This window comes from Rhinoderma darwinii, chromosome 1, assembly GCF_050947455.1.
Source record: "Rhinoderma darwinii isolate aRhiDar2 chromosome 1, aRhiDar2.hap1, whole genome shotgun sequence".
Classification (NCBI taxonomy): domain Eukaryota; kingdom Metazoa; phylum Chordata; class Amphibia; order Anura; family Rhinodermatidae; genus Rhinoderma; species Rhinoderma darwinii.
The window spans coordinates 15,787,873-15,932,051 of record NC_134687.1 but is presented as its reverse complement, the minus strand read 5'-3'; the positions used below and the strand labels follow the sequence as shown (position 1 = coordinate 15,932,051).

Below are 144,179 nucleotides of genomic sequence, written 5' to 3'. Positions count from 1 at the left end.
CCTATATACAAGAATATAAATACTATAATACTGCTATATACAAGAATATAACTACTATAATACTGCTATATACAAGAATATAACTACTATAATACTGCCTCCTATATATAAGAATATAACTACTATAATACTGCTCCCTATATACAAGAATATAACTACTATAATACTGCCCCTATATACAAGAATATAACTACTATAATACTGCCCTCTATCTACAGGAATATAACTACTATAATACTGCCCCCTATATATAAGAATATAACTACTATAATACTGCCTCCTATATATAAGAATATAACTACTATAATACTGTTCCCTATATACAAGAATACAACTACTATAATACTGCCCCTATATACAAGAATATAACTATTATAATACTGCTCCTATATACAAGAATATAACTACTATAATACTGCCCCCTATATACATGAATATAACTACTATAATACTGCCCCTATATACATGAATATAACTACTATAATACTGCTCCTATATACAAGAATACAACTACTATAATACTGCCCCTATATACAAGAATATAACTACTATAATACTGCTCCTATATACAAGAATATAACTACTATAATACTGCCCCCTATATACAAGAATATAACTACTATAATACTGTCTCCTATATACAAGAATATAACTACTATAATACTGCTCCTATATACAAGAATATAACTACTATAATACTGCCCCTATATACAAGAATATAACTACTATAATACTGCCCCCTATATACATGAATATAACTACTATAATACTGCCTCCTATATATAAGAATATAACTACTATAATACTGCCCCTATATACAATAATATAACTACTATAATACTGCCCTCTATATACAAGAATATAACTACTATAATACTGCCCCCTATATACAAGAATATAAATACTATAATACTGCCCCCTATATACAAGAATATAACTACTATAATACTGTCTCCTATATACAAGAATATAACTACTATAATACTGCTCCTATATACAAGAATATAACTACTATAATACTGCCCCTATATACAAGAATATAACTACTATAATACTGCCCCCTATATACATGAATATAACTACTATAATACTGCCTCCTATATATAAGAATATAACTACTATAATACTGCCCCTATATACAATAATATAACTACTATAATACTGCCCCCTATATACAAGAATATAAATACTATAATACTGCCCCTATATACAAGAATATAACTACTATAATACTGCCCCTATATACAAGAATATAACTACTATAATACTGTCCCCTATATACAAGAATATAACTACTATAATACTGCACCTATATACAAGAATATAACTACTATAATACTGCCCCTATATACAAGAATATAACTACTATAATACTGCTCCTATATACAAGAATATAACTACTATAATACTGTCCCCTATATACAAGAATATAACTACTATAATACTGCCCCTATATACAATAATATAACTACTATAATACTGCCCTCTATATACAAGAATATAACTACTATAATACTGCCCCCTATATACAAGAATATAAATACTATAATACTGCCCCCTATATACAAGAATATAACTACTATAATACTGTCTCCTATATACAAGAATATAACTACTATAATACTGCTCCTATATACAAGAATATAACTACTATAATACTGCCCCTATATACAAGAATATAACTAGTATAATACTGTCTCCTATATACAAGAATATAACTACTATAATACTGCTCCTATATACAAGAATATAACTACTATAATACTGCCCCTATATACAATAATATAACTACTATAATACTGCCCTCTATATACAAGAATATAACTACTATAATACTGCCCCCTATATACAAGAATATAAATACTATAATACTGCCCCCTATATACAAGAATATAACTACTATAATACTGTCTCCTATATACAAGAATATAACTACTATAATACTGCTCCTATATACAAGAATATAACTACTATAATACTGCCCCTATATACAAGAATATAACTACTATAATACTGCCCCCTATATACATGAATATAACTACTATAATACTGCCTCCTATATATAAGAATATAACTACTATAATACTGCCCCTATATACAATAATATAACTACTATAATACTGCCCCCTATATACAAGAATATAAATACTATAATACTGCCCCTATATACAAGAATATAACTACTATACTACTGCCCCTATATACAAGAATACAACTACTATAATACTGCCCCCTATGTACAAAAAAATATAAGTCCTATAATACTGCTCCCTATAAAAAAAAAAAAGAACATAGCAAGATCAGTACAGGAGACTCAGTTTTATAATTACAATAGGTTTGAACATATTGGGTATATTGTTAGAGAATAGCGCAGATGTTAGTAGTAAATGTGTACAAAATTACTACTATTTTTTTGTAGTTCAGGGGCAGTTGTCAGCTCCACCGTATATGTGTGTGAACATTGAAGATTTTATCACTAACTGTGATTCATTGGTTGAAACTTGAAAAGAAAAAAAGGTCTGTTTTTATTTCTGGGTTTTGAAATCCCGACATTCAGAATTAGCTCTGGGCTCAGAGTGCACAGAGATTAGGACTGTAACACGTTTTCTGTTTCTCGTACAACAACATTCCTTCTCCTTGTGAGACAAACACTTCATTATTTAAGATGTGACGACTACTCACTGGCACAAGACACAATATAAAACTATTGCTTTCAGAAATAATTATCTAATTAAATAGCAAATCCTCCCAAAAAAAAAAATATCACCAGACAAGCCGTCCTGTCAAAGTATTTCATTTTTTTATGACATCTGATTCATGCAAAACACACATAAGGGTGATTTGGACAAGGAGGGTTATCGCATGGGTAAAGGGGGGGCAATTGCTCTGGGGCCTCCACAATGATTGTCATGTCCGCGGCTGCGGGCCATCAGCGCCCCTCTCCCCATGACAGCCGCAATCACGAGTCAGCGAGCACTGGCCCCAGTCTCCACCTCAGGAGATGCCAGTGCTCGCTTCCATTCACCTCAGCCGGATCCCGTAGGACTTTGATGAAGCATCAGGCCGTGAGTACCCTGGACTATAAGAGGGGTCCAGCCCTCTGCTTCGATGCCTGAGCGTTGTTGTTGTTTCCCTAGTTTGTCTATGCAATGGTCTCCTAGTTTGTTCCGGTTCCTGTTCCTGTTCCCTGCATTCCGTACTATCCTGGTCGAGTACTGTGCTGAGCCAAAGTCATGCCGTGCTGGATACCACGCCTTACCTGCTTCACCACGCCTGGCGTCTACCCGCTGCCTAGTCCCAGCCGAGCCTGCCTTGCTACTGTCCGAGCTGCCACAGGTACCCTATACGAACTATAGACATTGACCTGCGCCCTGTTAGTCAGCTGCCATATCGCCAAGGCTGTACGGCCCAGTGGGTCCACAGACCCTACGTGACAATGATGTCACAACCTCTACATATAACCTGCTCTAAACTTGGTTGGTTATTTCTCATAAACATTTTGAGGGCACCTACCACATGTTTTGCCCAGGGGCCTCCACATACTTTTATCTGGCCCTGGGTATGGGAAGAGGCACTCTCTTTTTTTGACCACTACCTGACAATTGTCACTCCTTGTCTTGGTCACTTCGTTGTGTTCTCTATGTGGCTAGGAGCCCCTCATTCAGGACACACTGCAAATAAGTGTTAAAGTTGTATGAAGGTAGAGGAAGGGTCTACTATTAAAAAATGATTCCCAAGAAGGAAGACATGATGTTCCGTACATAAACCCCACAATTAAATAATCTGAACAACAGTTCCTATCCACAGCCGTTATACAAAACTGTCTCTCACCTTAGGAGCACAAACTTATTGCAATTCTTCAAATATTCAAATAGGCCATGGGTGCCCGCTTTTAGTAAAATGCCACATAGTAGGTCCACACAGCGCCCATGCATTAGTGTTAATTTGAAGAGATTATTATTATTATTATTATTATTAATAATATTCTCATTATTAATAATAATATTGTTTTCATCATTTTTGTTATCATTATTAGTATTATTAACATGCTCATTTAAATTCATATTTTTGAAGTTATCATTTTTCTCATTATTATTATTATTATTATTATTATTATTTTCATCATTTTTTTATTATTATTATTATTATTATTTATTGTTATAATTGATTTTATAATTTGAATTAATATTTTTGTAGTTATTATTTTTCTCATTATTATTATTATTATTTTTATTATTATTATTATTATTATTATTTTAAACCAGAGAAAATCACTGATAAAATCAAAATGTGTTCTTCCCTATGGAGGCAAATAGCAGCTGTGTCTCACAATGACGAGGGAAGACGTGTCAGCTTGTTCTCGCTGATAATGCAGAAACAAACATTAATACACAAACTTCCGTCTCTCATCTCCCTGGCTGAAACATCTGGTCTATTAATGTTCTCAACATGCAAAGCTTAGCCGTGCCAAAAATGCTGAAATAGTGCAGAATAAGGATTATTATAAGAAGAACGGGACAATGAACCATTATCAGTCAGATAAAGATGTTGTATAGATCAAACGTCAGCTTCCTTCGGTCAACCACAAATATCCATCTAGACGGTAAATTGTGCAAGTGAGAGACATCACGCTACAGATATCTTTTGAATTTGCGCCTGCGTTTTTATAAGACAAAGTGGCAAAAGCGGAGCAACGTTTCGGGCAAAAAATTCTGCCCTTCTTCAGGCTGAAAATGCCTATATCATGCTCAATATATCCAACTACAACATCACATAGTATGCATTAGTATATATATTAGTGTACACTTCGCAGTACATAGAATTGTACTGTATACACTTTAGATTGCATTTGATTACCGATGAAAACACCAAAAAACAGTAAGAACAGCGATACAAGTCAGTACAAGTATCAATTTGTCAGACCATTAGTTCTCCACCCAATATTACCTACTTAACACAGGAAGAAGTACAGCTGAGCAAATTAAATATTGATTAAGCCCCCAGCCAAGACATCATTCATCCACGGGTATTAAGGGAGTTGAGCTCAGTAATGGACAGACCATTGCATCTCATCTTCTTAGACTCGCTTGTATCAGGATCAGTGCCACAGGATTGTAGGACTGCTGATGTTGTACCAATAATTAAGAAGGGTAAGAAGGTGGAAGCAGGTAACTACTGTCCAGTAAGTCTGACATCTGTGGTATGTAAAATATCGAAGATATTCTAAAGGCTTTTTTAGACTTGTATATAACCGGGGACGAGTGTTCCTAAGAAAGCTTGTTTGCTTAATTATTGACCCATGTAAACTGGGCAGAGATCAGACGAAAAAACAAGCAAACTCTTGTTTGTCGGCTGATCACATTGTATATATGCAGACTATAAAATAGTCATTGTTGGAAGCACATCTCCTCGAGTAAACATGGGATGGGCTGCCGACAATGATACAAACTGGTGGCAAATAAAATATTGTATTAATGATCGTTCGATCCCATATAGTATAGCATCAGCCAATGTAAAAGGGCCTGTTAACGAGCACCGATCAATTTGTTATATCTTTAATCAGCGCTTGTTATTGGCAGAAATGCCCATGTTAACCCATTATAAGAGATGAAGTGCAAAGGTATATAGCAGAGTAGACAGTGCTATACAGCCCCCCCCCCTGTAGACAGTGCTATACAGCCCCCCTCTGTAGACAGTGCTATACAGCCCCCCCTGTAGACAGTGCTATACAGCTCCCACTGTAAACAGTGCTATACAGCCCCCCCTGTAGACAGTGCTATACAGCCCCCCCTGTAGACAGAGCTATACAGCCCCACTGTAGACAGTGCTATACAGCCCCCCCCAGTACAGTGCTACACAGCCCCCCTGTAGACAGTGCTATACAGCCCCCCACCCCGTATAGTGCTCTACAGCCCCCCTGCAGATAGTACTATACAGCCCCCATCGTAGATAGCACGACCAACTCCCTTGTACATAGTGCAATATATCGTCCCCCACAAACAAAAAAACCTAGACCCCGTTCCCCCGACGAACGAAGCAGCTGCTCAACAACTACAAGATCCTTGTGTGGGCCGGCGTGATCCAGTGACGTCATAACGCTAGCCTGCGCAAGGATCCTGACCCTACGCCTGATTGGCTGCTTTCCTGATTTGCTGATTCCCTGCGCTGTCATAGTGTTCAATAGTATCTGCATCAGAGGTACGCAGATACTATGAATGTGGCATCGCTACCGCTGTATCAGCCATAGTGGCTGCTAGTGGAACCTCCGGGCACGGGCCCCCTCATGCCGCGGACCCCGTACCAGCCGCTATAGCTGCTACAGTGGTGGTTACGCCACTGATCCTATCCCATTTTAACATCTATCTTTATGTCATACTTCTGTAGATCTCTAAATACCTTCCCCACAGCGATGAGATTCAATATCAGTAAGCCCATTACCCGAGACCCTGTGCTGAGTAGTAGCCACCATTACACTGTGCAATAGTCATGTTGTCACGTCCAACACAGAATTCAGATGTGGCCTAGAAGAAGGATCTCCAGAACAACACCGTCAGATAAGTGAATCTTTGGCGTCATGTATAGCTCCATTTCTCTGGCCTACACCTAAATTTTCAGGCACTGCAACTGTTGTTACTGGCGGGAGGATTGCTGTAATACACGGCCGCACTCCCGATGCAACTGCCGGGATCATAGAAAACTATGATCCCGACTGCTTACCTGTTCGGTGCTACGATCAAAGCTGATCGCAATACTGTACAAGGGGGCACCCCCGCCCCCCCCCCCCGTACCTGTGGTCACCAGCCCCAGCCGCATCTACATGATTGCTTATACTTCTAATTGTACCTGTGTCCTATAGACGCAGGTACAATTATAGTGCAGGAGGGGGTGGCGGCGGCTGGTTTCAGTGGCGCTGCCGCCCCCTCAGAGAGGCAGCAGGCCGTCGTCGTGAACGGTGTGGCTCTGGCGCACCCCCTCATCGTTGCGTCCGGGCACATGCCCCGCCTGCCCCCCCCCCCACCCCTAGCTACACCCCTGCGTTCATCCTCCGTATTTTGAGCCATTTTTCGGGGCGTTTATTTTAGGTTGTGATGAACAACGAAGAAAAACATATGGCTGAATGTTTTTTGTGCTTGTTCCGCCAAAATTAAATTAATAAAAATTAAACGCTCTCATACGAGTACCCTAGAAACGACATCTTGTCCTTGTCCAAAAATGGCTTGGTCCTTAAGGGATTAACCTAAATAAAAAAAATCAATAAAGAAAAGGTATCAATAGGAACAGTGGCGGATTAAGAAGACCATGGGCCCTGGGCTGTTACCCAAATTTGGGCCCTCCTTCTCCACCACCACCCTGCCGCGCCGTAACTATTGCTAACACTACCCAAACACTAGTACACAAAGTACGCACATTATGCACAAAGTACACAAAGTAGGCACATTATGCACAAAGTACGCACAGTACACAAAGTACACAAAGTAGGCACATTATGCACAAAGTACGCACAGTACACAAAGTACACAAAGTAGGCACATTATGCACAAAGTACGCACAGTACACAAAGTACACAAAGTAGGCACATTATGCACAAAGTACGCACAGTACACAAAGTACCACATTATGCACAAAGTACGCACATTATGCACAAAGTACGCACATTATGCACAAAGTACACAAAGTAGGCACATTATGCACAAAGTACGCACAGTACATAAAGTACCACATTATGCACAAAGTACGCACATTATGCACAAAGTACGCACAAAGTACGCACAGTACACACATTATGCACAAAGTACGCACAGTACACAAAGTACCACATTATGCACAAAGTAAGCACAGTACACAAAGTACCACATTATGCACAAAGTACCACATTATGCACAAAGTACGCACAGTACACAAAGTACACACATTATGCACAAAGTACGCACATTATGCACAAAGTACGCACATTATGCACAAAGTACGCACAGTACACAAAGTACACACATTATGCACAAAGTAGGCACATTATACACAAAGTATGCATAGTACACAAAGTACACACGAGTATGCACATTATACACAAAGTACACCTTGTAAACACATGAATATGGACATTAAACATACATGAATATGGACATTAAACACAAATGCACTTACCTTTTATGTCTTCACTGCAGCTCTTCTCCTGCTCACAGCACAGAGCCCGCCGACAGTCTCCCCTCCCCAATGTCCCGACAGCTAGCAGCAGAGGAGAGATGTTTAGAGCAGGGAAGGGGGGCTGGAGGGGGAGCTTCTAAAGCAGCACAGACCACGGCTGCTAAGTAGAAGCGAAGCTCCCCTCGCCTGACAGGTGCGGTCCTGGCACCGGGGCTCCCTGCGGTGCTAGCGACGCCACTGGGCATGAGGGGGTTCGGGCGGTCATAGGCCCCCTGGGAGCCTTGGGCCCCTGGCAGCCTTGGGCCCCGGGCGACCGCCCGAAACGCCCTAATGATAATCCGCCACTGAATAGGAACAAAAAAGTGCAGGCCCATACATGACAGGGAATATGAGAGGGGGGAATTGTATAGTACCTGGTCGGAGGGGTGAGTGAGGAGTCGTCATTCCCTCCTGGTGTCTGGACCTGGAAGCTTAAGGGTAGATTCACACACAGCGTTTTTTTGGAAAAACGCGGCAGTTTTTCATGCAGTTTTTTGATCCAAAGCCAGAAGTGGATTAGAAGGGAATGGGAAATATAAGGGAAGGACTTATACTTCTCTTCCCTTCTAGATCAACTCCCGGATTTGGCTAAAAATGCTGCATCAAAAACTGCAGTGGCATTTTTCCAAAAAGCGCTGTGTGTGAAACAACCGTTAAAGGGTTTTTACCGAGATCTTAGATCCCCCAAAAAAAAATTTCACCATTTGTTACAAAATCTGTACTTACCAATCTCGTCGGGTGCTGTTCATTGACATTGCTGGAATGCTAGTGCAGGGGCATGTCTATTGCCTCAGTTCCATGCTGAAGCTACATTTCCCTGCATGCTTTGTAGTATGCTCCTCCCTCTATCTCCTGCCCAGCTCTCCGCTCCCGTTTGTCACAACCTGAGATCTTGCCCCAGCCAGTGACTTCCATGAGATACCCTCCAAACCTGGTAAAATATGTCGGTGTATACATCTATATACATAGGTAGATAGGCAGCAATGTTCCCGAATGCGCTGTTCATCCTCCATTAGACAACAAGGCAAGCACTTGTTATTGAACGACGCATGCGTGGAACCGGCAAAGTACAGCGGGGACTGCGCATGTGCATTTCCTGCAGCGAAACTGACCTCCCCTGAATGTCACGTCATCCCATATACTGAGCGGTGAGTATCAGCTCCTTGATCATGTGATTGGTATACGGGACATCACTAGAGTAGAAGCAAAATATTACATCACATGTCATGTGACGCACAGCAGAATCGGGACACTTTTGTAAAGGTAAGTATATTGCAAAGTAAGTTTTTCTGACGAGTTCTGATCACTGGCAGCATCAAATTTTAATATTCTAAAAGGCCCTTTAAGTATTTGGTGGTGTGAGGACTCTTTGCTGAAGTGCCTGTCGTGGCAGCCTACGGAGAGGAGGTCTTAGATGGCACTTACTGAGGTGATTGGAGACCATCGGAGGTATGGTGACCCCTCATCAATGAAGGGTCTTGAAAAATGGTTGGTGTTGTTCCGCTGGGGAGGTCTCAGGGAACAGATTCAAAAAATTAATTGGGAGGCTGTACCAGGACAGATTTATCACCTTCGAGTCGACCACTTGGTCCTGCCTGGTAAAAGGCCCTCCAAGATTTCTTCTGTACTTCTCATTCTAAAGTTATATTGTATCTGGGAAATGTATGTTCATAATTTTTTGGTATTCTAAATTACAGTATTTTTGGCAATTTATATATTTTATATGTGGGATAATTAATAAAGAGGCTGCTGTGGCCATTATTTTTCCATTATCACACAACTTTTTGCATTTGTATTGGGAAAACATGAGGTGGTATGTAGCATAGTGATCTACAATACCCTCGTCATGGATCCTTTTAAAAAAAAAATGGCAAAAATGCTCCTTTTTATGGAATTTTGTTTATTTTATTTTTTTACATACAGAATCAAACGGGGGCCAGACACCTCTATGTATAAGGTTTCTGTGAAAGGATCAGCGTACACAGGTCTGTCTAAGGCTGGATTCACACGAGCATGTTCGGTCCGTAAAGGATGGAACGTAGTTTGGCCGCAAGTCCCGGACTGAACACACTGCAGGGAGCCGGGCTCCTAGCATCATAGTTATGTACGACGCTAGGAGTCCCTGCCTCTCTGCGGGACAACTGTCACGTACTGTAATCATGTTTTCAGTACGGGACAGTAGTTCCACGGAGAGGCAGGGACTCCTAGCGTCGTACATAACTATGATACTAGGAGCCCGGCTCTCTGCAGTGTGTTCGGTCCGGGACTTGCGGTCGAAATACGTTCCGTCCTTTACGGACCGAACATGCTCGTGTGAATCCAGCCTTATATTAGGATAAATGAGTTAAAAAACGAAAAAAGAAAACAAAGAGAGACAAAATGTTATCCCAAGATGACTTACAGACGGTGGCTAAATAGAAAGAAGAGAACCACTACTCCCCCTCATGAGAGACGGCCGCTGTTCTTGTGATGTGTGGATAACGTGTCCTATTTGCTGCGCGTGTGTCTGGTGGCCTCATTTATCCTGGTAAACAAATCAAATGAGCACGTAACATCCAAGTCAGGGATATAAAAGGGTAAAAAGAATAAAAAAACAGATCAAGGATGCAATTAAACAATTAGCATGCTAGTAGGCTCTGAAATGACGGTGTAGCTTGTGCTTTGCATAGACTGTTCTCTTGTGCGCAGGGTTTATGAGGGTTGCTGCTTTCATCTGCACAAGTTTGGAAATTTGGGGCTTACACAACATTTCTGCACTGTTTTTTGAAGTGCATTCGGTACCGCACATAAGATAGAGGGACCTCCATAGCAAAATTCGACGGGGCCCTTGGGCCGATTCCTCTCTCCCTCGTTTGCTAACGATGGAGTTCCTCTGGAGAGGGGAATCCTGCAGCAACCCCTTCTTTCCGAAGGTCCTATATGATTTTTTATGGTTTAAACTTCCTGTTACAGTAGGAATAGCAGCTCTGGAGCACAAGCCGCTGCTATAACGAGTGAAAAACTGGGCAAACTACGAGAATAGGAACATTCAGGGGTAACGATTAGTATTATTGTTTGGGTAAAGAGGAGTTGTAATCCCTGGACACTCATGGGCAAGACCACATTGCCAAGTTATTGGGAAAAGGGACACAATTATTTGAGTCTGCTGGATCATCAATGGTTGTGTGGATGACCAATCCTTTGGTTGTCTTATCAGTCATATCATTATGATCATGTTTTGAATGTGTGGGGTTTGGGAGTCCCAAATGCTTTGGTGTTTCTCTTATACAAAGGCAGTCCGGAACCCTGTATTGTGTTAGGAGCTATAGGTAAAAAGCCAATATATCATATTTATATCCCCCACAACCACTAATGACCCACATCAGAAGAAAGGTGTCCATGGAGGATCTATCTAAAGCCTCAACCACAAAGTCATGTGGGTTTGCCTCTCCATCCTCTGAAATTTTGCTCCCCCAGGATATTGTGTGCCACCACCTGGCAGTGAAGACGTTTTTTTTCTCCACTGTGCCAACCATACGTGATATTTAATGACCAAGAGGAGATGAGAGAATTATCCACCGGAGAAGTAACTCCATTTCTAATTCACCTTTCTTCGAGAACCATTGGGTGACTTAATCCTTCATGTCCGAAGTTCACGTGTGACAAGTTTTATAATAGGTGAATCGATCAGCCTATTGTTTTCTCTGGTCTGGTGGACATATGGGACTAGTTCATGAATCACCAATTGCTACATATCCCTACATCATCTGACTGCATCATGAACCCATCGTGGTGATTTAAAGCACATTTTTGGAGATCTGGACAAAATTATAACCAATATATTTAATAGGGTCCCCAATAAAGGGTGTCTAAATCCTCTGGACAAAGTGACTCATCCCGTCATGTTGTCTACATTGACCAACATTCCTAACTACCAGGTAGTTAACTGAGGAGCTATCAGTGTCTTGGAATGAAATGTTTACATGTAGTATTATTATTATTATTATTATTATTATTATTATTATTATTATTATTATTATTATTATGTGTTGAATATTTCTATATACTGTATATATGGGTTGACTATATACTTTACAGCGTTCTCCAAACTTTATCTCATGACCTGCTAGGACTTAGAGCTTCAAACACCTGGACAATTACAGGATGAAGAGCACCAGTGGAGTAAATAGAAGAGAGAGGACCTAATATCAATTGCACTATGTGGCCAAAAGTATGTAGACACCTGACCATCACACCTAAATGACCTTGTTGGACATCCCATTCCAAAACTATTGGCGTTAATGGGCCCCCTTTTGCGACTATAACAGTCTCCACTCTTCAGAGAACACTTTCCACAGGAGTCTGTCTGTGGGAATTTAGGCCCATTCAGCAGAAAGGGCATTTGTAAGGTCAAGCACTGATATTGAAGTAGAAGGTCGGGCTCACAATCGGCGTTCCAATTCTTCCCAAAGCTGTTGGATGGGGTGGAGGGTTTTCCCCATTTGATACAACAAACTTTTTTTAATGGCTCTATAGTAGCCACATGATATGCCTCTATGGTATTTACACCATTAGGCCCCAAGCACAAGGCCGTGCCTGTAATCACGGGCTGCAAATGCGGGCAACGGCTGGCTGCCAACAGCCGCCGACAGCCACCCGCATTTTCGGCCCGTGCTCCAATACAAAGTATAGGAGCAAGGCCAGTAAAAACCAAAAGGTAGGACATGTCCTATCTTTTGCGGTACACTTCTACGGCCCGGACACCTTCCTGTAAGTAAACGTCACAGCGGACGTATCCACTTACTTCATCAGCTCCTCATCATTACTAGTACTGTACTTATCACACACTTCTTCTGTCTTGGTGTCCATAGGGGCTCAAATGACACTTGGATGGTCCCTTGATTGACACTTTGGGGGAAAGGGAGCACACTTGGCATTACTACCGGCTAGTTTACCTAAAATCTAGAGAATACAAATTGGTGAAGGGTCCCCTTCAAGAGATTAGGGCCCCATGCTAATACAATTGAATAGACAGGGCTCTTTACTTTCTGACATTGTAGAAAACCAAGAGTAGCAGGTCACATTAATCACTTACCCTTCTAAGCCTCACATTCTGGAGCGGATAACACAATTTGTTGTCCTTTGTGTTCCTGATCTCAAAGTATCAAGATGGATTTTGAAACCAAAACAAGTTATTTCATGGAAGGACGAAAACAAACACAGCGGAAATGAACAGATGGAAAAGCTGCATAATCCCGACGAACACGAGTTCAGGAACAAGACGTACTAAAAATATTACAGATCTGTAAACCATGAAATAACTTCTATGTATCAACTGTACAATAGTTCTGTGTCAAGTGCTTTATTTTTATACAAAAAGCTTAAAATGTAAAAAATTTCATCTGTTAAAAACTCCTGATAAATATTAAGCTTCCTATTTGCTTAGATACATATTTTTCATTAGTATTATAGTAGTTATATTCTTGTATATAGGGGCAGTATTATAGTAGTTATATTCTTGTATATAGGGGCAGTATTACAGTAGTTATATTCTTGTATATAGGAGTAGTATTATAATAGTTATATTCTTGTACATAGGGGGCAGTATTATAGTAGTTATATTCTTGTATATAGGAGCAGTATTATAGTAGTTATATTCTTGTATATAGGGGCAGTATTATAGTAGCTATATTCTTGTATATAGGGTGCAGTATTATAGTAGTTATATTCTTGTATATAGGAGCAGTATTATAGTAGTTATATTCTTGTATATAGGGGCAGTATTATAGTAGTTATATTCTTGTATATAGGGAGCAGTATTATAGTAGTTATATTCTTGTATATAGGGGGCAGTATTATAGTAGTTATATTCTTGTATATAGGGGCAGTATTATAGTAATTATATTCTTGTATATAGGAGCAGTATTATAGTAGTTATATTCTTGTATATAGGGAGCAGTATTATATATTCTTGTATATAGGAGGCAGTATTATAGTAGTTATATTCTTGTATATTGGAGCAGTATTATAGTAGTTATATTCTTGTATATAGGAGGCAGTATTATAGTAGTTATATTCTTGTATATAGGGGCAGTATAAGGGTATGTGCACATGGTGAGAGGCTTTTATGGCTGAAATGACAGACTGTTTTCAGGAGAAAACAGCTGCCTCGTTTCAGCCGTAAAAGCTCCTCCTCGTATTATGCGAGGCGTTTGAGACACTCGTAAATCTTGAGCTGCTCTTCATTGAGTTCAATGAAGAACGGCTCAAATTACGTTTCAAAGAAGTGTCCTGCACTTCTTTGCCGAGGCATTCAATTTACGCGTCGTCGTTTGACAGCTGTCAAACGACGACGCGTAAATTACAGGTCGTCTGCACAGTACGTCGGCAAACCCATTCAAATGAATGGGCAGATGTTTGCCGACGTATTGTAGCCCTATTTTCAGGTATAAAATGAGGCATAATACGCCTCGTTTACGCCTGAAAATAGGTTGTGTGAACCCAGCCTTATAGTAGTTATATTCTTGTATATAGGGGGCAGTATTATAGTAGTTATATTCTTGTATATAGGAGCAGTATTATAGTAGTTATATTCTTGTATATAGGGGGCAGTATTATAGTAGTTATATTCTTGTATATAGGGGGCAGTTTTATAGTAGTTATATTCTTGTATATAGGAGGCAGTATTATAGTAGTTATATTCTTGTATATAGGGGACAGTATTATAGTAGTTATATTCTTGTATACAGGGGGCAGTATTATAGTAATTATATTCTTGTATATAGGGGACAGTATTATAGTAGTTATATTCTTGTATATAGGAGCAGTATTATAGTAGTTATATTCTTGTATATAGGAGCAGTATTATAGTAGTTATATTCTTGTATATAGGGGGCAGTATTATAGTAGTTATATTCTTGTATATAGGGGACAGTATTATAGTAGTTATATTCTTGTATATAGGGGCAGTATTATAGTAGTTATATTCTTGTATATAGGGGCAGTATTATAGTAGTTATATTCTTGTATATAGGGGGCAGTATTATAGTAGTTATATTCTTGTATATAGGGGGCAGTATTATGGTAGTTATATTCTTGTATATAGGGGGCAGTATTATGGTAGTTATATTCTTGTATATAGGGGGCAGTATTATAGTAGTTATATTCTTGTATATAGGGGGCAGTATTATAGTAGTTATATTCTTGTATATAGGAGCAGTATTATAGTAGTTATATTCTTGTATATAGGAGCAGTATTATAGTAGTTATATTCTTGTATACAGGGGGCAGTATTATAGTAGTTATATTCTTGTATATAGGGGGCAGTATTATAGTGGTTATATTCTTGTATATAGGAGCAGTATTATAGTAGTTATATTCTTGTATATAGGGAGCAGTATTATAGTAGTTATATTCTTGTATATAGGGGCAGTATTATAGTCGTTATATTCTTGTATATAGGGGCAGTATTATAGTACCGTATATGTCGGCGTATAAGACGACTGGGCGTATAAGACGACCCCCAACTTTTACCCTTAAAATATAGAATTTAAGATATACTCACCATTTCGTGCAGGAGCGCTTCACTATGGCCATCGGCGGCAGGACCCAGGACTCTCTGTCTCTTTGAACTCGCGCATGCGCAGATAGGCTGCTTCATCGCGCGAGATCTGAGAGGCAGGGAATGAGAGGAAAGGGCGGGCCAGAGGATCTTACAGAGATGTTCCCTGGCGGCTAATACCGGCTTCCCTCAGATCCGTGGCGGATTCCGTGCATCCCGGGAGCCTGTGTACCGGACTGCAGGCTCACAAGGTAACACACAACCTGTGTGTAGACAATATGTAGACTAGGGATGTCACGATACCAGAATTTGGACTTCGATACCGATACTTCGTTTAGTATTGCGATTTCGATACCAATTTCGATACTTTTGCCAACAGTAATAAAAAAAAAATTCTTCTGTTTTCTGATGTGAGGCGCGACGTGTGATGAATTTTGAACGCGCCTCACATTAATAGTAATTAATCCCATCATGTTTCTCAGTCATATTGGGTTAATGTGCGAGGTACATGATGGGGTTAATTACTATTAATGTGAGGAACATGGAGGGTAAATTCACCGCACCTCGCGCCTCACATTAATAAGTGATAGAAAGCCGTGTTTATTTCATTTTTTTACAGCGTACACGTCATAAATGATGCAAAAACATTGTTGTCCGCGCCATTACTGAATGTGTGTATTTTATGTATTGAGACTTATTTTAATGTTTATTGTAAAAAAGGTGAAGGTGTATTTTTTTTTAAATTTAACAATACTTTGTTTTTACTTTATTTTTAAACTTTAATGTACTGACATATATCAGATATGTGCCAGTACATTAGCCTGTGGACGGATAGCACACAGGCAGTTGTTAGGACATACTTGGGTATGTCCTAACAACATGAAATATGGTAAGACAGCCCTGGGGTCCGTCAATAGACCCTGGGCTGTCTGCCCATATATGGTATGGCCCTCGATCGCGTCACAGGAATTCCCTGTGACGCGATCCAGGGGCATCCCCCCTTCTCACTTTCCCCTGAATGCTGCAGTCAGCTGTGATCGCAGCATTCAGGGGAATAACGGCGGAGATGAGCGGTTTCTCTGATCTCCGCCGTTATAGAGCGGGGCTGCGGCTGTGTAATACAGCCATTGCCCCGCTCCTGACAGGAAGTGCGCGCGCGGTCAGCATGAGGAGATGCGGCCGGCGCTGCACTAATGAGCGGCAGTTCAGGCACTGAAGACAGAACATGGGGGTGTTTTGTAGCGTGCCCGCCATGTTCTGTCTCCAGTGCCGCCGCTCATTAGTGCAGCGCTGGCCGCATTGCATCATCCTGACCCCGCGAACTTATCATGACTCAGGAGCGGGGCTGTGGCTGAATTACACAGCCGCAGCCCCGCTCTCATAGTCATGTGTTACTATACTGAGCTGTGCGGCTGCAACGTGCATCCCTAATGTAGACAATATCCGGCATATAAGACGACCCCACACTTTTGACATTTTTTTAAGGGTGTAAAAAGTCGTCTTGTACGCCGATATATACGGTAGTTATATTCTTATATGTAGGGGCAGTATTATAGTAGTTATATTCTAGTATATAGGGGGCAGTATTATAGTAGTTATATTCTTGTATACAGGGGGCAGTATTATAGTAGTTATATTCTTGTATATAGGGGGCAGTATTATAGGGGTTATATTCTTGTATATAGGAGCAGTATTATAGTAGTTATATTCTTGTATATAGGGGGCAGTATTATAGTAGTTATATTCTTGTACATACGGGGCAGTATTATAGTAGTTATATCCTTGTATATAGAGGCAGTATTATAGTAGTTATATTCTTGTATATAGGGGCAGTATTATAGTAGTTATATTCTTGTATATAGGAGGCAGTATTATAGTAGTTATATTCTTGTGTATAGGGGGCAGTATTATAGTAGTTATATTCTTGTATATAGGAGCAGTATTATAGTAGTTATATTCTTGTATATAGGGGGCAGTATTATAGTAGTTATATTCTTGTATATAGGAGCAGTATTATAGTGGTTATATTCTTGTATATAGGCGGCAGTATTATAGAAGTTATATTCTTGTATATAGGAGGCAGTATAATAGTAGTTATATTCTTGTATATAGGAGCAGTATTATAGTGGTTATATTCTTGTATATAGGCGGCAGTATTATAGAAGTTATATTCTTGTATATAGGAGCAGTATTATAGTAGTTATATTCTTGTATATAGGGGGCAGCATTATAGTTGTTATATTCTTGTATATAGGGAGCAGTATTATAGTAGTTATATTCTTGTATATAGGAGGCAGTATTATAGTAGTTATATTCTTGTATATAGGAGGCAGTATTATAGTAGTTATATTCTTGTATATAAGAGCAGTATTATAGTAGTTATATTCTTGTATATAGGGGGCAGTATTATAGTAGTTATATTCTTGTATATAGGTGGCAGTATTATAGTAGTTATATTCTTGTATATAGGGGCAGTATTATAGTAGTTATATTCTTGTATATAGGAGCAGTATTATAGTAGTTATATTCTTGTATATAGGAGCAGTATTATAGTAGTTATATTCTTGTATATAGGGGGCGGTATTATAGTAGTTATATTCTTGTATATAGGAGCAGTATTATAGTAGTTATATTCTTGTATATAGGGGGCAGTATTATAGTAGTTATATTCTTGTATATAGGAGGTAGTATTATAGTAGTTATATTCTTGTATATAGGAGCAGTATTATAGTAGTTATATTCTTGTATATAGGAGGCAGTATTATAGTAGTTATATTCTTGTATATAGAAGGCAGTATTATAGTGGTTATATTCTTGTATATAGGCGGCAGTATTATAGCAGTTATATTCTTGTATATAGGAGCAGTATTATAGTAGTTATATTCTTGTATATAGGCTGCAGTATTATAGTAGTTATATTCTTGTATATAGGCGGCAGTATTATAGCAGTTATATTCTTGTATATAGGAGCAGTATTATATTAGCTGTATGTCACCATTTACTTTGCCCTTGAATAGCACAATCAGCTTCGATCCAGTCCTACTGTGCTTGGGGTTAAATTGTTGAAGATTAGAGTTTTTTCTGATTTTCACCACTAGAGAGGTACTGCCACTGTGTATTACAGCCATTGCTTTGCTCTGGCTTACATGAGCACAAAGACAAATGGAAACTATATAGGAATACAGGCTGCTCTCCCTTTAAAAATATACACTAAATGTCATAGTAAATTTCCAGTTGATTATAGTGAACTTCACCCTCCAGTCCTGAAATCTGCTCAACATTTGGTTCCAAATGTTAACAGCGGTGACATTTCCGATCGGAGGGTTTAATATCTCGCTGAAGTTTGCAGCGTCTACATTTTTATGCTGTTACAAGGGCTCTGGGGTCGGACTGATTAAAGTAAAATCTCAAGGGATTTATCTCTGTGTTTGAAAAACTAAATGAGTCAATAAAATAATAAATCTCCATCAGGAGGAGATTATTTATGTGACTTCATCCGTTGTAGAATATTTAAAGGACAATTAATCCCTATTAGAGAATTGAAGTCTGCAATTATAAGACACAGTTCACACATCCTGCGCCATGGATGTAGCTAGAAGAAGTTCCTGGGTAGCAATGTATTCGGGCTCTGGTCCTGAAAGGGCCCAAATGTCCCTCTGTCATTAATATAAATGGTGGGGGTAATTATTACAATGTATCTGTACGCTACCAAATGTATGTTATCAAGAAGCAAGGGGCAGATAGAACAGAGTAAGGATATGCCCACACGTAGCGTAAACACTGCGCATTTTCAGCAATGGATTTGGTCGCAGAAAATCCGCAGCGTAACACAGTAGCAGCAGAATGTATGAGGTTTGAAGAAATCTCATCCACACGCTGTGTAAAATATACACCCCAAAAAGTTCATAAACAATCCAGCATATATATCGCTAACAGCAGACATCGAGACCCATAAAAGAAAGGAGAGGTACCTTAGAGGTTCGGGCATCCACCTATGGCCAGAGGGAGTGGAAGAAGGGGTAAGCAAACCCAGGCTCAGAGGTCCGTGGCAGATATGCTGATGGCGGCGCCGAACATGGCGGAGCAAGGCCTGCTGCAGCAGCAGCAGGGGACACAGATAGAATCCAGTTCGGCGGTGTTATCACAGGATTATCCTGTGCTCCTGCGGGAAAATAGCAGCACATCACTATTGCAGGCACAGGAGGATTTACAAGAAGAGGGCCCGATCCCAGACCTGGGACTGCCGCAATTAGCGCCCGTTCACGTCTCACAGCACTCGCCCATGCAGCCGGCCATTACTTCCGGGTTGACAGAGGACGCCATCTTTTCCTGCATATCAAGAGCCATGCAAGCTCAGATGGGGGAAATAAGCTCCAAGATAGCCGCGGTACATCAAGATTTACACAAAGTGGGGGCGCATATGCAGGCTATTGAGACCAAAATGACCTCAGTCACTGCAAGAGTTAACCAGAATACTAGATTTATGGAGGATCTGCAGGAGCAATTGGAGGAAGCGAACACCAGAATTGAGGACCTGGAAAATCGTTCTCGACGCTATAACTTCAGGATCAGAGGGGTCCCGGAATCTCAGACGGAGGTACCGGGGGTGGTTCGCCTGCTACTCACTACCTTGATACCTGATATATCGGAATCACATATGGAAATTGACCGGGCCCATAGAGCTTTGACGGCCATGAGGAGGGATGGACTTCCCAGAGATATTATAGTGAAACTCCACTATTATTCGATTAAGGAGAAGGTGATGGAAAGAGCTAGGAAGCTTCCGGTGATCACCATTTATAATACAGCGGTTCAGATATATGCTGATTTGGCTCCCCAAACCATTCAAAAAAGGCGGATGCAGACCCTCAAACACCATGCGATTCCATACCGGTGGGCATTCCCATTTCGTCTCCTCTTCATGCGCAATAATAGGCAATATGGCTTCTCTACGCTACAGGAGGGAGAGGACCTGCTGAGGGACTTACATATTCTACCACCCCAGGATAAAGCCAGTTCCTCCCGACTCCCCATACGGGATCCCCCGTTGTCACCAATATGGCGTACCCAAGGAGGCCGTCCAGAGTTTCCTCGGGAACAGAGGGTGGAATCTCGTCGGCAACAATTGAATCCGACATGACGGAAAGGAGGTCGATTATAGAAGCAGATAGTTTCTTTCTCTTTCTTTATTCTTCATATCGGCCGGAGATGTCTTCAAGCAGCACGGAGGCTGAATTTCAGCCGGATACCGCCATTTGCAGTTCTCAGCGGACTGGGAGCCGGGGATCCATACGTTGGGGGGGATGTGGGGATTTCTTTTGCTTCTCTGGACTCCCACTTATAGTAATGGAAATTTGTTTATAAGCTGACCCGAAAAAGGCGAGGAAGGGTTTGGATGGGTCAAGTTCGCAGTGAGTTGGTACTCTGGCTATAGATATGTTTGTTTTGTTTTTTTTAAAAAATATGAAAGTTTGCTTTACCTTATATTTAACATGTGAATGCCTATTATGCTCAGGGTTGATATAGGTTAAGGGGTTGAATGTCTGGATATATATTTTCGGAAATGCTGTGCCTTCACGACGGTCTGCTGTCCCCCTGTTAGCAGTCTTCCTTGACTGCCTAGTCGGTAGACTATGTTCGGTACTATTGATATCTTGTGTATGTCTTATTTTTGTTCTGTCTTTTACCCCCTTCCCTTTCCTTTCTTTCCTATTTCTGACCTTTGTCTCTATGGCGGGATCCTAACACGCACATGGTTCTACCTCCTGCTCTATGATGGCGGCCATGGAATCTGCTAAAACCTTTAGCTTACTCACACATAATGTGCAGGGCCTTAATTCCCCGATCAAGCGTCGAAAAGCTTTCTTGTATTATAAATCCTCTCATGTTGATATACTATTTTTACAGGAAACGCATTTTTCTACCTCCTCTGCTCCATCGTACTTTCATAAACACTACTCACAAAAATTTTTGGCTAGTGCCTCTACTAAGCACAGGGGAGTGGGCATATGGTTGTCTCGGTCGGTCCCGTTTACACCTCACAACACGATCTCTGACCCGGATGGCAGGTACATCCTGGTCTCGGGTCTGTTACATGAATCTCCAATAACCTTTATTAACTACTATGCCCCGAACTCCAATCAACCGGCGTTCTTCCAGGGTATGTGGCGCAAGATCCATTCATCGATAGAGGGCCCGATAATCATGGGTGGGGATTCTAATATCGCCTTGGACGCGTCCATGGATAAATCCCACGCATTCAGGGTGCGACTTATACCTCCTACGTCAACCAGCATACAAGTAGCACGTTTCTTCCATTCGGTGGACGTCATAGATGTCTGGCGGGATTTTAACCCCACAGCAAGGGATTATACTTATTTCTCCTCAGCCCATAATATCCACACCCGTATTGATCATGTTATGATGTCAACTAGCTTACTCCCTAAGGTCACGGATGCTAGGATTTTAGCTACACCCTGGTCTGATCATGACCCGATTGTGGTTCGGTTGTCAGATTTATGTGGGAGACCGCCTATCTCCTCTTGGAGATTGAATGAGTCATTACTATCGGATCAGGAGATAGTTAAAGAAATCCAAAGGGAATTGGACACATATTTTCTACTTAATAAGGCACCAGACACCTCAATTATGTCCAATTGGGCGGCTCACAAAGCAGTGATTAGGGGGAAATTCATCCAGATAGCTTCGCGTAATAAGAAACGGTTGAAGGAGGTTCTGGCGTTAAAGGAGAGGAAGTTTGCGGACCTGTCTAAGAAATTTAAAACAGACCCCTCAGCAGTTATTAAAGCAAAATTAGCAGAAGCTAGAACAGAATTAAATTTATGTCTGACAAGTTGGGCGGAAAAAAGTCTGCGTTGGTCACAACATAAGTTTTTTACACAAGGGGATAAACCGGGAACATTACTCTCTAGACGCCTCACGCCCCGATTTAACACCTCAACACCACCGAAACTGCGATTGGCGGATGGATCTTTATCACAGAATCCCACAAAAGTTGTAAAGGCCTTTCAGGATTTTTATTCAGCGTTGTACTCAGCTCCACCTCAGTTTGATAAAAATAAGGCTAGGGTCTTGTTGGAAAAAACATTCCCTACTAAACTTTCCCAAGGGGATAGAGAAACACTGGATGCTGAATTTAGATTGGAGGAGGTATTGGATGTTATTAAAAATCTGAAGGCTCACAAAGCCCCGGGGCCAGATGGGTTTTCCTCAGGTTATTACAAACACTTTAGGGAGGTCCTGGCCCCGCACATGGTTGAATTGTTCAATGCTTATCGGGAGGGTAACAATTTGCCCCCTTTTTCGAATCTAGCCTATATACATCTTATCCCCAAGCCTCATAAGGATCATACAGATCAGGCTAACTATCGCCCGATATCCCTTCTTGATGTGGATCTTAAGATTATGACAAAAATTCTGGCGGTTAGATTGAATTCATTCCTAGCCACATATATACATAAGGATCAGGCGGGATTTATACCCCTCCGCCAGGCGGAAGACCAGACGAGACGGGCTGTGGACATTATCTCAGCTGTTCGTTCGGGGTGGGATGGCACTTCCGGACGTCAAAGTATGTTATTAAGCCTTGACCTTCAGAAAGCCTTTGACTCGCTATCCTGGGACTATTTGTTTTATGTCCTTGAGAGAATGGGCTTCGGTACGGGTTTTTTGTCTATTCTTAAGATCTTATATTGTCTTCCTACAGCAAAAATAAATTCTAGGGGATTTATGTCGGGAGCTTTTCCAATATGCAGAGGAACGAGACAGGGGTGCCCGCTATCGCCTTCCCTGTTTGCGCTGGCTATTGAGCCATTGGCCAACCTCATACGAGATTCTCCCGACATTAGGGGGGTGAAGGTGGGAGGAGTAGAACACAAATGTGCCTTGTTTGCGGATGACATACTGCTTTTCATATCGACACCTCTCACATCATTGCCGAATCTCTTTCATATTCTTGATCAGTTTGGCAAGCTGTCTGGGCTTAAGGTCAATCACTCCAAGTCGGTGGCAATGAATCTTACATTGCCAATAGGGGTAGTGAAGCTCCTAAAAATTAACTTTGATTTTCATTGGGATGCACGTAGATTGACGTATTTGGGTATTAAATTGACGCCTACCATAGAGTCCCTTTACGAGGACAATTTCCCTCCACTTTTTCAACAAATAGCTACGGATCTCACTAGATGGTCCCCTCTTAATCTTTCATGGTTTGGCCGCATTGCCTCCATCAAAATGACGATATTGCCCAGATTGCTATATTATTTTCGCACGCTCCCTATTGTGGTCCCTCAGAAGGCGCTTAGACAAATCCAAGGGCTCATCATGGGGTTTATTTGGGGTTCTAAAAGACCGAGAATACAGAGACAAACTTTATTCACCCCTAAAACGGCGGGGGGTCTGGGGGTTCCCAATATCCAACAATACTATCACGCAGCACGTCTGGCGCAATTTACAGATATGTATGCGAGACCATACTGCCCCCAGTGGACGCAAATTGAGACGGCCGCATGTACCAGTTTCCCGCTGGAAACGCTACTGTGGATGGAGTCCTCGGACAGGCCTCCGGTTCTCTCCCCTGTGCTTTCTCAGATGTTACAGCTGTGGGACTCGCTTAGAAAGAGATTCCATATTAAATCACCCCATAATCCGCTCATGACCATCACGGGTAATTCTGCCTTTCCTCCGGGTCTGCGTAGAATGGAATTCCGGTGGTGGCTCAATAAGGGGTTTTACAGGATTAAGGACTTTTTTGTAGGGGGGGACATCAGAACTCTGGATTACTTTAAGGACTCACACTCGATGCCCCCATCGGAGCATTTTAGATATATCCAGATACACCACTTCTTGTTGAACTGGAAATCCAGGAGGGGGGACATCAGCACATTGACCACTTTTGAACGGCTGTGTTGGCTTTCTGGCTTACGACATAAAATTTCCACGATATATTCCGATCTGGTTACTCCGGAAGGTAAACTCCCTTACATGACACGATGGGAACACGATTTAGGTACGGGAGTGGAATTGGAGCAGTGGCGGGAGATGGCATGTACGACCTCAAAACTATCTATCAATACATCCTTGGTGGAAGCGGGTTATAAAGTATTAATGAGATGGTATATGGTCCCTACTCGTATAGCTCGCTTTAACCCATTGGTGGATAAGCACTGCTTTAGACAATGTGGTGCGGAGGGTACACTAATGCATATTCTATGGGAGTGTCCAGTGGTTGCCACATTTTGGAACCAGGTATACCAGCTTATTAACACAGTGATCCAAGTCAAACCCCCCAGGGATGTGATTACGGCTCTGCTATGCGGTCCTATTCCCGAGGTTCGGGCCCCCGCATGTAAATTTCTCCGATATGTGTTTTTGGCAGCTAAAATAACTATTGCTAGGGCCTGGCGAACATCCACGTTGTCTATGGATATGTTGATCGCTAAGATCTCATGGATAATGGTTAATGACCGCCTAACACATCTGCTGGCGGGTACATTAGACAAATTTGATGCCATTTGGGACCCATGGAGGAACCACACATTTTCGTGAATACATAGAGATGGTTAGAGGACCCTTCTACCCTACACCTTTCCTTCCCCCCCTCCTTATCCTTCTTTTGTTTATTGAGTGTGTTTTGTTTTTCTCTCTTATATTTTTTCCTTAGAGGCCATGTTAAGGTACTCTATAAAGCAATGTGATGTCAAGATTGGTTACCTATGTTAGTAATGAAGACATTTATATACTATATATTTGGCAGAAGTGTTGACATCATGAATGATATATAATGTGAGATTTATTGGAGACCATGTTGGTCTAATACTTTGTTTAATTGTATTATTGATATGCAAAAGTTGAGACTCTGCGAGTCTGTGTTATTATTATATTACAAAAAACTGTTTAATAAAAAACTATTGAAAACAAAAAGTTCATAAATTGACCTGCGGTGTGCTATTTCCGCTGCAAAATCGCAACTCAGAGAAAAAAAAAAAGCTTCAACTTAACCCCTTAAGGACACGGCCAATTTTGGCCTTGAGGACAGAACAATTTTTTTACATTTCCCTCTTTGCATCCCGACGCTCATAACTCTTTTCTTTTTTGTACGACGTAGTTGTATGAGACTTTGTTTTTTGCGGGACGAGTTGTACTTTATGTAGGAAACATTTTTTTATACAAATACATTATTGTTTAATTTCTATAAATTTTTATTTTGGCGAAAATGCAGAAAAAAAGAAGTTCCGCAGCAGTTTTAATATTTGTTTTTTACACCATACACCGATCATCATATATAATGTTATACATTTGTTGTACAGGTTGTTACGGTCGTGGCGATACCAAATATGTCTATATTATTTCATGTTTTGGGACTTTTTTAATATTTTAAAAAGTTTATTTATTATAAAAAATGTGTTTCTGTGTATTTGTTTTACTTTTTATTTATTTATTTATCATTAATTTTTTTGACATTCATTTAACTTTTTTTTTTTTTAATCCCATAAAGGGATTTTATTTTGTAACTGCAATGTATTGGCATAGATCTATATGCCAGTACATTAGCCTGTGTACTGATTGTACACAGGCAGTTGTTAGGGCGCACCTCAGTATGCCCTAACAACAGGAAATATGTTAAGACAGCCCTGGGGTCCTTCAATGGACCCTGGGCTGTCTGGCCATACGAGTTGTGGGCTTTGATCGCGTCACAGGTATTTTCTGTGATGCGATCAAAGTGCAGTCCCCCCTCTTTGAACGCCGCGATCAGCTTTCATAGCGGCATTCAAAGGGTTAACGGCGGAGAGAAGATGTTTCTCTCCTCTCCGCTGTCAGAGCGGGGCCATGGCTGTGTATTACAGCCGTTGCCCCGCTCTCGCTCGCGCGCATAGACGGCTGTCACACAGGACGAGTATGCTCGTCCTAATGCGCGAACTGCTCGCCGCTCAGGATGAGCATACTCGTCCTGTGTCGGCAACCAGTTAAGGGGGTTTTACACTGGCCAATTATCGGGCAAACACTCGTTCTTCTGCTGATCGTTTCGTTTTAAAAAAGTAAAATATTATTGTTGTCGGCAGCACATCTCCCTGCGTTGCCGACATGATAATAATGTATGGGACGAGCGATCGGAGAAACGAGCACTCGTCCCCATACATAGCTCCTTGTGACAGGAGCAAACGAGCGCCGATCAACGAGCTGTCTCGTAGATCGGCGCTCGCTGCACCGGCCCAAATTGGCCGGTGTAACAGGGCCTTTGCTCAGATCGCTATGCTCCTGTGTCCAGACTGGCCCCCAGGGATGACATTTCATCCAATGAAAGCATGCATCTTTCACATGTGATGAAACATCAGCCCGGGAGGCTGTGCTTCAGGACATCAGAGGGACGCGTCGCCATGACTACGGGTAAGTACAAGGTTTTTTGTTTTTTTTAACCTTCTGTTTTCCGTGGACATTCCACCCGAAAAACTGCACCACAGTTTGGTGTGGTTTTTCATCCAGAATTCCCTGTGGGGTGCAGGGCGGATATGCTGTGTACTTTTATGCAGTATATCCGCCCTGTGTGCACATATCGTAGCAGAGGACTTAAAGCTGATGGAAAGCTTCGATGGAACGGAAGGAAGCCCTAAAGTTGGCCGTACACAGTAGATAAACATTGACTAAAACCGCCAATATCGGCGCGATCATTCAATAATCATATGTGGGTTAGGTTTTCGCAAATCTCCTCGATGGCAGATGTTGGGAAAGTCAGATTGAGTATGTTGGATTTCATCATGCCGGATCTTTGTTCCTGTGTAGATAAACCGCTCCCAGAGGGATTATTCCCCTCTCCCCATTGATATTAACGACCACACTCAGACAGATTATGGTGGAGTCAGGGGAAGAAGTTGTCAGCTGGGAATTGGAAATCCTGCGATCCTACAACCAAAATCATCAATGATCAGTAGAAGAGTGAAAAGTTTTGGCGAGCTCAAGATTTGTGGAAAAATCTCCAAACCCAGCCATTAGAGTGAGGTGTCAGCTGTGATATACACCCGCTGTCTATGGAACGGGCACAGCTCCTGAGCCTGCTCCATTTTCTGCTCCTACTTTTTAGGATTTCAATCTGCTCATAACAGATCTGTCAAAAAACAGAAGCCTTCACTCCAGTGTGAACTGAACCTCAGTCTGACTTGAGTTATCGCCCTCTAGTGGAACCTGTGTGCCACTGAAATTTATGTATTTAACAAATTATTATCTGGTCGCGGAATCAGAGCCACACAGAAAAAAATAATGCAAGCCTCTTTTACAATGCTGGAACAATCCAGCTGTTCGTTATGGTTTTATAAATCATAAAACTGAACAGCCAATCAGAAGTGTTATGATAGCTCATGTGATTCATGGTAACCCCCCCTATACAGCTCAGACCTACTGTAGCACAAATTGCTGAAAAAGTTACTGCTGGCTGTGATAGAAAGGTGTCAGAACGCGCAAAGCATCTGTGTATTGGGCTGTGTAGCGTGTTTTCAGGAGGACCTCACCTGTCACCCCCTGTCCGCTGACTTGTTTAATACTATATTGTAAAAGAGGCTGCCACTCTTTATTTGCTACGTGGCTCTGATTCCGCGACTCTTTCAGCAGGCAGTAGTTTGTTATATACATTCATTTCAGTGGCACGCAGGCTCCACTAGGGTGTGCTAGCTAAAGACAGACTAAGGTTCAGTTCACACTGGAGTCCAGGCTTCTGTTTCTGACAGATCTGTTATGAGCAGATTGAAATCCTAATTGATCACAATGCCTAATTTATCAATGAACTGAACCCTACCGACTCTAATAGCCGGGATCGGAGATAACTCTGATCTCAGACATTCAACTAACTATATGCAATGCAATCGTGGGGTGTCCTAGGGTTGTCATGGCAACTGGGGGCTTAATGAAGGCCCCTAGGTTTTCCATGTTAGTCCTCCTATTTGTAGACAGTTAAAAGTACCATATACCACCCTACAAAAGTATTGCAATGTTTTGTGCAGGCAAACTAATGATCACATGTTAAGGCTGGGTTCACACGACCTATTTTCAGGCGTAAACGAGGCGTATTATGCCTCGATTTACGCCTGAAAATACGGCTCCAATACGTCGGCAAACATCTGCCCATTCATTTGAATGGGTTTGCCGACGTAGTGTGCCGACAACCTGTAATTTACGCGTCGTCGTTTGACAGCTGTCCAACGACGACGCGTAAAAATACAGCCTCGTCAAACGAAGTGCAGGACACTTCTTGGGACGTTTTTGGAGCCGTTTTCTCATAGACTCTATTGAAAACAGCTCCAAAAACGGCGCGAAAAACGCTGCGAAAAACGTGAGTTGCTCAAAAAACGTCTGAAAATCAGGTGCTGTTTTCCCTTGAAAACAGCTCCGTATTTTCAGACGTTTTTGGCTCAGCGTGTGAACATACCCTCAAAGCCCCTAGCTAGACAAATAAAATGTGAAAATAAGTTTGGGAAAGTTTAAAAAAATAATAATTTTATAATTTTTTACATTAAATAATATAAACAATTAAAAATAACATAATTGGTATTGCCGCATTTATTACAATCCAAACTATTATTATATAACCCACGATGAACGCCATAAAACAAAACAAAAAAATGTTTTTGGTCACTATACTCCCCCAAAAAATGGAATAAAAAGGGATCGAAAAGTCATATGTATCCCAAAATTGTAACAAGCCCTCACACAGCCCCAATGACTGAAAAATACAAAGGGATAAAAACAACAATAATCAAAAAACAAAAACTGCCTTTGGCAGGAAGAGGTCAAAGGGTTCTCCACTTGGACAATCTCTACTTGTTAGAAGGATCACTTGACAATGAGCAGATCAAAAAGTGTCCTCCTGCTCAGATCCCAGCAATCAGCTGTAATCTGTGGGGAAACCTGGCAGTAAGTGTTCAATTTCTCTGCAGCGCCACCACAGGTGAAATTAAGCATTACACCATGTCAATTTATATCAATGTGTTGTCCGTGTAATGCAGGACAGGACAGGTTCTCAAGAGCAAGAGATGATCGTTGTAACCGTTCTCTACTTTGGACAAGTGACGAGGATCCTGAACAGAGGATCTCCCTGTACTAACTCTCTAAACCAGACAACCCCTTTAAGGATATTGACGACAGGTTTTGTATGAATGTCCTTCTTCTATAAAGACATCCAGATCAGCAACAGTGTCTTCTCCTTTAGCGTGTTGGAGAATTTTATTACAACTCCATAACTGGCACATTTTATACTGAACGCCACGCAGTCCTCATCAGAGGTTACTCTTCATTCATTATGTTAATTCTTGTCACCACGTCCCGGCAGTCTGGAACATCTTATCATATTACTTGTAAATCTTCTTCTGAACATAACGAGTTCTGACCTGAAAATTCACGAATTATAGAGAGACCCCGAAAGAAATGGCGTCTGGACTACTCACCGCTGCCACCTGGTGGCAAGTTGTAAAATGACCTGTGTTTGGTTTTTACATCATATACTATTTATTGTATTATACGTCTGGTTTATGTTACTCTTAGGCCCCATGCACACGACCGTATTCTTGTCCACCCGTAAATACTGGCATAAATACGGGTCCTTGGTCACACGTATTCGACCCGTATTCCACCCGTATTTAAGGGCATGATTTTGGCTGCAAAATTACACTGCAGTAATCGGCAGCCCCTTCTCTCTATCAGTGCAGGATAGAGAGAAGGGACAGCCCTTTCCGCAGAAAAGGTAAAATAAATTCATACTTACCGGCCGTTGTCTTGGTGACGCGTCCCTCTCTTGACATCCAGTCCGACCTCCCTGGATGACGCGGCAGTCCATGTGACCGCTGCAGCCTGTGATTGGCCTGTGATTGGCTGCAGCCGTCACATGGGCTGTAACGTCATTCCAGGAGGCCGGACTGGAGGAAGAAGCAGGGAGTTCTGGGTAAGTATGAACGTCTTTTTTATTTTTTTATTTTTTACAGCTTTATCTATATTGTGATCGGAAGTCACTGTCCAGGGTGCAGAAACAGTTACTGCCGATCGCTTAACTCTTTCAGCACCCTGGACAGTGACTATTTACTGACGTCGCCTAGCAACGCTCCCGTAATTACGGGTGCACACACATAGTCACCCGTAATTACGGGAGCCCCATAGACTTCTATGGGCTGCTCGTGCCGTAATTACGGCCTGAAATAGGACATGTTCTATCTTTTTCAACGGCACGGGCACCTTCCCGTAAGCATACGGGAAGGTACCCGTGGCCAATAGAAGTCTATGGGCCCGTAATTACGGGAGTTTTAACGGTCGTGTGCATGGGACCTTAGGTTGGGTTCACACGACCTCTTTTCAGACGTAATAGAGGCGTTTTACGCCTCGAATTACGCCTGAAAAGACGGCTTCAATACGTCGGCAAACATCTGCCCATTGCTTGCAATGGGTCTTACGATGTTCTGTGCAGACGAGCTGTCATTTTAACCGTCGCTGTCAAAATACGACGCGTAAAATGACGGCTCGTCAAATGAAATGCAGGATACTTCTTGGGACGTTTTTGGAGCCGTTTTCTCATAGACTCTATTGAAAACAGCTCCAAAAACGGCAGAAAAAACGCAGCGAAAAACGTGAGTTGCTCAAAAAACGTCTGAAAATCGGGAGCTGTTTTCCATTGAAAACAGCTCCGTATTTTCAGACGTATTTTGTTCATCATGTGAACATACCCTAACATATATTTGTTAGTGACATGGATTCTCGGAACCTCTAGTATCCAGATCCTTAATATACAAATTATTAAAATGAATTTCACTTTATAAACTATATATATATATATATATATATATATATATATATATATATACACATATATATATATTCACACACTATCTATATACAGACATAGGTGGAGTCAATAACTCCATATTTGTTATAGTGACTGAACAACATAAAAATCTGCTATACGTGGTAAAAGTTTTTGGTGTTTTTTGGTTTTTTTTGCACAATCCAGCGGAATAGAGAAATCTACGACGCTATTTCATCCTTCAAAATAAAGGTTTACTATTGTATACCTGCCCGGCGGAGACCAAAGGACACACTTTTTGTCTCCGTCGCTCCAATAGTGCCCTATGGACAAAAACGTGATGTGAACAAGGCCTTAATATATGTCATACTTGTCTAGTATTGAGGAATTATTACAGGTAGGTATTGTGGGCACCACATAAAAAATATGATCTCCTTAAAATAAAGCCCGTGCCTACCCTCAAAAACAAAACAACAACCTTATGTCATTGAATCATGGCTACTGCATACGACAGCTGTTCTCCAGGACACAAATAGCAGTGCGAGCAACAGTGCCCCCATCATGGGCACACTTATGGGGGGTTCCTAGTAGCCATGAACCTCTCTCTGAGCAGTTAAGTGAAAAACATTGAGATAAAATAAATTTTGTGCTCACTAGGGGGAAATCACAGCAAATGGATTTATTATTTAGTTCAATAAGGGATGTATAAATCCTTATGTAGAGAGCACCCCCTAGTGGCAGCTGCAAGCAGACAGAATTGTATAATTTATCTAGATTTGTTTGTATTCGGCAGTCTCTTTCTACGTCTGCATTTGAGCCTCCACCACAGATTCCGTCAAAAATGCCAGAAAAATAGCAATTTTTTTCTTCCAGTTACATGACGGACACCATTAAAATGAAGAGGGCACCGCCTTACCTCCGCCTGACCACCAGCTTACACTGTCCGCTTCTTTGTAACAGAGAAATAGAGCTCCCATTTCTGTAAGGACTTATTTAGATGAATTAAAAGGAGATTATAGGTGTCCTTCCTGCCGAGACCGCCATCATTAACCCCTTCACCATCCAAGCCATATAGTAATAAACTACATAGTTATGCTATTATAGCCTATTAAGTGTTCATCACTAAACCAGCCTAGACCTCCAGGGATATTAAATGACCATCCTACACCACTATGGGTAATAGATATCAATATTAACCCCTTCATCACACTACACCAACAAAGATGCCAGAAATCATTCAATAAGCCACTCTAGACCCCCAGAATATTACAGGAATATTATCACTGACCCCTAAACTATCCTCTGTAAAAATGTGTGATGTAGTACAGATGTGTCCTTGCCTTTCCTCTTATCCCTCCATATCCTGAGATGTGTGGTGCGAGAAGACAAGTTAAGAAAAAAAAAAGATTTTGCGATACTCTGTCACGAGACGTCTATATTATATGTGTCTATGTGTGGCCACCCAGTGGTTGTGATGTGAATTGCAGCCTGCCAAGGGTGTTGCTAGCATGTCGTGATATTATATTGAATTGGTTTCATGAGAAATTAGAGTCCTTAACCAGATACAGTTAAATTTAACGCTGTACTTCTAGAAAGTTTAATGAGTATAATTAGGGGTGGAGATAAGGATAATTTTACTGTCTCTGTCGTGGGTATTTGGAGAGCCCCCTTAAAAAAAATACTGCCACTGCCCATTACAGTAACAGCCATAGTGCCTGTAAAATAATGCCAGCTACAGTGCCCCAAAAAGTGCTAGTCACAGTGGTTTCGGAATGATACCCTGGAATACAATAGCTTTTTTACTATTAATACATACTCCCCATTTCTCTCCACTGCCATCCTCTCCATGTGCAGTTCTCTACACCGGGCTGGCTGCTTACCCTACCATGTGTTTTTTTTGCAGGGACCACCAGCTCCTGCAGTTTATTGCCCCCCTACATGGAGCCCTAGCCAGCTGCCTACCACGTTTACCCCTTTTTCCGATACCTGGTAAATCATAATGTGGGGTCATCAGTAACTGGTACTGCACAGGGCATCAACCAACCTAATGCCGGCGGTACACCAGATCTTCTATAATCGTGGCTGCTTGAATGAGACAATGAGAACAATCCGGGAGATTTACATAATATTATAACGTGTTGTATAATCGGCCATCACACAAGACAACACTTCAAAAAGCTTCTGTGATGTGTTGTCCTGCGGAGAGATGATCAGTGATAACAGCTGGTAAAATGGGGGCAATGAGATGATGACAGATACCGGAGGGCAATGAAGAATAACTGGAGCCATATAACATCACAGACCTGTGTCCAGGCCGTAGAAATGAGGCGTCCGTGCCTGTAATCATGGACCGTGATTATGGCTACGGCCATGTGCAGGGGGTCCTAGACCTTACCGACATATGTATGGCGTAATTTGGAAGAGGAAGTGTGGAGCGCGCTCCATTTGCAGTGGGAGCCGGCCGCTTAACCACTTCAATGGCGCTGGCGATATCCAAGCCATTAGAGTGGGGACGGCCCCGTCCGTCTCCCCATCGGTCCCCTTCTGTTGTGGTCACTGGGTGCCAATGGTTTGTCATGGTCCCCAGGTCTCCAATATTAGTCCTTCTACTAAGCCCTGCCAGAAGAAGCAAAAAGCACAACGATCAAACGATCTCATGATCGAGTCCTATAGTGGGATTTAAAAAGTTTTGAAATAAGTTTAATAAAGTTTTTAACAATATATTAAAAAATGAAAGTCTTAAAAAAAACTCTTCCCATTTGTTACATAAAATAATGTATAAAAGGAAAAAAAAATTGGTATCGCCGCGTCCGTACTGATTTGTGCTATTAAAATATCATGATATTTATTCCGCACGGTGAACCCTATAAAATTAAACAACGCCAGAATTGCTCATTTTTTGGTCATCTCGCCTCCCAAAAAAATAAATAAAAATTAATCAAAAAGTTGAATGTATCAAAAAGGGTAACAATAGAAACTACAGCTCGCCCCATAAAAGGCAAACCCCACGCTCTCACACCGCTCCATTGACGGAAAATTTAAAAAGTTATAGGTCTTCGAATATAGCGACACAAAGCAATTTTTCTTTTAGCTATATGAGTTGGGTAATGTTGTGATCGTACTTGACCCCCTGATTAAGTAATTTTTAACACACAGTGAATGCCATAAGATCAATACCCCCAAAAATGGCAAAATTGCTGGGGCTTTTTCCATTGCACAGCAACAAATTTTTTTTAAAAAAATTCTCAGTACATTACATATAGCACATTAAAGAGTGTCATTAAAAAAACAACCCTGTCCCGCAAAAAAAAACAACAAAAAAAAAAAAACAAGCCCTCATACCAGTGAAAAAGTAAAAAAGTTATGGCCTATGTGTATAGGGGATGTCCGGTTTTATACGTGATAAATTTATGTTTATATCTAGCTGCCACTAGGGGGCGATAACTGCTTATGAACTAATACAGCGACTACTGCACTCAATGAATTTATATGCAGTGAGCTCCCCCTAGTGGTGGCTGCAGGAATCTTTAATGACAATGTCAGATGAACAGAACTAGCAAGTTGACGGAGTGCCCGGATATGTCCTGGATCCAGCGGGATAGTCCCAGATTCTGGTCAATGCAGTCCCGGGAGCAGTAACGTGGAAAATCAATTATCCTAAACATAAAAGCATGTCTACACCTGAACGGCTGAGCATTCTGGAAAGTTCTGGATTGACGCTTCGGCAGGACCTGAAATGCGCTGTTCATTAACTTCCATAATTGAACCTTACAGGGAATTTCAACCCTTAAATATCAATTTGTATTTTCAAATATCAATAGGCCCAAAACCCTGTGCTAATTCTTCTTATAATATATCCTATCACGGTCAGAGCTCCGTTTTTTCTGATACAGAACTTCAAATCCTCAGACATAGATGTAAATGATAACATGATGCCTTCCTGCAACCACCACTAGGGGGAGCTTTAGAGTTTACTCCCCCTAGTGGTGACTGAAGGCAGGGAGAAATTCATGTTTTATATCTATGTCGATGCAGAGGATTTGGAGCTCTGTATTAGAAAAACGGAGCTCTGACTGCTATAAAGATATATTAAGAAATGAATTAACACAGAATTTAGGACCTAAAAACGACATTATGATAAAATGTGGGAATTCACTCAATGTAAAGTTCAGACCCTCCCCCTTCCTACCAATGTTGGTGTGAGCGTAGAAAACGTGTAATTTTTTTTTACCTAAAAACCAGTCCATTAAAAGAAAAGTTGATTCCGTATATTACAGCATCAGTAGTGGACTAAGGATTTGTTCACATTTAGTTTCGATATAAGTCGGACGTATACTGTACATGGGGATTATCCCCTGATGTATACCTCTGACATATGCCTCTTTATAGCCATATAGTGGTATGTTTCAGCCATTGGCCACAATGTAAAAAAATATCTATATACCACACATATACCACACCACATTGTATACTTTTTTTGCGGTGTATAGTAAAGTGGAGTCTGCTATGCCCTCCTACAATGTAAAATAAAAAAAAGGTATTCCGACCAATACTTCCCTGGCGAAGGACAAAAGGACAATGTTTTGGCTTCCGTTGGCTAAATGAAGGCCTATAGCTACGTTCGGCGTATGCAGCAGGAGCTTTCCAGTTACAGAACCCAAACACTTAAGGGGGTGTAGATAAAGCCTACGGGAAGCGATTTGGTGCCATTGACGTTGTGTCTGACCACAGATCCATTAACCATAAAACTACATATTTTTAGTAACCAGTAATCCAGCTGAGAAGCTTTGTAAATAATCATCAATACCTGTAATTCAGTACATCACCACTAGAGAGCAGCAAAAGCCTATTGTTGCACCATTCAGAATCACATTGCAGATTTGTGCAGTACAAGGACCTGGATCAAGTCTAACCAAGCAAGTATTAAAGGAATTCTACAATAAATTCCAAAATCAACTTATCATCTGCAAACAAAAGAAACTCCACAGACTAAGGAAGAAATCGGGTCTCAAAATACAAGAAGGAAACCAAAATCCACATAACCATTTGGATATACCATCCTCTGTTGTAAACCTCTCTCAGTATGAACATAGCAAAATGGAAATGAATGTTCTATCTAAAGGACTTACATTTTGTCCCACTAAACCACTTGACAGAGCCCAGATTTGCAGTGACGTGGAGGAATACTTCCGCAGATTGCGGCTGAAAGAATTTTTTTCTGACAAAACAGATATGACATCACAAGCCGGGATGGGAAAAGAAACATCAAGAAAGAAGAAGACGACAAACTGGACCCCACAACCTGGATACAATCAAACTCTGGATTACTACATAGACTGCTTCAGAAAAAAAGTTAAATCTGAGATCTTGGACCAACAACACAAAGTAACATAAACTCTCAGCATGGAGGAAAGGAACGTCACAAAATCACTAAAATCCAACAGAGACATCATCATCAAACCCGCTGATAAAGGAGGCGCTGTAGTAATTCTGAATACATCCGATTATATCCAGGAGGCACACAGACAACTCTCAGACAGAAAATACTACACCCTGCTTAATGAAGACCCCACCAAACAATACACAGAGGAACTTGTCCATATCATCAATAATTTCAACGCTGTATCAGACAGTTTAATGGACCTTATACCGGACAATCCCAGAATGGGAACATTCTACATGTTAAAGAAGGCAATCCAGGGAGACCAATCATTTCAGGTGTTGGGACTCTAACTGAGAATATTTCTGGCTGGGTGGAAAATCTTCTAAAGCCCTTGGTGAGGTGCACACCCAGTTATGTCCAGGACACCACAGACGTCCTCTGCAAACTCTCAGCCCTGAGTCCACTATCAGAGGGAACAATATTGGCAACTATGGATGTGGAGTCTCTGTATTCTAACATCCCCCATGAGGATGGCATAGCCGCATGCCAACACCTTCTTCAAAAGAACAATCTAGCGACAGAGCCAGCCCTACAACTCACCAGGTTCGTACTCCATCACAATTAATTTTTATTTGACAAAGACATATATCTGCAGTGTATGGGAAGCGCTATGGGTAGCAAAATGTCACCACAATATGCCAACCTGATTATGGCCAAACTAGAGGAGGAGTTTTTATCAACCTGCGCAACTAAACCTCTAGCATATTTCCGGTACATTGATGACCTGCTGATAATCTGGACAGGCTCTGAACATGAACTAATATCTTTCCATAAAAAATTCATAAAAAGTTCCATCCGACCATCAAACTCACTCTCAACTACTCTACATCTCAAATACATTTTCTGGACATGACCATATACATGAGAGACAATACCATACAAACCACAATCTACCATAAACCTACAGGCCGTCCAGCATATCTGAGATGGAACAGCTTCCATCCGAGACACATAAAGAAATCCATCATCTACAGCCAGGCTCTGCGATACATACGGATCTGTTCAGACTGTGAAGACAGAAAACAACACCTGCTATCACTGAGGAATACATTCTTACAACAGGGATACCATCCAAGGATTATAGATGATCAGATCTACAGAGCAACAAGAATTCCAAGGAGCAATCTTCTGGAGTACAAAAAGAAGGAAGACAACAGCAGGGCGCCCCTAGTGGTCATATACAACCCACAAATGAACATCTTGAGGAAAATTGCTGCTGATCTCCAACCTGTATTCAACAAAGACAATAAACTGAAGGAAATATTCCCAGATTTACCTCTCCTTGCCTACAAACAGCCACCAAACCTAAGGAATCTCCTGGTCAGAAGTCCCTCTCATCACCATCAGAGACTGGCACTTTCCTTGCAATAATAGAAAATGCAAGACCTGTACCATCATCTGGTCATCAAACACCATCCAGATACCAAACACGCAGCCGGACTATAAAATCGCTGGCACGTTCTCCTGTACATCCTCCAATGTAGTGTACATGATCCTGTGTACAAGGTGCATCAATAAAGGAATCTACACTGGAGAAACAATACAAAAACTACAAACCAGGATGAATCTTCACAGACATACAATAAAACAGGAGGTGGATACACCCGGGGAAAACACTTCTCTGGACCTGATCACAGTTTGGCAGATTTAAAGGTCCTCATTCTGAAGGGTCATTTTAAAAACAACAGAGAGAGAAAAATGTGGGAATTCAAGATGATGATAAAATTCCAGTCATTGACACAAGGCCTCAATCTGACACCAGGATTTATGAGCCACTACATGGACACACGTCACGTCCCCCATCAGACTGACTCCAGATCCTTAACTCCTAAGTCATCACCCCTATAACCTCCGTTTTATTGCCCCGGCTTATCTTAATGATGTATCACTTCATGTACTAATTGTCTTTGTGTAACATCTAAATGTTGTGCTTTTTTCTAAGTCATTCATTTGTAAACTGCCTGAAGAAGGAGCCTCTGTGCTCTGAAAGCCGCATATAGAACTTTTATGGTTAGCCAATAAAGGTATCATACCTATCATACTTCTGTCTTTTTTGACACAAAAGTATTTAACATTTCATGCAGTTTATATAGAAACTCCAATTTACATAAATATTGTGCTAAGATGGAAATACTTTAGAGCTGGAAACTTTCTCAGTAAATCTTCCTATGTTTAAAAGCAATTCCAATTTTAATTGATATCAACATTTAAGTGCAGCGTTTATACGGAAAGACATTGTTAATTTTAGTTGCATATAAGTCCAACCATATTTCTTCATGTCTTGGGATGACCCACAGATTTTACCACCTATTTAACCTCTTTAAAAGATTTCTTACTCAGTGTGAACATAGCCTAATACTGCCCCCTATGTGCAAGAATATAACTACTACAATACTGCCTCCTATATACAAGAATATAACTACTATACTACTGCCCCCTATATACAAGAATATAACTACTATACTACTGCCTCTATATACAAGAATATAACTACTATAATACTGCCCCCTATATACAAGAATATAACTACTATAATACTACCCCTATATACAAGAATATAACTACTATAATACTGCCCCCTATATACAAGAATATAACTACTATAATACTGCTCCTATATACAAGAATATAACTACTATAATACTGCTCCTATATACAAGAATATAACTACTATAATACTGCCCCCTATATACAAGAATATAACTACTATAATACTGCCCCCTATATACAAGAATATAACTACTATAATACTGCTCCTATATACAAGAATATAACTACTATAATACTGCTCCTATATACAAGAATATAACTACTATAATACTGCTCCCTATATACAAGAATATAACTACTATAATACTGCTTCTATATAGAAGAATATAACTACTATAATACTGCTCCTATATACAAGAATATAACTACTATAATACTGCACCCTATATACAAGAATATAACTACTATAATACTGCTCCTATATACAAGAATATAACTACTATAATACTGCTCCTATATACAAGAATATAACTACTATAATACTGCCCCCTATATACAAGAATATAACTACTATAATACAGCTTCCTATATACAAGAATATAACTACTATAATACTACCCCTATATACAAGAATATAACTACTATAATACAGCTTCCTATATACAAGAATATAACTACTATAATACTACCCCTATATACAAGAATATAACTACTATAATACTGCCTCCTATATACAAGAATATAACTACTATAATATTGCCCCCTATATACAAGAATATAATTACTATAATACTGCCCCCTACATATAAGAATATAACTACTATAATACTGCTCCCTATATATAAGAATATAACTACTATAATACTTCCCCTATGTACAAGAATATAACTACTATAATACTGCTACAATATACAAGAATATAACTACTATAATACTGTTCCTATATACAAGAATATAACTACTATAATACTGCCCCCTATGTACAAGAATATAACTACTGTAATACTGCTCCCTATATACAAGAATATAACTACTATAATACTGCCCCCTATATACAAGAATATAACTACTATAATACAGCTTCCTATATACAAGAATATAACTACTATAATACTGCCCCCTATATACAAGAATATAACTACCATAACACTGCTCCTATGTACAAGAATATAACTACTATAATATTGCCCCCTATATACAAGAATATAATTACTATAATACTGCCCCTATATACAAGAATATAACTACTATAATACTTCCCCTATATACAAGAATATAACTACTATAATACTGCTCCTATATACAAGAATATAACTACTATAATACTGCCGCCTATATACAAGAATATAACTACTATAATACTGCCGCCTATATACAAGAATATAACTATTGTAATACTGCTCCCTATATACAAGAATATAACTACTATAATACTGCCCCTATATACAAGAATATAACTACTATAATACTGCCCCTATATACAAGAATATAACTACTATAATACTGCCCCTATATACAAGAATTGAACTACTATAATACTGCCCCTATATACAAGAATATAACTACTATAATACTGCCCCTATATACAAGAATATAACTACTATAATACTGCTCCGATATACAAGAATATAACTACTATAATACTGCCCCTATATACAAGAATATAACTACTATAATACTGCCCATATATACAAGAATAAAACTACCATAATACTTCCCCTATATACAAGAATATAACTACTATAATACTGCCCCTATATACAAGAATATAACTACTATAATACTGCCTCCTATATACAAGAATTTAACTACTATAATATATATATATATATATATATATATATATATATATATATATAGCAACCCTTTAGCACCCTGTGATTGACTCCCTACCACTTCCTTCCATCTAACCACTTAGATGCCATGGTCACTAGTAATCACAGCATCTAAGAGGTTAAATGGCCAGAATCAGAGTTATCTTTGAACCCGGCAGTTGCAGTGGGCTTTTAGCTGTATATGGTGCAGACACCGCACCATCCCCATTACACACATTAATGGCCCGTGGCTTTAATGTACGGCACAGTGCAGGAAGGGGTTAAAAAGAGATGAGGTTCAGAAATTGGCTTTCGTACTAGTGATTGGAGTAACTTCTACCTGGGCTGAAATCAGGTCAGGTCAATAAGTATGAAGGCTTGAGAAATGGATTTCAGCATCTGGTATGTCTACCTACTGTATTCCTTTCTATTTGAAGATTGACTATAGGCCCATCTGTTGAGACACACCATTGTCCTTTGAGCATTTCCCATTGCCACCCCCAATGTGACCAAGTGGAGGCTATGACGTCCTTCATCTGACCATGTACACACAACATTACTTCTTATGCCGCATGTGGACTGCAGACATTACCGAGCTTGACCAACCAATGACATCATAGACCCATGGTCATCACTGTGACATCACTATTGGTGAACAAAACGAATGTGTCTTCTCCAGGTCCATAAATTGTACGTCATAAATATCCTTATAGACAAGATGTTAAGGAGCGCACATTACCTGGCTCCTAGACTTTCTGTCTATTCGAGTAATTCATCTGAGTGTTTTGAGCACAGTTAAGATGGTGTTGACAAGTCAGGATTAAGAAGAGATCATTATAAAAGGCTTTAGGTTATTAAGAATTTATACAGGCAAGATCAAACAACTCCACCTTCATAAACCCCTTGTAGATCCCATAATCGCTTGTAGTTTGGATGACCTCACCATTGTTTGGAAGAAGGAGGAGGACATACCCAGGGACGTTTCAGTGTGAAAGGGTTTAATACATTAAATGAATGGATCGGAGATGCTGCGTCCAAATTAATAGACACAACGTATAGCGTTGAGTCACCCTGTTTTCAAGTTTTAGTAACGTTTAAAGCAAACATGGTGAACATCCCCTCACCAGCCTAATCGCTCTACCTTCTTGCTGGTGGTAGACCTCATTAAACCACCACCCTACAATCTATTAAGTTGTGTAATATAGTGTCCAATCAGTCTCTGGTCATATTAGATACGGTTGGAAAGTCCAAACTCACATACACTTATGGTCCACCATGTTGAACACTTGCCCCTTGTAGACACTTGTATGCATTGTCCATGTTTGGTCCAGAGTAGCCATGTACAACTGGAGCTTATCACAGAGAAGGGACAACCACAAGAACTGTAAATCTTCCCACTTTTGTCCTCTCGTTGACAAACTATAGACCACCATCATATACAATGGTGTATAGTTTCCCGTGGGATGTAAGGAATGCAATTTCCTTCTTCGACTAGTGGAAGAAGAGGCAGTTCCCTATTACTGAAGCCCAAGCCCAATTGGAGATTGTGTGACTATTAGGGCACCCATACACACCCACCCAATATCTAATGTGTATGGGTGTCCCAACCCTTCTCCGACAGCAGATGTCGGGGAAAGAAGAATGGGGCATGTTGGATTTCAACATGTCGATCCTTTTACCTATGGGAGATCAGCTTACGTATATTCTTGCTCGGCCGAGCATGAATATATATGGGGGTAGAATAGCGTTCAGTCGACAGCTATTGCAGGTGTATGGGCAGCTTTAGTCATGGTAGATAGCCAATAGGGTGGAATTAAGGAATCATGGGCTTCAGACCACCACATTCTCATTTAAACCACAGGAACATAAATCAAATTTAGGCCAGTCGTTGTGGAGGTTCTTCACTTAGGAGAACTCTTCTACAAGGACCTGAGAGAGGGATCACTCACATGGGACAAAGGAAAGCCACCAAAAAGTTGTTCTAGTTTTTTAGGACAACCTTGGTCCCCAAGTTATTTTATTGCGTGTTGTGTCTTACTACATTTCCCATGCTTTACATGGAAAAACCAACAGATATTCACAATGTGCTCAAGAGCCAAGCAGAGGAGACCATTACAGCTTCATATAGGGTTGTCACCTATGAAAAGCAGCCATGTGACCCACCTGCCTGCTATCATCAGAACCTGCCTGCAGTATGCTCTTGCCTGTGACCGCATTTGCATCCCTGTTGTGTGTGGAGATGGGTGTGGGCACGGCCAATGCATGAAGAAAGCCAAATAAAATGTTGCAAAGAACATATCAACTCCGGCTTCTGGTCAGTAGTTTATGGGTGATGAAGCAGATAGTGGGAGTTGATCTCTCTTCTTCCAAAAAAAACCTTCTTTTAGACATTCTGGTTTGGGCAATCCGGTATGACAAAACGGGAAGGGAAGTATTAAAAACTGTGCCTGCGTAAGCAATGAAGGGGATGTGGGACTTGGCGGCCCCTTCATTGTACTGATTGGCAGGGGTCCTGTTGGTATGGCCCTGCTGACCTAATATTTTTGGCCTATCCTAAGGATACAGGCCTGGAGAATCCTTTTAAGTCCATATTGTGGAGCATCATTTCGGAATACCGGCCCAAACCCCACAAGTTCATAATTTCCTGTTGGGTAAATAATAGAATATCATTCACAACAGCATTCAAGGTACAAAACCGGTTTTCAAAAGTTGTCCTTTATTTACAGTTCAAGTCAAATCACATGCAAAACAGTTTTTTTTCTTTAATATGAATATTGTAGTTAGCAAAAAACACAGTTTTAATAGCAATTAAATATACAAAAATATAGCTTACAAAAACAGTGAGTTTTTTTTATTTTTTTAAGTTTTAAAAAATATTCTGCTGCCGAATTTTCTCTTCTTTTTAGCGTACAAACACGTCTATGAAACCGAGAACCTGAGGTCTCACAAACAATTCGAAAAAAATATAGAAGCACTGGACAATGGAACATCGGACAGAAGGACGAGAGCAGACGAGAAAATAAAAAAATTGGAGTAAATGAAAAAAAAAAAAAATTTGTTTGTTTTTGTGTAAAACACTATATTGGATTTCACATTTATCTATTTTATCCAGTTATCCTCAATATTACCTTGTGACGCCGATACAGATTTACTAAACGTGTATATGACGTCACGTGTTATTACGAAACACAAAAAGTTTACAAATTGAAAGAGCCGTGACAGAAATTTTTTTACAAATTTAAAGGGTCGTGACAGAAAAATGTTTACAAATTTAAAGGGTCGTGACACTCAGGTATGTTATTGCTCCCCAGCATTTTCTTCCAGAAAGTACAAACCAGGAAATATAGAAATTTCTTATAAACTACTATAATGTTGGGAGTTTTATGTACAAATTGTGATTACAAATTGTCACCGTTTGACTCCAGTTATTTAAAATTCTGAATTCCACTCCGATCAGGCGTGTGAATGCACCACAGATGTAATACTCTATTCATAATGAAAAGGGGCTTTGTTTTGGCGCTCACTGTCGCCCCCTGCTGAGTGAGAACAGCTTTGTTTTATTTTGGGGGGGGGCTCATAAAAATGGTTGTCACCATATATATCTTCACTACATCAAATTTGTATATAATAATAATAATAATAATAATAATAATAATAATAATAATAATAATACTGCCCCCTATGAACAATAATATGTATTTGAATGTCTAGGAAAATTTTCATCTGTGAATGGAGTTGCCCTTTAAAAATGTTCAGTGGGGCAATACTCATGTGGCCAGTACTAGACATGTCATTAATTATTATTATTATAAACATATGACATGCTGCTTGAGAGACATGTACGAAATATCACAACAATGGTCACATGCAAAAAAAAAAAATAATAATAATAATAATAATAATAATCTTGGCACAATTTTTCAGACAATTCCCCAGTACTCTAATCTTCACAATCTATTTAGCTTAGTTATATTCTAGTGGGTAAATATTTTTCCGACAATGAGGCTTTTACTGAAGAAAAAAAAAAAAAGTTTGAGATAATGACACGGTCATGGGCGGCGGCAGCCAATTTGTTAGGATAACCTCTAAACAACCATGAAAGCCAATATGTCACGAGGACCTATCAAATGTACCAAAATGCGTTATATACTAAGGCCACTGATGTCACCTAATTGCATACTGATTGGTTCAGCCCATAAAATGGCTGCCATCATTGTGTATTTAAAGGGATAAAATTTTTGTCAACAAATTTGACAAAATGATAAAAAAAAAATTACGATGTTACTCCGCAAAGCAGAAAATACAAGTAGTAATAGGGCAATGGCACCTCAAAATGGGCAGACGTACACCTGAAAAATTCGAAACGCATAGAGATCGGATATATAATAACACGGAGGAAAATTATAATAATTAGGGTTGAACACCAAAGCCATAATACTTAATCAATATACTATACATATATCCTCCAAGCCCTTATAGACAAATATACAAACTCGACTACTGAATTATTCAGGCACAACTAGGAAATATCCGGTATACTAGACTTCTGACCAATCACCACGGCCGATACTTTTGGAATCCAATATAGGAGCCAAAATTTTTTTTAGAATTAATCAATACATCTACCAGAACTAGGCGGGACGTCTACCATACGATTACCAATGGAAGAACTCTACCAAAGCAGTAGATACTGTACATCGTACGCCAAAAAGTTTGGCCAAATTGTGAAATTTTTTATAAATAACGGTGTTGACCACTTGATGTCCATCAGAAAAAGTGCTAAAAATTTAGGCAGAATATAAATCCAAATCTAAATTCTTAATTCTGAACGCCATATATTGATAAGCTTAAGACTGGTCTGAAACGCGTGGGAATCCACTTATCAATCTTGTTCTGAAATACTTAAAAGGGGAGTTCCACTTTTAGTTACCTTTTGACATGCTAGAAATAATATTGGTGGGAGTTTATGATCTGGGACCCCCAATAGAATTCCAAACTGGAGCGACCACATATCTCATCAAAGCTCTTGATCCCTATCGGGACTGGTTGGAGATATGTAACTCTTAATCTCTACAGAATGAGGATTTATTTCAATGCATGAATGGGAATGTACACAAAATACCGTACCACTGAGATCAATGGCAGCTTGTATTATACTCCAGAGCTGGATTCACAATTCTGCTTGTTGTAATGGGAAACAGTCATTAAGTTTGTTGTCAGACAGTTAGTTAGATTGTCCTCCATCAGATTACTATACAGTGTCGGTTGTTAAGACACCACCTCCCAAAATACAAATCACCAGAACAAGATCTGTGCAGACACTGATGAAGCAGAAAACACTGGGAGAGTTCAGCCTGCAGAATTGTGAATGCAGCTCTGGAGTATAATAAAGGCTGTAATTTAGGATTAGTACAAAACAAATCATGTAAATGTAAAAAATGTGGCTGCTCTACAGCCATCTGAATGAGGCCTAGTACTGAGTGTGACACCAACACTACTTCCTCGCTGGAAGATTCTGACGAAAAATAGTGTGAAAAACAACGTACAACATGGAACGACAACGGAGGAAGGAATACGCACAAGACCTTATGTGGGAGGAGTTTGATTAAAGTTTGATTACGTTGGAGCGCCGTTACTGTGAAGAGGCGATTTATGTAGTTATAGAAATTTTTACAAGCAGTTGAGAACCGTTTTAGAACAAATGTAGAAAAATAAAATTCCCCCAAAAAATAAGAAAAATTGCCAAAAAAATCACTTTTCTTTTCCAGAGTCAAAAATCAGGAACCCCTGAAATACTAAAGGAACCTCTCTTAACTTTATAGAGAATACAAGATGGCGCAGGCGTGTTATAGGACAGGATTTCTGATGGAAACTATAGGATGTACATCATCACATCACTTAAATGGTTGCCTAGCAACAGACCACACCTCCAGGAGGTGACTACACTGGTTCTCCATGCTCTAGTAATCCCCAGGGTGGTCACCCTCTATACTCCACCAACACTTCCATCATCCTAATCTAAAGTCAGGTATTTGTGGGAAAGGGTGGAGGGATGGGGCGTCAGCAGGAGTTACAATGTCCCCCTGCTAGATATTTGGGTGGTTCCTGACTTTTGACTTTTAGATCACCCTTGGGTAATCTGGGTTTATCCAGATGATTGTATACGACATGCTGAGACTTGTAGTCCCCCTGTAGCTGGGAGGATTATAGGTCACTCATCTTTTATTATAAGTGCTGAAGTTTTTATACAGTAAAGGCAGACGCCATGACAGACTCTATCCGGCGGGTAGGCCCGGTCCTTGCCACATCCATTGGCTCCTCATATCCACACTGCCCATGCTTCACATGCCTCCTAATATACAATTGTTCTTATAGTTATCAGTTGTTTTTTGTAATTATCAATTGTTAAAGTTGCTGACCTTTCAATAGAAGAGTGCCCTATGACAACACTTCCTGCCTCTGCTCTACAATAGGCCTTACAGTAACCAAATAGATCCCTTTTATTTTCTTGCCTGAGCTAGAAACCTGATTGCCGGTAGTCTGTGTCCCTCGGATAACAGAGAGCTGTAAGAGCACAGGAAGTGTTGTCTTGGGGACACAGACATATAAGGGCTGTAACTTCAATAACTTGGCACAGGAATAAGATATTGACACAGAGTTTTCACATTTTTAAAACATGCCACGTGGGCTTTGATACGGATAATGTCGGAGTTCTTCTTTATATGTCATACATATATGTGTAGGAAATGTAACAGTCTTAATTCATAGTGAATGGAATGCTAGCAATATTTTTTTTGACCACAGCAATATTCAGTAGGAGGAATCCTATGGCCTAAGCTACACCAGGGATTTTTTTATTAGGGCCCACGATCGTGCTCAACGCTCTAATCTGGTGGTGTAACATACGATCGGCCATTTTTTTTAAAAACAAATCAAATATATATATTGGATAAAAAGTAAAAATCACCTAAAATATGGTACCTTAGGCCTATATCAGATCTCTGGGAACTAATTTCAGCACGGAGGCGCCTTGAGACTCATACCTCAATGCTGTAACTAGGTCGGAAGACCCAACACATAGAATATCGGTGAACTTGAGAAAATATGTCTGCGAGCCGGTGACGGGTGCACTTTAAGAAAACCGTATCAGTTCATACTTTGACGGTATCCTGCCGCGGTTAAAAATCGGATTTACGGATAGACGCGGGCGGACAGGATTTCTCTCATACACCGAGAGGTGCGCGGTTTACGGTAAGCAGTTTGCATAGTGTGGTAATACTCCATCGCCCAGGTGCTCCTGGGTTCGGTGCCATCCCTTCCCTTTGTAAATGGACAGTCGTGCCACTTCCGTCCCTGGCACAGTGAAACTTCCAGTAAAGATTTCCATATAAAATGTTAAAAAGAAAAAAAAAAAAAAAAAGTTGCAAGAGTCTCAGTGAAATCTTGTAAAGTGCTCGTCCAAGGCCAAATACTGCTGCCAAGTTCCCTTGTGTCTCTCCTGCGTAGAGGCAGGCCATGAAAGTGCTTTGGTTGCGACAGAGTCCACATATCCATGTCGGAGATTAGGAATCCATCAGCTACCGACCAGGATTCTGGGATCGGCCCCGCAGAAGCGGGGTAGGGACATGCGATCTGTGGCTTCTCGTATAGGCGACCCATGATGACATGTTGGCTGTAAACTATACAATGTTCTCTGCGCCGGGTAGCGGGCCTTGTGGAGGTCCGTGCTCCTGCTTGCTGTGAAGTTGCGCCAGCTGCAGGACGGGCATGTTACACAGGGGGCAAACTTTCCGCACTTCAAGCCATTTAATGAGGCACCTAAAAAAAAAAAAAAGACAAGTCATTTTTCTATATGCAGAGGTCGGATTGTGCGAATTAATTTCTTAATATATCTTTACAGCAGTCGGAGTTCCGTTTTTCTGATACACAGCTCCAAATCCCCTGTTGTTAATATAGAATTAAATATACAATGTTTTCTGACTGCAGCCACCACTAGTGGGAGCTTAGTGTGCACAATTTATATATTGGACTAAATAATAAAAATGTATGCATTAAGCTCCCCCTAGTGGTGACCGCAGGCACCCAGAATTGGGCACAATGTTTTTAAGTGGACCATAAAAAGAATAAAAGACTAGAAAAATGGAAAAATGTTGAGGAACTTTGTAAATACATTGCATTACTTATCTGGCTATATTATACTCCAGAGCTGCATTCATAATTCTGCAGCTGAAATCTTCAATAACTACAGTATCTGCTTGTTTAGTGTCTGCTCATAACTTGCTTTAATGATTTACATTATAGTTGCTCAGTACAAGCTGACTGAAAGCAAGATTGATGATGGTTTTTAATAGTAACTAGCTGAATTGTGAATGCAGCTCTGGAGTATAATACAGGCTGTAATTTAGTACGAGTAATGCAATGCATTAAGTTAGTCAGCTTTTTATGTAGATCAATTCTAAGGTAAGGTGGTGTTCAGAGGTGTTGGCTCACAATCCTGGGGACAATGAGTACTTACTTTCTGTGGAAGGCGTGCTTGCACGGACATATACCCAGCTCATCCTTGGGTTTGAATTCTTCTAGGCAAACGGCACAAATCTACAAGGAGATATAAAGAATTATAATAATATGGCAGCAGACCTAACCAGGAGCCGGACAACGGCTTGTGTGGGAATAAACACAGGAACTTGAAGACATGTAATATCCGTTTAAATGTCGCCAGGCCCAGAATTACGATGGATGGTGCCGAGTCTGGTACCTCCTGTTGGCGCCTCTCCATATAGTGTCCAAATAACAATAGCTAATTATAAATGTTATAGTTTGGTGCCTTCCCAACAATGCGTAGACTAATAACACCTCCATACAGTTGTCTAAATACTATACAGTGTCGCAGTACTATATACAGCAAAACAATCTACTGTACAGCGCCAAAGTAGTAGTGGCACACAATGCCCAATCCCTAAATACTACCGCACAGAGCTCAATTACCAACATGCAGTGTCCAGATATATAGACAGTGTCTAGATATAGATACAGTGTCCAGATATACAGTGACCAGATATACACATACAGTGTCCAGATATATATACAGTGACTAGAGATTATATATACACACACACACACACACACACACTGACCAGATATACATAGTGACCAGATATATATACAGTGACCAGATATACTTATATATAAATATATACACATACACACACAGTGACCAGATAATAGTAATGGTAAGCGGATTGTTCCTGCGAACCGATGTAATAGTACGTCACAGTGAGAGCACAGGAGCGGTGACCGCGTCATTACTCGCAGGTGTCGGCTGTATTAGACAGCTGACACCCTGCTCTGACCGCAGCATCTGAGTGGTTAGACAGAGAGAGATGGATTGCTGTGGCAGCCGGGGGCCTAACAATGGCCCCCAGGTCTTCCATGTGTGTAAGCCTATTAGGCCACCTATTAGTTCAATAGGCCACCTTTCAGATTTACAATGGCAGTCATGAAACACTGCAATACAGCTGTATTATTATATCAAATGCAAGTCCCCCACTAGGGGGTGCACAAGAGCCGGGAGCGAGGAGGGTAAGTATATTATCTAAAAGATAATGGACGATTTCTTATTTTTTGGATGTTGCGCTCCCTCTCCGGCAATCGGGTGACATCTATATCTCATCGAGTGAACAGATGAGGGAAGCTAAACCTGCCTAGAGTGACTCCCGGTAAAACCAGGAGAAATTAAGTCTAGGACAATATTAATGTGTGACCTGAACATCGTCAATATATCCCATCTAATAAAGGGATATTCTCCCACGACAGTACCCATTCTCCTGATAGGCGAGGGTCCCAGAAATGCAACCTCAACCTATTAGACATTTATTGCAAATTTTACAGATATGTCAGAAATATATTCCGCTGGAGTTCTCCTTTAACTATTTGGGACAATGAAAAAAAATACAAAATTTTCCTATAGCCCCCCCCCCCATAAGGAAAATATCTAACATTCGTCTGAAGATAATAACGTGTTCGACTCTGTAAGAACTTCTCTTGTATTCATTTTATTGCAGACAATCAGTTGTAATCCTATAGTCCTTGGATATGACACATAACCCATGTATCAATAGGTAGCCCCCCATATCTTCTATAGTATACATGCAGTGTATTATATGGCCACTATGGGGCGGGGGACTGGTTACTGTCTAATGGTACTGACTAACAGGACTTTATTAGGACTTTATGTCAATTCTACATTTCGATAACCTTGGATACCAACCTCATAGAGATTCAGCTCTTTTACTTTTTCTTTTAAAATAACCTGAAAAATGAAAGAAAAAAATAAACGAAGAAAAATTATAATGCAGAAAAACTTTGAGAAACGTGAAAAAAGTTAATAAGAAGTTAAAAAGTGCTGAGCGAGGTAAAAGAGAACGCCATTAGTTGATTGGAGGAGGTATTACAGCACACAAGGCTGGTTTATTTGTACCCCCATGTGATTCCTCTCTGCCAATCAGCTGAAGGGGAGGAGTAGATTAGCATATATCTCTAGCACCTCCTAAATCAGGGTTTTCTGGGTGCAGTAGCGCCCCCTAGCTTTCTTTTATTAGAACATCTCGAACACTGGTACCCAATGCGACAGCAGGCGATCATTGGGTGACAGGAGAGGGCGGATATTGGGGTGTCGGATACAGAGATACAAACTGGTTTCCAGCCTCACCTGTTTATAGGCATACAGCTCCTTACGGGTCTGATGTCTCAACCTGTAGAGGGCGATAAGGAGGAGAATACGCAGATGAGGAACACAAGTCACATTCATCCAGACCTATACCATGCAGGTCACCAAGAAATTAAAGGTTTTTGTTTATTTTTTACGTCTGTTTCTGATCTAAGTGGAGCCTGGACGTGGCAGAGGATTGAAGTGTGTGCTGATCTTGTGGGAGGCAATGACTTGTCCAATTGTGCGATTATAAAAATAGTGGGAGGTCATAAACTGATAGGAAAAAAGTGCAGTAGTCACTTCAGCAGCACAGAGTGTTTCAGGAGACAAGTATGAAAGATAAGATCACAATACGATTCATAGGGCGTTGGAGGAAAGTGCGAGCCAGACTGATAGTAGGACTAGGATAATCCAGCAGAACAGAATATTTAAGCAAAATGCCGTGCTGTTATTGTAAAAGGCAGTGACCACTCCACTCATGTGATTATACTATTGAGGGACAAGTCTGGGGTCACTTATTGTGGTCCCCGCTCCTTTTATCACCCTATTATCAGTCTCTGAACTCCCACTTGTGCCTCTCTAACATCCTCCACAAGAGCAGCATCTCCTCTCCTGAAATAAATAGATAATAGCAGGAACAGGGCCCTGAACAGCACAGAGTATTTCAGGAAGGTGATGTGCGGAGTTGTGAGGGAGGTTGAACTCTCCACGTATGTGAGGATATTAGTGAGACACAAGTGGAGATTGATAATGTAAGAATGACAGGAGTAGGTTAATGGAGACATAGTAAGCCATGAAGGGTCATGAAAGAAGCAGGATCTTAAAGCAGCGCAGAGTATTTTAGGGGAGGAGTGTGCTGATCTTGTAGGGGCAGTGACCGGTCACCTCATGTGATGATGTTAGTGAGGACAGGACTGTATGTGACAGGGATAGTGTCATGATGTGAGGAGGGCGCTGGAGACAAGTGGGAGGTCACAGACAGAGTTACAAAGTGGAAGGAGCAGAGTCCCTAACAGCACAGAGTATTTTAGGAGAAGAGTGTACTGATCTTGAGGGGGCATTGACCTGTACACTTATGTGATGACGTTCGTGAGAACAGGGCTGCTGGCAGCTATCCACTATTGTGTGCGAAATAATACTAAAATAAATTTCAATAGCATTTCCATGGCAACCAGTCATTATAGGGAAGAACATTGCGGAATTTACCTCCATTATAAGAACCTTTAATGTCTCGGAGTTCAAAACAGAGAAATCTGTAAAACAGGCAGCACAGTCTAAAAGGAAAAAGCCCTTTGTAAAATGCATGACATTTATAGCAATGCATTATTTGTAAAAATAAAAACAAAAAGTCCAAAATCATGAGAAAAAAAAAATCAATATTACTTATAGAAACCTAAAGACAAAAAAGACCAAATAAATAAACTGTGACACTTCATAAAAAAGAAAAACACATTTCCGATAATCCTAGCCATGTTGTAGGAACAGTAATGGGCTCCTCACCCACCCCATATCTTAAGTCTTCCGTGCTAGCCTGTTTCTGATCAGATACAATAAGTGTCTCAATATAAATAAATTCTGACATGGTCACCATCATAGTTGGTAGCTGCCTATAAGCTATATATAAAGAATCCACCGTAGGTAATGGCCTAAGGCAATGCATATCCATAGGGCTATGAACAATGAAAGCCAAGACTGGGGGATTTTATAGCAACCATGTCGTGCTTACTCCTGACCATACACTCTCAATGTACAGGCCGCATGTCTATGTTACAGTCTGTATGGCGGCGTAGACAACAATTTTTGGCTTCCTATAATGTGCCAAAAAGCAAGCAGCGCTGTGAGGGAGGAGGAGATTACAGAATATGGTTGTTATAGTTAAAGCAAGTGAAGTCTACAAATTGGGCTCATTACCCTGACTGGTGTGCGGATGTTTGGCACTGCATGCAGGGCAGCCCGCTCTCTTACAATATGGGCGTTATAAATAGGCTGCTATTCGGCGATATATGCTGTGCCTCACTATCCAAACACTATGCCTCCATGTTTTACACACTACACTCACGTTTTTGTTTCACTCACAGCCCTGATTTCTACACACTACACTTAGTCATGTCCCCTATACCTCACATGTGCACTATACACAGTACTTTATTATTTATTTATTATTATTACACATTTACTTCCATGCCCAACACACCACTCCCCTCAAGGTAAGTGGGAGTGGCTATCATTATTTAAACACACCTGGGCACTTCCCATCAACAGCATTCTCTGACCTGGTTGCGTCCTGTTTGGAACGGGTATTTTACCCACCACCTAATCTGTGAGTATGGCCTTTTCTGTGGTTTTAATTACATTCTATGTCCCATTTTTTTTTGTATATCTTAGATTTTGGAACGAAAAGTTCTAGGTAGGGACTCGCAAGTGTGGGGATCCGTGATGTGGATTGCGAGCTTGCGTTTTTTTGGCCAAAACAACAACTAATACCCCATGTTTTCTCATGGTTACTTACATTGTACATACTTTTTTTCAGGACGCGCCCGGGTCTTATGATGCTGGGATAGCCTGGTGTGCGGATGTTTGGCACTGCATGCAGGGCAGCCCGCTCTCTTACAATATGGGCGTTATAAATAGGCTGCTATTCGGCGATATATGCTGTGCCTCACTATCCAAACACTACGCCTCCATGTTTTACACACTACACTCACGTTTTTGTTTCACTCACAGCCCTGATTTCTACACACTACACTTAGTCATGTCCCCTATACCTCACATGTGCACTATACACAGTACTTTATTATTTATTTATTATTATTACACATTTACTTCCATGCCCAACACACCACTCCCCTCAAGGTAAGTGGGAGTGGCTATCATTATTTAAACACACCTGGGCACTTCCCATCAACAGCATTCTCTGACCTGGTTGCGTCCTGTTTGGAACGGGTATTTTACCCACCACCTAATCTGTGAGTATGGCCTTTTCTGTGGTTTTAATTACATTCTATGTCCCATTTTTTTTTGTACTCCTGACCATACACTCTCAATGTACAGGCCGCATGTCTATGTTACAGTCTGTATGGCGGCGTAGACAACAATTTTTGGCTTCCTATAATGTGCCAAAAAGCAAGCAGCGCTGTGAGGGAGGAGGAGATTACAGAATATGGTTGTTATAGTTAAAGCAAGTGAAGTCTACAAATTGGGCTCATTACCCTGACTCAGGCCCCTTATGTCCATCGTCCGATGTATTCATAGCACTTCTAGGGATATTAAAGGTTCCTCCATGAACTCCGAAAAAGGAGAACAAACTGGTTTGCGGCCCAAGAAATTTACTCATATCCTGGTTGATTAATAGTCAAGTTCCTCTTTTACTTTAGCTGCAATTCACTCGTTTTTATTAGTGCTCGTATATACTAGTGGCCTTAAGATCCCTCATTAATACATGGGAAGAAGGGCTTAAAGGAAATGTCCACTCACTATTTCCTCTCTTACATAGCCAATAGAGGTCACCCAGCATTCCATGGGCTGTGAACACCATAAGTATCTGTATTGTTCTGCAGTTAGATCACTAATCATTGCTTCATCTCCGACTTTGTGTTATAGCAGTCTTGGCATTCTATTTATGAACCAGGAAGATCAGGATGAATAGTGCTATTGGTCCCATGCAGATAGGAACAGGTTATGATGGTGAATGGGGCTGAACTGCAATACCAGACACGGTCCATGGACAAGGGTGGCGCTTTTTCTGTAAGAAATGTATATCCCGTTTTCCTTATCTTATGCAACATTTTATTAACCACACTTTATTTTACAGCTGGGCCTGAACACACAAGGGGTTAAGTGAAGGTAAACATGAAATATTGACTTTGTAATATATGATCCGCGCCCTCCCGCTGGTCTCTTTCCGTTTTGTGGGATGTTTATTTTCCTATGGCCAAAGTACGCAACGTCTTAAAAGAAAGAGAAACTGACACAATGTAACACCCCGCTATGACTCAGCAGCTGCAAAGTGAAAGAATGTTACCAAAGTAAACTTAGGCGTCAAGGGGAGCTACGGGGGGGGGTTTGGGGTTTAAAAACCACCCCGCAGTCAGCCGTGTTCTCCAGAAATATAAAAATCTGTTGTTTGTGGGAAAACTAAGTGCCCCCCTTAACATTGTAGACAGTTTTTCTATAATACCGCCTCATAGTACTAAATAATATCACATACAGTGCACAAATAATACTCCTCTAAAGAGCCCCCACAATACTGCCATGTAGTGCCAACATAATAATACAATTCAATTGCTAAAAAAATACCTAAAAAAACACAGCTAAATAATACTGCCCCCTAGGAAGAAGGAGTTGGATAATTGCCGCTCCCTTAATATAAGTGCACATCATGACCGAAAAGAGGGAGTATGGTGCGGGCTCACAAGCTGAGCCCGCTTTATATTCAGTGGGTGTCGAAACTTGGCTCCGATCCCGGACTTTACGGTAAAGTCCGACCCCAGCCGTTTAACCACTTAGATGCTGTGGTCAATAGTGACCACGGCATCTAAACCTTTAGAAAGAGAGGGGGGGGGACGCTCAGTCACCCCATCGCGCTCCCCCTGTGAAGCAATCGTGGAGTATCAATGGTGGTCACTGCAGCCTAGTGAAGGCCCCCAGGTCTGCCAACTTTCTTCTCGAGGCAGGGCTTAATAGAAGCCCGTTAAAATTACAATACACTGCAGTACACAGGTATCACCAGCGATCAAACGATGTAAGAAAAAATAAATACCTGTTAAATAGTTTTTAGTAATTTTACAAAAACTTTAAATACTAAAAGTTCAAAAACTCCCATTTTCCCCCTAGAGTAATGCAAAAAAACAAAAAAAAAAAACTTAATTTGTATCGCCGCGTCCAAACGATTACAATATAACATTATTTATTGCACTCTGATTGCGGTAAAAACAAACCCAAAAGACAATGGAGGGATCACAGTTTTTTTTCCCCCCAATTCCACCCCACATAAAAATGTTTGCAATTTCCCAGTACATTACTGTATAAGGGTCAGTAGTGATATTAAAAACTACAATGAGTTGACTTTAATGGGTTCAGTCAGCTTTCCGTCGGGCGTCTGTGGTTTTTAGCGGAAACAATAGCGGTCTATACGTAGTCTCCGGTAGCTATAACATGCTGTGAATATAGTGTCCGGTAATCTCGGCCGAATCTGTGACGGAGGCCCCAAATGGAGCTTCCAACGCAGATGTGAACGAGGCCTATTTTTGAAAAAAAAAAAATCTTCTAGAAATGATATCATATACTCCAGTCACATCCAGAGCTGCATTTAGAATTCTGAAAGACTGAAGATTATCTACACTTCTTGGTTGGACATGTGACGCTGAGCTCTAACTGTGTAACTGTGTCATCTTGGCTATTTGAAAACAGGAATTTAGCAGAATTTTGAATTCAGCTTCGGGTGTGAATGGAGAAGACATCACAGAACTGAAAACCAATACTACAGCAAAATTTATACAGTAGTGCTGGGCAGTGTATAAAGTCCATCATCTAGAGATAGATAGATAGATAGATAGATAGATAGATAGATAGATAGATAGATAGATAGATAGATAGATAGATAGATAGATAGATAGATAGATAGATATTTTACATCTTCCCCTTCTATTGAGTTTCGCACTTTCTTGCTCTGGCTCGGTGACCTCTTCCTCTGTGGTAACATTACTGTGGGTACAAAAGCTTCTTCTTCCCGTCTGATAGAAACTGGACTCACCCATAGGTGACACTCCCCTATGCATCATTTTCGTATAGATACTGTCAGGAAGCAGCAGTTGCTCATATAGAAGGGAGACTGCGCCCCTGATCCGAGTAGAGGTCAGTGCAATGCCTCCAGTAGTATCACCCATATAGATTATATAGGGCTGGTGACACGTATAGATTTACTCCATAAGAGCTTGACATCCATACATCATGATAGCTGACAGCAGGGTTAGACCGATTCAGCATCAATCATTGACACCCCTGGTGCAGTGCCGAGTCACCCCACACAACCTGTACCAGGTCATCTTGCAATGCACATGGAAGTGGAGGGTGAAATTGTAGGAATGGTAAGGCAACCAATCAAAATAAGAAGAACTTACCGAATCAGGTAGCAGCAGAAGAGTAGGCTCAGAATGAAGACGAATATTGCAGTGCCAAACACTACGATGTAGATGTTGAGGGGGAGGTTCTGGAATCCAATATTAGGCATCCTGAGGCTATAGTGCTGGAAATCCGGGCTCATGGATGGGCTGTGGGTTAGATATAAAAGGGAGGATTAGTAAAATAATTCAATAATAAGACGAGGGGGGTGCACATGGCAAAATCAAACTGGCCCCTAATGGTTGTTGGTAGTCCATCCCCTGTCTCAGCCATGATTGACACCGCTATGGGGTCTTTATACACCCAATCCTGAGATCCAAATAATGCTAGCATGTTACCCCATCTAAAGTCCTTATCAGTTGTAACTCAATAAAGACAAACAAGAAGTGAGTAAAATCATGGAAAATCCCTTTGAGTATACACTGAATCGATCATCCAAATCGCTCCCTTTATGGGCAGGAGCGTTTTTCCGATCTGATCTTCTGGCAACGTCAGCACATTACTGGCGCCATTTATGCACTAAATGGTAATAGCGGTGGAGCTGTTGCACGGTGCTGACAGTCATCATGACAACCCCTCTGATCACTCTGAATGGTAGCGGTAATTACCTGAATCACCCCCCACCCCCTGTAAAGAAACTCTTTGTGTAATATGAATACAGTATATTGGGAAAATGCTGGAAATGCAATTCCCTAATATACAATGATGAAGCTTTTCCTGTAGCACTCTGCAGATTCCCCATAAAGTTTGGACCTCAGTTGCAGTAAAGCCATCTCCTTCTTTTCTACATTCTTCTAGTGTTCCAATTCTACGTTTCCTCTGCTACACCCTTCTGGCTGGAAAATTCCACTAGACACAAAGAGACGGCAATGACGAGCCCACAGCAGTCTGTATGCTCACTCGAGCTTTGTTTGCGGGATCTAATTATTCTAGAAACAGTGGAAAACTATTTTTATGTTATAATAAGACAAGGATGTCCCAGTACAGTCTTGGGGTGGGTGTAGAACCCCTTACGGTTCTGTGTATCGCAACACTATTTGAATTGAATGTGGAAATTCATGAGTGCCACTCAATGCCGGCACCCAGAAAAAGATACATTTATTGTAGAACTACAGATATCAAGATCCTGGAACTCCCAGTCCCAGAAAACCTTGCATAATGGCACCTGTACAGACTTCCACAATGGATGGAAGTTGGGGTGGCGCGCCGGTATATATTGGCAGAGCATGCTAGTACCTGTAGAGCCTGTATACTGGGCAGAACGGGTAATTAGACAGTGTCCAAAAGGTTAGACAGGTAAGGGGCCCCACTGAGACAGTAGGGCCAAGAGACAACTCAACTAAGAGCTTTTGACACTGTGACAGCTATGTTCCCGACATTATGGGACCTTACGGGTGTTACGGCGCTTATCTATACCCAGGTACCTATTAGCCAACTTCTGTTTCCATAACTAGCACACCACCACAAGCTTGTATTACTGCGGAAGGATTCTTTACAGTAAAAGCACAATAGACAGTGATTTATAGCATTGCTGCCCCAGGATCCTAAAAATATAATGCTACAAATTATATAACTAGGAACCTTGAGGAGCAAACAAGGATTATAATTTTATTTTCGCTTTCCATAGTACGTCATTATGTAAATACTCTCAGCACTTAGAGATAAGGGGGCACTTACTTTATCTGCAGCGCAAGATACGTTTCTGACATCACAATTTAAAGAACCATGACCATCCCTTATTATTTATTTCTGTTACTTATATAGCGCCAACATATTCCGCAGCTTATCATACGGCATAAAAACTGGTAGAGCTGCCATACAATACAGAACATAAAAAATGCAATATATTCAAAGATTATATATAATGGCGGATACGTCCTAGGCAATCTACGCCTGATTTCCGGTGTAGAAAAGTCATAATTTGCTTAGTTGCAGACTTAGTTTTTGCACAAACTTTTTGCAACTTTTTGCTCCCCCCCCCCACCTCTTTTCCAAAAAGTGGGCGGCGAAGCGGAAGGAGCAGGGCCGCCCGCAGGCCGACATATTTACTAGAATTTACGCCAGAAGCTGGTATAAGTTATTACAGAAACATTTTAAGGAAGAACGTACAGGACAGGGTTTTCCTGTTTTATATAACGAAAGTTTAGTCATTGTACGATAAAAAAAAGTTTTGCAGCTTTAGAATATATTTTTTGTTTCACTTTCCCATGGTTTCTATAACCTCTGCTTGCTGTCAGCGAATTGATAACATTTCATCCACTCCTGCTCACAGCTGAAGGTTATATACAATTTTGTCTAGAGATTCCTAAACAGTCTAGGCTGATACATTTTCCCTAAACTGATACATTGTAGCAAACCATGAGGACACGAAAGCGATTTGTGCTGCGGATGTATTTAAAGGATTATCCAGACTGGAAACAGTTGTAACAAACTTTCAGCTGTGAGAAGTATCCAGTGGTTCACAAATTGTGGATGTAATAAAAAAAAATGGCTTATTCACCCACAGCAAGCAGAGATCTTGAAAGTGTTTCAGAGGCGGAGGAATAGGATGCCTGGCGCTTGTTTAACCCCACACCTTCTCAGATAAAAACTTGAGACGGACGCCCCCCCCCTTTTACCTGGGGTACCTGGGAATGGGTGTAGTTAGGGAGGGCAGACAGGGCATATGACCTGGGTGCCAGGAAGGGGGCTAAGAAGCCCCGGGTGAAGGAAGTCACGCCTCTGCTTGGAAAGAGGTGGGGGGTTCTGCGCAGGTTCATATCAAACATGGGAAATGAAGATGAATTAACCTAAGCTGGGGCCCAATGAGCATGGACCCCTACGTAGCTGTAGGGGTTAATCCCCATGACCATATACAAAATCTACCACACAACCAATTGTCATCATAGTATATACTTAAATGGTGCAAATAATACAATGAATTTAAATAATTTCTAAAATATAAAACCAACAAAAAAAACAACAAAAAAAAAAACCACACAAACCTAAAATAAACTAAAAAAAAAATAAAACTGTGGAATTTCCCTTAACAAAATGGAAAAGTAAAATTACACAAAATTAGAAGCAATGAATAACGGCAGCAGTGGAGTTCCCCTGTGGAAAAATCCTTGAAGACGTGCCAAGATTCCAGGTCTTGTGTACAAGAAGTCGAAAGAATGTGACGATTGTCCTCAGAGGGGAAAGAAAAATGAAACGTACCCTTTGCCGCTCGCATTGTACCTCTGCAGGTGGGAGTGTATCGGAGGAAAGAACTGCATCCTGGAAGAGGGACCGCTCCGGTGCTTGTCAGGTCTGTGTACAGGCGTCCTGGGCCTGCAGCGAGCTGTATATGAGTCACTGCCCAAAATGGGGAGGAGAATGTGACATGTTCACAACAAGCTGCAGAGGTACTACAATGTCACACTACAGACCAGGGATAATAATGTCTCATAATTATATCATGTGCAGGACCCCACCCAGCAATGAAGACCAGGGGATTAACAGGGGGCAGGTGACTGCTTGCCCCCAACCCTATATCATAGGCGGCCAATACGGAGACTCTTTTTGCTTTGCTTGTACTCCTGCTGTAGTGAAACTACAACTCCCAGCAGACTCTGGGGGTTGTAGTTTCACAGCAGCAGGAGAGCGCACAGCACTGCTCTAGATAAAGTCCATTGCCCTTATTTAACCCCTTAATGACATGGCCAGTTTTTGTTTTTTCATCTTCGATTTCTCCTCCCGATTTTTTTTTTCGTCTACATAGCCGCGGGGCGGGGGGGGGGGGCTTGTTTTTTGCGGGACGAGTTGTTGTTGTTTTTTTATGGCACCAATTAATGTACTTGGAAACTGAAATAAAAAATATTTATGAGGTGTAAAAGGCAAAACACAGCAATTGCGCCGTTTTGTGGGTGGTTTCGTTTTTACGGCGTTCATTGTGCGGTAAAAACGAAATGTTTACTTTATTCTAGGGGTTGGTACGATTATGGCGATACCAAATGTATATTTTTTATGTTTTACTACTTTATAAAAAAAAAAAATATTTGTAAAAAAAAATAAACATTTGGAGTCGCCATATTCGGAGAGCCGTGACTTTTTTATTTTTCTGTTGATTTAGCGATGTCATGTCTTATTTTTTTGCGGGGCGCGCTGTAGTTTTTATTGCTACCATTTTGGGGTACATGAGACTTTTTGATCACTTTTATTCCATTTTTTGGGGGAGCTAGGGTGACCAAAATACAGCAATTTGGCCGTTTGCAAAAATGTTTTGACATCTTTCACCGAGCGGGCTAAATAACGCTATATTGTAGTAGTGCGGATATTTACGGACGCAGCGATACCAGTTATGTTAACTTCGATTTTGACAGTATCACACATGAGAGGCTTAGATACACAGGACAGCATCACACATGAGAGGCTTAGATACACTGGCCAGTATCACACATGAGAGGCTTAGATAACCGGACAGTATCACACATGAGAGGCTTAGATACAGCCTACAGTATCACACATGAGAGGCTTAGATACACTGGACAGTATCACACATAAACAGCTTAGATACACTGGGCAGTATCACACATAAACAGCTTAGATACACTGGGCAGTATCACACATGAACAGCTTAGATAACCGGACACTATCACACATGAGGGGATTAGATACAGCGGACAGTATCACACATAATCGGCTTAGATACACTGGGCAGTATCATGCATAAGTGGCTTAGATACACTGGGCAGATATCATACATAAGTGGCTTAGATACACGGACTCAGCACACAGTATCACACATAATCGGCTTAGATACACTGGGCAGTATCATACATAAGTGGATTATGTGATACACCGGCCAAGCACACAGTATCACACATAATCGGCTTAGATACACTGGGCAGTATCATACATAAGTGGCTTAGATACACTGGGCAGTATCATACATAAGTGGCTTAGATACACTGGGCAGTATCATACATAAGTGGCTTAGATACACTGGGCAGTATCATACATAATCTGATTAGATACACTGGGCAGTATCATACATAAGTGGCTTAGATACACTGGGCAGTATCATACATAAGTGGCTTAGATACACTGGGCAGTATCATACATAAGTGGCTTAGATACACCGGCTCAGCAGACAGTAGTCTCAGTAGTCGCTGGTTCGTCTATGATGGGATTACTCTCTGGATCCACATCTCACCGCACACAGGGGGCAGTGGTGATAAATGACACCGCAGGGGGACGTAATAAAGGCAGGAAACATATTCACATCCTCATAATAACTGTCACATTGTTACACATGGAACGTGCGCCCAAAATAAACTACAACACGCCGATAATCAGCGACGCCTTCCGACAAGTCATTCTGTACCACCAAGGGGCACAGGTCCAAAAGCCTGGCAGTCCAGCTCCTCCCCCATGCCAAAAATATTCCTAATGCCAAATGAGCCAGATATTGACCATTGGTCTGTCATTTTCTGTCTCAATGTAAGTATCACACAGGATTGGCTTAGATACACCCAGCTCAGCAGACAGTATTGCATGTAAAAGATTAGATATACTGGACAGTATCACACATGAGAGGCTTAGATACACTGGACGGAATCACATGGGAGGCTTAGATACACTGGACAGTATCACACATGAGAGGCTTAGATACACTGGACGGAATCACATGAGGGGCTTAGATACTCTGCACAGAATCACATGAGAGGCTTAGATACACCCAGCTCAGCAGACAGTATTGCATCTAAATGATTTCATATACAGGACAGTATCTCACATGAGGCTTAGATACTTTGCACAGAAATACATGAGAGACTTAGATATACTGGGCAGTGGGCAATATCACATACAGGAGGCTTAGATATGCTGGATAGTATCACACATAAAGAGGTTTAGATACGCTGGATAGTATCACACATGTTTCACTTAGATACATTGGACAGTAGCAGACAGAATTAGGTTAGATACACTGAACAGTATCACACATGAGAGGCTTAGGAGTATCACACATAATTTACTTAGATACACTGGACAGCATCACACATGAGAGTCTTAGAAATACTAGATAGTATCATACATAATTGACTTAGATACACTGGACAATATCACACATAATTGGCTTAGATACACTGGATAGTATCACTCATGAGAGTGTTACACTGCACAGTAACACACATAATTGACTTAGATACACTGGACAACATAACACATAATTGGCTTAGATACACTGGACAGTATCACACAATAGGGCTGAATGTGGAAGTTTAAAGTATAAAAATGTCAGATCAGTGTTGGAAAGTAAATATTAAAGGACAATATCCCCAGAAAGATAATTTTTCTTTAAAAATAAAAAAAATGGTGGAATTTTCTTCTATTTGGGGAGACATCTGTGACCATAAACCGTAATCCTGAAATATTGCCGTTTTTAGATTGGCCACTAGATGTCAGAAGAGAGGACATAAAAAAATAAGTTGAAAATGACATAAAAAAATAAGTTGAAAATTTACCAAGAAATTCACAACTTAATGCTGGGTCCTGCCTGCCATACTCCTCTGGGTCCTGCCTGCCATACTCCTCTGGGTCCTGCCTGCCATACTCCTCTGGGTCCTGCCTGCCATACTCCTCTAGGTCCTGCCTGCCATACTCCTCTGGGTCCTGCCTGCCATACTCCTCTGGGTCCTGCCTGCCATACTCCTCTAGGTCCTGCCTGCCATACTCCTCTGGGTCCTGCCTGCCATACTCCTCTGGGTCCTGCCTGCCATACTCCTCTGGGTCCTGCCTGCCATACTCCTCTGGGTCCTGCCTGCCATACTCCTCTGGGTCCTGCCTGCCATACTCCTCTGGGTCCTGCCTGCCATACTCCTCTGGGTCCTGCCTGCCATACTCCTCTGGGTCCTGCCTGCCATACTCCTCTGGGTCCTGCCTGCCATACTCCTCTGGGTCCTGCCTGCCATACTCCTCTGGGTCCTGCCTGCCATACTCCTCTAGGTCCTGCCTGCCATACTCCTCTAGGTCCTGCCTGCCATACTCCTCTGAGTCCTGCCTGCCATACTCCTCTGGGTCATGCCTGCCATACTCCTCTGGGTCCTGCCTGCCATACTCCTCTGGGTCCTGCCTGCCATACTCCTCTCCCTGGCAGCCTTAATCCTGGGGTGCCACACGCCCTTCCACTGAAAGTTGTGCAATTCACATTGTGCATCTTCTGGCACCCAATAGCTTGCAGCTGGCTCTTCATGGCGCACCTTATAATGACCGCACTGATAACATACAGTATATTTGCTCTTAGCTCTAGACACTATATTAGTGACTAGTAAGAATGTGTACGGACAAGCAGAGACACGTCTGTTGATTTTAAGACTGTTGCCCCAGGGTCAATAAGTAACGTACATACAACATAGACAAAGGTGAAGGCGATTACTTGTGAAATAATTGACACTTTACACTTCCTGTGCTGTATACCTCCAAAAATGCAAATATATATATATATGAAAAGGATGAAAATGTATAAGAACAAGTTCCAGTTTCTGCGTAGTTAATAGTACCAACCACTGTCCAGAGAGATAGAAAAATATGGGACCCAGATAAATGGTATTATTAAGTCTCAGATAAATCCAAAAATATACAAGTGTCATACAATGTTCATATAAATAGCTCCATACAGTGCCAACATAAACAGTACCTATTTAGTACCATCTAGTTCCCAGTTAGGCAGTGCCTATGCGAATAGTACCAGACAGTGCCCACATAAAACAACACTATCAATAATGCCACACAGTGCCCAGATAAACAGTGCCATTGAGAGCCTTATTACCACCAATTCAACCTACCTGCGCAGAACCTTCCGGAGTTAGGTGTTCAACAACGTACACATTATAATACTAAAGTCATTTACGGTTGTCGGAGGGAATATTATTTATTTAAGGGATGAAAGAAAGGAATCCTTGAGAAAGAAGGATACAGGATCTGCGGGGGCTGAAACAGACTCTTTACTTATGGAAAAAAGAACACATGAAAGACCTCTGTGCAGGGAGGCGGAAAATGTTGTACAGCGCTTGGGACACAAGGGGGTGGAGCACGACCCGTATACCTGTGGAACAGATGCGGGAATATTTTTGTCATGGACATAACACAAAACCCTAGAGGCCAGTATTACTTAGGGTATGTTCACATCTGCGTCAGGGCTCCGTTTCGACAGAGCTTTCCATCGGAACGGAGCCCTGACTGACACGAACTGAAACCGAAGGTTTCCGTTTCCATCACCATTGATTTCAATGGTGACTGATCCAGTGTGCAAGGGTTCTGTCGTTTTGACGGGATGAATACCGTAGTCGACTGCGCTATTGATTCTGTCAAAAAGACGGAACCCCTGCACAACGAAGACAAACTGAAATCATTGGCACCGGATCCGTCACCATTGAAATCAATGGTGATGGAAACGGAAACCTTTGGGTTCAGTTTGTCAGTCAGAGCTCCGTTCCGACGGAAGGCTCAGATGGAACGCCTGAACGGAGCCCTGGCGCAGATGTGAACATAGCCTAAGTAATACTGGCCTCTAGGGCTCCACAGTAAGGGAATCTGACTTAGATTGTACACCACAGTATATCGATATGTATGTAGTTTCGGAATATTCTATTGCTATGTTGGGGTTTAAGAGTCCCAACCATTTACCAAAAGTAAATTTCTCACTAAACTTTATGAATGAGCAATACAACAAAACAATACAATAATGCCACTAATACCATAACTACTATAATACTGCCTCCTATATACAAGAATATAACTATTATAATACTGCCCCCTATATACAAGAATATAACTACTATAATACTGCTCCCTATATACAAGGATATAACTACTATAATACTGCTCCTATATACAAGAATATAACTAATATAATACTGCTCCTATATATAAGAATATAACTACTATAATACTGCTCCTATATACAAGAATATAACTACTATAATACTGCCCCCTATATACAAGAATATAACTACTATAATACTGCCCCCTATATACAAGAATATAACTACTATAATACTGCCTCCTATATACAAGAATATTACTATAATACTGCCCCTATATACAAGAATATAACTACTATAATACTGCCCCCTATATACAAGAATATACCTACTATAATACTGCCCCATATATACAAGAATATAACTACTATAATACTGCCCCTATATACAAGAATATAACTACTATAATACTGCTCCTATATACAAGAATATAACTACTATAATACTGCCCCTATATACAAGAATATAACTACTATAATACTGCCCCCTATATACAAGAATATAACTACTATAATACTGCCCCCTATATACAAGAATATAACTACTATAATACTGCCCCTATATACAAGAATATAACTACTATAATACTGTCCCCTATATACAAGAATATAACTACTATAATACTGCCCCTATATACAAGAATATAACTACTATAATACTGCCCCTATATACAAGAATATAACTACTATAATACTGCTCCATATATACAGGAATATAACTACTATAATACTGCTCCTATATACAAGAATATAACTACCATAATACTGCTCCTATATACAAGAATATAACTACTATAATACTGCCTTCTATATACAAGAATATAACTACTATAATACTGCCCCCTATATACAAGAATATAACTACTATAATACTGCCTCCTATATACAAGAATATAACTACTATAATACTGCCCCCTATATACAAGAATATAACTACTATAATACTGTCACTATATACAAGAATATAACTACTATAATACTGCTCCTATATACAAGAATATAACTACTATAATACTGCCCCTATATACAAGAATATAACTACTATAATACTGCTCCTATATACAAGAATATAACTACTATAATACTGCCTCCTATATACAAGAATATAACTACTATAATACTGCCCCCTATATACAAGAATATAACTACTATAATAATGCTCCCTATATACAAGAATATAACTACTATAATACTGCCCCCTATATACAAGAATATAACTATTACAATACTGCTCCTATATACAAGAATCTAACTACTATAATACTGGCCCCTATATACAAGAATATAACTACTATAATACTGCTCCTATATACAAGAATATTACTACTATAATACTGCTCCTATATACAAGAATATAACTACTATAATACAGCCCATATATACAAGAATATAACTACTATAATACTGCCCCTATATACAAGAATATAACTACTATAATACTGCTCCTATATACAAGAATATAATTACTATAATACTGCCCCATATATACAAGAATATAACTACTATAATACTGCCTCCTATATACAAGAATATAACTACTATAATACTGCTCCTATATACAAGAATATAACTACTATAATACTGCCCCTATATACAAGAATATAACTACTATAATACTGCCCCCTATATACAAGAATATAACTACTATAATACTGCTCCTATATACAAGAATATAACTACTATATTACTGCCCCCTATATACAAGAATATAACTACTATAATACTGCCCCATATACAAGAATATAACTACTATAATACTGCCCCCTATATACAAGAATATAACTACTATAATACTGCTCCTATATACAAGAATATAACTACTATATTACTGCCCCCTATATACAAGAATATAACTACTATAATACTGCCCCATATACAAGAATATAACTACTATAATACTGCCCCCTATATACAAGAATATAACTACTATAATACTGCTCCTATATACAAGAATATAACTACTATATTACTGCCCCTATATACAAGAATATAACTACTATAATACTGCCCCTATATACAAGAATATAACTACTATAATACTGCCCCTATATACAAGAATATAATTACTATAATACTGCCTCCTATATACAAGAATATAACTACTATAATACTGCCCCTATATACAAGAATATAACTACTATAATACTGCCCCATATACAAGAATATAACTACTATAATACTGCCCCTATATACAAGAATATAACTACTATAATACTGCCCCATATACAAGAATATAACTATTACAATACTGCTCCTATATACAAGAATATAACTACTATAATACTGGCCCCTATATACAAGAATATAACTACTATAATACTGCCCCTATATACAAGAATATAATTACTATAATACTGCCTCCTATATACAAGAATATAACTACTATAATACTGCCCCTATATACAAGAATATAACTACTATAATACTGCTCCTATATACAAGAATATAACTATTATAATACTCCCCCTATATACAAGAATATAATTACTATAATACTGCCCCTATATACAAGAATATAATTACTATAATACTGCCTCCTATATACAAGAATATAACTACTATAATACTGCCCCTATATACAAGAATATAACTACTATAATACTGCCCCATATACAAGAATATAACTACTATAATACTGCCCCTATATACAAGAATATAACTACTATAATACTGCCCCTATATACAAGAATATAATTACTATAATACTGCCTCCTATATACAAGAATATAACTACTATAATACTGCCCCCTATATACAAGAATATAACTACTATAATACTGCTCCTATATACAAGAATATAACTACTATAATACTGCCCCATATACAAGAATATAACTACTATAATACTGCTCCTGTATACAAGAATATAACTAATATAATACTGCTCCTATATACAAGAATATAACTACTATAAGGGCATGACCACACGTGGCGGATTTCCTCCGCAACTGTCCGCATCAATGCCGCACAGAATCTGCGTTGCAGATTCTGCTGCGGATCTGCACAAAATGTCTGCACAAAAAGTACTTCCCTTCTCCCTATCAGTGCAGGATAGAGAGAAGGGACAGCACTTTCCCTAGTGAAAGTAAACGAATTTCATACTTACCGGCCGTTGTCTTGGTGACGCGTCCCTCTTTCGGCATCCAGCCCTACGTCCCTGGATGACGCGCCAGTCCATGTGACCGCTGCAGCCTGTGCTTGGCCTGTGATTGGCTGCAGCCGTCACTTAGACTGAAACGTCATCCTGGGAGGCCGGACTGGAGACAGAAGCAGGGAGTTCTCGGTAAGTATGAACTTATATTTTTTTACAGGTTGCTGTATATTGGGATCGGTAGTCACTGTCCAGGGTGCAGAAACAGTTACTGCTGATCGCTTAACTCTTTCAGCACCCTGGACAGTGACTATTTACAGACGTCCCCTAGCAACGCTCCCGTCATTACGGGAGCCCCATTGACTTCCTCAGTCTGGCTGTAGACCTAGAAATACATAGGTCCAGCCAGAATGAAGAAATGTCATGGCAAAAAAGCAAGACGCATCCGCAGCACACATAACATGTGCATGACAGCTGCGGACTTCATTGCGGAACTTAGAATCTCCATTGAAGTCAATGGAGAAATTCCGCCATGAGTCCGCCACTGCTCCGCAACAGACAGAGCATGCTGCGGACACCAAATTCCGCTCCGCAGCCTATGCTCCGCAGAGGAATGTTACGCATCGTCTAAACGAACACTTCTAAATTGACCGCTGCAGCCAATCACAGGCCAAGCACAGGCTGCAGCGGTCACATGGACTGGCGCGTCATCCAGGGAGGTCGGGCTGGATGCCGAAAGAGGGACGCGTCACCAAGACAACGGCCGGTAAGTATGAAAGTCGTTTACTTTCTCTAGGGAAAGTGCTGTCCCTTCTCTCTATCCTGCACTGATAATAGGGAGAAGGGAAGCACTTTTCCCGCAGTCCGCAGCAGCTAGTCCGCATCAATTTTCTGCACATTTTGTGCAGATCCGCAGCCGTAATCCGCAACCCGGATTAGGTGCGGCATTGATGCGGACAGTTGCGGAGGAAATCCGCCACGTGTGGTCATGCCCTAATACTGCCCCCTATGTACAAGAATATAACTATTATAATACTACTCCTATATACAAGAATATAACTACTATAATACTGCCTCGATATACAAGAATATAACTACTATAATACTGCCCCCTATATACAAGAATATAGCTACTATAATACTGCTCCTATATACAAGAATATAACTACTATAATACTGCCCCCCTATATACAAGAATATAACTACTATAATAATTCCCCCTATATACAAGAATATAACTACTATAATACTGCCCCCTATATACAGGAATATAACTACTATAATACTGTCCCCTGTGTACAAGACTATAACTACTATAATACTGCCCCCTATATACAAGAATATAACCACTATAATACTGCTCCCTATGTATAAGAATATAACTACTATAATACTGCCCCTATATACAAGAATATAACTACTATAATAGCGCCCCTATATTCAAGAATATAACTACTATAATAGCGCCCCTATATACAAGAATATAACTACTATAATACTGCCCCTATATACAAGAATATAACTACTATAATACTGCTCCTATATACACGAATATAACTACTATAATACTGCCCCCTATATACAAGAATATAACTACTATAATACTGTTCCTATATACAAGAATATAACTAATATAATACAGCTCCTATATACAAGAATATAACTACTATAATACTGCCCCCTATATACAAGAATATAACTACTATATTACTGCCCCCTATATACAAGAATATAACTACTATAATACTGCCCCTATATACAAGAATATAACTACTATAATACTGCCCCTATATACAAGAATATAACTACTATAATACTGCTCCCTATATACAAGAATATAACTACTATAATACTGCCCCCTATATACAAGAATATAACTACTATAATACTGCCTCCTATATACAAGAATATAACTACTATAATACTGCCCCTATATACAAGAATATAACTACTATAATACTGCCCCCTATATACAAGAATATAACTACTATAATACTGCCCCTATATACAAGAATATAACTACTATAATACTGCCCCTATATACAAGAATATAACTACTATAATACTGCCCCTATATACAAGAATATAACTACTATAATACTGCTCCTATATACAAGAGTATAACTACTATAATACTGCCCCCTATATACAAGAATATAACTACTATAATACTGCCCCTATATACAAGAATATAACTACTATAATACTGCCCCTATATGCAAGAATAAACTACTATAATACTGCTCCCTATATACAAGAATATAACTACCATAATACTGCCTCCTATATACAAGAATATAACTACTATAATACTGCCCCCTATATACAAGAATATAACTACTATAATACTGCCTCCTATATACAAGAATATAACTACTATAATACTGCCCCCCTATATACAAGAATATAACTACTATAATACTGCTCCTATATACAACTATATAACTACTATAATACTGCCCCTATATACAAGAATATAACTACTATAATACTGCAACCTATATACAAGAATATAACTACTATAATACTGTCCCTATATACAAGAATATAACTACTATAATAATGCTCCCTATATACAAGAATATAACTACTATAATACTGCAACCTATATACAAGAATATAACTACTATAATACTGCCCCCTATATACAACTATATAACTACTATAATACTGCCCCTATATACAAGAATATAACTACTATAATACTGCCCCCAACATACAAGAATATAACTACTATAATACTGCTCCTACATACAAGAATATAACTACTATAATACTGCTCCTACATACAAGAATATAACTACTATAATACTGCCCCCTATGGATAAGAAAGTGAAGCTAATTAAGTAGGTGATTTTCCTCATCTGAAACGAGAAGACTATCCTGAGGACACTGCAGTACAGTAGACGACACGTCTCCTACAGATGCTGCAAATTTTGGTTTGATGATAAATCAGCAGACAAATGTCAGGGAGCGGGGAAGGGTCTTTTCAGGTGGGTTTACATTTCATATCCTGCAGTGCTGCCTGCGGGTCTCTGGAGCCTGAGCTGTAACATGAGTAATGCAGCAGATGTTACTAGCGCTGGCTGTATGTGAGAGAGGCGGCAAGGTCACCCAGCTGCTGGCATCACCACACACAGGGCTATAGAGGGGTAGGCTACATTAACCCCTCACCGCCCGCTCCATCAGCTGCTGTTTTACCACACACAGGGCTATAGAGGAGTAGGCTACATTAAACCAGTGGCTGCCAGCAGAAGCATAGATTGAATTTATACCAGGACCAACCTGCAGTATCATGTGCCATTTAGAGAGCTGGTGTCCTCTGATGTGACATAAAGGGCCCCTGGACAACCTCTGCACCACCTATCGCTATGCCATGAACTACCACACCCATCAGCTGGGGTTACCACATGCAGAACTTAAAGACGAGTAGGGTTAAATAAACCCGGTTTCTCCCCAGAACATGAGCGGTCTACTAAGAGGATCCTGGGAAACCCCATAGAGGTCACTCCCTACAAGGCTCCTCCAAACTGTCTTCCTCTCGGGCCGCATTGATCCTTATATAACTAGATCCAGACCCCGCTATTTTATTGTATTTTTTTTTCTTAATAATAAGTGGGACCAGATCCCAGATCAGAGAGGCAGATAATGATTCTTTAAGGAAAATGTTACTCTTCTCCAGTCTCTGGATTATTTCCTTGAAGGGCTGCTGCAGGGTAAACGAGACTTAAAGGGATATTCACATCTTAGAGGGGTTTTCCGAGTAAAAACTTGTATGTGTTAATGCTTTTAACTTGGGAATGTGAATACATTTGTAATGTACTTACAGTTTCCAAATCGTCCCCGTTTCCCGATGCTGCCATGGGGCACACGACTGGTGACGTCACTCTCTTCCCGCTGTGTTTATCATCCGTATACCTATTGTTACGTGGTGTAATTCTTCAAATTTTCTTCCTGGTATACGACACGCCACTAGTGATGTGCCGTGTATGGGCTGTTCTGTTATACAGCCAGTAACGCGCATGCGTGATGTTCTCTAGAACAGCAGGGACTGCGCATGCGCGTCACTGGCTGTATAACAGAACAGCCCATACAAGGCACGTCACTAGTGACGTTTCGTATACCAGGAAGAAAATGTGACCACGTAACAGGTATACAGATGATAAACACAGTGGGCAGAAAGTGACGTCACCAGTCGTGTGCCCCATGGCAGTATCGGGAAACGGGGCCAATTTGGAAACTGTAAGTACATTACAAATGTATTCACATTCCCAAGTTAAAAGCATTAACACATACAAGTTTTAAATCGGAAAACTCCTTTAAACATTTATGGCACCTCCAGATTGGGAAACTTTTAAAACTGGGAGTTCCCCTTTAAGAAACTTTGAGGAAGTGTGCATGCTCACAATAACTTCAGGAATTTGTCATCGGAAAATCCAAAAGCTCGAAACACCTTTAAAAATCCTGAAGAGGAACTGTATTTGCTCTTTATTGGTGACAGAGGTTCATAAGTCAGGACGGGGATGATATATAAAGCCACAATGTGCATAGATCTAAACACAGAGATTGTCCATTCCTGGAGGGAGCGGACATAACGGAGGCTCTGCTGTTCAAAGAATGTGATCAATTCCAGATCTTATGATAACTTGATTGAGTAACATGAAATTTCTAAATATAAAGTGAATGATCCCTATGATCCCTATTTTATTTGACATTACCCATTTTATGTTATAGCAACATCTCTAAACCTTACAAGTGTAAAGGAGTCTTAAACAGCAAAGTAATTAAATGCAATATTAGGTAACAGCAGGGCATCTGTCTAGCGTGATGAAAATGTCCTGTTTTAGTAACCTGCCAAGATAGAAGCTCCACCCCCTGTCAATCAAAATTCAGCTTCCCTTCTGAGGAGAGAAGTATTTGACAACATTTTTAGAGTGTGCAAAGGGATCAGCATGCAACATATGTGTTTATAGTTAGCTTATTGGCTGTATATATAACTCAGATCATCAGATCATGCTGGGAGTTCCTGCTCTGAGAGAGAGACAGATAGATCTCCTCTATTGTGTGCTGGGACACAGAGTTGTTGTTGTACAGAACAGACAGAGTGCATCATAGAAATCAAAACCTGACAGTTGTTATGGCTGCTGCTTCCCGCTGCCATGTACTTACTGGTCCCCGGCGTTTTCTGGCTCCCCTACCGCATCACATCTTTCTCCCGGACCACGCTGCTTGCGGCTTCCCCCGCAGCCACTCTCCTTCAGCTCCACTGTCGGCCTTTGGTGTGTGTGTGTGTGTGTGTGTTGACTCTTCCTTTCTTAAAGTCCAGCGCACCACAATTTATCCAGGTACTCGCGGGTACTTAGAGTACCCTACCCCTTTGCTCTTTCACTGAGCAATTAGGTTTCTTAGTCTGGCCTGCCAGTCTTCGGATTATACAATTGCTTTATCTGTTGCTGACCCTGCTTGAATTTGTCCTACCTGTTGCCCACCCTTACATCTAACTCTGGTCACTGTTAGGGACCATCTACGGCATGCCCTGACATACGCTAAACGGCTACTGCACCTTGTCATCTGTTATTATATCTCACCTGCCCAAATCAGCCATTGCAAACAGAGACTACTCTGAGGGTAGAAACCTGGAGATTCTAGCGGCCAAGTCCACATCTCCATATCTGTTGGCAACACAGAGGGTTCACGTCATACTCCGCTGGCCCTGTGACAGTCGCCAATATCTACGGGCTTCGTGACAGTTTGCTCAGGCCATGGACCATGCTGAAGTTCCCCTTTTTGGACACTTTTCCACTCCACCATGGGGTAGGGTATATCCATTGTCCATTTCTGAGACTGAAGCTATGTCGCAGTATATTAAATAAAACATGTAGAAGGGGGTTATTCGTAAATCATCATCTGCTGGAGCTGGCGTCTTCTTCATTGAGAAAAGGACGGCACTTTACGACCCTGTACAGATTATCGAGGGCTCAATGAGATCATAATACAGAACAAATACTGTATCCTCTGTCATTAATTTCAGAGCTTTTTGACCGACTACAGGGAGCAAAGATTCCAACCAAGGGTAAAACTAGAGATGGACACTTTGAGTATTTGGCCATGCCTTTCGGCCTTAGTAATGCACCAGTTACCTTCCAAAAATGTGTTAACGACATTTTCCCAGATCTCCCTTACAGTTGTGCGGTGTATTTGCAGGATATTCTTCTCTCTCCAGATCTCAACACTCATGGTAAACAAGTAGCACTTGTCTTGCAGCATCTCAGGGAGAACCTTCTTTATGACAGGCTGGAAGAGGGTTTTTTCCGCAGTACTTAAGTGGTCCTGTCACCAAGCCATACACCAATTTTTAGCATTTGCCAATTTTTCGTAGACCGGATCCCAACAAATCTTTTGTTCTGGAAGTGAACGCTTCTTCAGTAGGAGTGGGTGTAGATCTCCCAGAAAGAAAATACAATTAAAAGCTTTTCCTCTGGATTTTTCTCCAAAGTCTTCTCTCCAGACAAGGAAAATGATGGCATTGGTGATCGTGAGCTCCTGGCCACCAAGTTGACCCTTAAAGAATGGAGACATTTGTTGGAAGGCGCTCGTCATCCCATCACCATTTACGCCAACAATAAAAATGTACTGTACCTTCAGGCGGCACATCTTGTGAAGTCTCGTCAGACTCGTTGGGCTTTTTTCTTCTCTCCATTCAATTTCTTCCTCCATTACTGACAAGAACGTTAAAGCCGATGACTTATCTCGCTCCTTTGACTTGGAAGATCCCGAACCACAATACATCATTGACCTCAATTGCATTTCGCCTGTGGCTACAGCCGACGTTCTCATTATTCCTCCTGAAAATACTTTTGTTCCTCCTAACCAAAGTAAAAAACAAAAGCTCTATTGGGTTCATTGTTCTAAATTCTCTGGACATCCTGGAATACTGAAAACTCTAGAATTAGTCTCTCGTCACTACTGGTGGCTCTCTTTGTCCTGGGACATTAAAGATTATTCTACAGCCTGTTCCACGTGCTCAAAACAAAGGTTTGCATCAAAGACCAGCATGGTTGCTTTATCCTTTGCCTATTCCTGACTCTCCCCGGACTCATATCTCTATGGGTTTTATTACCGACTTACCAAGTTCACCTGGCTGCCCCATGATCTGGGTCATAATTGACCATTTCTTTAAGATGGCACCCATTTTTCCAATACCTGGCCTTCGTACCACTACACGTCTGGCTTCTCTCTTCATTGAACATATATTTCGTGTCCAACAAAGATGTGCAATTCACTTTTAAGATCTGGAGAGCTATCTGCGAGATACAAAGTTGGACTTTTCATCTGCCTACCACCCTCAATCCAATGGTCAAATGGAGCGCATCAACCATGTTCTCGAGTACATACTAAGAAATGTTGTCTCTGTCTCTGGACTAATCTTCTTCCCTGTGCAGAGTTGGCCTATAATAAAAATAATAATAATTACTTAGTCTTCTCCTTTCTTTCTGGTGCATGGACAACATCCTAGAGTTCTTATCTCTCGGAAGTCCCTGCAGCCAACATTTCTCATGCTGATTCCTTGTGTAACTGGCAAGAGGCCAAGGAATTATTAAACAAAGCTGTTACTTGTTTCAAGAAAAATGCTGGCAGGAAACACAGGATTCCTCCTCAGTTTTATCCTGGAGACAAAGTGAGACTATCCTTCAAACATGAAGACCCCTTGTTTAAAGTTATCTCCTCGGTTTTTGGGTCCCTATGTTGGCTTAAAACAAATGAACGGCAAGCTCAATCTCCCTCTGTCTCTGCGGATTCCCAATTGCTTTCATGTATTGCTCCCTGAACCGTCGGTTCTTCTTAAGAGGTCTTCATGTCCACCATGGACACTATATGGCACTATATGATTGTCCAGATAATTGTTTTTATGGACAATCATTGTGAACGGAGCCATCAGTGCCCAGAGTTGGAAGTTCAACCTTTCTGCAAGCTATGTGTGTGTGTCTATATTTTCTGGTCCCCTTCAAGTGAGGAGTGGCCGACTCAATATCTTTGCACTGACCAAAAGTTACAGTAGAGTTGTGCCTATTGATGTCCATCTCTAATAAACTTCCACATAGCAATATAACACCAGGGTGCAACACTTTTTCCTTTATATCTCCCTTTCTACTGGTTCTATGCGTTTCAAGCATTTGAAGAGTTATTGCACATAAACCCACCAAAACAGTTTTTCCAAAAGATATAGCCCAGTCTAGATTTTTGTCAGGCAGTTTCCAGTAAGAGTAGTGGTTCCACGCGTTTCACATAATTAGTGTCCTAGCATATAAACATACCGAGAGCCTTTCACTGGAGATATAATCCTAAACCCATTCCTGTTAGGCAGTTCCCATGAAGGGTAGTGATTACACGCATTTTAAGTTTTCAAGTGTCCTAGCACATTAACCCCACCGACACTTTTTACATATAACCCTGACCCTATTTTTGTCAGGCAGTTCTCAATAAGAGCAGTGGTTCAATACGTTTCACATATATATTAACACACCAAAATATTTACCAAAAGATGTAGCCCCATTCTTGTCAGGCAGTTTGCAATAAAATTAGTGGTTCCACGCGTTTTCACATATTTTGTGTCTTACCATATAAACCTACCGAAACACTTATCAAAATATATAGACCCGACACGATACTTGTTAGGCAGTTTTCAGTAAGAGTACTGGTTCCAGGCGTTTCAAGCTTTTCAAGTGTCCTAGCATATAAACATACAGGCCATATAATACTGACCCTATTTTTGTCAGGCAGATCCTACTACGAGTAGTGGTTACACGCGTTTTAGTATTTTAAGTGTCCTAGCATATAAACCCACCAAAACACTTAGAAAAAGGTGTAGCCACAATCCCATTCTTGTCAGGCAGTTTCCAGTAAGATTGTGGTTTCACGCATTTCACATATTTTAAGCATCCTAGTATATGAACCCACAGAAATAAGTTTTACAGGCAATATAAGACCCTATTCTTGTCAGGCAGTTCTCTTTGAGATAATTAATTTCACGCGTTTCACTTATTTTTAGTATCCTAGCATATGAACACACGGAGAGATACTTTAACTGAAGATATAATCCCCATCCCATTCTTGTTAAGCAGTTCCCACTAAGAGTAGTGGTTCCACGCGTTTCAAGTTTTTTAAGTGTCCTAGCATATAAACCCACAGAGAGACACTTTTACAGTCAATATAATCCTGACCCTATTATTGTCAGGCAATTCTAAATCAGCGTAGTTGTTCCACGCATTTCACATATTTTAAGTATCCTAGCATTTAAACACTATTCACTGGAGATATATTCCCGGCCCTTTGTTCTTGTCAGGAATTTCTCGTTAAAAGGACTGGTTTTAGGCGTTTTATGTATTTTAAGTGCCTTAGCACATGAACACACAGACGCTTTTCACTGGCGATAAAAATCCAATCTTTATTCTTGTCAGGCAGTTTTCATTAAGGGTTTCGTGGGCAGTTTAACAAGTAGGAAAAAAAAAAGGAAGCAGGAAAGTAGGTCATATCTAGTTCCAATCTCCATTTATAGTTGGGAGACTCCATTGCCAAAAGTAGTTTGGATGACTCCCAAGATTTGTGAGAGTAATTGCCTGAAGAAATACAACTGAAAGATGATCAGCAGAATCCGAGCCCGGATACGGGGGAGATCTTGTATGTGATATGTAAGTAAAGAGTGGGTTGTTATGCCAGTCATATACCCATACATATATACCTGCCTATATACAGGGATGCCAGCCATTAGTGCCTGGTGTATCTAGTGCCTGGGGTGATCGTCTGGTTACTTAAGTTTATTGTTAGCCATATTTTTGCTTGAGAAGGTTGACAACCAATATGGCTGCCACTGCCACTGATCTACCTAGTGCAAGGCCTGAGGGGGTGGAGCATGACACAATAATTCTCTCTATAGTGCCCTTTGTGTCTTGCTCTGCCCCCTCAGGCCCTGCACTAAGCATAGGTGCAGAATGTAGGTCGGCAATGGCAAAGATAACCATGCCAGGACGGCATGTAGCCCGAGCTTAAAACTATTTTGTTAAAACCCATGTCCACCATTTTACAAATAGACAATCTATAATCATTACTTATCTTGTATTAGTCCTGAGTTACAGTCTGTTTTATAGTCAGAAGCTGCATTCACAGTTATGCAAACTTCAGAGCTCCCAGCTCCCAGCATTCCCTTCTGACACAATATATGCACAGAACTTGTTTTGCTTGATTTTCATTCAGGAAATCTGAGAAAACAATAATCTGAGAAAACGGGAGCATCTAACTTTTCCCGTATATTATAGGAGTTAAGTTAAACTGTTAGAGATGTGTCTGTTCTGGTAGCAAACAGCAGAATAGTGAATACAGCTCTGGCATATAATACATAATGTAACTCAGTATTAGTACAGGATAAGTAATGTAATGTATGTACACAGTGACTCCACCAGCAGAATAGTGAGTGCAGCTCTGGAGTATAATACAGGCTGTAACTCAGTATTAGTGCAGGATAAGTAATGTAATGTACACAGTGACACCTCCAGCAGAATAGTGAGTGCAGCTCTGGGGTATAATACAGGATGTAACTCAGGATCAGTACCGGATAGGTAATGTAATTTATGTACATAGTGACTCCACCAGCAGAATAGTGAGTGCAGCTCTGGTGTATAATACAGGATGTAACTCAGGATCAGTACAGGATAAGTAATGTAATGTATGTACACAGTGACTCCACCAGCAGAATAGTGAGTGCAGCTCTGGAGTATAATACAGAATGTAACTCAGGATCAGTACAGGATAAGTAATGTAATGTATGTACACAGTGATTCCACCAGCAGAATAGTGAGTGCAGCTCTGGAGTATAATACAGATGTAACTCAGGATCAGTACAGGATAAGTGATGTAATGTATGTACATAGTGACTCCACCAGCAGAATAGTGAGTGCAGCTCTGGAGTATAATACAGGATATAGGTCTGGATCAGTACAGGATAAGTAATGTAATGTATGTACACAGTAGAGCTGCACTCACTATTCTGCTGGTGGAGTCACTGTGTACATACATTACATTACTTATACAAATCCTGAGTTACAGTCTGTATTATACTCTAGTGCTGCACTCACTATTCTGCTGGTGGAGTCAGAGTATAATACAGGATGTAACTCAGGATCAGTACAGGATAACTAATGTAATGTATGTACACAGTGACATCACCAGCAGAATAGTGAGTGCTGCTCTGGAGTATAATGCAGGATGTAACTCAGGATCAGTACAGGATAAGTAATGTAATGTATGTACACAGTGATTCCACCAGCAGAATAGTGAGTGCAGCTCTGGAGTATAATACAGATGTAACTCAGGATCAGTACAGCATAAGTGATGTAATGTATGTACACAGTGACTCCACCAGCAGAATAGTGAGTGCAGCTCTGAAGTATCATACAGGATATAGGTCAGGATCAGTACAGCATAAGTGATGTAATGTATGTACACAGTGACTCCACCAGCAGAATAGTGAGTGCAGCTCTGAAGTATCATACAGGATATAGGTCAGGATCAGTACAGGATAAGTAATGTAATGTATGTACACAGTGACTCCACCAGCAGAATAGTGAGTGCAGCTCTAGAGTATAATACAGACTGTAACTCAGGATTTGTATAAGATAAGTAATGTAATGTATGTACACAGTGACTCCACCAGCAGAATAGTGAGTGCAGCTCTGGAGTATAATACAGGATGTAACTCAGGATCAGTACAGGATAAGTAATGTAATGTATGTACACAGTGATTCCACCAGCAGAATAGTGAGTGCAGCTCTGGAGTATAATACAGGATGTAACTCAGGATCAGTACAAGATAAGTAATGTAATGTATGTACACAGTGACTCCACCAGCAGAATAGTGAGTGCAGCTCTGGAGTATAATACAGGATGTAACTCAGGATCAGTACAGGATAAGTAATGTAATGTATGTACACAGTGACTCCACCAGCAGAATAGTGAGTGCAGCTCTGGAGTGTAATACAGGATGTAACTCAGGATCAGTACAGGATAAGTAATGTAATGTATGTACACAGTGACTCCACCAGCAGAATAGTGAGTGCAGCTCTGGAGTATAATACAGGATGTAACTCAGGATCAGTACAGGATAAGTAATGTAATGTATATGTAAAGTGACTGAACGTTTTAGGTAGATTATTTCTATATATTTAAACTTCAAAATGTTGTTCAAAAGGTAGACATACCCTTTAAATAAATGAGTTATGCATTTCTTAAGAATATCCAATGGCCATGCGTATATTTTAATTATCAGAGTCTGGGGAGGTCATTTTTCTGTACCCACATATTAGAAATAAATCCCTTGAGGGCACAGCCCAACCATAGTCTTCACAGGCCTTTACTGTTTTACAAGGCTGAGTCCTACTCTAGAATACACAAGCTCCCTCTATCAATACTGCATAGCTGAACTCCTTCCCCGGATCTTGTGAATGAGGTTATTGAGCAATGCGATCAGGATGGAATGATCTAACGCATAGAAAATGAAGCTTTTATGAAGCACGGACAACTGGCCTCTTTAGGAACTTTACATGCCAAGCATTGCTGCCCAGTCCCACGCCAGCTACAGATTTCACCTACATCACAGCCAAGACTTTAATTAAAATTTGTCCTCATTGTGAGGGCCGTAGCTATTGAAGGTGCAGAGGAAGCAGCTGCACCCATGTCCTAATGCCTGAAGGGGGCACAAAGGCCCCTCTGCCACATAAGAAGGCACTAATATTACAAATGGCACTTGGTAGGTGGGTGTCCTGTTACAAACCCAGGAGCTTCAAGTTACTTTTCTGGCCTTTGTTACATGTAACAGAACTGCAGATGTACAAATAATGTTATTATCTTGTATTAATCTTGTTATACTCCATTCACATCTAGAGCAACATTCAGGGTTTCTATTGATTTCTACCTAGCTCTGACTTCACTTTTCCCTGGCACCCCCTGCTGGTTTAATGTAAATAGGATGAGTGTGTGGAGTGACTTTGGAGTCTGATTTTACACGTTCTGTTTGGTCTGGCCCAGAAATCATGTGATCTCTGACTTCACTTTTTCCTGGCACCCCTTAGGATGAGTGTGTGGAGTGACTTTGGAGTCTGATTGTACACGTTCTGTTTGGTCTGGCACAGAAATCATGTGATCTCTGACTTCACTTTTTCCTGGCACCCCTTGCTGGTTCAGCGTACAGGGATGAGTGTGTGTGGAGTGGCTTTGGAGTCTGATTGTACAAGTCCTGCTTAGTCTGGCCCAATAGTCACTGCACCTCTGACTTCACTTTTTCCTGGCACCGCTTGCTGGTTCAGCGTACAGAGATGAGTGTGTGGAGTGGCTTTGGAGTCTGATTGTACATGTTCTGCTTAGTCTGGCCCAGAAGTCACTGCACCTCTAAATTCACTTTTCCCTGGCACTCCCTGCTGTTTCAATGTACAGGGATGAATGTGTGGAGTCTGATTGTACAAGTCTTGCTTAGTCTGGCCCAATAGTCACTGCACCTCTGACTTCACATTTTTCTGGCACCCCCTGCTGGTTAAATGTAAATAGGATGTGTGTGTGGAGTGACTTTGAAGTCTGTTGTACAGGTCCTGCTCTGCCTGCCCCAGATGTTACTACACCAGCTCCTTCCAAGCATATATGAATTTGTCTTGTGGTGTATGGTAAGGAATGGTACTATGCATTTTATATGTACCAGGCCAGGAAGAAAATGTTATACAGTACTTTAACTATCTTGAACTGGTCTTGAGTTACATCACATATTATACTCCATTCACATCTAAAGCAGCATTCAGAATTTTACTGTCTTTTTTTTAACTCTGACTTCCGTTCTTCGTGATGCCTTTGGTGTTGGTCCACTGTAGTGCATTGTGGGAGATGTATATACCACGCATGGTATAGAAGTCAGCTGTAGAACCGTTAAATCTCCCAACAATGCAATACAGCAGGTTGGTGGACATTATACGAGTGGATCTACTACCACAGTGCTCATGGCTTCTTACAAGCAGTAATTAGAACTCTGAATGCAGCTCTGGATGTGACTGGAGTATGACATTGTGTAACTCTATATCAGTCTAAGATACATAAAGCAAAGATACTCAACAATATATGAGGATTTTGGACAGCAGTCTGAACACACGGGACTGTTTGCGGCACTTATTGTGATTGTCAATATCCATTTAACCCCTATATTTACTAGGTGGCTTCCAAGGAATCAGTGAATTTGCCATCTTAATATATTGCTCCTGCTCAGAAATTGCCACATCTATACCATCCTGGCAAATACAAGGACTATGTACATCCTATCATGCCTATAGGGGGCAGTATTACAACAATTATACTACCATAGTGCAAAAACTGCGAAAGGGCCCCCACCCACCATGTGCCATTTGTAATACTGATGCCTTCTTATGTAGCAGAGGGGTCTTTGGGCCCCCTCAAACACGAGGGAAAATTAGCGACTGCTACTGTGCCCAGCACAGACCCACTGCCAATATGTGTCTCCTCCCTGGCCACCCTCCCGCCCCTTTCCGTGCCTCCAGCTCTCTCCTCCCGCCATAGTGCCCCACAAGCTAGTCTTGACCCCTGACAGAGAAACTGCCCACCTACTGTCTTCACTTTGCCCCGCAACACAGAACCGCTGCCAGTTTCCATTTCACCACTGCCTGAACTCCCGCCACTTTTTATAGCGTCTAAATCCCGACCCCGGTAAAAAGGGGTGCGGAAGACCAGACACTTTGGCTGTATAGGTCCCAAAAATTTCTCATGGCAGCCGTGCATAGAATTTACAGTTCTCCGGGGGAGATCACTGTCAAATAGTTTTTTTTATGAATAGAATTACAGAACAACAGTGAACACTGACACTCAGACAATGCAATAGAAGAGAAAATAGAGTGAAGAATGTTACAATAACAATGATATGGAACCTCTATGGGCCCTTTATAGTTCGCTCCAAACATATATTACTCCTGTAAAAGTCCAAAAGGACTCAAAAAACTACTGAAGAGCATGTTAAAAAAACAGATTAAAGGGACTGTTAAGGTGCTGTTATTTCCAGGGCGGTTTTTGGAAACAGACAGAAATTACAGAGAGCAATTATCTTGCTAGCAGCAACAATTTCCCTGGGAATTATGGACAGCGACAAATTTACATACTTGTAATCAAAGTCTCATCCATATGCATGCAGCTATCTTGACACACGTATTGGACTCGTCTGCCCAGAAACTAAATTTAGAAGCAGATCCTGTCCAGGGTCACTGGCCTGATCATATATCACCATGTATATGGAAAACAGGTAAGATGAAACACGATTAACCCTGTCAGTAGTGGTCAGTTTTCAGGCGATACTCCTTCAGCCAGAATTGTGCGTGCAAGTTTTCTTCCTATCCTAACAATGTAGGCTCTTCCGCTGGAGCTTATATATACAAAACATTCGCCAGAGTTATTTCTGGACTGTTTACACAGGCACTAACTAAATCAACTTTTTATTCACGTTTCCTCCTATCTGCTACCTTGAGCAATGATAACCACATTCCGACGGCCTTTCCATTAAGATAACTGGGTCTATTTCATGATACATCAAGACGTTTGTTTAATGGAGATAGCGTTTTATCCCATCGCGGTTCCTGTAAATGGAAACTTATCCAACTATGTGAGGATAACAATATATATAAATATATATATAGACATCACTAGATGTTGTAGACTTCTATCTAGTAGAAGTTTTATGCATGCGCAGCACAAAAGAGCGATGCTGAATAGTGGTGTACAGTACACAAAGGTATCGCATGGCACTGCAATGGGGTCCAACGAGGACCCAGCTTTAAACTATCTAGAACTTGTGAGGAAGGGGTCCTAGCACCAAAGCTTTTAACACAAACAGGATTTCCCAAAGCCTCCCCTAGCCCCATTGCCACAACACTACAGGGGCACTTTAATAGTACAATGCTGCCAATCCTGTGACAAAAACAGGAATAACAATGAGGTAACATTTAAGCCGAATTTATACCTCTGGTCTGTCAGAACAGCAATGCCTCATCTGTATATTGTAAGAACAGGTACAACGTTTTATTCCCGTTTTCACCTAGCTGCTTCCCTAAGCAATGGTTACCACATCCCGATAGCCTAACTAAATTAGTTTATATATTGGTACAGAGAGGTTTGGATGTCTTATAAAAAGCCATTAGAGATGGAGGTTTATCCCATCGCGGTTCCTGTAATTGTAAACTTGTAAACTTAATCCAATGATGTGAGGATAACTATATATACGGACATCACTGGATATTGAACTGGGGGATGCTTTATGCATGCACAGCACCAAAGAGTGATGCTGAATAGTGGTGTTTCTGACACAGAGGTGGCACATGGCACTGCTATGGGGTCCGACGAGGACACAACTTCAAACTATTTGAAACTTGTGGTGTAGGGGGGGTAGCTCCAAACCCTATGACCCGAACATTTATCTCCAAAGTGTCCTTTAACTCCCCTGCCCTCCAGATCCACATCACTACAGGAGAACTGTAACAGAACAATGTTACCAATCCTAGGACAGAAACAGTAATTACAATTGAATAACATTAAAGTCTAATTTAAACCTCTGGAATGTCTGAAATGCAGTACCTTACCTCTATATTGTAAGATCAAGGTATCACTTTTTACATTTACAAAAAAAAGATGCTCTGGTTGTCACAGCCCCTCCCCTTTACTAGATTTACTATTTTGTTTTGTTTAAGGTCCGCAATTGTTATTGTTCAATATAACAGATATTTTGCAATGTCGTAAAGTGATCAAAACTATAGCCTTCATAGGGTTTGTCTCAGAATAGACATTGGTGAAAAACGCTAGTTTATATACTACCAATGTCTGGGGTTCAGCCTCTGTGACCTCCAGCAATCTCTAGACAAAGTGGCAGCAGCGCTAGAAAAATGCTGTGCCACTATGTCTCCAGTTGGCTCGGCATGGCTTTCTTCAGAGGCTGCATGGTCAGCCCATTATAGTCAATGGCCATACATGGGATTTCCGCAGAATGCCAAGTATCACGATGCTTCATCTAATCTACTGGCCGGCAGGGACACAGCGGTGGGACCTCTGCCCATGATATATTAAAGGCATATCTTAGTAAAATACCACTTATGTCCAGGCTAAGGCAACCCCTTTAAGTAATGCATGACTTGCACTCTTCTCGGTAAGAGACGAAACCCATACAGGTTATATATTGGTCTATGCATTATGAACATACTGGGACTTGTAGTCTAGAGCTGGCAATAAACCTGGGTAGGACCAGTATATAAAAGAACACCATAGGGGGGGGGGGGCGGTTACCAGGGTCTTAGACATGAAAACTTTCGAGATCACTTCAAGACATTCTAATGAATGAATGGAAATATACTCCAATCTGCTGGCTGTGAAAATCGTATGCACAGCTCTCAACTTTCCCGAGGAATTTACTGGAAAGGGTTGGGTTCTGGAAAGAAACGAAAAGTAAAACTTGGATATAATAGAGTCAAAGAAATACTGAAGAAATCAAATCCACCCTTCCCCCATGTTCTGTTGCACTCCACCCAGATCATAATCAAGAACATAATATATCACTGAAACCCACAGACGCAAAACTCTAAAATTATCAGTAACAAGCAAAGTAACAAGACAAACTATTACCTTCTGCCAAAGAGGCAAAACTAAACCTGAAAGTGAAAACACTGTAGATGCATCAATGATACTGAGATGATGGCAGCTTCTAATCACAAATCAAAAGCAGCTACAAAATGTGCAAATCATGTGTCACTCTCCAGCCGAGCAAATCCTCTAAGTAGTAAGAATCATGTTCATAGGCGTTAGTATTAAAGTAGTTATACAGTATTCTTCTACATAGGGGGCAGTATTAGGGCGTGAAGTGACGGAATTTTTCCACTGCAATAGTTGCTGCAAATTCGCGGCAATTACACAACGAATCTGCAGCAACAATTGCATATTTGACAGGTAATTCAGACGTTGCGGATATCACAGCGGACGTGCCGCAGATTTCAGCCTTTGCATTGCAACGGCTGAAATCTGCAGTTAAAATCCGCTGCTTCTCAGCAACATAATATGCAGGCTGCGGAGGGGAAATTCTGCACCGCTTCCTAAATTCGACACTGTTATTTTCCGCAACGTCTGAACTAAGTAACCTAAAAAGGTAGAGAAACCAATATAAAAAACGGCTGCTGCGGATATCCACTGCGGACTGTCCGCAGCTGAAGTCAACAGCAATTCCTCCATATCTGAATGTGCCCTTATAGTAGTTATATTCTTGTATATAGGGGCAGTATTATCGTAGCTATATTCTAGTATATAGGGGGCAGTATTATAGTAGTTATATTCTTGTATATAGGAGGCAGTATTATAGTAGTTATATTCTAGTATATAGGGGGCAGTATTATAGTAGTTATATTCTTGTATATAGGAGCAGTATTATAATAGTTATATTCTTGTATATAGGAGCAGTATTATAGTAGTTATATTCTTGTATATAGGAGCAGTATTATAGTAGTTATATTCTTGTACATAGGAGGCAGTATTATAGTAGTTATATTCTTATATATAGGAGCAGTATTATAATAGTTATATTCTTGTATATAGGAGCAGTATTATAGTAGTTATATTCTTGTATATAGGAGCAGTATTATAGTAGTTATATTCTTGTACATTGGGGGCAGTATTATAGTAGTTATATTCTTGTACATAGGGGGGCAATATTATAGTAGTTATATTCTTGTATGTAGGAGCAGTATTATAGTAGTTATATTCTTGTATATAGGAGGCAGTATTATAGTAGCTATATTCTTGTATATAGGAGCAGTATTATAGTAGTTATATTCTTGTATATAGGGGCAATATTATAGTAGTTATATTCTTGTATATAGGGGCAGTATTATAGTAGTTATATTCTTGTATATAGGGGCAGTATTATAGTAGTTATATTATTGTATATAGGAGCAGTATTATAGTAGTTATATTCTTGTACATAGGGGCAGTATTATAGTAGTTATATTCTTGTATATAGGAGGCAGTATTATAGTAGTTATATTCTTGTATATAGGAGGCAGTATTATAGTAGATATATTCTTGTATATAGGAGCAGTATTATAGTAGTTATATTCTTGTATATAGGGGCAGTGTTATAGTAGTTATATTCTTGTATATAGGAGCAGTATTATAGTAGTTAGATTCTTGTATATAGGGAGCAGTATTATAATAGTTATATTCTTGTGTATAGGAGGCAGTATTATAGTACTTATATTCTTGTATATAGGGGCAGTATTATAGTAGTTATATTCTTGTATATAGGGGGCAGTATTATAGTAGTTATATTCTTGTATATAGGGGCAGTATTATAGTAGTTATATTCCTGTATATAGGAGGCAGTATTATAGTAGTTATATTCTTGAATATAGGGAGCAGTATTATAGTAGTTATATTCTTCTATATAGGAGGCAGTATTATAGTAGTTATATTCTTGTATATAGGAGGCAGTATTATAGTAGTTATATTCTTGTATATAGGAGCAGTATTATAGTAGTTATATTCTTCTATATAGGAGGCAGTATTATAGTAGTTATATTCTTGAATATAGGGAGCAGTATTATAGTAGTTATATTCTTCTATATAGGGGCAGTATTATAGTAGTTATATTCCTGTATATAGGAGGCAGTATTATAGTAGTTATATTCTTGTATATAGGGAGCAGTATTATAGTAGTTATATTCTTCTATATAGGAGGCAGTATTATAGTAGTTATATTCTTGAATATAGGGAGCAGTATTATAGTAGTTATATTCTTCTATATAGGGGCAGTATTATAGTAGTTCGATTCTTGTATATAGGGAGCAGTATTATAGTCGTTATATTCTTGTATATAGGAGCAGTATTATAGTAGTTAGATTCTTGTATATAGGGAGCAGTATTATAGTAGTTATATTCTTGTATATAGGGAGCAGTATTATAGTAGTTATATTCTTGTATATAGGGGGCAGTATTATAGTAGTTATATTCTTGTATATAGGAGCAGTATTATAGTAGTTATATTCTTGTATATAGGGGGTAGTATTATAGTAGTTATATTCTTGTATATAGGGGGGCAGTATTATAGTAGTTATATTCCTGTATATAGGGGGCAGTATTATAGTAGTTATATTCTTGTATATAGGAGCAGTATTATAGTAGTTATATTCTTGTATATAGGGGCAGTATTATCGTAGTTATATTCTTATATATAGGAGCAGTATAAGGGCATGGCCAGACGTGGTGGTATTGCAGTGGAATTCTCCAGCGCCCGTTTTTTACATTTGTTTTAATACATTTTTAGGCAAGTTAGTTCAGATGTTGCGGAAAACTCCGCTGCGGACCATAGGCTGCGGTGCGGAATTTTCCCTCCGCAGCATGCACTGTCTGTTGCGGAGAAGCAGAATTTCACTGCGGACTTCAGCCTTGCAATGCAAAAACTGAAATCTGTGGCAAGTCCGCTGTGTTTTCTGCAACGTCTGAATTACCTGTCAAATATGCAAATGTTGGTGCAGATTCGTTGCGTAATTGCCCCAAATCTGCACCAACAATTGCAGCGGAAAAACTCTACCACGTCTGGCCGTGCCCTTATAGTAGTTATATTCTTGTCTATAGGGAGCAGTATTATAGTAGTTATATTTTTGTATATAGGGGGCAGTATTATAGTAGTTATATTCCTGTATATAGGAGGCTGTATTATAGTAGTTATATTCTTGTATATAGGGGCAGTATGACAGTAGTTATATTCTTGTATATAGGAGCAGTATTATAGTAGTTATATTCTTGTATATAGGGGCAGTATGACAGTAGTTATATTCTTGTATATAAGGAGCAGTATTATAGTAGTTATATTTTTGTATATAGGGGCAGTATTATAGTAGTTATATTCTTGTACGTAGAAGTATTATAGTAGTTATATTCTTGTATATAGGGGGCAATATTATAGTAGTTATATTCTTGTATATAAGGGGCAGTATTATAGTAGTTATATTTTTGTATATAGGGGGTAGTATTATAGTAGTTATATTCTTGTATATAGGGGGCAGTATTATAGTAGTTATATTTTTGTATATAGGGGCAGTATTATAGTAGTTATATTCTTGTATATAGGGGCAGTATTGTGGAAGATATATATTCTTGTATATAGGAGGCAGTATTATAGTAGTTATATTCTTGTATATAGTGGGCAGTATTATAGTAGTTATATTCTTGTATATAGGGGACAGTATTATAGTAGTTATATTCTTGTAAATAGGGGGCAATATTATAGTAGTTATATTCTTGTATATAGGGGGCAGTATTATAGTAGTTATATTTTTGTATATAGGGGGCAGTATAAGGGCATGACCACACGTGGCGGATTTCCTCCGCAACTGTCCGCATCAATGCCGCACAGAATCTGCGTTGCAGATTCTGCTGCGGATCTGCACAAAATGTGCAGTAAATTGATGCGGACTAGCTGCTGCGGACTGCGGTAAAAGTACTTCCCTTCTCTGTATCAGTGCAGGATAGAGAGAAGGGACAGCACTTTCCCTTGTGAAAGTCAAAGAAATTCATACTTACCGCCCGTTGTCTTGGTGACGCGTCCCTCCTTCGGCATCCAGCCCGATCTCCCTGGATGACGCGGCAGTCCATGTGACCGCTGCAGCCTGTTATTAGCCTGTGATTGGCTGCAGCCGTCACTTAGACTGAAACGTCATCCTGGGAGGCCGGACTGGAGACAGAAGCAGGGAGTTCTCGGTAAGTATGAACTTCATTTTTTTTTACAGATACATGTATATTGGGATCGGTAGTCACTGTCCCGGGTGCAGAAACAGTTACTGCCGATCGCTTAACTCTTTCAGCACCCTGGACAGTGACTATTTACAGAAGTCTCCTAGCAACGCTCCCGTCATTACGGGAGCCCCATTGACTTCCTCAGTCTGGCTGTAGACCTAGAAATACATAGGTCCAGCCAGAATGAAGAAATGTCAAGTTAAAAAAGCAAGACGGATCCGCAGCACACATAACATGTGCATGACAGCTGCGGACTTCATTGCGGAACTTAGAATCTCCATTGAAGTCAATGGAGAAATTCCGCCATGAGTCCGCCACTGCTCCGCAACAGACAGAGCATGCTGCGGACACCAAACTCCGCTCCGCAGCCTATGCTCCGCAGCGGAATTTTACGCATCGTCTAAACGAACACTGCTAAATTAAAGTGTAAGTCAATGGACAAACGGCTCCGCTGCGGATTAACGCTGCGGAGTGTCCGCAGCGGAATTTAAGTGAAATTCCGCCACGTGTGAACCCAGCCTTATAGTAGTTATAGTCTTGTATATAGGGGGCAGTATTATAGTAGTTATATTTTTGTATATAGGGGCAGTATTATAGTAGTTATATTCTTGTATATAGGGGGCAGTATTGTAGTAGTTATATTCTTGTATATAGGAGGCAGTATTATAGTAGTTATATTCTTGTATATAGTGGGCAGTATTATAGTAGTTATATTCTTGTATATAGGGGACAGTATTATAGTAGTTATATTCTTGTATATAGGAGGCAGTATTATAGTAGTTATATTCTTGTATATAGGAGGCAGTATTATAGTAGTTATATTCTTGTATATAGGAGCAGTATTATAGTAGTTATATTCTTGTATATAGGGGGCAGTATTATAGTAGTTATATTCTTGTATATAGGGGGCAGTATTATAGTAGTTATATTCTTGTATATAGGAGCAGTATTATAGTAGTTATATTCTTGTACATAGGGGGCAGTATTATAGTAGTTATATTCTTGTACATAGGGGGCAGTATGACAGTAGTTATATTCTTGTATATAAGGAGCAGTATTATAGTAGTTATATTTTTGTATATAGGGGCAGTATTATAGTAGTTATATTCTTGTATATAGGGGGCAGTATTATAGTAGTTATATTCTTGTATATAGGAGGCAGTATTATAGTAGTTATATTCTTGTATATAGGGGCAGTATTATAGTAGTTATATTCTTGTATGTAGGGGGTAGTATTATAGTAGTTATATTCTTGTATATAGGGAGCAGTATTATAGTAGTTATATTTTTGTATATAGGGGCAGTATTATAGTAGTTATATTCTTGTATATAGGGGCAGTATTGTGGAAGATATATATTCTTGTATATAGGGGGCAGTATTATAGTAGTTATATTTTTGTATATAGGGGGCAGTATTATAGTAGTTATATTCTTGTATATAGGGGGCAGTATTATAGTAGTTATATTCTTGTATATAGGAGGCAGTATTATAGTAGTTATATTCTTGTATATAGGGGCAGTATTATAGTAGTTATATTCTTGTATGTAGGGGGTAGTATTATAGTAGTTATATTCTTGTATATAGGGAGCAGTATTATAGTAGTTATATTTTTGTATATAGGGGCAGTATTATAGTAGTTATATTCTTGTATATAGGGGCAGTATTGTGGAAGATATATATTCTTGTATATAGGGGGCAGTATTATAGTAGTTATATTTTTGTATATAGGGGGCAGTATTATAGTAGTTATATTCTTGTATATAGTGGGCAGTATTATAGTAGTTATATTCTTGTATATAGGGGACAGTATTATAGTAGTTATATTCTTGTATATAGGAGGCAGTATTATAGTAGTTATATTCTTGTATATAGGAGGCAGTATTATAGTAGTTATATTCTTGTATATAGGAGCAGTATTATAGTAGTTATATTCTTGTACATAGGGGGCAGTATTATAGTAGTTATATTCTTGTATATAGAGCGCAGTATTATAGTAGTTATATTCTTGTACATAGGGGGCAGTATTATAGTAGTTATATTCCTGTATATAGGAAGCAGTATTATAGTAGTTATATTCTTGTACATAGGAAGCAGTATTATGGTTGTTATATCCTTGTATATAGGGGGCAGTATTATAGTAGTTATATTCTTGTATATAGGGGGCAGTATTATAGTAGTTATATTCTTGTAAATAGGGGGCAATATTATAGTAGTTATATTCTTGTATATAGGGGGCAGTATTATAGTAGTTATATTCTTGTACATAGGGGGCAGTATTATAGTAGTTATATACCTGTATATAGGAAGCAGTATTATAGTAGTTATATTCTTGTACATAGGAGGCAGTATTATGGTTGTTATATCCTTGTATATAGGGGGCAGTATTATAGTAGTTATATTCTTGTATATAGGGGGCAGTATTATAGATGTTATATTCTTGTAAATAGGGGGCAATATTATAGTAGTTATATTCTTGTATATAGGGGGCAGTATTATAGTAGTTATATTTTTGTATATAGGGGGCAGTATTATAGTAGTTATAGTCTTGTATATAGGGGGCAGTATTATAGTAGTTATATTTTTGTATATAGGGGCAGTATTATAGTAGTTATATTCTTGTATATAGGGGGCAGTATTATAGTAGTTATATTCTTGTATATAGGGGGAAGTATTATAGTAGATATATTCTTGTATATAGGGGGTAGTATTATAGTAGTTATATTCTAGTATATAGGAGGCAGTATTATAGTAGTTATATTCTTGTATATAGGAGCAGTATTATAGTAGTTATATTCTTGTATATAGGAGCAGTATTATAGTAGTTATATTCTTGTATATAGGGAGAAGTATTATAGTAGATATATTCTTGTATATAGGGGGTAGTATTATAGTAGTTATATTCTTGTATATAGGGAACAGTATTATAGTAGTTATATTCTTGTATATAGGGGGCAGTATTATAGTAGTTATATTCTTGTATATAGGGGCAGTATTATAGTAGTTATATTCTAGTATATAGGAGGCAGTATTATAGTAGTTATATTCTTGTATATAGGGGGTAGTATTATAGAAGTTATATTCTTGTATATAGGAGCAGTATTATAGTAGATATATTCCTGTATATAGGAGCAGTATTATAGTAGTTATATTCTTGTATATAGGGGCAGTATTATAGTACTTATATTCTTGTATATATGGGCAGTATAAGGGCATGCCCACACGTGGCGGATTTCCTCTTCAACTGTCCGCATCAATGCCGCACAGAATCTGCGTTGCAGATTCTGCGGCGGATCTGCCCAAAATGTGCAGTAAATTGATGCGGACTAGCTGCTGCGGACTGCGGGAAAAGTGTTTCCCTTCTCTCTATCAGTGCAGGATAGAGAGAAGGGACAGCACTTTTCCTAGTGAAAGTAAACGAATTTCATATTTACCGGCCGTTGTCTTGGTGACGCGTCCCTCTTTCGGCATCCAGCCCGATCTCCCTGGATGACGCGGCAGTCCATGTGACCACTGCAGCCTGTGATTGGCTGCAACCGTCACTTAGACTGAAACGTCATCCTGGGAAGCCGGACTGGAGACAGAAGCAGGGAGTTCTCGGTAAGTATGAACTTCTATTTTTTTGACAGGTTGCTGTATATTGGGATCGGTAGTCACTGTCCAGGGTGCAGAAACAGTCACTGCCGATCGCTTAACTCTTTCAGCACCCTGGACAGTGACTATTTACTGACGTCTCCTAGCAACGCTCCCGTAATTACGGGAGCCCCATTGACTTCCTCAGTCTGGCTGTAGACCTAGAAATACATAGGTCCAGCCAGAATGAAGAAATGTCATGTCAAAAAAGCAAGACGCATCCGCAGCGCACATAACATGTGCATGACAGCTGCGGACTTCATTGCGGAATTTAGAATCTCCATTGAAGTCAATGGAGAAATTCCGCCATGAGTCCGCAACAGCCATTGCATGCTGCGGACACCAAATTCCGCACCGCAGCCTATGCTCCACAGCGGAATTTTACGCATCGTCTAAACGAACACTGCTAAATAAAAGTGGAAGTCAATAGAGAAACGGCTCCGCTGCGGATTAACGCTGCGGAGTGTCCGCTGCGGAATTCAAGAGGAAATCCGCCACATCTGGCCATGCCCTTATAGTAGTTTATATTCTTGTATATAGGGGACAGTATTATAGTAGTTATATTCTTGTATATAGGGGCAGTATTATAGTAGTTATATTCTTGTATATAGGGGGCAGTATTATAGTAGTTATATTCTTGTATATGGGGCAGTATTATAGTAGTAATATTCTTGTATATAGGGGCAGTATTATAGTAGTTATATTCTTGTATATAGGGGGCAGTATTATAGTACTTATATTCTTGTATATAGGAGCAGTATTATAGTAGTTATATTCTTGTATATAGTGGGCAGTATTATAGTAGTTATATTCTTGTATATAGGGGGCAGTATTATTGTAGTTATATTCTTGTATATAGGGGCAGTATTATAGTAGTTATATTCTTGTATATAGGGGCATTATAGTAGTTATATTCTTGTATATAGGGGTAGTATTATAGTAGTTATATTCTTGTATATAGGGGGCAGTATTATAGTAGTTATATTCTTGTACATTGTGGTAGTATTATAGTAGTTAGATTCTTGTATATAGGGTGCAGTATTATAGTAGTTATATTCTTGTACATAGGGGGCAGTATTATAGTAGTTATATTCTTGTATATAGGAGGCAGTATTATAGTAGTTGTTTTCTTGTATATAGGGGCAGTATTATAGTAGTTATATTTTTGTATATAGGGGGCAGTATTATAGTAGTTATATTCTTGTATATAGGAGGCAGTATTATAGTAGTTATATTCTTGTATATAGGGAGCAGTATTATAGTAGTTATATTCTTGTATATAGGAGCAGTATTATAGTAGTTATATTCTTGTATATAGGAGCAGTATTATAGTAGTTATATTCTTGTATATAGGGGGCAGTATTATAGCAGTTATATTCTTGTATATAGGGAGCAGTATTAGATAGATATGAGATAGATAGATAGATAGATAGATAGATAGATAGATAGATAGATAGATAGATAGATAGATAGATTTTTGCTTTGGTAATATAAATGATGGTTTAATGTTACATATAAAACATAGTATCAGCAGAATGGTTCTAGAACATTAGAACATTTATTTGTTACAATGTAACACTGAATGATGAGACAGCAGGTTGCACTCCACCAGTTTACATCACAGTGGATTAGTGAACAATGTAGTGACTGTTTCCTATCTCCATGTGGTGTAGGGACGGTTGTCAGGTGATGGAGGAGGCTCCACCAAGTTCAGAAATACGCAAGAACGTCTATAAACACAAGGTCATCCGGTGTTTGGCTGCTGCATAACACAAAGTGCCACGTCCTGCAGTGACATCGACCTCAGTGTGGTCCTAACAAGTCCTCGGTAGACAGGCCGCCTGGTCATCAATACGAGTTTACCTTCTGGATCTGCCTTTTTGAAGGCTACAATGTTGATTTAGTATATTTCCAAAATAGTTGGGTGACAACAGTAATGGCTGCCATCTCTGTTCCAATAAAGAAACCCCTATCAGAGCAGTGATGGCAGCCATGTTTGTTGTCATGGGTGTTGTCATTCTGCTTTGAAAAGATCTTGAGAGCCAAATCTGCCGCCTTATCCAATAATACAGGAGGTAATGGAAATAGGGCAGGTTTGTCACTTGGTATATAACCTCCTATACATTGTACATTGTGTTGCTAGGTTATTCGGAGGATGTGGTCGCTGTTCTTCAGAACTCAGGTGAGCGTATAATGTGCGAGAGCGATAACACTCATAATGGCGGCTCAAGTCACCATCAAGCACTTTATATGCATGAGAGACACTCATAGCCGGCTGTATCCATGATCAGATATATCCAAAGATTAGAGGGAAAGTGTGGGTCATGCAAGATAAAAGGAGACCTCTCCATAAAAAACAGTCTATCTATTTACCTAATAGATAGAGAGATAACAGGAAGAGAGGGAGAGCGAGAGCGAGCGTGAGATAATAGAGATAGATAGATAGATAGATAGATAGATAGATAGATAGATAGATAGATAGATAGATAGATAGATAGATAGATAGATAGATAGATGTATCTTCTATCTGTCCCGTTCTGGAGGTATGTGGACCCACTGGGCCGTACTGCCGTAGAGGGATAGCAGCTGGCCACACAGTGTACCAAGTAAAGTCTATAGTCCGAGTAAGGGTACCTGTGGTAGTTCAGACAGTAGCGATGGTTAGGCTTGGATGGGACCTTGGCAGCAGACATCAGGCGTGGTGTAACACAGCAGACGTGATCGGTGGCACAACACGACTCCAACTCCCTAAGGTACAGGAACAAGGTAGCACGGGATACAGGTAGCAGGAATGGGAACACTGGGAACTGGAAAACACTAAGGGACTATTTGCAAGACTAACACGGGTAAACACAACAACGCTCAGGCAATGTGTGAAGGGGCAGGCCCCTTCTCATAGTCCAGGGTGATTAGACAATTCTAAACATGTGTGCGCGCTGGCCCTATAAGGCCGAGACTGAGCTCGCGTGCACACCCTAGTTGTCATTGCAGGCCAGGACGGCCACATGTGCTGGCATCTCAGGGAAGGAAGGTGTCGGCAGGATGAGAGGAGTCTGCGGCCGCGGATGTTACATCCACTGAGCCCGTCCACCACTCTGTTAAAAGCCGATCAGAAACGAAGCGGCATAGTGCTCACCTGGGCGCTTCTTCATTCATTCTTCATTTTAGTGATTGGTGGAGGTCTCAGTACTTGTACCCCCACTGTTCAAAGCTTCTGACATTCCATCTTCAAGTTTGGTGGAATGGACCACTCATCTACAGGCGATGTGGTGGAAAATAATCATCTTTGGTTGTCTACCCTGCCCAATAGTGTCTGAGCCTGTCATTAGATATTGCATTGTCAACAGATCCCATCAAATCATCATTGATCATTTGTATCCTACGAAAACTATTGTTGTGATTGCATGGAAATGTTCAGATCCGTAAATTAACCTTAAAAACATATTGAATGGAAGACCATGCATTAAAGTCTGTATTGAAGGTTGATGGTGCCAACCAGCAGAGGATTATTGTTTGAAAGATCTCAGATCATTATGTATGTTCATGTCTATGGAGAAGAAGATAGAGCACTTTACAGAACGGCTACATTTTTGGGTTCCATAGCAAGGAACCCAAAGGAGAGGAGATTAGGTGGAAGGGATGTCACTCATTAGAATACTCAGTAGACAGTCTGAACATCTCATGTAAGTCTACAGCTGTCTCTTCATGTGCTCACCTCCATATTGTCTACCCCAGAGATGACTAATTCTCTAATCTACATATACCTGATGGCCAAAATTATCCAGAAACCAATCTTGATATGAGCCACCCAGATCCCACCCTTGGTCCTGGGATACTCTACATTGCAAAAACTGCTGGATATGGTGAACACCAAACCCTTATCTGATGCCTCCAGACACATCCATAGGTAACATATGTGTCTGACACATTTTCCTGAGCACCAGTCTACATATACGATTGCGCCGTACAAGGTGGTGGACACTCCGAGAAGGTGGAGACCCAAGCCAACTGCTTTGACCTGTGCTTTAATCCTGCCTATCATATAAGTGCCAAGAATAGTTATATATAGTTTATTGAACCCTATGCAAGATTATTTGTGGTTAGAGACACTTGAGACATCTACCAGTCACCTAGGTACAATTCTCCATGACCAGGAACCTACCAACCACCACAAAATGAGCAGTGTAAACAGATCATGGGGCCACGTCAGAGCTGACCACAGATCACCAAGAATTACAAACCGTTGCGTGACAGATTTAAAAACTTATACTATACTATTTTTATGTAACCAAATTGTAGAATTTTTGAAAATTTTCTCCAGCGACTTCTCCTAAAAACCTGCAGGCCGGTTTGTAAAGTGATAATTTTCTCATCTTTGTCTGGATGACACAGCAGGAATAATCTGGTAGGTGGTCCGGATAAGAGCATTATTAATAATGAGATAAGATTAGAGAGCAGACCCTCAGTGCTTACACAGCAGGCCCGTACAACCCTAGCACCATGATAGTGGCAGGACCAGGACTGGGTTGGCTGGTCCCGTTATCTTATCTGCAGATAACAATTATAGACTCCTGTGTGGAGCAGAGCTCTGTGAGGTCGATTCAGCGATTTTGGGTCACGTTACAATTGACATGTTGACTGGTACCCCTTAAATCCATCCATGCCCTACATTACAAGAAAAGCAGTTAGGAAGAACCAAATGTGTTGCCCAGCTTAGATAACCCATTTTCATTCACCCTATTAGAGAATTGTGAGTTATTAGAGGGGGTCTTCTGTTCAGGATCTTCATCCCTTGTCTAGAATGGCGAGCGGTTACAAAGAGCGTCTCTCGTTCTGGAGGACCTGTCCTGTCCAGTAATACACAGCTATCCAATTGATATTGATGGACACTGTGTAATGCTTAATTTCTCCTGTGGTGGTGCTGCAGGGAAATTTAACATTTATTGCCAGGTTTCCCCACAGGATAAAGCTGATCGCTGGGGGTCCCAACAGTGGCACACTTTGTAATCTGCGTAATGTCAAGGTGTCAAGGGACCCTTCTAGCAAGTAGGGATTGTACAAAGCAGGAAACGCATTTAAGGTCCGACTGACGCTCTACATCCTTCACCTCTAACTTAATACATAGGGTCACTGATTGGTGGGGCAAGTCACTCGCCTTTATAACGCCGCCTTTTTTGGTCTTCTGAACAGCAGTTTGTTTAGCATGTGGAGAGAGGAGGGGATGAGGATCAATAAATGTGCTCCACCTATAAGTGAGCCCCCTTGGTCACTCAAAAAAAAGACTCGTGGCTTAATACTTGGCGAAGCGATTCACTTGCACATAGTGGCCGCATCATTTTGGTCTTCTGTACAGCAGCTAGTTTGGTTCTGAACGCGAAGGTTGGGAGGGGATAAGGAGTAATTGATGTGCCCTGATTCTCAGTAAGCCCTTATGGTCGCATGAAAGAGGGCTCATGCGACACCCCCAGATTCCTGATATATGAGTCCCCTATATGCTTCTGACCACCAGTGAGCCACTGCTTGGTAAGGCAAGTCACTTGCATATAGCGCCCTCTACACTTTAGTCCTTGATAAAAACTTTCTTGGGAGTCTAGATATTTTAACTTAAAGGCGTCTTCCAGGTTTCTGACTCCCTTTAATCCCTGGATGCCCAGTAGCCTCGATTTTCATAAATTCTGACTTTGTCAGGAGATTACCCGTATCTGGTGTGTGCTGCCAGTCGCCCAGTCAACTTTACTGCTGAATGAGCACACACAACATTTCAGCAAAGTAATTTAAGCCCAGCAACTCAATGTTATGAGCCGTGATTTACTGATCTGATTGTAAGAGATTAGATTTATCCCTCCAAATCATCTAATCTGCTAAAGGGTAAAGTGCGGCAGCTGTCGGGGCGGATGGCAGGGGATTCAAGAAATTGCTCAAACATGTTACAATTGGTAAAATCCTATGTCCAGGGGCAAGGTCAGACGGCTAAGGACATCGGTGATAATTAGACTCATTTCATGCACACAGATTCTCTGCCCCAATTATTGTTAAGACGATGGTCTATGCAAAAACTGGTACCACTTTTTACTGTATTAAAATGAAATCCTGTCTCATCACCAACTCAATAACTTATAAATCCCCCCCAGCAGTCAGATAATAGGGAAGTGGCCACTGGAAAGGTGTACAAACCCTGTAAATAACACATTGAGCTCTGCTACAACTATATGTGCACTTTTACTTCGGAAACAAGCAATAACAAAATGTATTTTGCTATTCAACAACTCTAGCTATATATGGGCTGTTTAAGAACAAAGATGTGACGGGAATTGCTGTATGCAATATGTGTATATAGCTCAGCGAGCTCCCAGCTATGTTTACAATATGATTGTCTAGTGTCACATACGATTCCGGTCAAACAAGTCTCTGACAAGAAGGAAATGCAGAACTGTGTCACTATAGACACTACACAAGTCATGCATCACGGATATATAGCACGGTTGACCACACACTGACTTGGTGGACAAGCTGAGATTTCCCCTCCGGACAAGAATATAACTACTATAATACTGCCCCCTATGTACAAGAATATAACTACTATAAGGGCGGGTTCACACATGGCGGAATTTCACTTAAATTCCGCTGCGGACACTACGCAGCGTTAATCCGCAGCGGAGCCGTTTCTCCATTGACTTTCACTTTAATTTAGCAGTGTTCGTTTACACGATGCGTACAATTCCGCTGCGGAGCATAGGCTGCGGAGCGGAATTTGGTGTCCGCAGCATGCTCTGTCTGTTGCGGAGCAGTGGCGGACTGGTTGCGGACTCATGGCGGAATTTCTCCATTGACTTCAATGGAGAGTCAAAATTCCGCAATGAAGTCCGCAGATCTTATGTGTGCTGCGGAGCGTATTGTTTTTACTACCATGACATTTCTTCATTCTGGCTGGACCTATGTATTTCTAGGTCTACAGCCAGACTGAGGAAGTCAATGGGGCTCCCGTAATGACGGGAGCGTTGCTAGGAGACGTCTGTAAATAGTCACTGTCCAGGGTGCTGAAAGAGTTAAGCGATCGGCAGTAACTGTTTCTGCACCCGGGACAGTGACTACCGATCTCAATATACATGTATCTGTAAAAAAAAATATAAGTTCATACTTACCGAGAACTCCCTGCGTCTGTCTCCAGTCCGGCCTCCCAGGATGACGTTTCAGTGTAAGTGACGGCTGCAGCCAATCACAGGCCAAGCACAGGCTGCAGCGGTCACATGGACTGGAGCGTCATCCAGGGAGGTCGGGCCGGATGCCGAAAGAGGGACGCGTCACCAAGACAACGGCCGGTAAGTATGAATTTCTTTGACTTTCACTAGGGAAAGTGCTGTCCCTTCTCTCTATCCTGCACTGAATAGGGAGAAGAGAAGCACTTTTCCTGCAGTCCGCAGCGGCCAGTCCGCATCAATTTTCTGCACATTTTGTGCAGATCCGCTGCAGAATCTGCAACGCAGATTCTGTGCGGCATTGATGCGGACAGTTGCGGAGGAATTCCGCCATGTGTGGTCATGCCCTAATACTGCCACCTATATTCAAGAATATAACTACTATAATACTGCCCCCTATGTACAAGAATATAACTACTATAATACTGCCCCCTATGTACAAGAATATAACTACTATAATACTGCCCCCTATGTACAAGAATATAACTACTATAATACTGCCACCTATATACAAGAATATAACTACTATAATACTGCCACCTATATACAAGAATATAACTACTATAATACTGCCCCCTATGTACAAGAATATAACTACTATAATACTGCCCCTATATACAAGAATATAACTACTATAATTATCTTTTTTATTTGAAAACTTGCAACAAATTATTACAATACCTTTGCAATACACTCATAACAGATAAAGAAAATAAACATTTGTCTCTTAATAACATCACAATAATTAAACAAACCATAATATATGAATATTGCTCCAGTATAGATTGTTTCAACTATTTTTCATGATATTATTCTAGACAGTATTACAGGAGAGTTCTTCTTTATTGGTGACCGGGCAGCATCGCGCACACCACAGATAGTACACGGTCACCACATTTATGACGTATAGTGAACCTCTATGATATGAACGGAGTTCGGGGTAGAAGTCTCCATACAGCAGCAAAGAGCTTCACTGTCCCACTAGATGTGGTGACTGCAGGGACACAGCAGGGACATTACTCTGTACATAAGTCTCTTGTATAAAGATGTCATTGGTTTTGTCGTCAGACAGACGCTGGAATATCGCATGCCGCCTGCTCCTATTCTTCGGACTGTTCACATTGATGGAGGTGATTTTCAGCCTCATCTTGGTTACATGTCTTTCCTACTTTTTTTCCTTCTTCCACTGCTATGTCCTGTAACACCCCATCTTTTGGTGGACATTGGGGGGTCAGCGTCTTCATCCTGAGGTTCGTCATCTGGGTTGTGTGAGGAGACTTGCTCCATCTCTGCTTCTTCTTCCTGGTCATCTTCCCCCAGCGCACAGTAACGTCCCCCAGTTATCGCCAGCACTGGAGACTCCGGTGATTTCTTTGCAGCAGTGATTTTTTTCCTAGAAGAATCATCTGTTTTACTTCTCCTTTTAACCGTCTGAAATCCCTCCTCATCGATACTGGTCGCTGTGGCTGGATCAGCTGGTTTTTTACTGGTCGCTTCGGCTGGCCCAGCTGGTTTTTTACTGGTCGCTGCGGCTGGATCAGCTGGTTCCTTACTGGTGTCGGGCAGATGTTTGGTGACAGAGTGACTGGATATTTTGCTTTTAGCATGACCTCTATTTTCAGTGGCTGGTGACACTTGTGCAGCATCCATAGATGGGACATTCGTCTCTGGAGCAGGGTCTCTGGTACTTTGGCTCACATCCTCGCTGGGACTTCCAGGTTCTGGGGTTGTATCTACACATATGGAGACATCCTCCTGGTCTTCCTCCATGGCTCCTTTAAAGGTCTCCTCCTTATTATGCTCTGCATGCGGACACTCCCGGAATGTATGTCCAGGTCCTAAGCACAGGTTACAGATGACAGGTCCTGTACAATCATCCTTCACATGCCCAAACTGACCACATAGTGAGCACTTAATACGGGAACAGTTGAATGCCAGGTGTCTGCCCCCACATCTATGGCACAGTCGCGGTTGACCAGGGTAGTAACATATGCCTCTCTCCGAGCCCAGGTAGAAGGAGTGCGGCAGATGTCTGGTCACTCCATTCTCCTGAACCAGCTGGATCTTGACAGAATATCCTCCATTCCAGATCTCCTCCTCATCATAGATCTTTGTTGGCAGCCTCTTCACCTCACAATATCTGCTCAACCAGTGCTGCAAATCTGCCAGAGCCACCACCTCAGACTGGAACAGGACGGTGGCAGTGACTACCTGGGGTTTAGTCAGCTGGATGACATGTAGATGCTCCCACATCGCGTGCTCCTTTGTATCATTATAAATACTCCAGAATAAATCTAGACTATATTGCAGCTTGAAACTGATGTCATAATTCCTGCTGGAGGGAACGTGGATCAGAGCGAACACCTCAGAAGCTTTAAACTTCATAAACTCCTTCAACAAAACTTTCCCAATGTAGAGTCTGGAGGGGAGGTTTTCCTCTGGTCCTGAGTACCTGATTCTGACCGCGTTCCTCCTCTGAGGTGGGGGGTTAGTCGGTCTTGTGACGCTGGAGAACAGTCTCCTGTACTGAGGTCTGTCAGCAGGTGGGTCAGGACTGGACCTCTCCTCAGCTGATTGTACTGCAGATCCTCCTGTGTCTGCTCCTGATCGCTGTGTAACCTGCACTCCATTCACTGACACTGCGGACGGCTGAACCTCCAGAACAGGGTCTGCAATATCCGCCTCAGCCTGTGCCGCTGGTTCATCAGATAGACTGTCAATCACCGCGCTGAGCGAGGTCTCACTTACAATGTCAGTATATGTGGCACTTTCTTGCTCACTCCCAGGAGTGCCACTCGCATTCACTTCATCAGTACTGCACATAGAGTCTACTGCAGTTAACCCCTCGTCAGCTGGCACACATTTCTCTGCAGCTTTAGCAGCATTTGTGTTGGCTGATTGCACAGACCCCACACATGATGAGAGATGTGATCCTCCAGCCACTGCACTCTCATATCTTCCAGGGTTTCCCTGTGCCACAATATTATACACAGTCTTATAGTCAGTGTCTTTTTTTGCAATGATATTTTTTCTCTTCACAGTTTGGGCTCTGGTCTCCCTTTTGTTCTCAATTGCCCGGTTCTTTATTTTGGGTACTGTGCATGATTCTTTCTGCAATCTCTCCTTCAATATCACCAGCTCACGTGTGCAAACATCCAGACACTCACATTTCATCAGCTTTGCCTTTGGATCAGTCTCTTGGTTAATTTCAGTTCTCAATTTGCGAACTTGCATTTCCATCTTAAAGATATTTTTCTTTGTCATTTTTGTGTACAATTCACCAACATTATGAGATTCAGTTGACTCACCAGCCACCATTTCCAGATCATCACCTCCACCATCTCCATGCTGCAGGTCAAACTCCAGACTCTGGGCTTTCCCAGGATCATCAGCCCAGGACCCCTCCCCTCCACCTGGGTCAGAAGCCATGCATAGTCCTAACAGGGAGCTCACAAGCACACGTCTATCCTCTCCTATGGACAAGAATATAACTACTATAATACTGCCCCCTATGTACAAGAATATAACTACTATAATACTGCCCATATATACAAAAATATAACTACTATAATACTGCCCCCTATATACAAGAATATAACTACTATAATACTGCTCCCTATATACAAGAATATAACTACTATAATACTGCCCCTATATACAAGAATATAACTACTATAATACTGCCCCTATATACAAGTATATAACTACTATAATATAGCCCCCTATATACATTTATATAACTACTATAATACTACCCCTATATACAAGAATTTAACTACTATAATACTGCTCCTATATACAAGAATATATCTACTTTAATACTGCCCCCTATATACAAGAATATAACTACTATAATACTGTCCCCTATATACAAGAATATAACTACTATAATACGGCTCCTATATACAAGAATATAACTACTATACTACTGCCCCTATATACAAGAATATAACTACTATACTACTGCCCCTATATACAAGAATATAACTACTATACTACTGCTCCTATATACAAGAATATAACTACTATAATACTGCCCCCTATATACAAGAATATAACTACTATAATACTGCCCCCTATATACAAGAATATAATTACTATAATACTGCCCCCTATGTACAAGAATATAACTTCTATAATACTGCTCCTACATACAAGAAAATAACTACTTTAATACTGCTCTTATATATAAGAATATAACTACTATAATACTGCCCCCTATATACAAAAATATAACTACTATAATACTGCCCCTATGTACAAGAATATAACTACTATAATACTGCCCTATATACAAAAATCGAACTACTATAATACTACTCCTATATACAAGAATATAACTACTATAATACTGCCCCCTATATACAAGAATATAACTACTATAATACTGCCCCCTATATACAAGAATATAACTACTATAATACTGCCCACTATGTACAAGAATATAACTACTATAATACTGCCCCTATATACAAGAATATAACTACTATAATACTACTCAAATATACAAGAATATAACTACTATAATACTGCCCTATATACAAGAATATAACGACTATAATACTGCCCCCTATATACAAGAATATAACTACTATAATACTGCCCCCTATATACATGTATATAACTACTATAATACCACCCCTATATACAAGAAATTAACTACTATAATACTGCCCCCTATATACAAGAATATAACTACTATAATACTGCTCCTATATACAAGAATATAACTACTATAATACTGCCCTCTATATACAAGAATATAACTACTATAATACTGCTCCTATATACAAGAATATATCTACTATAATACTGCCCCTATATATAAGAATATAGCTACTATAATACTTCCCCTATATACAAGAATATAGCTACCATAATACTGCCCCTATATACAAGAATACAACTACTATAATACTGCCCCCTATATACAAGAATATAACTACTATAATACTGCTCTTATATACAAGAATATAACTACTATAATACTGCCCCTATATACAAGAATATAACTACTATAATACTGCCCCCTATATACATGTATATAACTACTATAATATCTCCCCTATATACAAGAAATTAACTACTATAATACTGCCCCCTATATTCAATAATATAACTACTATAATACTGCTCCTATATACAAGAATATAACTACTATAATACTGCTCCCTATATACAAGAATATAACTAGTATAATACTGCCTCCTATATACAAGAATATAATTACTATAATACTGCCCCTATATACAAGAATATAACTACTATAATACTGCCCCCTATATACAAGAATATAACTACTATAATACTGCTCCTATATACAAGAATATAACTACTATAATACTGCCCCTAGATACAAGAATATAACTTCTATAATACTGCCCCCTATGTACAAGAATATAACTACTATAATACTGCTCCCTATATACAAGAATATAACTACTATAATACTGCCCCCTATATACAAGAATATAATTACTATAATACTATAATACTGCCCCCTATGTACAAGAATATAACTTCTATAATACTGCTCCTATATACAAGAATATAACTACTATAATACTGCCCTATATATACAAGAATATAACTACTATAATACTGCCCCCTATATACAAGAATATAACTACTATAATACTGCCCCTATATACAAGAATATAACTACTATAATACTGCTCCTATATACAAGAATATAACTACTATAATACTGCTCCCTATGTACAAGAATATAACTTCTATAATACTGCTCTTATATACAAGAATATTACGACTATAATACTACTCCTATATACAAGAATATAACTACTATAATACTGCCCCCTATGTACAAGAATATAACTTCTATAATACTGCTCTTATATACAAGAATATTACGACTATAATACTACTCCTATATACAAGAATATAACTACTATAATACTGCCCTATATACAAAAATATAACTACTATAATACTGCCCCCTATATACAAGAATAGAACTACTATAATACTGCCCTTATATACAAGAATATAACTACTGTAATACTGCTCCCCTATATACAAGAATATAACTACTATAATACTGCCCCTATATACAAGAATATAACTACAATAATACTGCTCCTATATACAAGAATATAACTACTATAATACTGCCCTCTATATACAAGAATATAACTACTATAATACTGCTCCTATATACAAGAATATAACTACTATAATACTGCCCCCTATATACAAGAAAATAACTACTATAATACTGCTCCTATATACAAGAATATAACTACTATAATACTGCCCCCTATATACAAAAATATAACTACTATAATACTGCCCCCTATATACAAGAATATAACTACTATAATACTGCCCCTATATACAATATAAATACTGTAATACTGCTCCCCTATATACAAGAATATAACTACTATAATACTGCCCCTATATACAAGAATATAACTACAATAATACTGCTCCTATACACAAGAATATAACTACTATAATACTGCCCCCTATATACAAGAATATAACTACTATAATACTGCTCCTATATACAAGAATATAACTACTATAATACTGCCCCCTATATACAAGAAAATAACTACTATAATACTGCTCCTATATACAAGAATATAACTACTATAATACTGCCCCCTATATACAAGAATATAACTACTATAATACTGCCCCTATGTACAAGAATATAACTACTATAATACTGCCCCTATATACAAGAATATAACTACTATAATACTGCCCCTATATACAAGAATATAACTACTATAACACTGCTCCCTATATACAAGAATATAACTACTATAATACTGCCCCTATATACAAGAATATAACTACTATAATACAGCCCCTATATACAAGAATATAACTGCTATAATACTGCCCCTATATACAAGAATATAACTACTATAATACAGCCCCTATATACAAGAATATACCTACTATAATACTGCCCCCTATATACAAGAATATAACTACTGTAATACAGCCCCTATATACAAGAATATAATACTATAATCCTGCTCCTATATACAAGAATATAACTACTATAATACTGCCCCCTATATACAAGAATATAACTACTATAATACTGCCCCCTATATACAAGAATATAACTACTATAATACTGCTCCTATATACAAGAATATAACTACTATAATACTGCCCCCCTATATACAAGAATATAACTACTATAATACTGCTCCTATATACAAGAATATAACTACTACAATACTGCCCCCTATATACAAGAATATAACTACTATAATACTGCCCCTATATACAAGAATATAACTACTATAATACTGCTCCCTATATACAAGAATATAACTACTATAATACTGCTCCTATATACAAGAATATAACTACTATAATACTACCCCCTATATACAAGAAAATAACTACTATAATACTGCTCCTATATACAAGAATATAACTACTATAATACTGCCCCCTATATACAAGAATATAACTACTATAATACTGCCCCTATGTACAAGAATATAACTACTATAATACTGCCCCTATATACAAGAATATAACTACTATAATACTGCCCCTATATACAAGAATATAACTACTATAACACTGCTCCCTATATACAAGAATATAACTACTATAATACTGCCCCTATATACAAGAATATAACTACTATAATACAGCCCCTATATACAAGAATATAACTGCTATAATACTGCCCCTATATACAAGAATATAACTACTATAATACAGCCCCTATATACAAGAATATACCTACTATAATACTGCCCCCTATATACAAGAATATAACTACTGTAATACAGCCCCTATATACAAGAATATAATACTATAATACTGCTCCTATATACAAGAATATAACTACTATAATACTGCCCCCTATATACAAGAATATAACTACTATAATACTGTTCCCTATATACAAGAATATAACTACTATAATACTGCTCCTATATACAAGAATATAACTACTATAATACTGCCCCCCTATATACAAGAATATAACTACTATAATACTGCTCCTATATACAAGAATATAACTACTACAATACTGCCCCCTATATACAAGAATATAACTACTATAATACTGCCCCTATATACAAGAATATAACTACTATAATACTGCTCCCTATATACAAGAATATAACTACTATAATACTGCCTCCTATATAAAAGAATATAACTACTATAATACTGCCCCCTATATACAAGAATATAACTTCTATAATACTGCCCCCTATATACAAGAATATAACTACTATAATACTGCCCCTATATACAAGAATATAACTACTATAATACTGCCCCCTATATACAAGAATATAACTACTATAATACTGCCCCTATATACAAGAATACAACTACTATAATACTGCCCCCTATATACAAGAATATAACTACTATAATACTGCTCTTATATACAAGAATATAACTACTATAATACTGCCCCTATATACAAGAATATAACTACTATAATACTGCCCCCTATATACATGTATATAACTACTATAATATCTCCCCTATATACAAGAAATTAACTACTATAATACTGCCCCCTATATTCAATAATATAACTACTATAATACTGCTCCTATATACAAGAATATAACTACTATAATACTGCTCCCTATATACAAGAATATAACTAGTATAATACTGCCTCCTATATACAAGAATATAATTACTATAATACTGCCCCTATATACAAGAATATAACTACTATAATACTGCCCCCTATATACAAGAATATAACTACTATAATACTGCTCCTATATACAAGAATATAACTACTATAATACTGCCCCTAGATACAAGAATATAACTTCTATAATACTGCCCCCTATGTACAAGAATATAACTACTATAATACTGCTCCCTATATACAAGAATATAACTACTATAATACTGCCCCCTATATACAAGAATATAATTACTATAATACTATAATACTGCCCCCTATGTACAAGAATATAACTTCTATAATACTGCTCCTATATACAAGAATATAACTACTATAATACTGCCCTATATATACAAGAATATAACTACTATAATACTGCCCCCTATATACAAGAATATAACTACTATAAGGGCGGGTTCACACATAGCGGAATTTCACTTAAATTCCGCTGCGGACACTCCGCAGCGTTAATCCGCAGCGGAGCCGTTTCTCCATTGACTTTCACTTTAATTTAGCAGTGTTCGTTTACACGATGCGTACAATTCCGCTGCGGAGCATAGGCTGCGGAGCGGAATTTGGTGTCCGCAGCATGCTCTGTCTGTTGCGGAGCAGTGGCGGACTGGTTGCGGACTCATGGCGGAATTTCTCCATTGACTTCAATGGAGAGTCAAAATTCCGCAATGAAGTCCGCAGATCTTATGTGTGCTGCGGAGCGTATTGTTTTTACTACCATGACATTTCTTCATTCTGGCTGGACCTATGTATTTCTAGGTCTACAGCCAGACTGAGGAAGTCAATGGGGCTCCCGTAATGACGGGAGCGTTGCTAGGAGACGTCTGTAAATAGTCACTGTCCAGGGTGCTGAAAGAGTTACGCGATCGGCAGTAACTGTTTCTGCACCCGGGACAGTGACTACCGATCTCAATATACAGCAACCTGTAAAAAAACATATAAGTTCATACTTACCGAGAACTCCCTGCGTCTGTCTCCAGTCCGGCCTCCCAGGATGACGTTTCAGTGTAAGTGACGGCTGCAGCCAATCACAGGCCAAGCACAGGCTGCAGCGGTCACATGGACTGGAGCGTCATCCAGGGAGGTCGGGCCGGATGCCGAAAGAGGGACGCGTCACCAAGACAACGGGCGGTAAGTATGAATTTCTTTGACTTTCACTAGGGAAAGTGCTGTCCCTTCTCTCTATCCTGCACTGAATAGGGAGAAGAGAAGCACTTTTCCTGCAGTCCGCAGCGGCCAGTCCGCATCAATTTTCTGCACATTTTGTGCAGATCCGCTGCAGAATCTGCAACGCAGATTCTGTGCGGCATTGATGCGGACAGTTGCGGAGGAATTCCGCCATGTGTGGTCATGCCCTAATACTGCCCCTATATACAAGAATATAACTACTATAATACTGCTCCTATATACAAGAATATAACTACTATAATACTGCTCCCTATGTACAAGAATATAACTTCTATAATACTGCTCTTATATACAAGAATATTACGACTATAATACTACTCCTATATACAAGAATATAACTACTATAATACTGCCCCCTATGTACAAGAATATAACTTCTATAATACTGCTCTTATATACAAGAATATTACGACTATAATACTACTCCTATATACAAGAATATAACTACTATAATACTGCCCTATATACAAAAATATAACTACTATAATACTGCCCCCTATATACAAGAATAGAACTACTATAATACTGCCCCTATATACAAGAATATAACTACTGTAATACTGCTCCCCTATATACAAGAATATAACTACTATAATACTGCCCCTATATACAAGAATATAACTACAATAATACTGCTCCTATATACAAGAATATAACTACTATAATACTGCCCTCTATATACAAGAATATAACTACTATAATACTGCTCCTATATACAAGAATATAACTACTATAATACTGCTCCTATATACAAGAATATAACTACTATAATACTGCTCCTATATACAAGAATATAACTACTACAATACTGCCCCCTATATACAAGAATATAACTACTATAATACTGCCCCTATATACAAGAATATAACTACTATAATACTGCTCCCTATATACAAGAATATAACTACTATAATACTGCTCCTATATACAAGAATATAACTACTATAATACTACCCCCTATATACAAGAAAATAACTACTATAATACTGCTCCTATATACAAGAATATAACTACTATAATACTGCCCCCTATATACAAGAATATAACTACTATAATACTGCCCCTATGTACAAGAATATAACTACTATAATACTGCCCCTATATACAAGAATATAACTACTATAATACAGCCCCTATATACAAGAATATAACTACTATAATACAGCCCCTATATACAAGAATATACCTACTATAATACTGCCCCCTATATACAAGAATATAACTACTGTAATACAGCCCCTATATACAAGAATATAATACTATAATACTGCTCCTATATACAAGAATATAACTACTATAATACTGCCCCCTATATACAAGAATATAACTACTATAATACTGTTCCCTATATACAAGAATATAACTACTATAATACTGCTCCTATATACAAGAATATAACTACTATAATACTGCCCCCCTATATACAAGAATATAACTACTATAATACTGCTCCTATATACAAGAATATAACTACTACAATACTGCCCCCTATATACAAGAATATAACTACTATAATACTGCCCCTATATACAAGAATATAACTACTATAATACTGCTCCCTATATACAAGAATATAACTACTATAATACTGCCTCCTATATAAAAGAATATAACTTCTATAATACTGCCCCCTATATACAAGAATATAACTTCTATAATACTGCCCCCTATATACAAGAATATAACTACTATAATACTGCTCCTATGTACAAGAATATAACTACTATAATACTGCTCCTATATACAAGAGTATAACTACTATAATACTGCTCCCTATATACAAGAATATAACATCTATAATACTGCCTCCTGTTACAAGAATATAACTACTATAATACTGCCCCCTATATACAAGAATATAACTACTATAATACTGCTCCTATATACAAGAATATAACTACTATAATACTGCCCCCTATATACAAGAATATATCTACTATAATACTGCCTCCTATATACAAGAATATAACTACTATAATACTGCTCCTATGTACAAGAATATAACTACTATAATACTGCTCCTATATACAAGAATATAACTACTATAATACTGCTCCCTATATACAAGAATATAACATCTATAATACTGCCTCCTATATACAAGAATATAACTACTATAATACTGCCCCCTATATACAAGAATATAACTACTATAATACTGCTCCTATATACAAGAATATAACTACTATAATACTGCCTCCTATATACAAGAATATAACTACTATAATACTGCCCCCTATGGACAACTAGAAAAGTACTATACTAATAATAATGTGTCAGATTAGTAGTTTGGGAACAATGGTATCGTTCTATGAGGTTAGCGCATAATGTTGCCACCATAACACAGGGATAAAGCGTTTATGCAAATAACTGGCACCGGCGCCACTGGCAACAACCCTGCAATGGGCAATTAGCATACTTCTTTATTATTCTATATATAAAACCTCTGGCTCGCTGCCTGTAATAATTGTTTACCAGGATAGACATCAGCCGCATTGTTCACCCTTGTGCTTCCCTGGAGTATGTGACTTAGCTGGAAATGAAGTTTATTTTTGCAAGTATGTCAGTGGGTTAGAGGTGATGACATCACCGGGGAATCGGCTCAGTTGCACCAGATCTATTTTCTATACTGCTGTAAAATCAGAGGTTATTACAATATACATAATATTATTCTGGCCCCTGCGGCGTGGATGAAAAGCTCATCGGAGACGAATAACTCTCCAGTCCTCTGATATAAACCCACGACTAGCAGCTGTCATCAAGACAAGAACACGGGGGCCGGCTGGGCACACAATACAATACCCCGGCGCTATAAGGCCAACTGTATTGCCAAGCGGTCAGCCAAGTCCTAACAAGGCCAGAATGAACAAAAATAAACTCCAGTCCCTTTCCGGTTGCAAAATGAACAAAACAAAAATACAATGTAATAAATATAATATAAAAAACAAATATATAAAATACAGTATAAAATACACAATATAATATAAAGCTATGTCCACATACGTGATGCGGTTACCGTTCATAATATTAGCCCTGGCGCTGTGCCGGATCCCAACTGACCCATTGATTAAGGCCGGATTCAGACGAGCGTTGTATATGTCAGTGTGCTGTCCGTTAAAAAAACGGACAGCACACGGACCTATGCAATTCAACGGGGCTATTCAGACGTCCGCGATTTTTCACGCAGCGCGTGTCCGTTGCGTAACACCCACTGCTTGTCCAATTTTGGTCTGTTTTTGCGGACCTCGTCGCCTATTGAAGTCAATGGGCCTGTGAAAACAACGGACAGCACGCGATGACATCACGTGTTTCACGCATTAGTTGCTAAAGAAATGTAAAGAAAAAAGAAACTAAAACCAGAAAGTGAAAAACACAGACGAGAAAAACTGATGCCACATGGAAACCACACTGACGCCAATACGGACAGTCATATGCGTGAAACACGGCCCGTTTATTGCGCACGTAAATCGGACACGCTTGTTTGAATGAGGCCTGAAGGAGCTGTCCTGTTCTGCATTACTCACGTAACACATTGATATGAATGGACACTGTGTAATACTTAATGTCTCCTGTGGCGGCGCTGCAGAGAAATTAAACACTTACTGCCAGGTTTCCGCACAGATTGATGCTGATCGCTGGGGTTCCTGGCAGGAAGACACTATGCCTTTGGATGAAATTGGAGGCATTCAGAGTTTCAGTAGGGCCTTAAAGGGGTATTCCCATCATATGAAGTGTCTAAGCTCTCCCTGCACAGCAGCGCTCCCGACCACCCGTCTGTGCAGGGAACTTCAGCCGGTCCCAGTCACTTAAATGGGGCTGTGCTGAATGTTGGGTGGCCAAGGCACCTCTGTGCAAGGGTCCGTCCCAGAGGTCAGACCCCTACCACTTTATTAAAGGGGAATACCCCTTTAAAGAAGTCCATGGGGATCGTAGTACGACTCAACACATCTCGGAGGTTGTGCATGAGGAGTCAACTTAAAATGAATATTTCAATTTGGGCTTTTATCCTCTCTAGTGAGTTTACATATTATTCTATGACGGCCTGATAATTCAGAACATTTCACATAATCCGGCAACTGTCTGGTCCTAATCTTGCCAGACTAGAGGAATTTTCCTGTTAGGCTGGATTCACACGAGCATGTTCAGTCCGTATTGGACGGAACGTATTTCGGCCGCAAGTCCCGGACCGAACACAGTGCAGGGAGCCGGGCTCCTAGCATCATAGTTATGTACGACGCTAGGAGTCCCTGCCTCGCTGCGGGACAACTGTCCCGTACTGTAATCATGTTTTCAGTACGGGACGGCAGTTCCACGGAGAGGCCGGGACTCCTAGCGTCGTACATAACTATGATGCTAGGAGCCCGGCTCCCTGCACTGTGTTCGGTCCGGGACTTGCGGCCGAAATACGTTCCGTCCTTTACGGACCGAACATGCTCGTGTGAATCCAGCCTTACACATATAAAATGATCAAATATAATGTAAGGTAAAATAATAAAGTACAATCAAATATGTTATAATAACACTATAAAATATAATAAAATGCATCATAATAATACAATGTATACACGCACATACACATATATATATATATATATACCACAAATAACACATTGTGATATCACAATGTGCCAAGTGACAAACTCAGCTCTGCTAGATCTGTATCTGTTTGACGCCCTCTGCCACACTGCCGCCCATGTCAAGCTGACAGCTGGAGGCTTATTTCCCCAGCTCTTCCATCATTAGATCTTGCGCAGCAAGTGATGTGACCACTTTACAGGCGTGACGTCCTCATCCACATGTTAATGGCACTCATTAAAGTGATAAGCACAGGGCTGTGGTATCCGTACAATGTACGCAGCTCATGTCCTAGCCATGCACAGGGGGCCTAGTCAAAGGCAGCTGTAAATTTAAAGGGACACTAGACCTACAGTCGGCAGCTTATAAATGTTCTGTAGCATTATAAGATGATGATATCAGTATCTTCAGCACTGACAATAGGTGAGATAAAGTAGTTATCATGGGGGCAGGACTCTTACTGCACTTCCTGTCACTGAACAATATAGGCGGCATCTACCCAGTGATAAATCGTTGATAACGTAACAGCGACATCATGCCATTCCTTATCCCAGAATAGTTTATTTATCAGATTTTTCTATAGTCAGCAGCTCCCTAGTGTGAAATGGTTGATAACATGTAACAATAGAATGGAATAAAAGCACATGGAGATAGAATAAGTTTAGCATACCTCCCAACCGTCACGGATTCAGCGGAACAGTCCCGGATTTCGGGTGGTGTCCCGCTGTCCCGGGCGACCTGTGGTATGTCCCGGACTCCCGATGTCAACTGTATCTGCGTCCTCAGGACGCAGATACAGTTGAACCCAATGCTGAAGCGAGGAACCGTCAGCTCCCTGCTTCAGCATTAGTGCAGAGGACTCCCAGGGCGAGCCCTTGACGTCACTGTCCTCGCCTCCTCCTGTAGCAAATCCCCAGCCACAGGGTTGCCGATGCTATGGCTGGGGATTCCGCCCCCAGAGGGAGTCTCAATGACTACAGGTCAAGGGGGGATATTGCTATCTATCGGGGGGTGACACTATCTTTAAGGGGGTTGTGGCACAATCTACAGGGGGGCACTGTGGTGCTATCTACATGGGCACTGTGGCACTATGTGGACAATGGCACTTTATATGTAGGCACTGTATGGTGGCAACTATGGGGCATTATACTGTATGGTGGCAGCTACGGGGCATTATACTGTATGGGGCATTATAATGTATGGGGCATCTGTGTGGGCAATATAATCTATAGGGGCATCCATGGGGGTATTATACTGTATGGGGGCAGCTATGAGGGCATTATACTGTGTGGGAGGCACTATGGGAACAATATACTGTGTGGGCTGAAGCGGGTGTGTATGGATGGGGATTGGGCGGGATTACAGCCGGGGCTTAAAAGGGAAAAAAATTGCCATGCCGTGGCGGTTGTTCCTCTTTGCGATATTTGAAAGTTGGGCAGTATGAGATTAGTGTGCCTTTAAAAAGTGGAAACATTATAATCCAGACAGTAGGAATACTATGAGGAGGCAGAGGTGTAAATTAATATTAAGAAAAATCTAACTAATAAGGGTAGGTTCACACGCAGTGGTTTCAGGTGTAATTCGGGCATTTTACGCCTCGAATTACGCCTGAAAACACGCACTTAATATGCCTTCAAACATCTTCCTATTGCTTTCAATGGGTTTTACGGTGTTCTGTTCCCACGAGGTGTAATTTTACGCGTTGCTGTCAAAATACGGCGCATAAAAAGACGCCCGCGAAAAAGAAGTGCATGTCACTTCTTAGGACGTTTTTGGAGGCGTTCTTCACTGACTCCATTGAAAAACAGCTCCAATAACGTCCGTAGTTACAAAAACGTCTGAAAATCAGGAGCTGTTTTCGCCTGAAAACAGCTCCGTATTTTCAGACGCTTTTAGTCTAGCGTGTGAACATACCCTAAGGCTACAAGACACAGAGAAAAAGTCTGGTGTAAGCACTGCCTGTCCCCTCTACCAACTCAGACTGGCATGGTGCTGAAAGTAGAAAGGGGAAAAAGAACAGTGACATCATCCTAAGGACAGTGACATCATTATAAGAACAGTGACATCATCCTAAGGACAGTGACATCATTCTAAGAACAGTGACATCATCCTAAGGACAGTGACATCATCCGAAGGACAGTGACATCATCCTAAGGACAGTGACATCATCCTAAGGACAGTGACATCATTCTAAGGACAGTGACATCATCCTAAGGACAGTGACATCATTCTAAGAACAGTGAAATCATCCTAAGGACAGTGACATCATCCAAAGGACAGTGACATCATCCTAAGGACAGTGACATCATTCTAAGAACAGTGAAATCATCCTAATGACAGTGACATCATCCTAAGGACAGTGAAATCATTCTAAGAACAGTGACATCATCCTAAGGACAGTGACATCATCCTAAAGACAGTGACATCATTCTAAGGACAGTGACATCATCCTAAGAACAGTGACATCATCCTAAGGACAGTGACATCATCCTAAGGACAGTGACATCATTCTAAGAAGAGTGAAATCATCCTAAGGACAGTGACATCATCCGAAGGACAGTGACATCATCCTAAGGACAGTGACATCATTCTAAGAACAGTGAAATCATCCTAAGGACAGTGACATCATCCTAAGGACAGTGAAATCATTCTAAGAACAGTGACATCATCCTAAGGACAATGACATCATCCTAAAGACAGTGACATCATTCTAAGGACAGTGACATCATCCTAAGAACAGTGACATCATCCTAAGGACAGTGACATCATTCCATTACATATCTCAGCCTGTTCATTAATCTGATTTTTTTTTAAAAACAGTACAGTGTAAATGAAGTATTGAACTGCATATTTGATTACCATAAAAACATAAATGGCATTTCATCTTATTATATTCTCATTAAACTATGCCACCCTGAATGTGCCCAACCAATCTAGTAAAGTTAATTATAAACCAGCCGGTCACCTGATATTTATCACAGGAATTACAAAAACTCAATAAATATTCATTTCATTCCCTGTGTGACTTTTGTTGTCTTATCCCTTCATGGTTTCCCTCTGGGGGGGGGGGGGTGATAGGTGCTTTATAATAGCGGTTTTAGACAAAATGGCGCAATATGGTTTACTAAGGCCTCATGCACACGACTGTAAAAACACCCGTTATTACGGGTCGTAATTACGACCCTAAATAACGGGCCCATAGACTTCTGTTGGCCACGGGTACCTTCCCGTTTTCTCACGGGAAGGTGCCCGTGCCGTTGAAAAAGATAGAACATGTTCTATTTTTTTATTTTACGGGCCGTGCTGCTATACTTTATAATGGGAGCACGGCTCGGAAAAACGGCCGGCTGCCCGTTGCCGGCCGTGCCCGGCCATGCTCGTAATTACGAGTCGTAATTACAAGCACGGTCGTATGCATGGGGCCTTAGCAAGGTGCAATGATACGTGACGTCCAAAATGTCACATTTGACGGAAACGCGCACTAAAAATAGTAAAAAGCAACAACAATAATAATCACACACCTAATAAAAACATACAGTAAAATTAAATCCCACAATGCCTCATACGTGATGAATGTTCTAGTTATATGGTTCATACCTAAGAAAGGATTATATAAAACTAACAACATATAAAACCGATTTACATCATGAAAAAAGGATTCAAAATACAACGACAACAACAACACCAGAGTGATACAGACGTGTTCACACTGCGCCCACGACAACTGCACAGAACGACAGGAGACGCTTCTGATGACCTCTATTAACACAATCAGGGAATGGAGCAGCGGACAAATGATATGACTACTGGCTAACATAGACTGGGACACCAAACCACTGGACACCAGGGACTAATTCACCAAACCACTGGACACCAGGGACTAATTCACCAAACCAGTGGACACCAGGGACTAATTCACCAAACCACTGAACACCAGGGACTGGAGTACCAGACCAATAAACATCAGGGACTAATATAACAAACCACTGGACACCAGGGACTAATTCACCAAACCCCTGAACACCAGGGTCTGGAGCACCAGACAAATAAATACAAGAGTCTAATGTAACAAACCACTGGACACCAGAGACTAATTCACCAAACCACTGGACACCAGGGAGTGAAGCACTAAACCAATAAACACCAGGGACTAATATACCAAACCACCGGACGCCAGGGACTGAAGCACCAAACCAATAAACACCAGGGACTAATTTACCAAACCACCGGACACCAGAGACTGGGGCACCAAACCAATAAACCCCAGGGACTAATATAACAAACCACTGGACGCCAGGGACTGGAGCACCAAACCACTGGACACCAGGGACTGGAAAACTAAACCGCTGAACACCAGGGACTGTAAAACGAAACCACTGGACACCAGGGACTGGAGCACTAAACCACTGGACACCAGGGACTGGAGCACTAAACCACTGGATACCAGGGACTGGAGCACTAAACCACTGGACACCAGGGACTATGTACATACCCATCTGTCACTGATGACTGAAGCTTTGAGCCACTGGTCTGGGGTAATAACTCACTAAACTCTAGGACTAAGGACAATTGACCATGAGACTGGGATATCAACCCACTGCAAACCATGGCCTTGGTATCCGGGACACAAAACGACTGGTCACTAGTATCGGAAAGATCAAGCCGCTCGATATTAGGGACTGTGCACAAACTTGAACTGGGAGCAAAAAATCACATAATGACTGAAGCATCATGCCAGTGGACACCAGGGACTATGGCATAAAATCGCTGTATTTTGTAAGACGTGTCTAGGGTCCCTAAGAAACTTGTCCCCTCATCCATAGGGAATAACTTCTCATCTTGATATATACTGGACAGCGCAACAACTCAGTGGGCCCTCAAACCCAGTCCTCTAGGGACCATAAAAAATGTCAGCCTTAGGGCTCATTCCGATGAACGAGTGTAAACTTGGATGTGCGGGATCCGTTTTTAGGGATCCCTCGTAGTCTTGAGTCTATTGAGGGATCCATGAAAATGGATGAAAATAGGACATGTCCTATTTTTTCACGAGCCCTTCAGACGGTCTGTTAAAACAATGGCCGTGTGAACAGCCCCAATGAATAGCATGGGTTCGTGTGCTGGCGTTTTTTTTTAACGGACAGCACACGGACATATAATACGCTCGTCTGAATAAGCCCTTATCATTTATGGACGACTCCTTCCCTGGTTGGGAGTCCTTAGGATGTATATCGGTAATCCCATACATCAGTACTCAGTCCTGCTCTGTATGTACTGGAGCACACGTGTAAGGCCCCATTCACACCGCCGGGCGCATACGCTTTTTTTTATAAAAAGTGGACCATTGAAAACGTATACAAACGTGTACCATTTTCTGTTTATGCCTGTGTTTTTTATAGCGCGTACGTTTAGCATATACTCATACGACGGTATACGTTTCTGTCCGCTTTTTAGCTAAAAAAGTATACGTTTTTTCTAAAGTGAACACTGATAAAAAAAAACAAAAAAACGGAAAGATTTACTGTATGTAATTGGATACACACGTATAGCTTTACATTTTCATGCATCGTCCATTGAGATCAATGGTAAAAAAAAAACATTACGTCGCGTATACGTTTTTTTGAAGTACAGAATAGCGCGGCAGACTTCGCATTTCATTACTTTCAAAAAACAGCCTCTCAACGTAAACCATGACCAACGTAGACCAAACGGACGCTATTTTGGTCTACGTTTGACCCATTAAAAACCGTATACGCCCGGCGGATAGCACAAACGCGATGTGAATGGGGCCTAATATAAAGTGCTGCGGAATATGTTGGCGCTCTATAAATAAAGATTCTCGGTCAAAAAGTAACCCCCGAGATGGCCCCATCTACCGAGACTCTGTGGAGATATTGAGTAGCTATCTGATCGTTACCATTGTCAGCCATATTATCTCTCATAGGGACTTCCTTTCCTGTCGCTCGGTCACCCAGAAGCTACAACTCATTGCTGATCTCCCCGACGGGAAATTACAGCGTGAGAACCACACTTTAAAGGGGCTGCCTTTTTTATACAAACCATTTCCATATGGCCTATAAGGGATTTTTAAGTCTATATAGATGGTACGTCCAATAGGAACCCCCCACCTATTGCCCAGAGTGGAGAAAGCTACTTGCTCTCGCTCTAGAGGACTTTGGGGCGTCCCCCATTTCCTCGTGATTAGCTGTACAGCATTGAGCATGCCGAATACAGTGGACAACCCCTTTAAGGAACGAGTTGCAAGACAGTGACCATTATATGACAGTTGTTTCCTGATGACCCGGGCTCGTCACTGGAGCTTAGAGTGTTCCCCGCAGCTGCCTGTGCGTTACACCAGCTCGTGACCCCCAGATGCATTCTGGGACTTGGCACCTTTGATGCAAAGGAAACAGATGCCAATGCACCTGACTTGTCACTCTCATAGTCCCAAATATGAGGGACTCCAGCTGAGTGCAGATAAATATAACCCCCCCCCCCCCACCAATGTGACAACAGTAACACCAACCGTCAGTAAATGAGCTCACGCTCTGTATAAACAGTAGTAAAGGACCATTCTGAGGTCATAGGTGACAGGTCACAGGTGATTGGGTGAACCAAATGTAACTGCACTACATACAAAATGCCATAACATATAGGAAAACCTGCCCAAAGTTTAGATAATTTTTCTCATCAATCAGCTTTCTACTGACCCCGTTATGCACTGTTACAACCCCCACTTTCCTATTCACTGCTTTGGCAATGTTATTGGTGTTTGTGTCAGTCTTCACTGTAGTTCCGGCATTTTATTCATACTTGTCTTTCCCATATAGGAGAGAATGAGGTTCTTCTAATTATTCATAGATTAGCTCAATTCTATTGAAAGATAGCAGTGCATTGTGGGAGCTCAGGTGACAGTGACCCAGAGCTCCGCTGTCAGGTCACATGTCTGACAATGAGGTGGAGCTAAACCGCTGTCTGTTTCCAAGGGCGACCAGCAGAATTCTGGAGGTACCTGTGCATCTGATTACATGGCAGCACAAGAACAGTAAAGAGAAAGATTGACAAAGTTACTCAACTTTTCATGTAGAATTCAACTGTGTAAAATTCAATTATTTCCGAAAATGTTTTAATTTTTCGTTGCCTTTTTCTCACCCATTATTGGAATGTGTGGTGCTGCCACCTGATGGCAAATGACGGGAAATGTCACAAAAAGTTGCAAAGAACATTTTATATATGGGAGGGAAAGGTCAATGTCAGGTAAACTTTTTGGAAGCCCCCATGGATGTCTGGAGTTATTGCCCAAGGGTAGCAAATAGTTATTGTTGAAGTAGTTGGAGGGTGTCGACTTAATTTAAAAAAAGTGACCCCCCCCCCTCCCCACTTTGCAACATTTTGTGACACCCATTGAGGTTGTCAATCTCTTTTCTACACTCCGGGCAAAACCTTTACACCGTGTTATGTCTAGCGCAGTGGGAGGAGCCTGACACAGAGATTCTCTCTTCAGTGTTCTTTCCCATAACACAATGTATCAGTTTTGCCCGGAGTTTTCCTTTAAGCAATTCTCCAATCCGTTCTGTAACCCAGCTGCGGAGCGGAGTTCTACTTTAACACATTTTCCTGTGTCTCCATTCGTTTCGTTCTTCTGAAACACAGAAACGTTTGTCTTGACGCGGTGGCGTTGGCTTTTGGCGCGGGACAGGACGGTGGTTGGAGGGGGAGGAGCCGACAGCTGCCGTCGTGTCACGTAATAACCTTCTGTACACAATATCGCCTACAGAGTACGGACAGCTGCAAGGAGAGCTGGAGGTGGTGGTCTGTACTCAGCAGGAGACGGATTAACCTGGAAAGTTCCCTGAAGAGAAACGACGGTGAAAAGAATTCAGAAAGTGGAGCAAGAAAGATGATGTGAAGAATAATCCGGGATGGGGGGGTCTGCAGTCCTAATGTATACACCTCTATATGTACAGGGTCCTTGTCCATGTATCTAAGCAAAAAATGTCGTCTCCCCTCCCCCCTCCTGATTTATGAAAGTAATAAAAAATTCTCATATACTTTGTATTTCAATGTTTTATTCTTTTTCAAGATCTCTGCTTGATGTCAACGAATTAGAACACTCTTATTTACATCCTGAGGCTAAACCTGTACAGCGTTAATACTTCTCACAGCTGAAGGTTTGTTTTACATCAGCGTTGCTTTCCGTTGAGGGGTTCTCTCTGAGCTTTCCGTCGGGGGAAGCCCTCAACGTAAACCAACGCTGATGTGAATAGACCCATAGCTCTGAACAGCTGAGGGTATGTTACACTTGTATCCAGTCTATGCAACCCCCTGGACTCCAGACTGATGCAATGTTTTAGTAAAGGTCAAATGTATCAGTCTGGAGTCCAGAGGGTTGCATAGACTGGATAGAAGTGTAATATACCCTCAGCTGTGCAGAGCTAATACGTCTCACAGCTGAGGGTTTGTTACACTTGTATCAAGTCTATGCAACCCTCTGGACTCCAGACTGATATATTAAATACTAAAACATTGTAACAAACAGGCCAGGAGAAAGATTTGTGCTGCTGATGTATTTAGCTCACTGAGGATTGCCTACACTGGAAACAATTGTAACAAACTCTCAGCTGTGAGAAATATTAGTCATGCACAACTGATGGTTTGTTACACTTGTATCCAGTCTATGCAATCCTCTGGACTCGGCACTGATACATTTGACCGCCACTGATACATTGTAACGAACTTACAAAGGGAAAAAAGACTTGTGCTGCTGATGTATTTAGCTCACTAAAGATTGTCTAGACTGGATACAATTGTAACAAACTCTCAGCTGTGAGAAATATTACATCTGCACAGCTGAAGTTTTGTTATACTTGTATCCAGTCTATGCCATCCTCTGGACTCCAAACTGATACTTTTGACCTCAAATGATACATTGTAACGAACTTACAACAGGAGAAAGATGTGTATGTACTGCTGATGTACTTAGCTCACTGAGGATTGTTTAGACTGGATACAACTGTAACAAACTCTCAGCTGTGAGAAGTATTAGCTCTGCACATGTTTTATATTCACTGATAGCAAGCAGAGATCTTGAAAATTGTGAGGAATTGAAACACAAAGTTCAATAGAAAGTTGCAGAACATCAGCTCTGCTGCGCGGTTCTCAGGACAAGACCTCCGGACATAGATATCAATGTATAGTGTGCGGAGTTCACATTACATCGAGGTCAGATATCAGTCACAGATACGGATGTAAATATATCTGGAGGATCAGCACTGCAGGAATGTGACATAAATCAGTGATCATCCATCCAATGATGAATAGTCTCCAACTAGCCTGAAAAGGCTGATACCAGAGAGCAATAGATTGTACAGGAAATGCACAGAAAGCAGGCTAAGGAAATACAGAGCTACTATTCTCATTACTAAGCTCTCAGGTTACAGATGTAGCAGAGTCAATTTGGTACTTTGGCACAAGTCATCTGTAATCAGTGACCTTTCTGTATTATCTGAACGGATTCAGCTCTGCTACATCTGTATACATTGGAAAATATTTATATTCAGGACTAACCCCCAAGAACTGAGGATTATTTTATCCCTAAATGTCCACATCTATCCTTAAAAAACATCTACTCTGAACTGTAGTGGATTTCTTAGGCTTGTGCCACGCAGCACGATGCCCAGCGTGTGTGGCAGACGGCTCAAGTGGCATCATGTGACATTGATAGAAGTTGATGGAAATGTTGCAGGTCGCTGTCCACAGCTTTTTGGGATGGAGCTGCAGGGGAGTCGACGTCATCATGCAACTTTTTGGATGTGTAACAAAGTCGCAGTCAAATTTTGCCACTCGAGGCATTTCTATAAATGTATCTCTAGTCTTAGGCCTGTGCTACATGGCAACTTGTGCAGTGCCTGGCACAGGAGGGTGGCATGACTGAAAGATGGCTTGTAGGCGGTCACTCCTGCATGAACTGTTTCACCCAACTTGATTGAATTTGAACATTGTACATGTTGTGCAACCGAGTTCAAGCCCATGTGGTCAACATTGCTCTGCTTTTACTGCAGAGAATCCTTCCGTCACCAGGATCTCCGCACACAAACATGGCAGTCAAGGGCTATTCCTTTTTAGACGCATAGACTTGGGCAGGGGGCTGCAGGAGTATATGGGTCCTTGGGTTACGGTGGGCCCTCCGTCTAACACATCCTCAGATAGACAAGCATAGAGAAAACTTAGGCCTTATGCACACAGTGCAGTTTTGGAGCAGTTTTTGAAGCCACAACCAGCAGTGGATCATAAAGGGAGGGGAAGTATATTGGAAAGATTTTACTTCTCTTTTTTTTTTTAATCCACTCCTGGTTGTGGCTTCAAAAACTGCACAAGAAAAAAACTGCACTGTGTGAATAAGGCTTTACCCAGATTCCCAAACCTAGTGGGCTGAAGCCGGCCCTGCTCCGGCATATTTTGAGATTTAAAGGGGTTATGTAGGGACCAAAAAGTCCTGATTATGGGCCAACATATCCAGTGCATTGCAGAAGTTGTCACCCCAGGCCTTACATTACTACAACCCCTGACATTTAAAGGGGTTTTCCAGTTTTACGTAAGTAAGGCTTAAACGTTGTCTAGTGAAAAGTTCTGCAACTTTCTAACATAGTTTGTGTTTCATTTTCTTACCACTATCAAGATCTCTGCTTGCTGTCAGTGAATTGGACCCGTCTTGTTCATAACCATAGGCTCAAATCATGTCCTGCTTTTGTACTAGTGTAGGTAAGAGCTGCCAGCCCGGAGAGAGATTTGTGCTGCTGCTCCGGCTATACTGATACATTGCGACAAACCGTCAGCTGTGTGAGCAGTTAGGTCAGAATGGATTTTTTGTAAATAAGGTTTCCATTCACTATTTGGGTGGGATATGGAAAATATGTGTGACATTTTGCACCAGCTTTATTTATATGAAACGGGAAATATTTTTATAACCATCGTACAGGAAGCTGCGCAATGTGAATGAAGCCGATAACGGAAAATATTATAAGAAAGATAAGGCAGATTCCTGAGCACAGCGGCAATGTATAATAGTACAGTACTGAGCGCTATAACAGCCCGGAGCACACCAACCGCCAAACAGGGGGAACCAGTTCCTCAGCCGCGCAATTTTATGTCATTTTTTCACAACATATGTGCATGAGACTACTGACATCTCCGCCTCGCTCCCTCGGTACAGCTGCTTTTGTGTATTTCCCCCCTCTGAGCTGTCTGCCAATGGCCGGCATCTCCACAGAGCACACCCCCCCCCTATGAATTGTGCAAGTCTGCATTCACCTTCAGCAAGCGCCACATGGGAGCAAAGACAAATATAAACACCACAGGGCAGGAAGGCAGAGCCGGGGGTCCGGCCCGCAACATGCCGCACCGGGAAATGCGGGCATATGAGACGCTGCAAAACAGGGAATTAAAAAAAAAAAGAGACAGGGATTTAAGGGGGTCAATACCACCTTAACTATGCAAAGGGGAATTACCATATATTGTATTATAATGGGAGTTTACAAAACAGATGCCACAAAGCGGCATGGAAAATTACAGCAATGCATGCGAATGGCACTGCGGGCAACAAGGGCATGATGGCCAGCAGCATGCCCGGTATATGCAGTTATACGGGTTATTACAAGCTAGTAAATAAAACCAAGATCTGTATATCACAGTTAAAAAAAAAATAATTAAATAGTGGAACGGGTATCATGAACGCGCCATTGACAAGCCTGAAGACCAAAAACAGGAGCCAGGGCGTTGTGAAAAATCGCTATTCGTATAGTGGGCGAAATCGTGTTGGCGGAATGTAATCATTAATGGATGAGATGATACAATGATGTTACCATTCAAAGTTATAGATGATATAATGAAGATTAGACGAGGTTATACCCATCCGCTACATCTCCCGCAATGCAACGCAGCCCTGTAATAAGACAAGGCAGACACCATACATTGCACATGGACCATCCGCAGCAGAGGATCCTATAGCAACAGAGGCTGAATGCCGCCCGCATGGCTCAAACGGTTTGACTTTTGCAGAAATAGCCGGGTCACTGTGCCAGGCTGCCAGGAGGAATTACATGAGGATTATTATTAATATTATGATTATGCCTGGCATAGGCGGCGGTGATGTGGACTCACCCAGGGAAGAGGCAGGAGGTCCAGATGTGAGGTCCAGAGGATGATCCTTATGTTATATCCCAATGCTAGGGCTGGGCACTGCAATGTCCTTTGCTCTGCACCCTGGCATATGCGTTCAGAGCGGGCAAGTCTTGATGCCCGGGTTCCCAGTCACCACTGGTTGGCTGGAAAGAGGAAAATGATCATTTGTCTGGCAGGATTTCTTTTCTTTGCACGTAGCATGAGAGAGGGAGCGAGAGAAGAGTTGTCCTCCCTCCCCTGCCAATCATACTGTGCCTGTCTGTATACAGAGGGAGGGCCGAGGGGCCGGGCCCGGGAAGGGGCAGGGAGAGAAAGAGCCAGAGTAATAGAGAGACAGAGGAGGGGAGCACATGGGGAGAGACAGATGCAGGATGGAGAGAGACAGAGGAAGGGACGCGTGCAAGAGACGGCGGAGAAAAGAGGCGAGACACAAAGGAAAACAAAGAAACGCCTGGAGATTTCCCCGCGGACGCGGTCGCGTCACTAATCCGACCGTAAAGCGTTTCGAATAGTGGATGCGGAACATAATCAAGACTAAATATCCACCTCTCTCGTACATAATTTGCCATTCACGAGTCTGGGAAAGCTGAGTCACAACACCTATGATACAGACTGCCGGGCTTAAATCCCATGTGAGTTTGTAGGACGCAGTAGAGCCCCCCCAAGTTATCATTTCAACCTCCATTAATAAGCAAATATTTACTAATTAATATCTGTTTTAGTAAATACTTGTAGTCCCTATAAAATAACAATTTCAGAGCATCTTTTCTTAGAACTTTGTCATGTGGGTTCCTCTGTTGTTCCTCCTAGAAATGTATGAATAAATCGACAACTGGGTGTTACCATTTCTCTTCTCAAAGGGACGTGTCCCCACACAGTCTCACTCTGTCAGCACTGATTGGACAGTGTCAGGCAGTGTAGGGACACGCCCCCAACTGGTAACACCCAGCTGTCAATTTAGTCATGAATTTCTAGGAGGAGGAACAGAGGAACGGCACAATGCAGGGTTTTAAGAAAAGAAGTGCCAGAATTGTTATACAATGATTTACTAAAACAGACATGTCAGGAGAGGTGACGGGTCCTCTCTACTTGTCATCACATTTATATGTCCCGGATTGTGCCATGTCTGCCGCCCGCCACCCACCTCCAATCCACTGCCAATTTTTTGTCTACTCCTCTGTTCTCTTCTTGCCTCTCCCTGTCCCCTCACCGCTCTATAATTACAGAATAATTAAGGTATCTCTATATAATTACTTAACCGCATATCACACCCATCATTCATCTACAATATCACTCTACCGGCTGGACCGGGCTGCGGAGAACACCGCCGGTTCACATGGAGTGACTGGTCCGATACTGGGATCATCTATACCCGTCCATAGACGATTACTTACCTGATACGATTGATCCGTAGCGCCTGTACTGATAATCGTTACGTCTATGGCGGCAAAACAATCTTATATGATCGATGGAGACGTCTGATTTATTGGTGAACATATAATGGCAATGCCAGATCCCACCCAGCTTAACTAGAGTCCTGAACGGCAAATCGTCCTGGTTGTCCAAAGTCATCGGATTAGGAGAAGAATGTATTTATAGCTTTAGTGGCATTTTCTCACAATTAAAAGTTCCACAGGGGTTGTAACCCAACTTTCCTAGAGTCCTGAAAGGCTTTTGTGGGCCTCACATCCCTTGACGTATGACCCGCAAAGACACAAAAACGTACATCTCCACATGTATGACATGAATCATGACTAGAAAAATACTTACATTTACTCATCATTGTCTAATTTACTAAAAGGGGTTGTCTGGTTTGGTCAAAAATATCTGTCACAGGCGAGGCAGGGGCTGGGTGACCCCCATTCTGGTGATAGGTGCAGGTCCCAGAGCTAAGAAGACACGCGCCTATCAGACATTTACGGTATATCCTGTGAATATGCCATAATTGACTGAGTTGGGAAAACCCCTTTAACACGAACAACCCAGGTGGTCTAGGGTACTGAGGGGGTTAATGCTAACATCCTTGGTGGACTAGAGGAGTTAGGGTCAGTTCACACTGAGTTTTTTTTACGTGGAAACCGCGTCGGAAATCGTGCCGAAAAACACTCGAAAATGCCTCCCATTGATTTCAATGGGAGGCGGAAGCGTTTTTTTCCCGCGAACTGAAAAAACGGCTCGCAGGAAAAAGAAGAGACATGCCCTATCTTCGGGCGTTTACGCCTCTGACCTCCAATTGAAATCAATGGGAGGCAGAGAAAGCGTATTTTGCTGCAATTTTCACTGTGTTTTTCAGTGCATTTTTTGCTCAAGGCCATTGAGCGCCACAGGCAAAAAACGCAGTGAAAAACGCCGGCGTGCAGGAAGAGCAAAATCTGCCTCAAAATTCCAAACGGAATTTTGAGGCAGACTTTCTGCCTGCAAAAAACTCAGTGTGAACCCAGCCTAAAGGGGTTAATACCAACATCAGGGATCAGTGGTCTAGGGTGGTGAAGAGATTAATATTAACATTCCTAGTGGTCTAGGGTGGTGAATGGATTAATAACATCCCTGGTGGTCTAAGGAGGTGAAGGGTTTAATACTCACATCCCTGGTGGTCTAGGGTGGTGAATGGATTAATAACATCCCTGGTGGTCTAAGGAGGTGAAGGGTTTAATACTCACATCCCTGGTGGTCTAGGGTGGTGAAGGGTTTAATATTTACATCCCTGGTGGTCTAGGGTGGTGAAGGGTTTAATATTTACATCCCTGGTGGTCTAGGGTGGTGTAGGGTTTAATACTTACATCCCTGCGGGTCTAGGGTAGTACTGCAGCCCCTATTTTGCAGCGTGCAGGACTCTCTGGCTTCTTCCTTCCTCTTGCTCATCTGGATGTGGCTGTAAACTGTTCTTGCACACGGACACTTCTTCATCAGCTACCAGCCAATCACAGAGCAGCTCAGCCAATCATAGAGCTCGATGATTGGCTAATGGGAATGATGCAGTGTCTGAGCAGGTGGAGGGGAAGCATGATACAATATGTCTCCCCCTGGTGGATATTTCCACCATCTCTCTGCTGATTCTCCAAAATGAAAGATTAAAGCTTCTGACCCCTGATGCAAAATCGGTACCAGGGTGTGCCAACCATCAGGTGCCACGTATAACTGCTTGCCTGTTAAGAGGGGCACATTTGAGCTCTGGTGTGACTGCTATCTCTGCACCCCCTATAGCTGCACCACAGCCTAGCAGCCCCTGAAATAAGACGCTCGCCCGTCTAAGTGGCGTCTCGCAGAGATCCCAGTACTGGGGGGAAGGAATATTTTCGGATACATTACAATACATTATACCGGGCACCTGTATCAACACCGAGAAATACAAATTCTTGAGGCCGGTTGTGGCCTGGTCTTACTTATATCTGGTTCTGGAAAAGCTGGGTGACATAACCAGCATTACAACTCCCATGTCACCCAACGCTGAATGACAAATCTAGTTGTATTGGAGCTTCCATTCAGGAGTCTGGGACAGCTGGGTGACAACTCATAAAGGAGCGGTAATGGCAGCCATATATATTGCTTTGTTTTTCTTTCTATTTTTTTGGGGGGGTTCCACCACTAAACATTTGGGCCTGGTATAGGGAAGCTATTGACGGATGGCGCCCCCTGCTGCCACTGATCACGTCAGGACTCCCTGTACATCCCTGTGCCAACCAAAGTCCACCCTCTGGCACTAGTGACGGGTACTAGATGGATGAGAGATGTAAAGGGGCGGCAGCGCTGCAGTGCTTGGTCCTGAGTGTCCCTGGTGACCCCCGGCCATGCTTTGTTGGCTAGGCCAGGCCTGGTCCTGGTATCTCCCTCTGCCCGCTGATATCTCTCATCATGATTGATCTTATGTTGACCAGATTCTCGGCCAGGCTACTGTGATTGGCCCTTTCCTTATCTACTACTAAGCCACCCTCATGTCACTGCAGATTGGTTAAAGGGGCTACGCCTCTGTACAGACAGCCAACATGGTGACCAGCTGATCGGGATGGGTCTGACTCCTGGAGCCCGCGGCGATCAGCTGCGATCACAAAGTAAAGATGCCACTGGCCATACAGTTCTCTTACAATGTCCGCTGTAGGGGAAATGTATTATTACATGCCAGCCAACAAAATGAGTGGCCGACCATGTAATATATGGGCAGGGCTCTTACATAGCGGCTCTCTGCTCTGGTTCATAGAGGGCGTCCCAAATGTGGGAACCCCCATCTATGATGTCCAAATACCCTAAAAGTTCATATGTAGAGGGGCTCACGAGACCACCCCCCGTCATTGCTCTGTTTTTCCTGCTGGCAGAATATCCTGAGATCTCAGATAATAGTTTCTCCATAAAAAAGGCGCAAAAATCGGTGCACATCTACTCCTGCTCATAGCGCGCAGAGATTTCATTTGCTGGCTTTAGAACAGATCCAGATGCACCAATTTTATTAGGAGGGATGCGCTTAATAAATTTGGCGCATTTTACTTCAACGCACTTTTTACTAAGACTGGCGTTTCATACTTTAGTCAAACAGAATCCTGCTGGGGTAAGACGCGCGTTTAATTTAATAAGAGGCGCACACCAACTATAAACTGGCGTAGATTTCCGTTATAATTTATGTCAATTTCTGGCATAAATTATAGTAAATCTGCCGGGCTGCGTGTTGTCCTGTTCCTTCCCGCTAAGCCCCGCCTACCTTTTCTAAAAAGTGGTGAAAGCGGCATGATGGCTGTTTTGCGCAAAAAAAACGGTGACTTTTTTCCATCTGAAAACTGGCACAAATCGTTTAATAAATGTCCCGGTATGAAACACAAGTCGTAATAAATTTCCCTCATTGTGCGCCAATTCTGACCCAAATTGAGCCAAAGAACTGGTGCTCAAGCCGTGTGCCACCTTCATGTAGTGCTTCTTGCACCTGACTAGTCAAGTGGGCGTGTCTTAGAGGAAATGCACCAAATCGCGGAAAAAAAAGCATACGGTTTCAGATGTCGTTTTTTTTGCAGCTTTAACTGCACCTCAAACGTACCGTACGAATACTCGGAGAGTATTGATAAATCTGCTCCAATGTTCCTAGTCACTGACAGCAAGCAGAGATCTTAAAATCTATAAAGATTGGTCATAATAATGGGACTCCACTGTGTAATTTTGGCACTATATGGTTGCATTATATGGATACTAGATATTATTTGAGCACTATATGGTGGTATTATATGGATACTAGATATTATTTGGGCACTATATGGTGGTATTATATGGATACTAGATATTATTTGGGCACTATATGGTGGTATTATATGGATACTAGATATTATTTGGGCACTATATGGTGGTATTATATGGATACTAGATATTATTTGGACACTATATGGTGGTATTATATGGATACTAGATATTATTTGGGCACTATATGGTGGTATTATATGGATACTAGATATTATTTGGGCACTATATGGTGGTATTATATGGATACTAGATATTATTTGAGCACTATATGGTGGTATTATATGGATACTAGATAATATTTGGACACTATATAGTTGTATTATATGGACACTAGATATTATTTGGGCACTATATAGTTGTATTATATGGACACTAGATATTATTTGGGCACTATATGGTGGTATTATATGGATACTAGATATTATTTGGGCACTATATGGTGGTATTATATGGATACTAGATATTATTTGGGCACTATATGGTGGTATTATATGGATACTAGATATTATTTGGGCACTATATAGTTGTATTATATGGATACTAGATATTATTTGGGCACTATATGGTGGTATTATATGGATACTAGATATTATTTGGACACTATATGGTGGTATTATATGGATACTAGATATTATTTGGACACTATATGGTGGTATTATATGGATACTAGATATTATTTGGACACTATATAGTTGTATTATATGGATACTAGATATTATTTGGACACTATATGGTGGTATTATATGGATACTAGATATTATTTGGGCACTATATGGTGGTATTATATGGATACTAGATATTATTTGGGCACTATATGGTGGTATTATATGGATACTAGATATTATTTGGGCACGATATGGTGGTATTATATGGATACTAGATATTATTTGGGCACTATATGGTGGTATTATATGGATACTAGATATTATTTGGGCACTATATGGTGGTATTATATGGATACTAGATATTATTTGGACACTAAATGGTGGTATTATATGGATACTAGATATTATTTGGGCACGATATGGTGGTATTATATGGATACTAGATATTATTTGGGCACTATATGGTGGTATTATATGGATACTAGATATTATTTGGGCACGATATGGTGGTATTATATGGATACTAGATATTATTTGGGCACTATATGGTGGTATTATATGGATACTAGATATTATTTGGGCACTATATGGTGGTATTATATGGATACTAGATATTATTTTGGCACTATATGGTGGTATTATATGGATACTAGATATTATTTGAGCACGATATGGTGGTATTATATGGATACTAGATATTATTTGGGCACTATATGGTGGTATTATATGGATACTAGATATTATTTGGGCACTATATGGTGGTATTATATGGATACTAGATATTATTTGGGCACTATATGGTGGTATTATATGGATACTAGATATTATTTGGGCACTATATGGTGGTATTATATGGATACTAGATATTATTTGGACACTATATGGTGGTATTATATGGATACTAGATATTATTTGAGCACTATATGGTGGTATTATATGGATACTAGATATTATTTGAGCACTATATGGTGGTATTATATGGATACTAGATATTATTTGGGCACTATATGGCGGTATTATATGGATACTAGATATTATTTTGGCACTATATGGTGGTATTATATGGATACTAGATATTATTTGAGCACGATATGGTGGTATTATATGGATACTAGATATTATTTGGGCACTATATGGTGGTATTATATGGATACTAGATATTATTTGGGCACTATATGGTGGTATTATATGGATACTAGATATTATTTGGGCACTATATGGTGGTATTATATGGATACTAGATATTATTTGGGCACTATATGGTGGTATTATATGGATACTAGATATTATTTGGGCACTATATGGTGGTATTATATGGATACTAGATATTATTTGGGCACTATATAGTTGTATTATATGGATACTAGATATTATTTGGGCACTATATAGTTGTATTATATGGATACTAGATAATATTTGGACACTATATGGTGGTATTATATGGATACTAGATAATATTTGGACACTATATAGTTGTATTATATGGATACTAGATATTATTTTGGCACTATATGGTGGTATTATATGGATACTAGATATTATTTGGGCACTATATGGTGGTATTATATGGATACTAGATATTATTTGGCCACTATATAGTTGTATTATATGGATACTAGATATTATTTGGGCACTATATAGTTGTATTATATGGATACTAGATAATATTTGGACACTATATGGTGGTATTATATGGATACTAGATAATATTTGGACACTATATAGTGGTATTATATGGATACTAGATATTATTTTGGCACTATATGGTGGTATTATATGGACACTAGATATTATTTGGGCACTATATGGTTGCATTATATGGATACTAGATATTATTTGGGCACTATATGGTGGTATTATATGGATACTAGATATTATTTGAGCACGATATGGTGGTATTATATGGATACTAGATATTATTTGGGCACTATATGGTGGTATTATATGGATACTAGATATTATTTGGGCACTATATGGTGGTATTATATGGATACTAGATATTATTTGGGCACTATATGGTGGTATTATATGGATACTAGATATTATTTGGGCACGATATGGTGGTATTATATGGATACTAGATATTATTTGGGCACTATATGGTGGTATTATATGGATACTAGATATTATTTGAGCACTATATGGTGGTATTATATGGATACTAGATATTATTTGGGCACTATATGGTTGTATTATATGGATACTAGATATTATTTGGGTACTATATGTTAGTATTATATGGATACTAGATATTATTTGGGCACTATATGGTGGTATTATATGGATACTAGATATTATTTGGACACTATATGGTGGTATATTGCTGGTTGAATATGAAGTGCTATCTTGGCACTATATGGCGTTATGGTGTGGACTGAACTTTGGCATGTCAGGCATGTCTCTTTTTTGTTGCCAGTGAGAGCTTACAGGGGGAAGGGAGAGAAGAAGCCTTAGGCTCGGTTCACATCTGCGCTACGATTTCCATTCTCTTCTTTCAGATGTAAGTGCTGGATCCGTTTCATGACGGAGCCAATGATGCCAGTGGCTTTAATGGCTTCTGTCGGGTTTCTGTCATCATTTCCGATCTTTTTGCTGGACAAAATGGCAGTGTATGCTGCTCTATTTTGTCCTGCAAAAATGACGGAATCTGCCACAGAGGCTCCGTTGTGTGAACATGTAAGATATGGGAATCGTATTACCAAGACGGTAGAGCCATTGTATTGTTCTGTTGTAATCATTTGATACTGTGCCTTTAAATGCTATCGTGTGGACGTATTGCATATTTGAGATGTAGCTGTGCTTTAGTTTCCACCACTGCAATTTTTTTCCTTTTAAGCCATGCCTCTAATCCCACCCAATCCTTGCCCATACACTCCCAATTCATCCCACACAGTATAATGCTCCCATAGTGCCTCCCACACAGTATAATGCCCTCTAGCTGCCACCATACAGTATAATGCCCCCATAGACACCACCATACATTATACTGCCCCATAGAAGCACCCATACAGTATAAAGCCAACACAGATGCCCCATACAGTATAATGCTCACACAGATTCTCCCATGCAGTATAATGCCAAAACAAATTCCCCCATAAAGCATAATGCCCCCATAGCTGCCCCATACAGTATAATGCCCCCTTAGCTTCCCCTAGTGCCAGTGCCCTTGAAGATAGTGACACTGTGCCCATGTAGATAGTGCCAAAAGTGACCCTGCAGTGACCAGCCACACGAAAATTACTTGGAAATATCTGGTTCTCATACAATAAGTCTATAGGGGCTACTTAGTCAGCGGCCAGTCACCCTCAACTACAAAAAGGACGATAGACTCAAATCAGGAGACGCAGCCACCATCTTGAGGCCTACTAGGAACGAGCAGACGTCTCCTTGCATCAATGCTGGGCTACCCTTGCTCTGCCGGTCACACAGAACAACAAGCCATCTATCTTGCCAGTCTGCTCCACCTGTATATAGCTGTAATATAAGTGCTGCACCTCCCACATGTATATAATATTTATGGCTGAGAGCAACGTCAAACGAACTGTACATATTGTAATGCTGAAAGGAAAAGTGAAAGTGATAGCGCTAACTTTCTGCCGTGTTTCATCTTTTTTTGTGGCGTTCCTGCGGGGGCTCGACCATCACATCGCAACCACCCCCACTTTATGACTAGATACAGTGTTTTGACAGTGTGTGACCTAGATATTAGCCCTGTGACAAGAAGTAGCTTCTCCTGCACACAGTTACTGTTCATATGAATAGACGGGGCAGGGCATACCTCTCAACCCTCCAGATTCAGCGGGACAGTCCCAGATTCCGGGCGGCGTCCCACTGTCCTGGGCAGCCGGGGGCATGTCCCGCTGTCAACTGTATCTGCGTCCTGAGGACGCAGATACAGTTGAACCCAATTCTAAGGCAGGGAACCATTAGCTCCCTGCTTCAGAATTAGTTCAGAGCGGAGGAGGAGAGGGAGTTCCTCCACTCGCCGAGGACTCCCCGGGCACAACGCTACTTTAAGCGCAGTGCTTGGGGAAGCCCTTGACGTCACTCTCCATATATGGCTAATCCTTGAGCAGAATCCCTGTTGTCGATGATCTGGCTGGGGATTCCTCTCCTAGAGGAAACCCCTGAGGTCACTGTCCATATACAGTGACCTCAGGAGTTTCCTCCAGGAGCGGAATCCCTGACCTATGCTTTGGATGAGGATTACATGGTCACTATCTACAAGGGCACTGGCACTAGGGGAAGCTAAGGGGGCATTATGCTGTATGGGGGCAGCTATGGGGCATTATACTGTATGGGGACATCTGTATGGGCATTATACTGTATGTGAGAATCTGTGTGGACATTATACTGTATGGGGGACAGCCATGGGGCTGCATACTGTATGGTAGCAGCTATGGGGGCATTATACTGTATAGTGGCAGCTATGGAGGCATTATACTGTACGGTGGCAGCTAGAGGGCATTATACAGTTATTTGGTATTATACTCTGTGGGAGCATGATACTGTGTGGGCTGAAATGGGTGTGTATGGGCGGGGATTGGGTGTGATTAGAGGCGAGGCTTAAAATTAAAAAAAAACATTTACCACAACACGGTTGTCCCTCTTTGTGATACGTGGAAGTTGGCAGGTATGAGCAGGGTAGGACAACTTCATTAATTTTCCTGAAAAAAAAAGTTGTGAGATTTTATTGATGCGTGAGAACAGCTTTAATCTCATGAACGCCTGACCCGAGTTGTAAAAATGATGAGGATAAGGCTATGTTCACACGACAAACAAAAAACGGATGTAAAATACAGAGCTGTTTTCAAGGGAAAACAGCCGCTGATTTTCAGCAGTTTTTTAAGCAACTTGCGTTTTTTGATGCCGTTTTTACGGGCGTTTTTGGAGCTGTTTTTATATTGAGACAATGAAAAACGGTTCCAAAAACAGCTCAAGAAGTGACATGCATTTCTTTTTTACGGGCCGGGTAAATAACGCCCCATGGGAACGAAACGCCATTTTTCCCATTGAAATCAATGGGCAGCTGTTTGGAAGCGTTCAGCCCTGTATTTTCAGCCGTTTTTCGGGGCGTTTACGAAAAATGGCTGAAAATAAGCCGTGTGAACATACCCTAGACCTACAAAATTCACAGAGAGGGGATTCATTTTGACCCCACCTTCTAAGCCCCCGCACTGTTTATACATGACCAGTAGCGTAACTTTAGGAGCTCAAAGGCATACCCCTATATGAATCCCAAATTGTGGGATACTAAGCATGCCCCAATTCTGTCCAAAAATGCCCCAAAACACGCCCCTTAATATGCAAATATATATAAGCCCCGCCTCTTTGTGGTTTCTTGGACTATTGGGAGGTATACAGAGGTTGCAGTTGCATCTGGACCCCAATGCAAAACCTGTAACAGGGCCCCCACCTGCCATGTGCCATTTATAAAATGGGTGTATTCTTATGTGACAGAGGGGCATTTGGGTCCCCGGAGGCAGCAGCCCCTATAGCTACGGCCCTGGGTAAGATACGATTCTGGATTGTTCTTAAGAACTCCATAGGAAGCACCAGGCCCGATCTGCTGCACATGGAGATGTCATTACAGCTATTGCACAATATAGTTACATTCCAGACATTCCCCGCAGATGATCGTATCGCGGTATAAATAGACACGGTTTTATGTATGTAACACGCCACCGACACTTGCATGGTGGTTCCGGGTCTGGTATCTCCTCTTCGTATGTACCCTGGTCCTGCGCAGGTTGGGGACATTTGTTAGCTAAACTAACGTGCAGCTCCCCTTTTAATATAATAATAATAATAATAATAAATAAATATATAATACTCCAGTCACAGCCAAATCTGCATTTAGAATTCTGCACATTGTGAGACCTTAGATGACAATTACACAGCTGGAGCTCTCAGGTCACATGTGGAGTGGAAAATAATTGCTGTTTATTCCCACAGACAACCAGCAAAGTTCTCGATACAGCTGTGGAAGTGAGTGGAGTAACTCGTGATGACTGCAAAATATTTATTGGGACGTCTTACGGAGACAACTCCATCTCGAAAAATGGCCTCTCCAGCGATGAAGGTTTAATCTGCTCATTGATTCCCTGTGTAGCCTGCTGTAATATGACATATGGACCAGGGGGGGGCGTCCTCATGAGATCAGCACTTTACATGCAAAATTAGTACTAAATTCTGCTACTTTGTATCAGCATGTGGTATCTGTGACTCTCGCTGGGTGTTTCTTAATAAAGACTTGATTTTAGCTGTAGAGATGTCAGTGATTTACCTCTGTTACGGAGGTACTATGGTTGCTACTGTTATGAGGGTACTGTCAGCTACCTCTGTTCTAAGGCATCGTTACTTACTTTGCTTTGCTTTGAAGGTATTGTGATTTTTAATCTGTAATATAGAAACACTGTGGCCTACTTGTGTTATGGAGGCACTGTGACCTATCTCTATTATAGGGGTACCGTGGCTACCCCTCTTATGGGGATACTATGAGCTACCTCTGTTATATGGGCACTATGATTTCCCTTTGTTATATGGACACTGACTTACCTGTGTAATGGAGGCATTGTGGCTAACCTCTTTTATATGGGCACTGTGCTATGGGGACACTGTGAACTACCTCTGTTATGGGGTCACTGTGACTTATCTATATTATGGGGGCACTGTAACGTAACATGTTTTCTGTTTTAGAATACTGTAACTTACCTCCGCTATGGGGACACTGTAACTTACATGTTTTATGGGGCTGCTATGACTTACCTGTATTATGGAGGCACTGTGACTTCCTTTTGTTATGGAGGCACTGTGACTTCCTTTTGTTATGGAGGCACTGTGGCTGTCACTTCTATAGGCTTACTGTGTTTGTTACTATTATTATAGAAGCACTTCAACATAGAATTCTTATGAGGACACGGTGGCTTTTTTGGTATAGGGCACTATGTCTGCCACAATTATAGGGGTACTGTAAGGTGGTACAGTTATGTGGGCATTATGGGGCACTATTGTGGGGGCAGTTTACTCTGTGAAGTTTTACTTGCACATTTTGGACAATATGTGACTTGGATGTGAGTTTCCAGGTGTCTTTCTTTAATCCCTTTTTATAAAACTTGTGCAGAAAACGACAGCTGAATGGCAGGAATGTGGGGGAGGCCCAAGTACCCCCAGAACAATCAATAAGCAAATTAATTTGTTAAGTCATTCATATTGACCTGCGCTACGATGCAACTTATGGATGAATTAGTGGAAGAAAGAAGAAGACGCCGCGCTGCTTCCCTAACCGCTATTCACTTCTATGGGAGTTACGGAAACAGCTCAGCTCAGCGAGTTACGCTGTTTCCTACTTACATGGACGGAAATGACATGCGGCAGCGGGAACAGAGAAAGGTAGAATAGGGTTTAGGGGGGCCCTGCTCTAGATATACAGGTGGGACCCGCATCTTTCTGACATTTATGGCATATCCAATGGGGGGACCCTGCAGAGGTACTTACCACCACCTAGTAGGTAAAGGAAATGGGTCCAACCAGGGCTGGGTCTTCTCTCCACGAGGCGCCATAATTTAGGGAGCGGCTGCTGGCCGGGTCTCCTGTGTGTTCTACGTGGAAATTGATATTTTTAGGTATTTTCAAATACAAAGGGAGGATTTAATAAAATGATTTGCACCAGTATTTTGGTGCAGAGAAGTAAAAAATTAAGGTGCACGCCATATTTGCGCTATAATTTGCAATATTTAGCAGAGGTGCATGGCCAACAGCAGTTCTAGACATTTCTGTGGTTAAAAACCAGAATATGGCGCAAAAAGCAACGAAAATCTCCACTTGCTCAAAGCGGGCGTAGATTCTATTTTCTGGATTTAAGATGCGCCAAATTTATTACCAGATGTGCGCCAGACTTAATAAATGTTCCTCCAAATAGAGTGTTTATGTAAAAATCACGGAGGGCGACAGGGTCCCTTTAAGACTGGACAATCCCTTTAAATAGCAATTTTTATTCCGGTCTCTGGTGTCTTTGAACATTGGCGACTTCTTTCAAGTGTTTTTTTTTTCATTACAGAGATTAAATCTCCCCTCATATCCGCACAGCGGAGAATCACGACGTTCTCATGCCATTGATAGAACCAGTAATTATCCGCTCGGCTCTTTACATGAACGCAGTGATTAATTTCTCCCTGGTGGAAAGAAAAAAAAAATGAGAGCGGAGTTCATTAAAAAAAAAATCCCACCTGCCGCTGATCCGATGACATCACGACTTCATGCAATGCTTCCGCCTAGACGACAGAGGCTTTTATATTACAATGACTTTATTATCTTTTTGTGAATTACATCTCGCCATTCATGGGGGATTTCTGGGGCCGATGCCCTTTAGTTTTCCTTGACTTTTCATTATACAAAAGTTAAAGGGGATCTCCGGGTCCTAAACATTCATGGCTTACTCTTAGGAGACAAGGACTGACCGGTCTAAATAATAAAGGGGGCACAGGACTCGCTGGAGCGCCACGGTCCGTTCTTTGTGCTGATCAGTTGGGGGTCCATTCTCCTAAGGATAGGCCATGGTTATTTTAGACTAGGAAGACCCCTTTGAGCTTTATTTACTTAAAAAACTTCTTTTAGCTGGTCCCAAATAAGATGGTCATCCCTGACTCTTCCTCAAACATTCACGTTTGGCTCAGACAAGAGTGAATATTATTTCCATAGGTACCGTGGGATAAGCGGCTGCCAGACATCTCCGGAGCTGCTTGTATTTCAGAGAAACCCAGGATTCGCACCAAGTCTATTTAAAATCCAAGTTGCCTATATCCTAAAAACCCTGCCCATAGTGGTCTAATGGCTGTGCCGAACCTCCGGTTGCCTCTGATCTTAACATGGAGCCAAACAGAAGATTTGAGTAAAAATAACTGTGGCATGTTTGTAAAGGGACGATTCTCGCAGAAGTGCACTTGAACTGTTCTCCTGTTGCTCTATGGGACACCGGTTTTTCACAATGTGTTTTGTGACACAAAATATGTTCTTAGTGGTCACAGAATTCATTTTCTGGGCACAGAATGACACAGAATTTTGTGACACAGAATATTATTTTGG

The 144,179-nt window shown here is 40.6% G+C and overlaps 1 protein-coding gene and 1 long non-coding RNA gene across 3 annotated transcripts; one reads left to right on the top strand and one right to left on the bottom strand.

Moving 5' to 3' along the window:
• Positions 1-43,958: 43,958 nt before the first annotated feature.
• On the bottom strand, positions 43,959-129,506 carry LOC142748706 (RING finger protein 24). Of its 2 annotated transcripts, none has more exons than XM_075855901.1 (6): positions 129,253-129,506; positions 58,089-58,238; positions 51,970-52,012; positions 51,529-51,570; positions 49,777-49,856; positions 43,959-49,079 (listed from the first exon to the last, which is right to left on the bottom strand). In XM_075855901.1, the coding sequence occupies exons 2-6, from the start codon at positions 58,229-58,231 to the stop codon at positions 48,941-48,943; spliced, it is 447 nt and encodes a 148-aa protein (XP_075712016.1). In that variant the 5' UTR covers positions 58,232-58,238; positions 129,253-129,506; the 3' UTR covers positions 43,959-48,940. The 2 variants fall into 2 exon arrangements, with proteins under 2 accessions (XP_075712016.1, XP_075712009.1); XM_075855894.1 differs by lacking the exon at positions 129,253-129,506 and adding an exon at positions 61,288-61,376.
• LOC142748719 (uncharacterized) lies at positions 61,327-125,151 on the top strand. The gene is made up of 2 exons (XR_012882292.1): positions 61,327-61,475; positions 124,871-125,151. It is a non-coding gene; the product is annotated as an uncharacterized LOC142748719 (long non-coding RNA).
• Positions 129,507-144,179: the final 14,673 nt, after the last annotated feature.

Coding starts and splice junctions, on each gene's coding strand:
- LOC142748706 (XM_075855894.1), bottom strand. CDS start 61,346: ATGCAGTTCTTTCCTCCGATACACTCCCACCTGCAGAGGTACAATGCG. Junction 52,013..58,088: donor TTCTGCTGCTACCTGATTCG/GTAAGTTCTTCT, acceptor CGCCCTCTACAG/GTTGAGACATCAGACCCGTA. Junction 49,857..51,528: donor AAGAGCTGAATCTCTATGAG/GTTGGTATCCAA, acceptor ATCTCCTTGTAG/ATTTGTGCCGTTTGCCTAGA.